The sequence below is a fragment of the Kogia breviceps genome, chromosome 12, assembly GCF_026419965.1.
Source record: "Kogia breviceps isolate mKogBre1 chromosome 12, mKogBre1 haplotype 1, whole genome shotgun sequence".
NCBI classification, from domain to species: domain Eukaryota; kingdom Metazoa; phylum Chordata; class Mammalia; order Artiodactyla; family Physeteridae; genus Kogia; species Kogia breviceps.
In genome coordinates, this window is record NC_081321.1 from 73,484,032 (window position 1) to 73,628,210 (window position 144,179).

General features: G+C 37.5%; 1 protein-coding gene across 4 annotated transcripts; it reads right to left on the reverse strand.

Moving 5' to 3' along the window:
• Positions 1-2,341: 2,341 nt before the first annotated feature.
• ATP2B1 (ATPase plasma membrane Ca2+ transporting 1) lies at positions 2,342-76,960 on the reverse strand. Of its 4 annotated transcripts, none has more exons than XM_059080659.2 (21): positions 76,535-76,960; positions 64,069-64,266; positions 51,257-51,511; positions 51,043-51,168; positions 46,934-47,074; positions 44,204-44,242; positions 43,287-43,448; positions 41,548-41,762; positions 38,911-39,153; positions 37,241-37,482; positions 33,964-34,201; positions 28,626-28,805; positions 27,906-27,993; positions 27,427-27,533; positions 19,924-20,115; positions 19,480-19,693; positions 18,806-19,017; positions 17,325-17,432; positions 15,338-15,520; positions 14,863-14,949; positions 2,342-5,614 (listed from the first exon to the last, which is right to left on the reverse strand). In XM_059080659.2, exons 1-21 carry the CDS (start codon positions 76,740-76,742, stop codon positions 5,303-5,305), a joined length of 3,750 nt encoding a protein of 1,249 aa, XP_058936642.1. In that variant the 5' UTR covers positions 76,743-76,960; the 3' UTR covers positions 2,342-5,302. The 4 variants fall into 4 exon arrangements, with proteins under 4 accessions (XP_058936642.1, XP_066865951.1, XP_058936646.1 ...); XM_067009850.1 differs by having other exon boundaries at positions 14,796-14,949; XM_067009851.1 differs by having other exon boundaries at positions 4,090-5,614; positions 14,836-14,949.
• Positions 76,961-144,179: the final 67,219 nt, after the last annotated feature.

The following is a 144,179-nucleotide window of genomic DNA, read 5'->3' on the forward strand; positions in this document are numbered from 1 at the left end:
ATATATGTCAAGAAAAAGGGACCATAAGTTGTTAAACACTTCCAATTTGTCATTTAATTTAAAAGGCACTAATGATATTGCCATAACTTTTTTTTGGTGATGTGGCCTAAGTATCCTTGGCGTTAATAAAATTTAATTTTCTCAAGTAAAAAAGAAAAAAAACAAACAAACAATGAAACTGTGAATAAACATACCTATCTTAAAAGTACTGAATAACGAAAACTTCTAACCAAAATATGCTATTAAAAACACCGTTCCGGGATTTCCCTGGAGGTCCAGTGGTTAAGACTCTGCACATCCACCGCAGGGGACGCGGGTTCGGTCCCTGGTCAGGGAACTAAGATCTCACATGCTGCAGGGCATGGCTAAAAAAAAAATAAAAAATCTACTTAGTTTATCTTTTACTCTTCAGCTAGAGGAGGTCTGATTATAAGGAAAGCATGGATTATACATCTTAATCGGTGATTCTTTGCCTCAGTCTCTTCATAACCCAGGAAGGTTATGAAGAATCTTTAAGATCATCTCTGACGCATTTGTTGTCAGAAAAGAACAACAACAAAGGAACTCTTAAAATTTAAGCTTTTTAGGCACTGGGCCCTGACTCAGGTTAACAAGATGCTAGTACTGCAGTAAAAACCAATAGCTACCAGCTTGGGGTTCTTGAGAAGTTCAGCCTTGGTATAAATTCCAGCTCACCATGTGACCAAGAACAAGTTACTTAAACTTTCTAAGCTTCAGTCTCTCCCTATGTAAAACAGCAGCAGCAGTACAGAGCGTTGTTAGCAATATTTACATAATCCACATAAAGTGCTCAGCATATATCAGGTACTCCATAGTTATTAACTTATGATATGACAGGATTCCTTTTAATAGGTAAGGAGTGTCTGTATTTAATTATCTAAAAAGTAATTTGGAAGTTATGTGGTCCTTGTAACTCTGATTTAATTAAGAGAATTCTTAGGGAACTTACCGTATTGAACACCCCACCCAGATTTGGGTGGTACTGATTTGGAAACTAGTTTTCCTAGGACACAGTGCTGTTTAAGAAAGTTGTGCAAAGACGGATACCATATAAACACATATTCATATTTCTTCCTTTAATTTCCTACTTTGGAACCATTAATATTATCGTGTTCAATAATGACACTGAATTCAGAGAACAGAGATTAAACATGCCTACATTTAGTATATTCATCTGCAAGCTGAAGTATTTTTCTAACAAATAGGGAAAATGTTAAAGAAGTAGTTAAGACAGAAAGTACAAAAATAAGCTATCGAGAGTTTAAGAGACAAAATCATCTATCTATTGAAAGGAAGTTACATTATAAGGACAAAGATCATTTCCTTTTTGACATGTACTGATAAGAGAAGTACAGGAATACAACCATGACTCCCATTACAGCATGAAACGTTCTTTATGGTATTTTTATAATGCTTATTCTAAAATAAAGACAATTTTTCAAGGATCTTTCAAAGATTGTTTTTAGTTCGGTGGTATAATTATGCTATTAAAAGGTTTTTTTGGTCTACAAATGAGTGCAACACTAATTTAAAAAGATACAGGTTGATATGGGGTTTGGACGTCAGAGTCTTAAGAGTGGAGTACATTAAAAGAACAAAGGCAGCTGTAACATGACAGGAGCTCTCTAAAGACACAGGGAAGAAAAAATGTCAATAAGCAGAAACGTACAGAAACTTCCCTTTCTTATTCAGTTAATTTTACAAAGGGACTTAATTCAAAATTCAATCCTAATACATAATACATATATACAATCGAACTTGACAAAGTAGAAAACATCTCTCATGTCATAAATATGGTACTTATATATACTCATTAACTGAATAATTTTTACTGTTGGAAAAATATGATATTAATAATCATTTAAAGTTTTCTCAGTATTTCAACAAAGTTGCTAACTTATGTTAATAATTTATTATAAAAACCAGCTGAGGGCAATTAGATTAATTTTGTTACCATAACGTTCAGATAATTGCTATTGACAACTTTGCATTAGTTAATGAAAAAATAAGGTCTTACATTTAATGTGAAAAACTAATCTTTTCTAAAACCCAAACATTACTCTCCCCTGGACTGCAAAAATTATCTCTTGTGCTACAAAGATTGAAGACAGTGGGTAGGAGAGTAGGGACAATATACCCACTTTCATTCTAGGGGCAAGATCATGCATATTAGAACACTGATTCACTGTAACACAGCCATAACATTTCAAGTACATTACAGAATTTTCATCAATTAGATTTTTAAAATTTCAAGTAGAAAAAAATAATTCCCAAATATGATGTTCAAATCAATTTAAATATTCAAAAAGTTCAGTCCCCATTCAGAAACAGATAAACAGTATATTTATTAAATGAGTTAAGACAAATAAACTTTACAAATAGACAAATAATAAAAGGCTCAGTGGCTAAAATAGATGGTAAGCATCATTGAAAGAAATCAACACCATCACGGTATCTCAGTTGGCTTACACGTGTAAAAAGAAATTTTCAAAGAGCAATTTCACAGAAATGAAGCCAGTTTTTTTTTTTTTTTGCTTATAAACAAATCACCATTTCTTGGTTCAAAACTGACATCTGTTATGAAAATTACCATATCACATATTTATAAGATGACAAGGAGTAACTCATCTTCAAAGTGCAAGTAAGTCTATTTACAACCACAAAAAAGGCAATGATGAGGAGAAAAAGATTTTTTAAAAATATACAAAGATTAAAAACATTTGGGATGCAAAATTAAACAATTTTTTGGTTAGAGGATAAAAGAGGAAACGTGATTGAATTACAGATGCTGATTTCAGCTATACATACTATATAATGGGATCCAAGATCTTTAACAGCTTGTTTGCATTTTTTTCCACTTACATAATGCTCTGGAAATTTCTGGTAGAAATTACAGTGTCTCAAAGAGAGAAATACACACTAAGCATGTCTTGCTACTACTTCATGAATGTCATAAGACCCGTTTATGGATTAGAGGTGGTGTAAAAAGCCATTGCCTTGAGTTGAAAAATGAATACTGTAAAAGCTCAATACAAATCCTCCAAAGCACATGCACTTCTAACTCTTTTGGTAATTACATTCATATTTAAGCATAACCAAAATAAAAAAGAAAACTGAAAACATTTCCCTTTTCTCTATTCCCTATGCCTTGTAGGCTCTCCAGTTGATAGGGTAGAGTTTTAGAGCTGAAAGGGTTCTTCAAGATAGTCTAGTCCACCACCCTCATTTAGGGTAAATGATTTCCCCAAGGTCATGCAGCACGTTAATGGCAAAATCAAGACTAGAAACCAGGTCCTGACTCCTAGCCTCATATGCTTTCCAGCATATCATGCTACCTCTTTTTACAGTATGATTTGCTATAAATACCTGATGAATAATGTACAGTTACAAATGCTGACAGAGCCAATGTTTTTCTAAGTCTTGCAGAGGCTAACTGCAAAGGACTGATGGGGAGAAAAAGATTCTCCCCCACCCACCAAAAATATCAAGCACCATCAACTAAATGTTTCTTTGCTGGGTCAGCACTCTCAGATGTTGTAGTAGTCCTCGTAAACTTTATGTCAGCCTGAGGATTGTATATCTGATGCAATCTGGGCCCTAACACAATGCCAATTCCTAAAAGGTAAAGACAGAGGCAAAACGGGGGAGAAGGTAGACAAAAGAAAAAAAAAAAAACTTACAAGACTCCAACTGGCTTAGAGATGGGCATTCCAGCATATGGTTAATTATTACAGCTAAATATGTATATTTTTAGGACCTTTCCCACCTTTTCACATAATCTCATTTTACCTAATTTGTTATTTGGCCACTTAAGAATGAAAACAAATGTATCAAAGACAATGGTGGTCATTATTTTTTTTAAACTGTGAGACTATTTTAGGCAAACTAAACTCTATGAAGAACATGTCAAACTGCAATGATTTCCTTAATTTGGTTCTGTTAGACTGCCACCAAGGAATTAAAGGGGGTACTTCATGGGGCTGTTACCATCTTGAAATTTATTCCAATTGTGGTTAAAGAGAACAGACCGATGCACCACATATGTAGAATTGAGTAAAGAAGCTGAAATTTCTTTTTAAAAAAACATTGCTGTGTATTTATTTAATAAAAGGGCATATTTATTTATGTTTACAAACAAGTTTCAAAAACAAAAGGAAAACATGTATGCTTCTACTTATTAACCTTTTTCAAAATGCCAACAGCCCTCATGCTGTATGAAGGTTTCTAAGGATTTATTAGAAAAATCAATACAGTTCACTCACAGTTCACCAAGACATCACTGAACTAACATGTTTAGACAAAAACAAAAAGGACTAAAGTTCTCTTGTAGTTTGATAGTTTGATTTAATTTGATTTGCCTGAAATAACAAAAGCATTTCAAGCATCTTTCATTATGTAGTTGATGTCCTGCATTAAACAATCTACTAAATTCTGAACAAAGGTTATTAGCAAGTTTTCAAAAATTTTAAAAATTAAACAGTTGTTTCAAAACCATTAAGTAGTAAATGTATTTAAGAAACTAATTAGGACAGATGCCATAACTTCATTAGAACACCACTGCTCATGTTTTTTTGTTTTGTTTTGTTTGTTTTTTGTTTTTTTAAACAAAGCATTAGTGTTATCTATTTGGCTATTAGTATTAGCAATTTATCTACAATATTTAACAAGGTAAATTGTAGGCAAAAATTTAGTACAGTTTCAATAGAAACACCCCCCCCCTTTTTTTTCCTGAAAATACAGCAGTATTTGAAGGACTAATTTTTCTCTGCATCAGTTATAAGGAAGCTTCCCATCTATGAACAGGAACAAAAAAAGTATCTACAAACCTTGTAAACAGATCTGTATCATTTATAAACATAAATAATCCAAATTATTAACAGCCAACAGCAGAAATTAAAGCATCAATTCAATGATCCAGGGCTCTTTGCTTGCTTGCCCAGCTTTACTCCTCCCTCTCTCCCATCAAGGATTGAGATAAACTAAAGCTTTGCTAATACACTGTTCAGGACCATTCTTAGGTTCTACTGATGATCCACAGGTCAACTTAAGCTGAGTTACTGTTTCTGTCAGTTCATTTCTCCCACCCCCCAAAAAGCACCCTCAGTCTGGCAGAAAGCTTTGCTTTTTTTTTTTTAAAAAAATAAATCTACATTCGTACAAGTGTGTCTTCTGTTGAAGTCCAAAGACAAGAATACTATCTTGTCCGTCACAATATGTGAAAAGACCCAGTTTCAATTTGTTTCTTTACAATGCAGCTAGTGTGTTAACATTCAGCTTACAATCAGAGTGATGTTTCCAAACTATGTAGTGGGCTTCCTGGGGATGAAGAGGTAGCAGACTTGTTCATTTCTATTGTAAGGTAAATCCCGCTGTCAACAGCATTGTTATTTTTGTTGGGAGAGGGTGGAGGACTGGAGTTACGTTTTGTAGGAGCATCATCTTCAGCATCAGTGTCATCAATAAGGGGGATATGAGGCTCTGAATCTTCTATCCTAAACTCAGGATGTGTCATAAAGTTGTGAATTGAACTTCTTGATTCCGGTTTTTCTAACCCTTCATATAAAGAACTACGAAATGCATTCACCACTCGAATCTGTAAACATCAGAAAACATAGAAAGATATCAGTACGCCATTAGCTTAATTAAAAAATGGTTCATTTATGAGTTTGAATCCACAAACAGCTAGGTATGAGTGAATCATATTTGCATGTAATGCAGTGGAACTTGCAATACACTGTAAAAAAAAATGAATATTTTAGTAGGACACTACAGACCAACAAAACCACATACTCTAAGAATTAAGAGGTGTAGAGTTCAAAGTAATACTAAGAAAATCTCATTGTCACTGGCTAAGAATTTAATAGCCATTTTATAGGATTTTATTCCCTAAAAAACCAAAATCAAACAGAAAACAAACATAAAATTAACCATACACAGCTTTAGCTAATTTTTTTAAATGAAAAAAATTATAATTTTTGAAAACAATTCAAATAAGTTAAACAAAGTCAAGCACAGAGGGTTACTATTAATCATGCTAGGAATTAGGGTGTCACCGACTATGAAAAAGCCAAGCAAATATAAGCTGAATGTCACAATGAACTCACATCTACCCCACTATGCCCTTAATTAAAAAATAAAAAGACAAAACCCAAATAAATATCTATAAAATGCCATTAAACAGCTATAAATATTTGAGTATATGCCATTTGTCAGTCAAGTGTTAGTGTTTTTCTCTATAATAATAAAACAAATAAATTTACATACTAAACTTCATTGGAAAGAACAGATTTAAAACAAAACAAAACAAAAAGCCCCCTGGGATCCTTCTGTGAAAAATTTCCCCAGGAGAAGACACAAAGTCTTCTAGCATTTTCATGCTTAAACATATAGCTCAACAATTCACCTTCCTTCTCAGAAGTCTGCTGTATGGATGAAGAGAGGTTAATGAATAATCGACTCAGATACATTCCTGCACATACTGACGTTAGGTCTCATTAACCCAGTGTCGTAAAGAGTTTTAAAAAAAATAAAAAAGACAAAATCCAAATAGTTGAGCATCTAGTATACATCAATTCAAATAGTGTTTGCTTTTGCTTTCTAATGAATCCTGTTCAGCAATGAAGACATCATTTACTCATAATGTTAAGAGAAGTAACTGATACTGATATTCCAAAATAAAGATCACTAAATTCATCTCATAAAAGTCACTAAATTCACCTCATAAGACAATGGCATTGAAAAAATTAATTTCTTCACAGGAATATTTGAATTTATTTTTTTGAAAATGTAGCAGTTTATGCCCACTTTTTACTGTATATATTTAAGGCATACAAGACTATTTGATATACATTTACACTACGAAATAATCATTACAATCAAGTTAATTAACATATCCACTACCTCACACAGTTATCATTTGTGTGTGTCGAGAACACTTGGGATTGTACCCTCCTAGCAAATTTCAAGTATACAATACGGTATAGTATTGTTACCTGTAGTCACCACGCTATACGTTAGAGCTCCAGAACTTATTCATCTTGTATAACTGAAACATGGTGCCCTTTGACCAACATCTCCCAATTCCCCCTCCCTCTAGCCCCTGGTAACCACCATTCTACTCTCCTTGTATGAGTCTGACTATTCCAGATCCCCACTTTTAAGAATTTATCCAAAGGAATTGAAATCAAGATGTTGGAGCGATTCCTGCAGTTCACTGCTGTCAGTGGCCAGTAGGCATAGAGAATACAAACTGCAGGACCAGCCAGCAAGTCTGGTGAGTGATGAGAGCTGCTCAAGATGACTCTAAAGTTGTTGCTTATTTGACTTCGTTGCTGGCATTGCTAATGGAGCTAGAGAAGCAGTTGAGATGTTTTGTTTTGACCAGTCTGGGTACAGGGGAGTAGTGAAGAATCAAGGGGAAAATAAAAATCAATTTTTGAAACATGTTAAATTTGGGGAGCTGCAGAACATCCAAGTGAAAATATCCAGAGCTCAGAAGAAAGGTATGGGTTTAAGTTAGAGATTTGGGAGTTGGCGAAGCTCTAGGAGGGGCAGTGTAAGGAGTTATATGCAGGTGAGTGCAGTGAGTATATTTGTATAAACGATTATACTCACACCTGTGGCAGGTGAAATTAGACTCCTTTTTACCAGAGCTTTCCAATTTTGCTAAGAATTTTTTTCCTATCTGACAAAATGTATTAAATTATCCTAGAACATCAAAGCTTGAAAGGATATTCGAGATAGTTTATTTCAACCACTTTATAAATAATGAAACTGAGCAACTGAGGACAGGTGGTTGCCTTGCTGGGTCACTACAAATTAGTGCCAGAATGTCTTAGAACCAAGCTTTCTGTACTCCCAACTCCAAGTTCTTTCAAGTCAATAAAAGAAGAGAACATATGGACATCAGCTTTATGACTAACTTCAGTAGAATAAGATACTTCCTAAGATTTAGGTCAGCACATTACAAGGACAGCTTAGAAATGCTGCAAAGCCAATACAATTTTCAATAAACAGTTCTCACATTAGGCACACACAATAACATCTAGATTAACTAGGGGCCACTGAGCCAGATTTGTTTTACTTTCTACTCATAAATAAGAAAGCACTCTTGATCTAAGGTGTGACACTGACCTAGTTTATGCTTGCCCTCATCTCTGTTACCTTCTATAGGTAAAATTCTCACAGTACTGTAGTAATTCTGAGTAATTAAAAAGTGCCAACTGTGTGCATTATACTGTAGGCAGACAGAAAACTATTTTAATACCACAAAGAAATCAGTTTAAGCAGAAAATGATTACCAATCTTTGAAAATCCAACCCTTACTGTTTATCTAGTCTTTTAACTCAATTCTTTTAATAGCTATTAAGACCTACTATGCACAAAACTATAGCTCCTAAAATTATTAGAATTAAGAAAAATTCAACAATCCCTATGTCAAGAAAAAACAGTAAATTATTGAGGAAAAAAATCAGAGGCATGAATGAGGCACATCTGGCAAACAAAAAATTTAAATGATTATTATGATCATAAAGTAATTTTAAGAAACTGAATATGTAAGCATTACATTAAACTTTAAGTAACAAATCAAATTAAGATCATGTACGCTGCTAAACCACCCATTTTCTTAAATATAATCCTAACTTTTGATAGGAAATATTACTGCCCATCACACTGTATGTAAGGAGACGGCTCTAAACTATGAGGCTACTTAATCAGTAGCTGATATATCTTACCTTCTACAACAGACTGCCCATTTCTGAAATTTGTATTCATCACTACCTTTATTATGTGCACCATAAAGAATTTCAATGGTAAAGTAAAAGATACTGTGCAACAGGGAATAAAATTCGAGGTTGCTTTTCAAAGCTGTGTACTTGCATATCAAAATTTCTCAAAGTGAGACTCACCTGTGTAATATGTAATGTTTTAATTACCTGGAATAGGGGCTGGAAAACATTTTCTGTAAAGGGCCAGATAGCAAATATTTTAGGTTTAGTGAGCCATACGGTCCCTGATGCCGCTACTCAACTCTGCCTTCATAGTGTAAAACTACCAGACAGTAATTAAATGAATGAGCGTGGCTATGTTCCAATTAAAAACAGGCAAAGGCCAGATATGGCCCATAGGCTATGGTTTGCCAATCATTTATCTGAAAGTTCAAATTTTCTCTCAATTTCTCCTTTCCAGGAAGGCATAACTATTGATTTAGCAAAAGAATTTACTAACCGTGAAGACTGATATTAGAAGGATATACTTTATAAAGAAAAACTATAGAAAGTTTCCTCTTCAGATTTTTAAAAGATCTAACTAAGAAGTGAGGAAAAAAAGATGCCCTCTCCAGAGATGTTACAAGCCTAGTATATGACAAAGTTGAAATGGATTATAATTTCTTCATTTAGCACAGCAAAGACTCCATATGGTTACCAAAGAGGATAGTGGGGGAGGGGGGAGGGATAAATTAGGAGTTTGGGATTAACATATACACACGGCTATATATAAAATAGAAAACCATGAGGACCTACTGTATATCACAGGGAACTCTATTCAATATCTTATAATAACCTATAATGGAAAAGAATCTGAAAAAGAATACATGTATAACTGTATAACTGAAGCACTTTGCTGTACACTTGAAGTTAACACAACATTGTAAATTAACTATACTTCAGTAAAAAAAAAAAAAAAAAAAAAAAAAAGGTTACCAAAAAAAGAGTCAAAGAAGTTTGACAAACAGATTATTTCTAAGATTATTCTATATTAGGGCAGGAAACCAGTGAGGAATTTACACCTTTCATTAAATGTATTAACACCATTACCCCCACTACATGTGCCCAGCAACTCACAGGTTTCATATATAGTTGTGCATCAGAAAAGAGTACAGAGCACATCACCTGAAGCATGTGTGGGTGGCTGTGTCTTCAGAGTTTGTGCTTGATTTGATATTTAATATAAAGCCTGGAATACAATTATACAGATAAATACAATAAATATGATACACCTAAGGTCATGTGATACCACTCCAAGTCAAAGAAGTCAATTACTTAAAATTTTCTGAAGTAAAAATAAACAGAATATATACCACCTAGGAGATAAACTTGTCAAAAAAAGTTTAACATAAAGCTAATCAAGAGGAAACAACCAAATCCAGAATGCAGGACACTTTATAAGACAATTTGCTTAGATTTTTTAAAAAAGTCAATGTTATGAAAAATAAAGGTAGAGAAAATGGATCCTGGTTAATGGAGACTGAAGAGTCATAACACACGTTATTGAATGTCTTTCCTTCGATCCTGGATCAAAAAAGCTATAAAGGACATTTTGGGGGCAACTGGAGAAATCTGAATATGGACTATATATTAAATAAAATGGTATCAAAGATAGATTTCTTGGATGTGATTATATAGTATGATTGTATAGGAGAGCACATAGTGAAGTATTTAGAGATGGCATTTATGATATCTGCTACTTACTTTCAAAAGGCTCAAAAAAAAAGTATATATTAATATCATATAGATAAAGCAGACATCATAAAATATTAGGAAGTGGTAAATCCAGGTGAAGATTATTCATGTATTAATCTTTCAACTTGTCTGTCAGTTTGAAATTTTTCAAATTTAAAGTTTTGAGGGGAGGGATTAAGTCTCTGTTTGGCTCCTTCTTGTGGGTAATAAAAAGATGCTTACTTTCCTCATCAACTCCTTACATTCCATTACTCTTTTAGTATCAAACTATGTCAGTTGAGGTCTGCTTTCCTCAACCAACAAATTCTGTCAGGTCAGCTTGGGAATCATTTCCTTTCAGTAATTTTTCCTGACTTCTCAGGGTGGGTTAAGGACCCTGTTATAACATCACCATGTAGAAATCACCATGTAGAAATCCCCAACTCCTTGTTTGCTTCCCTTACTAGACGACAAGATCTGGAGGTTCTAGCAGCCTTGGCATATAGTAGGCCTTCCACTGTTTATGGAAGTGGATTTCACTGTTTATGAAATACAACTAAATGAACACTAATAGTAGGAGATAAAGGGATGAGTGGTAATATGTCCTCGAAAGCCAGGAATAATGTGAAATCCATAGGAGGGAGGCATGCAACTGACATCAGCCATCCCAGGAGTAAGGCCAGGCAATTTGCATACACCATTTCATTCAGGTAGGTAGTACCACGGTAATTTCTAAAAGGAAGATTCCTATCTGTCCACGTATGTAAATTTAACATCCTGTCTAAATGTTACAGGGTCAGTTTGTCTTTACAGCACTTGTCTGCTCTTTGCTCTACATCATGTTGCCTCTGCTAATTAGCCATGGACAAGTCATTTAAACTCAAAGTCAGTTTTCACACCTGTAAAATGGGGATAGTTCCTGTTCTGCCTGTTTCGCAACACTGTCAAAAATAACAAATGAAAATTACTTAAGCAAAGAGTGAACAGATAGGCTCTGCGTAAACAGCATTGTTTTCTCCCCTCAAGTCATCCTTTCCCTTCCTCTAGTCCTTCATTGGCTAAAGACCAAATGGAAAAGATAGGTTTCTGGCCAAATCAGGTATCTTAGCTGACTTCAAGGGTAGGCATGAGGAATGGGTGCATTTGTATCTTTACTGCCTCTAATATACTAAGAATCCACCATGGACTCAAGACACTAATTCAGAGTAAGAACGATATAGGTTATAAGACTTCTGGAGAGTTTACTAAAAACCTTTTACTAAAAGTCATTTACTAAAAACCTGAAAGAAAATCTGTCATTTTAGTCAATTAATGAAAATTATGACCTGTAATAATTAATCAGTATAAATCACATGATCATCTTTCAACAGATGCAGAAAAGCACTTGACAAAATTCAACATCCATTTATGATAAAAGCTCTTAACAAAACAGGTATAGAGGGAACATACCTCAACATAATAAAGGGACAAACCCAGAGCTAACATCATACTTAACAGTGAAAAGCTGAAAGCTTTTCCTCTAAGGTCAGGAACAAGACAAGGATGTTCACTCTTGTCACTTTTATTCAACATAGTACTGGAAGTCTTAACTAGAGCAATTAGGCAAGAAAAAGAAACAAAAGGAATCCAAATTGGAAAGGAAGACATAAACCTGTCACTGTCTGCAGATGATATTATATATAGAAAACCCTAAACACTCCATCAGAAAACTGTCAGAACTAATAAACAAATTCAGTAAATTGCAAGATACAAAATCAATATGCAAAAATCTGTTATATTTCTTTACACTAATAACCTATTTGAAAGGGAAATTAAGAAAACGATCCTGGACTTCCCTGGTGGCACAGTGGTTAAGAGTCTGCCTGCCAGTGCAGGGGACACAGGTTCAAGCCCTGGGCTGGGAAGATCCCACATGCTGTGGAGAAATTAAGTCCGTGTGCCACAACTACTGAGCCTGCGCTCTAGAGCCCGTGAGCCACAACTACTGAGCCCGCGTGCCACAACTACTGAAGCCTGCACGCCTAGAGCTCAAGCTCCACAACAAGAGAAGCCACCACAATGAGAAGCCTGTGCACCGCAAGAAGAACAGCCCCCGCTCACTGCAATTAGAGAAAAGCCCATGCGCAGCAACGAAGACCCAATGCAGCCAAAAATAAATAAATTTTTTAAAAAAGAAAACAATCTCATTTACAACTGTATCAAAAAAATAATAAAATATCTAAGAATAAATTTAACCAAGGAGATGAAAGACGTGTATATTGAAAACTACAAGACATTAATGAAAGAAACTAAAGATGACACAAATAAATGAAAAGATACTCCATGTTCACAGATTGGAAGAATTCATATTGTTAAAACGCCCATACTACCCAAAACAATAAAGATTCAATGAAATCCCTATCAAAATTCCAATGGCATTTTTCACAGAAATAGAACAAACAATCCTAAAATTTGTATGGAACTACAAAAGACCCCAAATAGTCAAGGCAATCTTGAGAAATAAGAACAAAGCTGGAGGCTCCTTGATTTCAACTATATTACAAAGATATAGTAATTAAAACTGTATGGTACTGGCATGAGTTTGCATAAAAATGGACATACAGATCAATCGAACAGAACAGAGACCCTAGAAATAAACCCATGCATATATGGTCAGTTAATTGACAATAAAGGAATCAATAATATACAATGGGGAAAGTCTCTTCAATAGATGGTGTTAGGAAAATTGGACAGCCACATGCAAAAGAATGAAACTGTATCACTATTATCTCACACCACACAAAAATGAACTTAGAATTGATTATAAAGACTTTAACGTTAGACCTGAAACAATAAAACTCCTAGAAAAAAACACAGATGGTAAGTAAGCTCCTTGACATAGGATGATGATATTTTGAATCTGACACCAAAAGCAGAAAAGCAAAATTTAACAAGTGGGATTACATCAAACTAAAAAGCTTCCACACATTAGAGAAAACTATGAACGAAATGAAAAGGCAACCTACAGAATGGGAAAAATATGAACAAATCATATATCTGATATAGGGCCAATATCCAAAATATACAAAAAACCTGTACAACTTGATAGCAAGAAAGCCAAACAAACCAATTAAAATATGGTCAAAAGATCTAAACAGACATTTTTCCAAAAACTATCTACAAATGGCCAATAGGTACATGAAAAGATGTTCAACGTCACTAATCATCAGGGAAATGCAAATCAAAACCCACAATGAGATATTACCTCACATCTGATAGGATGAAACAGAAACAACCTAAGTGTCCACTGATGAATGAATGGATACAGTATGGTGTGTACACACACACACACACACACACACAGGAACATTATTTAACTATAAAAAAGGAAATCTTGCTATTTGTGAAAACACAGATGAACCATGAAGGCATTATTATCTTAAGTGAAATAAGTCAGACAGAGAAAGACAAATACTGTATGATCTCTCTTACATGTGGAATCTAAAAAAAAAAAAAAAATGAAACCCAAACCAAGCTCATAGATACAAAAAGCAAATTGGTTGCTGCAAGAGGTGGGAGGTGGGCAGTAGTGTGAGAAATGAGAAAACTTAAAAAAAAAAAACAAACTGAAAAATAATTAAAAGAAATGCCCTTCCCCTACTTCTTTGGAAAACTTAATAGAACATTTTCTTATCTAGGAAGCAATTCTAAATTAAATTGATTATATAAATGAAAAAAACCCACATAAATACCAAAGAACTTTGAAGCTTATACAGGGATGCAGTCTCAAAACAAAACAAAATAAATTAAAAATTCACAGCAAGGCCATAAAGTCCAAGCTAAGAAGGCAAACACCTGGCTATATGCTCAGAACTTTTCTTCAGAGTACTAACTTACTTTACAAACTGAACAAGATACAAGTTAGAATGCTTAAGTTCATTTTTAGCTTTAAAAATGCAATTTCTTGGTTCTGTTAGATCAAGTTTCAAATCACATGCTTTTGGGAATCATGCAGTATGGAACATGTTTAAAGGCATATACTCAAAAATTTATAGTCGTTTCACAAATTCTAAGCTACAATTTTATTCCCCATATTAACTATCAGAGTTAGCATAGAGACAAGCTCACAGATTTCATGTCTTATCTTTGGTTGCAATTGTTCCACCTGTTATCTAACCCTCTAAGAAATAAAACAACCACAACGACAACACTTTGAGGTCTCAATCCACTTTACGAAAAGAAAGCTTTATGAAAAGCCTGAACAATGAATTTAAACATTAAGGAGAAAATGAGAAACGTTAGGTGTGTGAAGTAGGAAATGTTAATTTCATGCACTTAGGAACACACACTCACACCCCACAGTAGTAGAAGCAGTAGAAGAGGAAAACACTACATGTGTAGGGGTAGAAATATTTGTTACATCATGATGCTGGCTGGCGATGGAGGGTTGCCGCCTTAGAGCCCCCTGAATGGAACTTCCACTCTGGAAAGCATTCACTACATCCATCTGCAAGGAATCAGAGATTGTGACAGCTTGCTCAGCAAGAGAGAGAGAGAACAAGAGAAAGGACCATTCCATCTATCAACATATAAAAAGTAAAGAAAAAGGCACTTTTTACAGAGCAGATAAATAGGCAAGAGTAGCATTTGGAGATGAAGTGGGGGGAAAAAAGCTAGGAAAAAAGGAGCTTAGGGGCATATAGACACATTCTTTCATGGTCAGTTAAAACTTTCACCCACTCCAGGCACCAAGTACTATTTTTCAAAGGAGTAAGTTTTGTGGGTTGGGGAGGCTAGAAAGGAAGTGAAGGAGCACATTCAAACCTCCTCCCCAGGTCCGAAAGCCCTTGGCTCCTGCGCCCATCGTCTCTCCTACCTCTCCACCAGACCCATACCTGCGTTTGAATTCTGTTCAGACCTCTAAACCACAAGATCTGGCCACGCCGTAACTCCCGCTCAGCGTGATCAATCTCTTCCACGTCCTCTGCTAACTCCTCCTCAGGTATTTCTTCCTTTTGTGTTCCATGACCAGCTTCTTTTAGGAATTTTAAACGGCTAGTTGGAATTGTTGAAATAAGCTACAACACAGGGGAAAGAACTTAGAAACAAATCGTATCAAACTACAATTAAACTGATCAACTTTAATATAAAAAGGTATGGAAAGTTGCAAGTATAGCCAACTATCTTTACCAATGAAGCAATGAGCTCCTGTCCATCAGAGGCTTTCTTTCTCAGAACAAAAAATATTCTTCTCAGCTACACAAAAGATTTAAGTTTGAAGGCTAAAAAGTTTTCCTGAATGGAAATAACCTGATTACATTTTCATATTTTATTTAGGACATTCAAGACAGTAAATTATACAACCACGATTTGATATATACATATTTTCTTAAACTCATATTAATGATATTTATTTCAAATAAAATAGGTGATCTTATATGATGCAAAAGAAGTTTACATTTCATTAGTGTTTTAAGAATTCAATGAGAAAAAACATAGCAAAATTCAGAAAATCTTCAAGGCTGAGCTGAAAATAGCTTTTGTTTATTGAATGTATTTATTTTCATTAAGTACAACTATTTAAAATTGAATTAATACTGATTGAGAATGACACCAAACAGGAACAGATGCCCGAGAAGACATAAAAAATACCAAAATACCAATATGTATTAACTTATAGGGGTTCACAGCCATTCCTTAAGGAAGCTGGGAGAACAGGCATGCAGTCAGAATCAGAACTGCTCAGAGAACTTCTAGTCCAACCACCTCATTTTAGAGATGAAACAGGTTCAGAGATACTGGAAGTGACTTGTTAATGGAGTGACTAAGACCCTAGGTTTCCTGACCAACAAAATCAATGCTTTCTACCACTGCACACTTAAAATCAATAGACGACGTCAACCAAGGACAGTAACTGATGCCTGTTAGGCATGTACACTGTCCTGAATTTCCTCTTCCTGAAATTAGCCAGATTTGGGGGGAGGTTGTAGGGTTTGGTTTTGCCTGCGAGGGAACATTATAAAGTAACTAGAACCGTAATAAAAAAAAAAAAAATGTGGGCCGAGTACGGATCCTGCTTAAAATATCTCAATGAAAGAGGTCTTTATAATGAGTAAGAAGAGAAACCTCAGAACCTAGAAACAAATTAAGAAAAAGGTGAGATAAAAGGCACATAAAGACTGAGTTAAGGTTAAGTACAATCTGAATATTCAGTCTGACTGACTTGCAAAATGACAGTATTAGCTCACACCAGTTACACACCATAACATAGGCTAGTTTTCATTTATGAAAATGTTGGTACATATTCTCTATCAGTTTTATAGTGATGGTAATGGATTTAAAATGAACAGTACACACACTGTTACCACTTATCTTTTAAAAAATAATGAAATATACCTGCAAGTCAGCTATCCATAGTGAAGATTAAGGATATCAAAATTTTCAGGCATTGTATTTTATACATACACTGCTGAAGCCATTTGATCCAAATAATCTAAAATGTCATTTTGTGGCCTATTTTTCCAGATACCAGTATTTTTACAGAAACATTCTTCACATCAACTGAAACTCAAGATTTTTCCAATGCTACATTTTTATTAAATTACATAACAAAATGATAAAAAGCCTAAAGTCTATAATATTTTTATTAAAATATTAAATCTGAAAATGCAAAAAGTAGGTCATAGAGCAAAAGATACAGATATTAGCATTCTAACCAGTTATAAATGCATCAACTTAATAACAGTTGTAAAACTTGTTCTAAAAAACAGAATGAAAACTACTTAGAATCAAGTTATAGAACTGATTAAAGAATATACACACTAGAAATTTTTTTTTAAAAATCACTGTAGGTTTGAACAAAAAATGATGAGATTTTTTTACCTGGCCCCAGAGTAACGTTCCCATTCCTAGGAATATTGACCAGAGCCACTGTTCTATTGAAAGTTCTGAACAACTGAAAGGTTTTCCACCAAACTGCACAATTATTATCTAGAGGAATAATCAAGAATAAATTTATTTAGTGAAGTTGTTGACTTATACTCTGGCCCATGCTCCTTATCTCATCGTGGACTTGTAATGAACAGACCAGTAGCCGGTCCACAGACCACACTTTGAGTAGCACGAAGGCACTGAAGAATGACACCCTACATCAACTGTTTAGGGTATATCAACCTATGCGAGGAACTAAGTTTTATCAGACTTGCTTGACAGAGAGACAGGCAGTTACATTTTTGCAATCCCCATATATTAAAAACAGATAAAATAAACCTAACTTTAATAGTAAGTAAAAACTAAAATTTTAGCATGTCATGAACAATGATTTTTTTATAAAATACTTCCAGAAACTACACAACAAGTAAGCAACACTTCCCCTAGAGTTTATAGAAGTTGAAAGCTAAAACAGAAACAGTTTGCACAGAAATTATTAAGTCTAGGGTTTTGGTTTTGGTATCCATAGTACACAAGGTATAGACTGAATAAACTTCAAAATTCTTAGATCTTCCCTTTTGAAACTAGCACCATCCTGTTTGATTCTATTGTTGAAAAGCTCACCTTTTAAGTTTAAATCTTACTGGGTTTACTGGCTTCCTGGTGTGAATATGCACCATTCACTTACCTGCTTTGATTCCAGATTCTGCTATTAACAACCATTTACATAGAGGAATACCACAGAATACAAGATGATGTAAAAACATAGGTATGGTATATAATTATATAAAATTTACCATACGTAAAGTGATGCTTAGTTTTGTCCTTAGAATGACCTTTATAAAAATGGGAAAATTCGGTCCTTTCTATTTCATCTCAACCGCACTTCTCACACCCCATTCTCCCACTCCTCTTTTACCTTGTTTTGACATTACAAAATGGAAAACTGGCACATACCAAGTCTGGAAGAGGCCGTTCAGAATCACATGGATTTTAAAATATTCATTTCAAAACCTTTTATTTTTTAATAATGAACTCAACTGTACAAATACAACTACTATTAATTGCTAGAAGCAATTAAGGGATCACTCTAGTTGGACTAAAAAGTGGTTGACTGTAAGACTGGCCTTAAATAATATAAAAATTACAACAGTTTTCATAATAACAATGTAGAATAATCAGAATCACAGTGAGTGTGAAGTATCACAGCCACAGAACCAGTAGTGCAATTAAAGTAGTATTAGTTTAATGTACTCATTCACATGTAGAATTTCAGGATGGGGCAAATTTTCACTCGAGTTCTTTTCATGTCATCAAGGCAATACACAGAAGGCCCACACATTGCAGTCAAGTAGTTTCTGGAACAAGCCACCTGTTCACCTAAGATCTCCACATAATAATCATATTTGAAACTATCTTTTACAATTACCCACCTGTACCACAAATGTGCCTAAAACAATTGTGCAGAAGATGGCATTATTAAAGATTCCTTCGAACACATTTCTTTCACCATGAATTTTCCGAGCATTTATTTCGTTGAAAAGTTGCATCAGTACAAAGGTATTAAAAACAATAGTATAATGTTCCGATGGAGGAGCATGCAAAGGAGCATTTCTTCCACTATCAATATCAAAAAACTTTTCTCCTGAAAGAATGAAAAATTACCATTTTGTAATCATACAAAATAATTTAACATTTCAAGGAAGTATGCAATAAAACCTAGTCAGACCTTTGTTTGCTCTCAAAAGGCAGCACAGAAAGAGCTGGAAGGGACCTGGGATTCTCTAGTACAACCCGCTTTTATTTTATGCATGAGGAAAGGGAAGTCCCCAAAACTATGGTGACATGTTCAGGATCACATATCTAAGTTACTGGTAAAGCCAAGGACAAGAAATTAGGACTCTTTTTACTCCCCCTACTGCCCCAATCTATCACACTGCCTCTCAAAATGTACTAAGGATCCACTGATAAACAGAAGAAATTGAAGATAAATGGGGAGTCAGAAAGAAAACAACTTATGTTCTTGAAAAATTTGTAACATTAAAACCATCTGGGATATTAGCTTGGAACAGAAACAACTGAACTTTATCAAGCATTAAATTCTTACCAGCAAACAAGAGTGTAAAGACTACTACAAGCTGATAGAACGCATGACCCAAAATATTCTTCATCATTGTGCGTGAGATGAGAGGCTTATTTCTACCATAAGGTTTACGAAGCAGGAGAGACTCAGTGGGGGGTTCAGTTGCCAGAGCCAGGGAAGCGAGCGTATCCATTATGAGATTTACCCACAGCATCTGCACAGCCTTAAGCGGTGAATCCTAAAAAAGACAGGTTTCTTAATAGACATTTACAACTATTCAGGGACTCCGCAATTCTCAGGAAGCCGTTTCTATTTAAAAACTTAACAGAACAGGATTGCATTTTTATATTAATTAACCTAAAGTACTAAGCTTCAACTTATTTAAATATTTAAGTACTTTAAAAAGGCAGGTTATACACATCTTTGCTCTAAAATAAACACGTTTTAATGAATAAATTGTCAACCTACTTGAGTAATACAGGCGCCCGTGAAAGCAACAATCACTGCTACTACATTAACAGTAAGCTGGAACTGAAGGAATTTTGAGATGCTATCATAGACATTTCGTCCCCACATAACTGCTTTAACAATGCTTGTAAAGTTGTCGTCTGTGAGAATAATATCAGAGGCTTCTTTAGCTACATCAGTTCCAGCGATACCCTATTAAAGAAAATTTCTGTGAATTAGACTGAATGTTTAAAATATAACCTTTAAATATTTGAAAGGATAGTATATATTTTATAAACAAAATTTACCATTATACTTAATAATTATTGACTTAAATTTACCGTAAAAGGGGGTAATATAGTTAGTCTAAGATATTGTACTATCTCTCAGACATTCTACCTCAGCAGAAATTGAACATAATGAACGAGGCATTGACAATAATGTTCAAATTGAGTTTAAAAAAACAAAAAGAGGAATGGACACAGGCACTACCCAAGTTCCTTCCAAAAGTCACACTAAAAGTTTTTTCTATTTTAATTAAAAAATAAAAACTCACAAAGTCAAAAAGTTAGTGGGAAAAGAGACATTGCAAAAACATCTGAAGAGGCTGGAAAGCAGATAACCGAGTAGGAAGAAACTCAACAGACCCCAGAAAGCTGAGTCCTAAATCAACAGTAGGAGAGCAGAGTAGCAGCCTTTCTGTACTACAGGACTCTCCTATGTAAGGCTCAGGACTCAGCAGCACCAGGCAGCACTGGAGGTAGGGGTGAAGGCATGAATAAGAACAGGAGGATTCTTTTTTTTTTAAACATCTTTATTGGAGTATAATTGCTTCACAATGGTGTGTTAGTTTCTGCTTTACAACAAAGTGAATCAGTTATACGTATACCTATGTTCCCATCTCTCTTCCCTCTTACATCTCCCTCCCTCCCACCCTCCCTATCCCACCCCTCTAGGTGGTCACAATGCACCGAGCTGATCTCCCTGTGCTCCTGTGCTATGCGGCTGCTTCCCACTAGCTATCCACCCTATGTTTGGTAGTGTATATATGTCCATGCCACTCTCCCACTTCATCACAGCTTACCCTTCCCCCTCCCCATATCCTCAAGTCCATGCTCTAGTAGGTCTGTGTCTTTATTCCTGTCCTACCCCTAGGCTCTTCATGACATTTTTTTTCTTAGATTCCATATATATGTGTTAGCATATGGTATTTGTTTTTCTCCTTCTGACTTACTTCACTCTATATGACAGTCTCTAGGGCCATTCACCTCACTACAAATAACTCAATTTAGTTTCTTTCTATGGCTGAGTAATATTCCATTGTATATATGTGCCACATCTTCTTTATCCATTCATCTGTTGATGGACACTTAGGTTGCTTCCATGTCCTGGCTATTGTAAACAGAGCTGCCAATGAACATTTTGGTACATGACTCTTTTGAATTATGGTTTTCTCAGGGTATATGCCCGGTAGTGGGATTGCTGGGTCGTATGGTAGTTCTATTTGTAGTTTTTTAAGGAACCTCCATACTGTTCTCCATAGTGGCTGTATCAATTTACATTCCCACCAACAGTGCAAGAGGGTTCCCTTTTCTCCACACCCTCTTGAGCATTTATTGTTTATAGATTTTTTGATGATGGCCATTCTGACCGGTGTGAGATGATATCTCATTGTAATTTTGATTTGCATTTCTCTAATGATTAGTGATGTTGAGCATTCTTTCACATGTTTGTTGGCAATCTGTATACCTTCTTTGGAGAAATGTCTATTTAGGTCTTCTGCCCATTTTTCGATTGGGTTGTTTGTTTTTTTGTTATTGAGCTGCATGAGCTGCTTGTAAATTTTGGAGACTAATCCTTTGTCAGTTGCTTCATTTGCAAATATTTTCTACCATTCTGAGGGTTGTCTTTAAATTCAAGGTACCCTAAGGAAGTGAAATGGCCAAGCCAGATCACTTTACTGGGAAGTTTCTGGTCGATAAATCCCACTTAAGAGACCTAAGGCTTTCCAGATTTTCAGCTTTCTACTGGTAAAATATGCAGAGACAACCAAGAATCACTTTGACATCTGAAGAAAGACAGAGACTAAAAACCTGAAAGACAGAGACTAAACCAAAAGGCATATGGAGACACAAACACTACACAGAGATAAAAGCTGATTTTTATTAAAAAATCAAATTCTTAGAAAGGCAAAAGGTCAGCAATGAAACAAGAACAAGAACTCAGAGGTCCAAAAACAACTCTTGGAAATTAAATATATGATCACAGAAATGAGAAAACAATAGAAGTTAAGGAAATATTCCTGCAAGATGACAAAGGTTTGGTAGACAGGAAAAATGAGACAAGATAATAAGGTAAGTCCAAGAGATTCAAAAATCAGAGGGGACTATTCCAAAAAGAAGAGACACTGGAGAAGACATAAGACAAGTATAAGAAAATTTCACAAAATTGAAGAAAATCAGTTTTCATAGTAAAAAGTTGCCCTAAGACAAACCATCACAACATTTCAGAGGACTGAGAACAAAGGAAAGACTTACATACCTTCAAAAAGTGTGTGTGGTGGGGGGCAGAGAAGGAGGTTCAAAATTCGAAATGGTATGTAATAACAATAGAGGTACAAATTCAAAATTCTGAGTGAAAATTATTGTCAACCTAGATTTTTATACCAAGTCAGACTAAGTATCAAGGAGGATTCTTTGAGGAGAGAATAGAGATTTCAGTCATAAAATTTATGAAAAAGTTTAACTCTCATGAACCCTTTTTCTCAGGGATCTATTGGAGGAGAGGGCTTTACTACATCAGAGAGTAAACCAAAAAAGACACTGACATCAAATTCAGGAAATTCAAAATCCAACATAAGAGAGAGGAAAAGGAAATTCTTAGGTATGGAGGAAGAAGAGACAGCTGTGTAGCAGGCTTAGCAAACAGTCCAGATTGAAGCACATCAGAAGATCTGGGAGAGGTATCTCTAAGAAGGCCAAACTGGTAAAAATGCCTGATGTCTCTGACATAATGAAAGGAGAATCTGGTGATGAATTAGTATTAAGTACATAAAAAACTAAGAAAATAAATAGATAAATAATTTAAAGATTAAAAAGTGAATTGAAAAAGAAAATGTATAGGGAATACAAAAAGTCGTGCAAGGAAGTAAAAGTAATTATAACAGACCACATGGCTCAGCTTGGAATAGCATTTCTAATCACAATAAGTACGGTATATTGACTGACCTCTAACTCTGATGGAAGAATAACAGGATAGGTAGTGTGCGTGAATGCATACAGGTGTCTGTGTGTGTGTGCCTGTGAAAGTGCTAAATCCTTATCTTCCTTAATGAAGAGTCATTAACAAATGCTTTATATTAAAAAAATTAAAAAAACTATGAATTGGGAGATTGGATTGATGTATATACACTATTGATACTATATACAAAATAGATAACTAGTGAGAACCTACTGTATAGCACAGGGAACTCTACTCAGTGCCTTTGGTGATCTAAATGGGAAGGAAATCCAAAAAAGAGTGGATATATGTATACATATAGCTGATTCACTTTGCTGTACAGTAGAAACTAACACAACATTGTAAAGCAACTATACTCCAATAAAAATGAATTAAAAAATATTTAAAAATTTAAAAACCCTTTTAATCATGCCATTTAGAGATACATGGAGGCAAACAACTAAGGAAACAAAAAGCAAAAATAGTTGATTTCCTTTAGTCAAAAAATTAGCTGGAAGAAATGATATGTGGTAGAGGACATAGTTATTAAGTCTTATAGAACTGTTTGACTTCTTAAATGCTATGCAATATTGTTTTGATAAACACATAGTCCAAAACAAGCTTTTCTCAAATTACTCCATGAAGGAGCAATCTTAATTTAAAATTTTAGCCTCTAACTCCTAATCTGTATACTTTACTTTTTTTTTTTTTTTTCTTCCTTTTTTCGGCTGCACTGCACCGCTTGTGGCATCTTAGTTCCCCCACCAGGGACTGAACCTGAGCCCTCCACAGTGAAAGCGCGGGGTCCTAACCACTGGACTGCCAGTGAACACCAGGGAACACCAGGGAATTCCCTGTATATTTTTTTAACGTGAAACATATTTAACACATCTAAACTCAACAGGTTTCCTTGCCTCTAATCATCCTCCATCTTTTGCAAATGCAAATCTCACACTCCCTTGTTCAAAATCTTTTAAAATTTGAAAAGCTACTTTAAGATGTTAATTGTGTCCAAATAAAAACTAGTTTCATAGTGAAACAAGTTTGGGAAACTCTCCATCAAAAAACGTTAAAACAGCTTTTTATAAGCTTCTTAGAGCTGTATGCTAGCATGCATTGTGAATCTCCAAATTTGTTTTACTGCATCAGAAGTCTGCTTGGGAAGTGCTGATCTACAGGATACAAGAACAAATTCCTCATCTTCATATTCAAGGCCCTTCTGATCGTCACATTCCAGTACCCACCAACACCACACCCTCTTCTAGTGAAGTTAAACTACTTGTAATTCTCTGAGGGTCTCTTAGCAGTACTTTTCTCCCTCTCTCCATTCAAATGGCACCTCTTTCAGAAAACTTGCCCCAGTCTCTATAGGCAGAGTCAAGGATTTCTTCCTTGAGGTACTCCCTGTGCAGTGTTTAGTTCTTCACTGGCTGCCACCATGCTTCAATGATTTACTTCCTTGTGTGCTGAACCTTTAGGAGGCAGCAACTACTCACCTGTAGTGTTTCTGGACCAGAATATTGAAAACAGCTTCTTAATGTTTGGAGGAGAAACAAATTATTATTAACCCGAAGTCTAAAAACACTTTAAATTAAATGAAGATATTTTAATTACCTTAGGGAAGATATTACTACCACAGATGCATATTTGGTTACAGAAATACATCATGGCACTCAGTCTATGATGACAGAAATATCTGTACATGTGTGGTTAACTGAATTTTGGTAAGAATAATGCAATATAATTTAAAAAATAATGTAATCATATTTTAAACAGCATGGAAGCTTGCTATCTAAAGGAATTCTGAAAGGAGTGGCTAAACAGGGGAAAATGCCAGGCCTCTTTGCAATGTACTCACATTAGAGTCCTTTTAATTTACTGTTGTAAATTTTATCTTAATGTTGAATTTACTAAATGTAAGTGTATATGTGTGTATACATACACACACACACCTATATATATAGAGACAGAGAATACAGTGTTTTAAAATGCTATTTCTGCCTGAAAAATGAGAGAGGTTTAAAAAGAACTAATCAATAGCAATTTCTTGGGTTTCCCTAGTGGCTCAGTGCTTTAGAATCCACCTGCCAATGCAGGGGACACGGGTTCGAGCCCCGGTCTGGGAAGATCCCACATGCTGTGGAGCAACTAAGTCCGTGCGCCACAACTACTGAGCTCGTGAGTCGCAACTACTGAAGCCCACGCGCCTAGAGGCTGTGCTCTGCAACAAGAGAAGCCACTATAGTGAGAAGCACACACACCACATCAAAGAGTAACCCCCCCCCCCCCCCCGGCTCACTACAACTAGAGAAAGCCCGCGCACAGCAACAAAGACCCAACACAGACAAAAATAAATAAAATAAAATAAATAATAAATTTTTTTAAAAAGAGACACTTCATCACACACACACACACAAAAGCAATTTCTTGTGGGTATCTAATAAAAGTCCAAGACAAATAATTTTGTCTTTCAGTTTTAAAATGTGAAATTGAAGAACTGAACAAATATACAAAGTAAGTTCAAGCTTGAGCAAGAGTGCTTTCAAGTCCAAGCCACTATGCACTTATTTTTTTCTCCGTTCATTTAAAATAAACTTAGATATTTTTTTTGACATGCTACCTTCAAAAAAAAAAAGTGGTAAAATGCACCTAAAACTTTCAAGGCTTAAAAATCAAAGAGAGCAGCTGCTGTACTGTGTTTTTGTTCGAATTACTATATTTACCTGCATTTACTTAAAGCCCTTAGTATCTGCTTTAAACACCTAAGTTTTAGGAAGAAAGTTTTTGTTTTTGTTTTTTTAACATTAAAATGCATTGTATATAAATACCTTCCTGGTCAGCTGTCCAGATGAAAGTAGAAGTAAGAATCCTGCCAAATGCTCAAGAGCAGCAATGAGTGATCCCGTGTTTCTAAAATGAATGATCCTGTTTTGCTTACAGCCAAAGGAAAAGCCCTTAAATATTCCTTATCCCTTCAGCTTCTTCTCCCAGATCTTCAGAAGTTCACACCAATGCACTGCTTACCATAATAAGTTCGGGATAGGGCAGGGTGGGAATCTTTGGGTTCACAGCTATTGGTTGAGGGTACTTTACCCATATCATTTCCTTCTTCCATCTCCCTCACTCCTGTTAAAAGGCAGCTACCATGTTGGTGGTTCTGCTAAACCCCTATTTTAGCAGCAAAATACCAGGGGGACAAATTACGCAAATAAACATCGGTACACGTAAATATTCTCCTTCCTGAAACACTTGGGGGCACACTGTGTTTCAGAATTCAAAGTCTCTCATGCTTTAGAAAGATAATGAGGCACATACCTTCTATCACAAATTCTCCCAGATAGGGTTAGCATCCCATAAAAACACATTAATATCTCTACAATGACTATGAATGTTCATATTAAGTGGGACAAATAACATCCTCATATCATTCAGAATATTTTTTGCAATCAAATGATTCTGCTGCAAATTTAGGAAAAAAAAATTCAGTTTTCAGATTTTTGGATTTGAGAATTGTGATTATGAACCTGTATTTTCCAAAAATGAAATAAATCAAATTAAAATTAAATAAAATACTTAAATTTTCTATGGCACTGAAAGTACAAAGATTCATTCCTACACTGAAAAATTAGAAGGACTGGATTCAAAGATATAAGAACCTAATTTCAATCATTAAACATTTATGTAGCATATGTATTTTACGATACCTATTTTATAGTAAATATTTCATCAGTATTATGGCTACAGTATAAAGAAAATAATAATGAAATGCTAAAATTTCCTAGCACTTTTAATAATCAAATATAAATTGAGAATTTGGGTGGGGTACAGTAGATCTTTTTTTCAATCAAAAAAGATTACAAAAATAAAAGATTACATCTATTATACATGAAATCATTATTATTAAAAGTTACTCTTAAGACATTTTCAATTGAGTGGAAGATTCTTAATCATATTCTTAATTTAAATACATATAACTGTTCTAAGCCTGTCTCCTATTTAAGAGGACTGCTGTAAGGTTTAGATGAGATGACAGACATTTAAATATTTTACAGAGTACAAGGTAAATGTATGATATTATTATAACTGTTCAAAAGAAGTCACGTCATCTTCCAGCATCAAATAAAAGTATTATATAAACTAATTAGACTTATAAACCAATTTAGGCTTACATATTATCCCTCAAGCTACTCTTGAGGGACAGTGTTTAAAATCAACAGTAATTTAGTAACAAACAAACAAACCAAACAAACAGAAAAGCCAGCCAGTAAATTACATCTGAATATTTGAATTAGGTTAAGTTCCTACCATTGCAAATCCAACATCAGCTTTCTTTAATGCTGGGCCATCATTTGTACCATCACCAGTTACAGCTACAACCTGGCGTTGTTCTGAGACAGTGCTGTCAATTATACCTGAAATAAAAGTAAGTATTTATGCTGTAAAAACAATCTGTTTAATTAATAAAGTGATTCTGCAGAATATGCTAGCTAGCCAGTTTTACAGACTCAAAGTTAAAAATAAATAATTAAACACAGAGAAATGGAAACTGCTGAGATGTTGGGCAAGGAACAACTCCAGAAATTGTTGTATTAGGAGTTATATCCTGTTTTAATCACTGAAGATAAACACAATTCACCTAAGGTATCAAAAGGAAATGTATTTAGATTTTATTGGAGAAGATGATATCCACGATTCAATCTAATATTCAGTATCTATTACTATTTTAGGAAGCAGAACGCATTTCTCTATTAAGAAATTGCAGAGTAATTGTAAAATCTACTCACCTTTAACCAGTGTATGTTTGTCAGTAGGAGATGACCTTGCGAGCACTCGAAGCTTTGGCCAAATCTTGTCTATCCGCTCTTGCTCAATCTATAAATTTTTGTCAAAGTTAAAACGTGCCCAAGCCTAGTTTTCTAATTCCAAGTTAGCGACCTAGCATTTGTATCAGTGGTTCTCAAAGTGTGCTGGACAGACCAGCGGCATCGGCAACTCCTGAGAACTTGTTAGAAGTAGAAATTGCTGAGTGAGACCCAAGGCTTATCTTATAAGACACTCTGAGGTGGGGCCTAGTAATCAGCGTTTAAAAAAGCTCTCTAGTCACTCTAACGCAGAACTGCTGTTATATATATCATTAAAAGATCAAATTCTAACCATCTCCCCACTGCCTATGAAAATGGAAACTCCTCAGCGTAAGTAGTGCAGGGTTTGGGGTCCCCTAAAATATGTTCCATAGCAACCTTTCCAAACTCATCTCCCATTACTCGCTTACACATATTGTACTTCTTGGGGCCAGACTGAAAAAATGAAGTGCTCACTCCCTTTAGGGAAAATTTCTTTATCACCTGTCCCCTTCATTTCCTAAAATGCTACTGTTTTGCTTCTCGGGGTGAGGGCTGCACTGATCCAGGTGTGATGCCTAACACGTAGTGCATATTCAAGATGTCCAATGAAATTGCTAATATACTAAAAATATATCAACTTAAAAAATAAAAAACGCTTACCTCTCCTTTTTCATTTCGTATTCTTCTGTTGAAATCTTTACCTTCTAAGCATAGGAAATCTTCCCCAGGATGTAAAATACCACATTTGGTAGCAATAGCCCGAGCAGTGTTAATATTATCACCAGTGACCATCCTCACAGTAATTCCAGCTCTCTGACATTTCTTTATTGCATCTGGCACCTGGATAATGTGGAAAAAAATTCACATGATGAAAGAAAATTAGTATTTCCAGGGTGGGGAAAAATCCCACCGAACAAATATACCTCATAGTCCCACAAATGACAACTTTAATTACATCTCAAGATATTATTTCTTGAAGTAGTCCCAATAATCTCTTCTTTCCCCCTCCACTGCCACAGTTCTAGTTCAGGCTTCACTTTCAGTTATCATCTGACTTAATTTGCTTACATTATTTATTTGCCAAAGGCTTTTTAAAGTACCTTTTCCCCCTAGCAACCATTAGGCAATTCTTTCCTGGTTGGCTTTCCACCGTTCTGGTGTTACTGCCCAGACCACACCAGAGTAAAATGTTGGTGTTCTTTGGGGTTAAGGTAGGCTCACTTGTTTTTCCCCATTCTTAATCTTTTAAGGGTTATCTTACCTATTCTGGAACCTCCAACTACTAGCTACATGCTAGTAACTTTCAGACCTACATATTTTTCCCAGCTCATTGTGAGAGCTGGATTCCTAGTTCCATCAGAAAAGTAGACATCAGAATTTGGAAACCATGTTTTCTACCTAAGAGAAACCTAAGCATTATCTGATATCTTCAATCTCTTTACCCTATACATCCTCAAGGGCCAGTGAGTCCTGCGATTCTACCTCAAACCTTCCCTGTACCTGGTCTCCAATGTTTGTTGCCTGAGCTACTGCAATAGCTTTTTAAAATTGGCATCCCTGTGTTTATGTTTGCTTCCCCTTTAAAACATCTGTTATACCCGACAATACAGTTCTTTTTTTAATGTATTTTCTCAAAAATATATGATTCCTCAACTGTTATACTATAAACCACAAAGTTCTCAGTATAACAGAGTGTCACACTTGAGCTTCAGAGTAGCTACCTAGTAGATAAAAAACAAGGATTTACTATATAGCACAGGGAATTATATTCAATATCTTATAATAACCTATAATGGAAAAGAATTAAAAAAAGAAAAATATATGTATAACCGAATCACTTTGTTGTATACCTGAAACTAACAGAATATTGTAAATTGACTATACTTCAATTAAAAAAATACAAGATGATCAAATATTGCACTATTGATCACTCTTACACTAAAAAAAAAAAAATTCATTGTTTAGGTGAAATGCAAATTTAATTGGGTGTCCTGTATTTTATCTGGAAACCCTACTCTAGATCTAACTACCAGTTCACAGGAAATAGAAGGAATGCAATTGGCAAAATCTATTATAGAATGTAGAATACTCTCTAGGACACGTGTCCTTCTACAAATAATTTCCAAAGAAACAAGTTTACTTGCTAATTGAAAGAAAAAAACAATTTGTTCTTTGACAGTGAAATTGCAAGAATGGAAAAGGGAGGAAACCTACAGATCTTTTAGATTAAAAGAGACTTGAGAGTCATGGCAATAAATTTAATGTGTGGATTCTGGACCCTGATTTGAATAAACATTTGTGACACAATTTAGGAAATTTTAAAAATAATGAATATTTAGGAATTATTGTTAAAAGTTTTAAGTATCATGGTTGTGTTTCACAATAGAATTTTAAAAAAAAGAGTAGTTTCCTAGATTTATCTAAATTTTTTTCTACTACACACAGCTTGATAGATGAATAATCAATGTATTATTTTTGTGCCTCTGCTTCTGTAATTCTCTTTGCCTAGAAAATCCTTTCCTGTTCTTCTCTAACCAGAAAATCCATGTCGATCCTACTAGAACAGAGGTCGCAAATGCAAATACCCACAGGGCCATGCGGGTAACAGAAATGAGGAAAAAACACTGAAAGTGACAAATCCAAGACAATTCTAATAGAAGAGCACTCAGCTCTAGTCTTTTTTTTTTTAATCAGTGGAAATGTTGACAGAATCTATAATTTCAAGAGAAAGCAGAAACCCAGATTTGTGTGTACTCTCTCAAACCTGATGTTTTAAACACACACACACACACACACACACACACACACACACACACACACACACACACACACAGAGTCCACAGATAACTTGAGATAACTTGATTGAAAGCTAACTTTGGCCTATACGCTGTTTGTGACTTCTATTGTAAACAGTGTAAATGTAACATCTCTGGGAGCTTTCATGGCCTACCTAGACAGAAATGTGCTTTCATATTATACATCCCTCTATTGTTTAAAAAAATCAATATTTGATTTTGAAAACACTGGTCTGCCGTATAAATGTATTTCTCACTTCTCATCTGAGATAGAAAGTAACCCAGATTTGTCCATCTTAGTACTCACTGGGTGGTACCCTGAGATCATTTGGAATAGGAAGCAATGAATAAGAGGCAGAAACCGGTCTTGGTTAAAGCTATGTGGCAAATAATATTTAAGAAAGTAAACTAAATTTATTAATAGTCCACTAACCACCAAATACTTCCACTTAAAACTTACAAACTACCTCCATTTTTACAGATAAACTGAAGAGAAGCCAAGCACCTTGTTTAACTATCTATGCATATGCTTAAAGCTGGATTTATTCTAGATATCTAATTAATCAAGATTCTCTACATCAGAAATGTACAATCCAGAAGACCCACTTGGGAAAGCTACGTCCTATTAGATTGTCTCATTTTAGTATGAAAGCACTCATCTCATTTTGTGATACTGAAGAAATTAATTGTCACTTACATGTTTAAAAAAAGATAAAACTGTCCATCAACCTCAGTGCTAAGAACACAAAATGAGCAATACATTTTCCAAACGACAAAAGTTGAAAACATCCTGATTTAATATTATATTTAGATAAGATTTAAGCCATAAATCAATGTGTAAAACTTCGAACGGTTTTCCTTTGACCAAAGGTTGGCAAACATGATCCACCTGGATGTTTCATAAGCATCTGAAACTCCAGAACCCCAAACTTGATCTCTAAATAGGCAGCTCCGTCTGACTCTCTTATTACATTGGTAATACCATCTACCAGCCACTCAGTTATTCAAGTTGGAGACTGATTCCCCACTCCTCCAGAAGAGATCTAATTGTAGAGATACCTCAGTCCTAAGCTTACTGCTCTAGCTACATACTTTCCTCAAGAGATCTCCTTTAGCCTCATATGTAAATTCTCCAGCCTACTTCACTTTCAGGCTTCTAGGTTTAAGTGCCTGCTTGACATATAGTTGGATGTTTCAGAGATCTCAACAATATCAAAAAGAGTATATCCAAACCCAAAATATTCATTCCTATTGGTTCTACCTCTATTTACTTTAAAGTCATACCTTTCTTTCCATCTTCCCTGCCACAACTATAGTTCTAAGCCATGGTCATCTCTTGCCTGGGATCACTGCAATAATCTCATTGGGTTCCCTGCTTCTACTCCTCTTTTTCGTTTCTTACATAGTACCCCAAATACTATTTTAACAACCTGAATCATGTCACTTCCCAGCCTGAATTTCTTCAACGATTTCCCATTGAATTTCAGAATAAAATTCAGAGCCCTTATTGCCTAGTAAGGCCAAAGATAATCTTCGTCTGCCCTTTCTTGTCCAAACTTACAGCCACACTGGCCTCCTTTCCACTTTTGAAAATCTAAATACTTTCTCGCCTCAAGGGTCCTGTATTTTTTGTGCCATTTTTCTGGAATACTGTTCTTGCAGCTATTTACATGGCTGGCTCACTTTTAGCCACCAGACCTCAACTCAAATGTTACATCTCCAGATATCCTTAAGGTGGTCTCTGTTATCTTTATTTTATCACCCTGTGCATATCCTTTATAGCCCTTATCACACTTGTAATAGGCATGTCTGATGCTCCCCTGCTACCCCACACCAATTAGAATATAAGGCCTATGAGGGCAGGGGCCAAGTCTTATTCCTCACAGGATGTGTCTTCACTTGGCATACTACCTTTGTACCTATCACTTTACCTGTTTATCTGTTGTGTTACCTCTCTAGAGTATAAGTTTCCTAATTGTTTTTTTTAGTGCAGTATTTCCAGTTCCTAGAAGAGTGCCTGGCACTACACACTGGATGTTGAATCAATTAGTTGATGACAGCCACTGAACAAAAGCTGTTTTTACCTTTGTGCTTTTATTCATGTCACTTCTTTGCTCACAATGTGCTTACCGCTCACTCTCTCTCTTGGTCTAGCCAATACCTGTTCATCCTTCGAGACTCAAATCAGGTAATTAACCTCTAGGAAGTCTTACTTGACCTCTCTCATGGTTAACATAACACAGTATGGTCTTTTAAGCACATGTATTTTATACAGAGCTGGGTTTGAACACACTAGCTCTAATGTCTAGAGCTAACCTCTATACATCTCAATTTTTTTTCATCTTTCAAATAAGTAATAATACGTATAACTCAGAGGTGAATATTAAATGAAATAATACATGTAAAGCACTTGGCATAATATATGGCACACAGTAAGAATGCAATAAAAAGATATAATTACTTTAGAAGATTAGGGGCTCATGTTCTGTGCTCATATAACATGCTCTGCATATGTATCTAACTATGTACTAACATCCTGGTTATAATTATGTGTTTGTCCATCCCTGCCCAGGACAGTGACTTCTTTGAGGCCAGGAACCAGATCTCAAAAATCTTTATGTCTCCAGTATCTTAGCATAGTGGCTGGCATACAGCAGTTGCTCAATAAACTTTAAAAAAAAAAAAAAAAAAAAAGATTTAAAGAAGAAAAAGTCTAGAGCTGCGGACTGTCCAATATGGTAGCAAGATGTTTAAATATAAATTGAAAAAAAAAATTTTTAATTCAGTTTCTCAGTTGCACTAGTTACACCTCAAAATCTCAGTAGTTACATGTGGCTAGTAGCTATGATATGGAACAACAACACAGAACAATTCTATGGCTGCAGAAAGTCCTATTGGACAGTGCTGGACTACAGACCATGAAAACAAATAACTTAATGGCATTTACTATGTAATTTAATATAAATATCAATTGAAAAAACCTACCCAGTTCAAGGCACTGGTTATGCTATAAACACACAGGATCCCAAAGAGAAGTTATCTAATTAAAAACCATAAACAGCACATGCATCACAAGCACTATTATTTCACTTATCTTGGATTCACATAGGAGAGAAATAAAATCACAAACACTAAGAAGTTTACTAGAAAACTCGTTATAGTTAGTGCCTTCTGCACATGCAGAACACAGAATGTTTCACCACCTCAGGTCTCACAGGGTCTTCAATCCCCACAACAGCAATGCATGTAAGGCCGGTGACAATATCATTTTCATTATCCCATTCTGGTTCTGGTTCTCCTGCTGGGAAATCTCTGAATGCAAGACATATGGTTCTCAAGCCTTCTGATGCCATCGGTTCAATCACAGTTTTTACAATATCATCACGGTCCCTTGGTCTGAATACTTTTGCCTCACCATTAGCACTCAAGATTTTGAAACACCTATAAGGAAACGTTGAATCCAAACATCAATAATTAACAAAAATAATGGTTAATGCCATTTAAGTGAACTGGAAGGGCTAGAATCATGGAATCTGATTATCTGGAATTCAGAGAATTACATATGTTGTGTTTTTACAGACTTAAATCATATTCACTTTTCACCCTCCCCTTTACAAAATACAGTTCTCTTTTTATGGTTCTCACTTGACCATTCTCCATTCAAGTTACTTTAGACACTTCTCTTTCGGAAATGCAGGGCTTCTAAATTTTCACAAAAAACCCCAGTGGCAGAGAAGAATAAACTATATGCCTGTTCATTTTGGTACAGAATTAGACATTAACTTTAATTAACACAAAATTTCCAGATATTTCCTTCTTTTAAAGTCAAAAGCCATGTTCAGTCAACCCTTACCTGAGATGCTGTTTCATCACCTATATTGTTTTAACCATGAAAGAAAAAAAATAACTTACTGTTAAAATAAGCACTCTATTAGAATGAGAGAGATAATGCCAAAATAGTTTTAGTTTCAGTGAAACTAACTACAACTCTTTAACTGTGTAGTAAATAAAAGTTACACTGTATACTTCCCTATTTAAAGTTTATTTTTTCACATTGCATCTTTATGTTCCTCTCCCTTGGTGATGCCACTGACTCCTGCTTCTATGCAGGTAATTCCCAAATCTCCATCTTCTGTTTTGATCGTTTTCCAAAGCTTTCCACTCTGACAGTCTACTCAGATGTTGTACCGTACCTTAAATTTACTGCATGCAAGACTAAAGTCTGTCTCCTCACTGCCCATTGAACTGACATCAACATTACTCTCAATAATTTCAATGTTAAGTCTAAACTCTCACCTGAATACTTCCTTTCTCCTCCTCATCTGCATAGTATTAACTCCTAAGTCCTATGTATTTGTCCTCTGAACAGTCTTCCGAATGTTTCCTCTCCTTTCTATTCCCCCTGCTACTCTACTGTCTTCTTCTGGCTCTTACTTCAAGCCAGAGCTACTGTAATAGGCTTTTAAATGATATCGGTCTCCAGCCATCCTTTCCCCTACCCCAACCCACCTTATTCCCTGATGCAAGAATTATCCTCAGTCCCACAGCTATGCTCATTCTGCTACCTGATGAAAAAAATTCTTCAGCTGCATTAGCTGGCCTACTTAACTGTTTTAACTGCTCAGGCTAACATTTAAGAGGCTCCACAACAAAAGTAAATTTCACTGTGGAAAGAGTTATTGTATACTTAAATACACTCCATGCTGGATGTTTCACATGCATTATTTTATCTCAGTGTCTTAGAATTGGTGGTCATCATCCTCTTTTTCAGTGAAGGAAAATGGAAGCCAAAGGAAGAATCTTCCCAGCATCCCAAAACTACTTAGTTGCAGAAAAGCCAAAGCCTGATGTGGTTTTGATTGAAAAATCTCCCCCAGACCATCTACTTGCTTCCCAGCAAGCCACAGATGAAAGATTTCTAACATTTCACAGAAATCAGATAACCAAGCATATGTAAAGGGAAGAAAGATGTCCTGTGGGCCACAAACGCCCATCACCACGCAGCTGAGCTGTATGACTATTAGCTATTCCCCCAATATGGTCTGCCTATTCCCATTTCCTTCCCTCCAGTGTGGCTTCCTTCAACTTGATCTTACTTCATAGCAAAACCTATCTTAAATGCTACACCCTTCATAGTATGACCTCTCATCTTAAAACTTTGTGTACATCTGTCATATTCTGCATTTTCATTTATATGTATTTTCTCTTAAACCTGTTAGGTTATAATCTGACAAGTGTTCATTAAGATAACACTGGATTATAATCCTCATATAAGCTAATTAAAATTGGAAATATTTTAAATATTACAATTTTAAGTGAGTTCTAATTTTCCAAAAATGCTCTTAATTTTAAAAAAAGTCTGTCATACAGAGTGAAGGAAGTCAGAAAGAGAAAAACAAATACTGTATGCTAACACATATATATGGAATCTAAGAAAAAAAAAAATGGTCATGAAGAACCTAGGGGTAAGATGGGAATGGAGATGCAGACCTACTAAAGAATGGACTTGAGGATGTGGGGAGGGGGAAGGGTAGGCTGTGACAAAGTGAGAGAGTGGCATGGACATATATACACTACCAAACATAGGGTGGATAGCTAGTGGGAAGCAGCCGCATAGCACAGGGAGATCAGCTCGGTGCTTTGTGACCACCTAGAGGGATGGGATACGGAGGGTGGGAGGGAGGGAGACGCAAGAGGGAAGAGATATGGAAACATGTGTATATGTATAACTGATTCACTTTGTTATAAAGCAGAAACTAACACACCATTGTAAAGCAATCATTCTCCAATAAAGATGTTAAAAAAAAAGTTTTCTACTTCTCTACTGGAATTTAAAAAAAAAATCAAAATAATTTCAACACCTGTAATAACAAAAAAGCATTAGGGAAATTATACATAAACATGTAATGTCAAAATTGAGGCGACTGGTGTGTATAAGGACAGTACAAAAGAAAAGATTACCATTCAAAATGACAGCAGATATTTAAATACGACGCTGCAGCAGCACAAATATGATAAAACCTCACTCTGATATAAAAGGATTCTCAAGATCTAGTTTTAATGCTTTGCTGTTCTAAACACTAATATATAATTCATTCATCACTATCTACAATGCAGTGTTGAAGACATAAACGGCAGTTTTTCTTCCCAGAGGCTTTTATTTTTCATGATCCTACATAACAATGGAGTCAACATGTTTAAGAACAAATATCAGTGTTCACTTCATTAAACCTAGCAGATTGAATGTAATGGGCTTATTTTCCCTGTAGCAAAATACTAAGAAATAAAAGAAGCTGGAGTATGAAAATGACAGAATACCCTGGGCAAAAGAGCGATACCATTAAAATATACTGAAAAACTCCAAGGTCCTAGCAAATGCCTGATATTCACAAAAAGAAAATAGCAACAATATTAACATAGTAGATATTCCATAAAGCAACTATAGTTAGCAAATTATTCATCTAAGCATTTTACTCTTACTTTTTCAGAATTATCTCAGATGCACCCTTGCTGAATATTCGATAACTTCCATCTGAATTTTTCAGGACAGTACTCATGGACTTTCTAACAGAATTGAAGGTGTAGACTTTGTACAGTGCTTCTTCTGGTATTTCATTTCTAACATCCTGATAATCCCGTTTTAAATCCAAAAGAAGTCCCAACAAGGCACATTCAGTTTTATTACCAACATGACGTGGTAATCCACCCTCTTTCTCTGGTGGCTATAAGAAAAAAAGGTTTAGAAGCTAGTATCATCTTGTTTCTCTACGACAGTTTAATTTATAATGTAAAACAGAACGAGACATTCTAAAACAAAATTATACAGAATTACATAGAAGACTTCTATTAGTTTTAGCATTTCAAAGAGGGACACAGAAAAAGTAAGGTAGAAAGAAGCTCTGGAGCAAAGATGACATGGATTCCAATCTCAGCCCTGCCAGTTACTAGCTATGTGAACTTTTGGCAAATTACCCAACTGCTGTGGTCCTTGGCTTCAGCATCTGGAAAATAGGAGCTCTTATGACCCAAGAATTAAATAAGACATGTAACTTTTAAAGTTCGTTCCTGACACATATGGGACTTAAGAAATTTTAATTCCTTTCCTTTTCTCTTGTTTTCACTGAATGTTTACATTAAATAATTCAAAACTAAATCTACTTCACCAATTTTTATGGCTTAAAATAAAAGTATAAGCATTAAAATGAAGCACTGTTGACTTAAATATATATAAAAACTTTATTTCCTTCATAGTATCTTCCCAAATACCTTCTTAGGTAATCATCCCAGCAGTATTAAGGGCAGATGTAACCATCTTTACTTAACAATTGAAGAAAGCAGAAACTAACACACCAGTGTAAAGCAATTATACTCCAATAAAGATGTTTAAAAAAAAAAACAAACACAATTGAAGAAAGTAAAGCTCAGACTTTCAGCTAAGGCAAAGCTAGATCTAGACTCAAGATCTCATAACTTTCCAGTCCAATAATCCAATTCATGAAATACTAATTTTGTTTATGGTCTTCACCCACAAATCACTAGAACACATATCAGCCAAACAATTTCATGCTTCATGTTACAAATAAGACTTTTAAAACTTGCAAATTTAAAAATATTTTATTCTAAGGTAGTACAATTCTAGAATTACTTTATTCAGTTAATCCCAAAAGGTTTAAGGATCACCTTATAGGTAGGATCTACTGAGAAACCAAACAGAGCATATAGCAAGCATATATAAAACATATTAAGTTGAAATCTAGTTTCAAAATCTTCTGTAGTAAATTGAGTTAACTTTCTATAGTAAGATGGACTAGTCTTTCACAAAATGAGCAAAGTAAAAATTTAAAATTAAGGACTTATTCTGGTTGTTAGGCTCAAGAGTTTCTAAACGCAGGAAATTCAAAATACAGGAGAAGAAAAATACAAATAGACGGAATGTATATGTTGATCAACAGATCTTACTAGTAATATAAATTGTATCAAAAGAAAATTAAATACAGTATATATGGATATATGCCTTTAAAAAACTTAACACAATTCATTTCTTCAATTTATAAATAGTAATGATAGAGCTTAAAAGCTACATACAGTCAAATCATCACAAATTGAAAAATTAATTTTCATATATAAATTAATTATTAAAGAAAGCTTACCAATATTTTTGATGTATAAGCACAATTCACAGAAATTCCTGTTACAAGGTAGGACAAAATATTTGGTGGAATAGCTTCTGGTTCAGGAATCTTTTTATAATGTTTTTCATTTATGTAAGCTTGAACAACTGTCATTCTGTTCATTGTCAATGTTCCTGTTTTATCTGAACAAATAGCTGTAGCATTTCCCATGGTTTCACAAGCATCCAGATGCCTCACTAAATTATTATCTTTCATCATTTTCTACAGTGACCAAAAAAAGTAGTTAAGCTACATATAAAACCAATGACCTCATCATATTAAAATGATTATAAACTGTTTTAAAATCAGAACTAAAACTCCCAACTTTACATGGATACACAGTATAAAGCACCAATTTAATACTGGAAGAATTTAGTATATTTGACCTATTCAAATAAGCTAAATAGAGTACTAGCTTTCATTGGTTTTAATCATTTCCCCACTACATAACATAATCTAGTAAGTGAATACAGATACCTGCACCCATATGCAAATCATGTTGACTATATGCCTCCAACACTTCTGTGAAGTGTCCTCAAATTACAAGAGGTATAGTAATTTGTACTCTAAGTACAGAGGTACTTACAGCCATGTAAGAGTATATAACACGTAAGGATTAAGTCTCCTTATTAAGTGGAAAACAAAAGATTCTAGTATCAGCCACCAAGGAAAAGGTAGCTTATCAGTTAAATATAGAGTTTGTGGGCATGTAGCTGCTTGATTTTTTTTTTTTTTAGTCTGATAGATTGAGGTAACATAACAAAACCAGAAAGGATCATTTTTATCTTTTCCATATGTTGGTATACTTGGTCTTCTCATCCTCAGGATCATCCCTTCCTCTTATTTACAAGAAAAAGATAGTTTCTAAAAAAAACCAAGAGTTTCACTGTAGCTCCAAAAAGCATTTAGGTTAAAATGCTTGATAACTGATTCTTAAAGCATACCTGGAATGGGTTAAAACCTGTAAAGAGTTATTTTACAAAGTATGTTCTGTGACTATTAATATGCAAAATACTGCAAGAAACTGATTCCTTGAAGAAATAAATATGGGGAAGGAAGATTACTGTGATTTACATTAATATGAACATTAAAAGAGAGAAGTTCTGCAGTAAAGAAAATGTGTTCAGTTTTGCCAAACACTAACAGAGGAGCCATAAGGACCACACCTCAATGAAAAGAAAAGTGACTGGTAACATTTGGGCCAAAATAAACATTTAATAAAAACTTAAAGAAAAATGCTCTTTTTATTTTCTATGAAAGGACTGCAAACCAATCCTGCCTATATCTTTTTGATCAATTGAAAAATTAATATCATTAATGACTATTCAAAGTGAACTAATGACAGTATTGATAAAATGACTGATTTTACCCATGTGTCTAAAACTTATGTTTACCCCAATTATTTCTAATTATTTTAAAACATCAAGTAGATGATTACACTGTATTTCATTATTACTTTGACACATTTACCATTTTACTTTTGAAACAAAAGATGTGAAATGCCTGAAAATAAACTCAAACAGTAAGCAAAAAATATTCTTAACATGACACATCTGTTGAAAATTCTTGGGAACACTGAAGATAAGAGTGCTAGAGCAGAAACTATGACCAATTACTTTGTATTGCTCTCTGTCAGTAATACTACTTAAGGAGAAATATTAATTAATATTAGAAAATTGATAAGAGCAGCATTTTTTCATCAGGTATAATTTTACATGTGAAGCCACCTTTTCCATATAAGATATAAAACTGATTAAAAATTAGATTAATAATCTTCAAACAGAATATTCCTTTAGGTAACCAGCAGCTAGCAAAGCCAATGAAGCTCATTTTTTTCAGCATTCTACTAAGAGAACAAGGAGGGGTTAGCTACCGTAAATGGAGTGGTCGGAGAAGGTGATATGTGAAGAGACCTGAGTAAAGTTAGAGAGCTGATGATTCAAAGGAAGGAACACAAGGGTCCTGAAGTGAGAACAGGGTTGGGGTATTTGAGAAACAGCAGGAAGGCTGGTGAGGCTGGACCAGAGGGGGAGAGAGAGGTGGGAGATGAACACTAGAGGAAAGCAAAGGCCAGATGGGACAGGGCCTTGCAGGCCATAGCAAGGAGCCTTGGATTTCATTCTGACAAGAAGCCACTGGAGGGTTTTATAAAAGGAAACAAGATGATCTGAATTATTTTTTAGAAACATGAGTCTACCATGTGAAGGCAGGACTGTGGGGTCATGAGGGTCCAAGTGTGGAAACAAGGAGGCCTTAGACGGTTGGATTCAAGTAAACCTCTCTGCTTTTGTACCACAGGCAAATGACAAACATGCTTACTTCAATGTTACGGACTGGAAACAGGAGGGGACAGGACAACATAACTATCATATGAGGAAAATTAAGCTAGAACTTTCCCCAGCAGAGTTATGCTTAGCTTTGTGTCAAGTCTGCCATCCCAGGAATGTATAGGTCTCGATGCAGAGATCTTCAACTGGGGGGGAGGAGAAGGGAATCAATGACAGTGCTAAAGAAAACAGTGTAAATTTATGGAAATCCCCTAGTTCCAGAACCCAAGAGGAAAGAGCAACCAGTTGTACATTTTCTACACCAGCTGAGACTTTCTTTTCTACTTACCTTGACTGAATAAGCCAGTGAGATAGTGACTGCAAGTGGAAGACCTTCTGGCACTGCTACCACTAAAACCGTAACTCCAATAATGAAGAACTTCACAAAATACTGTATGTAAATCGGTGTGCACTCAGCAAGCCACGGTCTCTTCTGAACCCAGAATGTATCAATTACAAAATATAATACGAGAATGATAACTGTGATGGCAGACATCAACAAACCTACATAAAAAGGAAAATGTAATTATTAGATATTCTAGACACAATTCATTGTCATTTACATCTTAGCCACTGGAAGAATTAACTACTCTGGTGATATTTATTTTAATTTAGCTGAGAAACTGTTACATCCTTTTTTGTACTTAACTCATAACTTGACATTATCAGATTTAATTTCTGCTTCCAAGTATGGTCCAGAAACCCAGGAGAAGTGGGAAAAAAGTGTTTATGATTCTTTTCTAGACTTAATTGTTATCTTCAATCTTCTACTAAAGCCAAGACAAAATAATAAGCAATGACAAGGAAACACCAAAAGCTTAATATAAGCTGGTGCTCTACACGTTGGCAAGCTGCTTTCATGACAAAAGAGAAGTTGATAAGAATCTGATCAATGCGGAGACCTGGAATTAAATACCTAACCCCATGTTTTTTACGAAAAAAACCACAAATTACCAAAATGACCTAATTTTTTTCATCTATCCTTACTGCTTTATTAACTTAGCAAACCAACAGTTAATCATATATTACAAATCATTTACACCTTTCTGTTTTGTGGGATATTTAGCCCCTTAAAAATGAGTATTACAAAATAAGGCATGTCCACCTATCTGGGTCTAATAATCCAATTCAATGTCTACTAAAATACCATCACCATCTTAAATCCACCCTTTTCCCCAACACTGTATGAGTCACTATTACCATTTGGCTACATATTATCAAAAGCAAATATTTGCTATTAGATAATAAGCTTTTTGAGGACAGAAGCAAAAATTAACTTTTTCCAACATAGTCCTAGGAAGTAATAGATGCAATGATTATATGTAATGATGCAATGTAAGTGACTTTAATAGTGTAGGCTGATTTAGCCCACACGTGTTCTTTCATAAAGATGATACTGTTGAAGGGCATGCTATGTTTTTAGCTAAAGCTCTGTTTTACTTCCTCTGAAGAGGAGTTCTGTTAACAGGTGTTTTCTAGTGATGGTTGTAATTTATAACTTCAGCCTCACCAGGATGATCCATTCTAACTCTAACTAATCCATTCAATGTAAGTTAACTATATAATGTTTAGAAAAACACACACCTAATTGTTTTTTCATAGTCAGAAAAAAGATAAGAAAATGTGCGGTGAAATTTCTTTTTATTAAAATATAGCTGGGTAATCTTTACGGAATAACCTCACTGCTAAGCCCTCTCTCTACTGCTCCCAGAAATTCAGAGAGGAGCGCGTGGGCTTGTGAATTGGGCAGCCTTAGGTGCTAATCCTAACCTGACCACAATTAGCTAGTTGACAGAGGACACTTCCTCTACATAAAATGAGGATAACAGTTCCCAAGCTGCAAAATATTATGAGGATCTACAGGAACTCAAAGGCCTGGTACATTGTCGATAAAACTGAAAATACTTTTAACTCCTCTTCCACTCACAAAGCAATGATTTCCAGTCTTAAGTGTGTCAAAGATGATTTTTAAATAGAAAGGCAGCATATTTTAAAACAAAACATCTTATTTTCTTGTATATATCATACCTGCTTTGCCAATCTGAACAGCCAGCTTTGTTAGTTTCCCTTGTAAAACAGATTTTTCCTTTTTTGGCAAATTTGCTTTCTTTTTGTCTTTTTCATCACCATCTCCACCTTCTTCACTCTTCAAAGGCTGCATTTCCATGGCTGCACCATCCTGGGCTTTTGCTACATTGAAGAGCAAATATAACTTCACTACATTTTAAAGGCACACGTAACTGTTAACATTTTCAAGCAATTTGGGGGGATAAAAAATCAATTTCTTATAGAAACACAAAAACTTAAACACTTAGCTTCCTGTGTATGTCTGTGCCTACCCAGAGAAAATAAGACAATTAGTGACACTAGGTTTTGAAACTCTACCAGATTTGAGAATGTTGAGCTAGGAAATTGGGATGAGGCATAAGAAGAAATACAGGGTCCTGAAAGAGCTAAATACCAAATCATTTTTCTTCCTGTGTGTTGTGTTAGATAATGAGACTCATTCCAAACACCATAAATCCCTCCCATATAAGTTATGACCATAATGTAGAACATTATGTAGGACCATACATATAGAGAAATACACATACGCTTACAGACTATTAAATAGCTGCAAAAAAATTTACATTTTATATTTTGTTTCTTATGCATTTTTGCTAGCAATCATATTGTAACCAATGATAAAATACTGAAATGCTTAAGTTTAAAGTTACCTACATCTGGACCTTTCTAAGCTTACTACCACAGGTCATAATTAAAGTCTTATTAACACTGTAAAGGCAGCACTGAGTCAGGCAGTGACAAAAGAGACATTCACCCAAGTAATACAGATTGTTAATTTTCCGTATATAGCCTACTTTTGGATGAATACAGTACACAAGAGATATATTTGTGGATATAATGAGAACAAGCTAAGTGTACTTTTATCCTCCTGAATTTACCTTTGTTGCGATTCTCAATAGCTCCGTCTTGTTTCTTATCTGTAGGAACAAAATGGGAATTAAAGCTTTCCAAAAGAAATGAATACAACCATGTTAAATTATGCAAAGGTAGCTCACATTTCTATAACAGAACTGTTACACAATGGGGTGTGTGTGTGTGTATGTGTGTACAGATTAAAAAACATTTGGCCCATAATGACCTTCTGGCTCAATCACTCCCTAGGTCTTAACCATGGGGGGACACTCCAAAATAATTTTGGGCATCTATACTTGGTTAATTTCTCCATAAGACTTTACTCTTTTTTATGCTGCAATACACCCAAATATGGTACAAGAGGTTTTCAAACTAAATACAGATATAAGCCTAAGAATGTGGAAAAGAGAAGGGGTAGAGGGAGGAAGGAATGTCATAGGAAGACAACAGTCACACAGGAGAACTCTGATGGAAATGAGAACCAAATTGGTATGTATAAAAGATAGGTGACGGGCTTCCCTGGTGGCACAGTGGTTGAGAATCCGCCTGCCGATGCAGGGGACGCAGGTTCGTGCCCCGGTCCGGGAAGATCCCACATGCCTCAGAGCGGCTGGGCCCGTGAGCCATGGCTGCTGAGCCTGTGTGTCCGGAGCCTGTGCTCCGCAATGGGAGAGGCCACAGCAGTGAGAGGCCTGCGTACCGCAAAAAAAAAAAAAAAAAAAAAAAAGATAAGGGGAGGCAAGCAAGTAAAACTAGAATATGAAGGTACAAAATAAGACAGTAAAACTACTAGTTAAGGTAATCCCCCAATTCACTTACATTTGGAGGAAACAGAAAGATGAGAATGTCTAATGTAAAACGTAATCAAGGAGGGAATGGGTCTATTGTTTGGAGTAGGGAGTGTAATATTAAAAATGACGAAGAGGCAAGAGAACCACTCAGCCTATTCTTCTTTCAACTTCTCTATCAAGGAGACCTACCTTCAAACTGGAAAACGTGGAACAAATATGGTCAAAGAGGAACAGATGCTCAAGACAGGTGAGGAGACAGAATACCTAGGTACTTTGAATGAGCCCAACTTTGGAAAGAGACCAAACATTCACATTCCAGATTATGAAGGCAACTGAGACAGATTACTCTGGATTATATTAATATATAATATCAATTTATTCAAGGGAATGGTAAAAGAGATGTAAAGTCCACAGATGGAAAAACGGTGTCTCCCATTCCACACACACACACACACACACACACACACACACTCACCAAGAATCAAAAACAGCAGTTAGATGTTAATTCCTGGGAATACTCTTGACTGGATTAATAAAAATAGGTATATAAGATCTTAGGAAAAAAAAAGGTGCTTGTTGGAAAAGAAACTGTAGGGTCAACAGGAACAAGGTCATGATGTGAACTTCCCTTTCTTTTTTTAATAGGGTCTGTTGACTTTAGTCTCCTGTAAATTAGGATGCAACACAATATATGGTGAAGAGCACACACTTTTGAGTCAGACAAGTGGGTCTGATCTGCCACTAATTAGATCTTCGACTTGGAGCAAGTTATGCAACCTCCATAAGCCTCAGTTTACTTGTCAGCAAAAAGATACTCTTTTCTGTATGGTTGTAAGGATTATTGAGATAACACATACAAAGCGGTCCAGAAATGGTATCAGCACTGCGCACTGGCCCCTTAGGGCAGCACGTAGAGGGCTGCTGCGAGGAGTGGGACAGGAAAAACCTACAGCATGGGGCCTGCCTCCCTTGCCGGCAGCCAGTACTCTTCAAACATAGTTCTCTTTGAAATCAAGATTTCACAGCTCAAGACAAAACCCAAAAACCGAACCAAAACACCTAAATATTAAAAACACTGCTGTAGATATAGCAAGCCAAGACTTTTAGTAAGGCATTTATTTTATAAGATCTCAAAATACTTATGTGTGTGAGAGAAATATGGGCTTACTAGCCCAAGTAAAATTAAATAAATCTAAGCGGTTAAACCCCAGTAAAGTGCTATTGCCCTAAAGGGAAAAACTCTGGAGTAAAGGGTGAGGAGGGCTTTTTTAAAAAGGGGACATACTCCCCAACTAAGTGATCCTGAGCTATTTCCCTATGTATAACAGCTTCTTATAAGATCCTTGTGGATAAACTATGGTCATCAAGTTTGCTGATAATAGATCCCCTTGGAGGGACAGCAGATACAATGGATCAAGATTAAAATTTTAAAACCTTGATATCTAATGATGGGCTGAATATAACAAGGCAAACACATGAGGTGTCAAAGTGAAGTCTTAATCTTATGTCTAAAAACCAAGTACATAGGTACAGACTGGGAAATGTGAGTAGAAGAAAACTTGAAAAAGATGAAAAGCTCAATGAGGCCAAAAAGTGATACGGTTGACAAGGAAAGCTACTACTGAAGTAGCAAAACAATAAGCAAAGGAAGTGGGAGTTTAATTCATTTTGCTGGTCAAATGACAGGGAGATTTTAAAGTATTCAAGGAGATGCTGAATACATCTGGCTATGGTAAAGCAGGATTGATATCTTCCTTCATAAAGCCCTCCTCGGACAACTAAGTCTTAAAAAAAAAATTCGCCCTCCATTAATTCTACCACTTGAAAGTACTATGTTGGGTAACTAATTTTTTGTAGAACTCTTCATTTCAAAATCTGATGAAACAGTGTATTTTTTGGATGAGTTCTTACAATCTAGCTGCCGTATTTCCAAATAGAAATTCTTATAGCTATTGCTATCCTTACTTTTCTTTTCCTTTTTCTTTTCATCTTTCTTCTCTTCCTCTTCACCTCCGGCTCCAAGTAAGGTAAAGATAATTCCAGTTTGAGAATTTATACCCACAGCAGTAACTACCATTCTTCCAGAGCCTTCCATTACATGAGTACCTACAACAACAGAAAATGTGTTTTTAAAATTCAACAACACATTAAATAAAACCAAAATTCTTGTGCTTAAGGTTTTAAGTGTGTAATAAGTCATCTGAATTCAAAGCTCACTCTACCGCTCATTTATTATGTGATACTGGGCAAACTGTAACATCTCAATTACTAGTCCATAAACGTGGGTAACAGTGCCTACACTTTGTAAAAATGAGACGCAAATTAAGTCTGTAAGTGTAAAGTGTTTGGCACATTGCCTGGAATTTTAGGGGTTCAATATTTAAATTATAACTGTATTATTATTATTAGGGACAATTCACTTATAAAGAAATGTGCTTACAACAAAAAGGATCACACAGCAACAACTGACATATTCCCAAGCCAACCCCACCACCTTTCCCTAACCCAGGCTTTCATGCCAGCCCACCTAGATCACTGCAACAGCAGCCTAGCTAGTTTCTGTCTTTCCAGTTCATCCTGAAATAAGTTTACCCTTCCTAAGATGTGATTTTATCATAAGCCTCTCATTGCTCCAAAACTTCTGGCCCTCACTGACTACTGGATAAAGTTCAAAGTCTTCACGCGGAGACCAAACAACACTCGGAACTTTTTCATCCATTAGCCTAACATAAAACTCCACTACAAAAAGCTGGGGAGCAGAGATGGGAACACTGACTGAATTCTGACTCTGTCCCTCATAACAGTCTTGCAAGCAGCAGGCATTATTATTATTTCCTAGAAACTTGCCCAAGGTTACACAACTATTAAGTGACAAGGCAGATTCAATCCAGCTCTGTCAGAGCACAGAGGGCATATTCTTCTTACGATATAATGTCACTAAGGTTGCTCACAACTCTCCAACCTGTACGACCACACCTCTGCATCTTTCCCTCACTCATTAAAAGGCTTCCCACCTCTCATAATATTTTTGTGAATTTTAAGTAACTTTCAAAACTTAACTCTTTTTAATATACTCAATAAAGTCTTCTTTATAGTTATCACTTATTTATTTGATCTCCTAGTTTACAACCACCTGGAAGGCAGGGTCTGTAAGCACATACTATACCATCCTGTGTACCAAAACAATGTTCAATGGTTATTTGCAAAATAAGATCGTAAAGCATACATACTTACTCCAGTACTTAAACATTTCTATTTGGCTATTTTATCCAATATGAATTTATCCAATATGAATTTTTTAGGCCTTTGATTTTCTTGCTTTAAAAAAATCTATATTCTGGCTTCCCTGGTGGTGCAGTGGTTGGGAGTCTGCCTGCCGCTGCGGGGGACACGTGTTCGTGCCCCGGTCCGGGAGGATCCTGCATGCTGCGGAGCGGCTGGGCCCGTGAGCCATGGCCGCTGGGTCTGCGCGTCCGGAGCCTGTGCTCCGCAACGGGAGAGGCCACAACAGTGAGAGGCCCATGTACCGCAAAAAAAAAAAAATCTATATTCTGACTATTTCACTAATTATTAGCTTCTTTGCCAGTAAAAATGCAAGGGAAACAAGAAATTAAATTAAAGACAGTGAAACAATATTTATTGAGCAAGGACTAAATGTAAAAGACAGTTTGTTTCTTTTAACAATTCTAGCTTTCAGCAAATTTCAGTTTTTTATGTTCTGTTCTTCTCGATCACAGGTAATCAAATGTTGGCAGCTAATATGCTCAGGCAAAGTAAACAGTTTTTGTTCTGGTCATATTCCTACCACTAACTGAAAAACTGCTTTTAAACATCTAAATTTAAAAAGGCAAGAACAGCAGTGAGAGATAGCATCATGAGAATAAATTTTAAAATAAATGCATTTCATGTTTTCAGTACATTTTTGGAAGAGGGAAATAAATGCAGAAAAACTTTCCCACCCGTACTGTGATAAGGGACTCCAGAAAGTTATTTCAGTCTTTTCTTAAACATGGAAAATTTATAGAGTCCTCTTGGCATACTTGGTGTGCCGGGAACCTGAGTCTACAAAAACTTACCAGCCATCTCTGTTAAAACAGAAAAGGACCAAGGTTCTGTTAAAGGATGTCATTCTGAAGAGCTAAGCACTGTGTGAATAAGCTAGATGTACATCCAAGCCCATGAAATATACATGGCAAAAAGGCAAGAGGAGACTACCTCAGTTCACCAAATACTGTGGCATGGTCAGTCTGTGGCAGTTAGGTATGACCAGCTAGCTTCCCTCTCCTTTGGAAAAATCATAGATTTTACTCGGCTAACATTAACCATAGTTTCTTAGAAGTATGGCAAGGAATAAGTAAAATAAGTATACATTAAACTTAAATACATTATATATCCAAGATATTTCTATTTGGAATGAATTTCAAGCAGAGCAATATAAAGAAAAATTCAAATAGGGTAGGAATGTTCTTAGTAGTGCAGGATATTGAACGTCTACAAATCCCAAGATTTTTTCAAAGAAACAAAAGTCTATATTAAAATGAAACTTTTCCCCTATTTATAATGCTGTTTATAAATGTATATACATGAAATTACTCTGATTTTTAGTGATAGGACGTTTTACAATAAGCCTTTTGGCACATATTTACAAATCGTAAAAAGGTAATAGTTAAACTTAGGTATGTGCCCCCAAGTTGTGATTCTAACTTAACTGACCCTTGTCACACGTTTGACTTTGGTTTCAGTAAAACCACGTCCAACCAATTAGAATATAAAGTTCACAGAGAAGAAGTGAAAAAGTATAGCTGCCAAGTTATTAAATATTTAAATAAGCAGAATCTCCTTACAATGTAGGAAATGTTAGCATTCCATTAACATCTGAAAATAATAATTAAAGACAAATAGGCAACATTTCCTTACTCCAAATGCTAGTATAACTCAATCTAAAAATATATTTAAACCAAATGTCTTACAAGCAATTTTATAATTTCTATAAAGAACACTAGAAAATTAAGAGTAGGAAACTGAAAATCAAAAGCTAAGGAACTGGTATCATTTTGGAGACAAGTTGTAGTACTCTGGTTTCCTTTCATGTAGCATCTTAGAAGGCAGCTTGTAATTTTCTTCATCATCCCTTCCATTTCATTTCCAATTAACCTCAGGTCTAGCTACCAACAGTTAAGCTGTTGTAAAAGCCTCCTAAGTAGACACCCACCTCCCCTTTTCAGACAGTACCCTCACGTACACAAAGCCTTAGATTTTCAGAACATGCCTTAACCGTGTGCAAATTCAGTTCTGCCTAGTAGATGTGGTACTACTCCTGGACCTATTTATTATTAATCATATTACCTTAGATAAATAGTTAATGTCTCAGACTCACTCCTCAGTAGTTAAATGAGGGGGCGAGATTAGGTTAACTTTAAGGATCTTATGAGTTGTTTTTTTTTAATCCTGTCCTTTGTGGACCATCATAGAGAATTCATTAATTTGCTTTAAACACACAAACATTCTTTAACTTTACATTACAATAGCCCTTAAGAATAAATGTAAAACAGATCAATTTAACAGAGATCATTAGGCTTATACTTTAGTTTTATCATTATACTAACATTAACTAACACCGACTCTCAAATCTCTTCATTTTTTTGGACTCGGGTTCCTCATTTGTAAAATATAGTTCTGGATTTAAAGATCTCTAATGTCCCTGCTGACTTACAAAAGAAAGTCTCTAAGGTTCATAAGGGTAGAAGCTAACATAAAATACAGAATCCTGGGCTTCCCTGGTGGCGCAGGGTTGAGAATCCGCCTGCGGATGCAGGGGATACGGGTTCGTGTCCCGGTCCGGGAGGATCCCACATGCCGCAGAGCGGCTGGGCCCGTGAGCCATGGCCGCTGAGCCTGCGCATCCGGAGCCTGTGCTCCGCAAAGGGAGAGACCACAACAGTGAGAGGCCCTCATACCAAAAAAAAAAAAATACAGAATCCTCTTCACATTACTGGCTCTTTGGGGAACTGTTTGCTGACAGTGGCATATAGTTGCGGAGGAGGAAAAAGTTCAGTTATAAAAGAAATTCATACCTGATAAAAGCAAGGGATCCTTATCTAAAGACTTCTTAACATGATCAGATTCACCAGTCAATGAGCTTTCATCAATTTTAAGATCATTGCCTTGAATAAGTATGCCATCAGCGGGAAGAAGATCACCTAAAACAAAATAAAGATATGCTAAACTGTGAACAAGATTACAATAACATCACATCATGTGTAAGATGCATTGCCCTTTTTTCCTTACCATATTTCACTTGAGCAATATCTCCAACTGTAATGTCAGCTACAGGTATCTGAATGACCTGACCACCCCTGATGACTGTGAACTTCTGTTCTTGTTCAATTCGACTCTGCAAACCTCTAAACTGTTTTTCCTTACTCCAGTCATTGAAAGCTGTTACTAATACTACACACACTACTGACAAGAGGATCGCAGCTCCTTCAATCCAACCAGTTTCACCTTCACCTTCTTCCTCTCCAACAGAAACGTCTCCACAAACTATTTGGAAAGAAAGAAAATGCTTATCAAAAAAGATTCTGAATTGATGGCAACAGATATGTAATTATAAAGTTTATATGCCCTGTTAACTTTGCTTACAGCTCTAAACACTTTATTGATTCAAAGCATCCCATAATGATGATGCTTACTCTGATAATTTCAAGTTCCCTGCCTCCAAGGATTCTCATCTGTAGGGTAGGGAGGCAGTCTAGGGTACCTGCTAAGAGTGAGGACACTGGGGAAGATTAAATCTCAACCCTAACGCAAGTTACTTATTTTTGAGACTCAGTTTCTTCATCTGTCAAATTAGGAGACCACCACTTACTGCAGAGTTGTTGAGAGAATTAAATGCGAATACACTTGTAAAGAAGGTAGAGCAGTGGCTGAGACATCCTGCACACTCAATCAATAGTTAATGCTATTACTACATATAGTAGGCAAGTCAAACAAGGAAAGTTAAGTATTATGTATTTACCCATGAACTATGCTTATTTACCATATCAGTTTCACTGGAGGATAAAAGCTTGGCTTTCATAACATAAAAATTTAAGCAAAGTGCTACTCATTCATTCCACTATTTGAGCACCTACTTTAGGCGCCAACACTGTTTTCAAAGCTAAGGATGTAACAATGAGTAAGACATATAAGCTCCATCTCCTCAGGGAACCTATACTCAGACTGGTAGGTGTGAATGGGATATGAAAAAATCAGATAATAAAACACAAATAATTAATTTCAGATATCATAAGTGCCATGAATAAAATAAAATATGGTGATGTGCTAGCAAATGAAAAAAGTGGGGTGACTGTGGTTGGGTGAACAGAGAAGACCCCTCTGAGGTGTCCATGACATTTGACCTAGGAGCCAAATGATACGAGGGAACTAGCCATATAGATTTAAGGGAAGAGGATTCCGGGGAGAGATTAAAGTCAGCACAGAGGCTCTATGGCAGAAAAGACTTTAGAAAAAGACAGAGGCGGGGACAAAAGAAACCTCAAAACTGTAGGGCCAGTAATGGTGAAGAAAGAACAAGGACAGTGCTTTTTGAACCTTGGGCTGTAATCTATTTGTGAGTCTAAAATCAATTCAGACCTTCAAGATGGCGGAGGAGTAGGACGTGGAGATCATTTTCCTCCCCACAAATACATAGGAAATACATCTACATGTGGAACAACTCCTACAGAACACCCACTGAACTCTGGCAGAAGACCTCAGATCTCCCAAAAGGCAGAAAACTCCCCACGTACCTGGGTAGGGCAAAAGAAAAAACAGAGACAAAAGAATAGGGATGGGACCTGCACGTCTGGGAGGGAGCTGTGAAGGAGGAAAAGTTTCCACACACAAGAAGCCCCTTCACTGGTGGAGATGGGGTAGTGGGGGTGGGGGAGGAAGCTTCAGAGCCACGGAGGAGAGTGCAGCAACAGGGGTGCAGAGGGCAAAGGGGACAGATTCCTGCACAGAGGATCGCTGCCAACCAGCACTCACCAGCCTGAAAGGCTTGTCTGCTCACCTGCTGGGGCGGGTGGGGGCTGGGAGCAGAGGCTTGGGCTTCGGAGGTCAGATCCCAGGGAAAGGACTGGGGTTGGTGGCATGAACACAGCTGGAAGGAACTAGTGCACCACAGCTAGCTGGGAGGGAGTCCGGGAAAAAGTCTGGACCTGCCCAAGAGGCAAGAGACCACTGTTTCCGGGTGTGTGAGGAGAGGGGATTCAGAGCACCGCCTAAACGAGCTCCAGAGACTGGCGCAAGCCATGGCTATCAGCGCGGACCCCAGAGACGGGCATGAGACGCTAAGGCCGCTGCTGCCACCACCAAGAAATCTGTGTGCAAGCACAGGTCAATATCCACACCTCCCCTCCCGGGAGCCTGTGCAGCCCATTACTGCCAGGGCCCCGTGATCCAGGGACAACTTCCCCGGGAAAATGCACGGTGCGCCTCAGGCTGGTGCAATGTCATGCCGGCCTATGCTGCCGCAGGCTTACCCCGCATTCTGCATTCCGTACCCTTCCCTCCTCACAGCCTGAGTGAGCCAGAGCCCCCTAATGAGCTGCTACTTTAAACCCGTCTTGTCTGGGCGGGGAACAGACAACCTCCAGCAAACTACACGCAGAGGCGGGGTCAAATCCAAAGCTGAACCCCAGGAGCTGTGCAAACAAAGAGAAAGGGAAATTTCTCCCAGCAGCCTCAGGAGCAACCGATTAAATCACCACAATCAACTTGACGTACCCTGCATCTGTGGAATACCTGAATAGATAACGAATAATCCCAAATTGAGGAGGTGGACTTTGTGTGATTTTCTCTGTATAGCTTTGATTTAACCATTTGTCCTAGGGTTCTGTCTGTTCGTTTGTTTTTTTTTAGGATAGTTTATAGCATTTGTTATCATTGGTGGATTTGGTTTTTGGTTTGCTTGCTCTCTTCTTTCTTTCTTTTTTTATTACTTTTTAATTCTTTTTGTACTTTTAATAATTTTTAAATATTTTATTTTAATAACTTTATTTTATTTTTCTCTTTCTTTCTTTTTTTTCTCCCTTTTCTTCTGAGCTGTGTGGCTGACAGGGTCTCTGTGCTCCCGCCGGGGGTCAGGCCTGAGGCTCTGAGGTGGGAGAGCCAAGTTCAGGACACTGGTGCACCAGAGACCTCCCGACTCCACCTAATGTCAAACGGCGAAGGCTCTCCCAGAGATCTCGATCTCAACTCTAAGACCCAGCTCCACTCAATGACCAGCAAGCTACAGTGCTGGCCACCCTATGCCAAACAACTAGCAAGACAGGAACACAACCCCACCCATTAGCAGAGAGGCTGCCTAATACCACAATAAGTTCACAGATACCCCAAAACACACCACCACACGTGGTCCTTCCCACCCAAAAGACAAGATCCAGCCCCATCCACAAGAACACAGGCACCAGTCCCAGCAGAAAGCCTACACAACCCACTAAACCAACCATACCCACTGGGGGCAGACACTAAAAACAACGGGAACTATAAACCAGCAGCCTGTGAAAAGGAGACCCCAAACACAGTAAGTTAAGCAAAATGAGAAGACAGAGAAACACACAGCAGATGAGGGAAAGGTAAAAATCCAATAGACCAAACAAATGAAGAGGAAAAAAGCAGTCTACCTGAAAAGGAGTTCAGAGTAATGATAGTAAAGATGACCCCAAATCTTGGAAACAGAATGGAATAAAAGAAACGTTTAACAAGGACCTAGAAGAACAAAAGAGTAAACAAACGATGAACAACACAATAAATGAAATTAAAAATTCTCTAGAAGGAATCAAGAGCAAAATAACTGACGCAGAAGAACGGATAAGTGACCTGGAAGATAAAATAGTGGAAATAACTACCACAGTGCAGGATAAAGAAAAAAGAATGAAACGAATTGAGGACAGTCTCAGAGACCTCTGGGACAACATTAAATGCACCAACATTCGAATTATAGGGGTACCAGAAGAAAAAGAAAAAAGAAAGGGAATGAGAAAATATTTGAAGAGATTACAGCTGAAAACTTCTCTAATGTGGGAAAGAAAATAGTCAATCAAGTCCAGGAAGCACTGAGGGTCCCATACAGGATAAATCCAAGGAGAAACATGCCAAGACACATACTAATCAAACTATCAAAAATTAAATACAAAGAAAAAATATTAAAAATAGCAAGGGAAAAACAAAAATTAACATACAAAGGAATACCCATAAGGTTAACAGCTGATCTTTCAGCAGAAACTCTGCAAGCCAGAAAGGAGTGGCAGGACATATTTAAAGGGATGCAAGGGAAAAACCTACAAACAGCATTACTCTGCCAAGCAAGGATCACATTCAGATTGGATGGAGAAATTAAAACCTTTACAAACAAGAAAAAGCTAAGAGAATTCAGCACCACCAAACCAGCTTTACAACAAATGCTAAAGGAACTTCTCTAGGCAGGAAACACAAAAGAAGGAAAAGACCTACAAAAACAAACCCAAAACAATTAAGAAAATGGTCATAGGAACATACATATCGATAACTACCTTAAACGTAAATGGATTAAATGCTCCCACCAAAAGACACAGACTGGCTGAATGGATACAAAAACAAGACCCATGTATATGCTGTCTACAAGAGACCCACTTCAGACCTAGGGACACATACAGACTGAAAGTGAGGGGATGGAAAAAGATATTCCATGCAAATGGAAATTAAAGAAAGCTGGAGTAGCAATTCTCATATCAAACAAAATAGACTTTAAAATAGACTATTGCAGGAGACAAAGAAGGACACTACATAATGATCAATCCAAGAGAATGATATAACAATTGTAAATATTTATGCACCAAACATACGAGCAGCTCAGTACATAACACATGCTAACAGCCGTAAAAGGGGAAATTGACAGTAACACAATTGTGGTAGAGGACTTCAACACCCTACTTTCACCAATGGACAGATCATCCAAAATGAACTAAAAAGGGAAACACAAGCTTTAAATGATACATTAAACAAGATGGACTTAATTGATATTTATAGGACATTCCATCCAAAACCAACAGAATACACTTTCTTGTCAAGTGCTCATGGAACATTCTCCAGGAGAGATCATATCTTGGGTCACAAATCAAGCTTTGGTAAATTTAAGAAAATTGAAACCGTATCAAGTATCTTTTCCGACCACAACGCTATGAGACTAGATATCAATTACAGGAAGAAAATATGTAAAAAATACAAACACACAGAGGCTAAACCATACACTACTAACTAACCAAAAGATCACTGAAGAAATCAAAGAGGAAATCAAAAAGTACCTAGAAACAAATGACAATGAAAACATGATGACCCAAAACCTATGGGATGCAGCAAAAGCAGTTCAAAGAGGGAAGTTTATAGCAAAAGAATCCTACCTCAAGAACCCAGAAACATCTCAAATAAACAACCTATAACCTTACACCTAAAGCAATTAGAGAAAGAAGAACAAAACTCCCCCAAAGTTAGCAGAAGGAAAGAAATCATAAAGATCAGATCAGAAATAAATGAAAAAGAAATGAAGGAAACAAGAGCAAAGATCAATAAAACTAAAGGCTGGTTCTTTGACAAGATAAACATAATTGATAAACCACTGGCCAGACTCATCAAGAAAAAAAGGGAGAAGACTCAAATCAATAGAATTAGAAGGAGAAGTAACAACTGATACTGCAGAAATACAAAGGATCATGAGAGATTACTACAAGCAACTACATGCCAATAAAATGGTCAACCTGGAAGAAATAGACGAATTCTTAGAAAAGCACAACCTTCCGAGACAAACAGGAAGAAATAGAAAATATAAACAGATCAATCACAAGCACTGAAATTGACACTGTGATTAAAAAATCTTCCCGCAAACAAAAGCCCAGGACCAGATGGCTTCATAGGCAAATTCTATCAAACCTTTAGAGAAGATCTAACACCTATCCTTCTCAAACTCTTCCAAAATACAGCAGAGGGAGGAACACTCCCAATCTCGTTCTACAAGGCCACCATCACCCTGATACCAAAACCAGACAAAGATGTCACAAAGAAAGAAAAGTACAGGCCAATATCACTGATGAACATAGATGCAAAAATCCTCAACAAAATACTAGCAAACAGAATCCAACAGCACATTCAAAGGATCATACACCATGATCAACTGGGGTTTACCCCAGGAATGCAAGGATTCTTCAATATATGCAAATCAATCAATGTGATAAACCATATTAACAAATTGAAGGAGGAAAAATCATATGATCATCTCAATAGATGCAAAAAAAACTTTTGACAAAATTCAACACCCATTTATGATAAAAACCCTCCAATAAGTAGGGACAGAGGGAACATACTGCATCATAATAAAGGCCGTATATGACAAACCCACAGCCAACATTGTTCTCAATGGTGAAACCATTTCCTCTAAGATCAGGAACAAGACAAGGTTATCCACTCTCACGACTATTGTTCAACATGGTTTTGGAAGTTCTAGGCACAGCAATCAGAGAAGAAAAAGAAATAAAAGGAATCCAAGTTGGAAAAGAAGTTAAGCTGTCACTGTTTGCAGATGACATGATACTATACACAGAGAATCCTAAAGATGCTACCAGAAAACTACTAGAGCTAATCAATGAATGTGGTAAAGTAGCAGGACACAAAATTAATGCACAGAAATCTCTTGCATTCCTATTCACTAATGATGAAAAATCTGAAAGTGAAATTAAGGAAACACTCCCATTTACCATTGCAACGAAAAGAATAAACATCTAGGAATAAACCTACCTAAGGAGACAAAAGACCTGTATGCAGAAAACTATAAGATACTGATGAAAGAAATTAAAGATGATATAAACAGATAGAGAGATATACCATGTTCTTGGATTGGAAGAATATTATGAAAATGACTATACTACCCAAAGCAATCTACATATTCAATGCAATCCCTACCAAACGACCAATGGCATTTTTGACAGAACTAGAACAAAAAATTTCACAGTTTGTATGGAAACACAAGACCCCGAATAGCCAAAGCAATCTTGAGAACGAAAAATGGAGCTGGAGGAATCAGGCTCTCTGACTTCAGAGTATACTACAAAGCTACAGTAATCAAGACCGTATGGTACTGGCACAAAAACAGAAATATAGATCAATGGAACAGGATAGAAAGCCCAGAGATAAACCCACACACATATGGACACCTTATCTTTGATAAAGGAGGGAAGGAAACACAGTGGAGAAAAGATAGCCTCTTCAATAAGTGGTGCTGGGAAAACTGGACAGCTACATGTCAAAGAATGAAATTAGAACATTCCCTAACACCATACTCAAAAATAAACTCAAAATGGATTAAAGACCTAAATGTAAGGCCAGACACTATCAAACTCTTAGAGGAAAACACAGGCAGAACACTCTATGACATAAATCACAGCAAGATCCTTTTTGAACCACCTCCTAGAGAAATGGAAATAAAAACAAAAATAAATAAATGGGATTAATGAAACTTAAAAGCTTCTGCACAGCAAAGGAAACCATAAACAAGATGAAAAGACAACCCTCAGAATGGGAGAAAATATTTGCAAATGAAGCAACTGACAAAGGATTAATCTCCAAAGTTTATAAGCATCTCATGCAGCTCAATATCAAAACCACAAACAACCCAATCCAAAAATGGGCAGAAGACCTAAACAGACATTTCTCCAAAGGAGATACAGATTGCCAACAAACACATGAAAGGATGCTCAACATCAGTAATCATTAGAGAAATGCAAATAAAACTACAGTGAGGTATCACCTCACACCAGTCAGAATGGCCATCATCAAAAAATCTACAAACAATAAATGCTGGAGAGGGTGTGGAGAAAAGGGAACCCTCTTACACTGCTGATGGGAATGTAAACTGATACAGCCATTATGGAGAACAGTTAAGAAGGGTCCTTAAAAAACTAAAAATAGAACTGCCATATGACCCAGCAATGTCACTACTGGGCATGTACCCTGAGAAAACCATAATTCAAAAGAGTCATGTAGCACAATGTTCACTGCAGCTCTATTTACAATAGCCAGGACATGGAAGCAACCTAAGTGTCCATCAACAGAGGAATGAATAAAGAAGATGTGGCACATATATACAACGGAATATTACTCAGTCAGAAAAAGAAATAAAATTGAGTTATTTGTAGTGAGGTGCATGGACCTAGATTCTGTCATACAGAGTGAAGTAAACCAGAAAGAGAAAAACAAATACCATATGCTAACACATATATATGGAATCTGAAAAAATAGTTCTGAATTACCTAGGGGCAGGACAGGAATAAAGATGCAGATGTAGAGAATGGACTTGAGGACACGGGTAGGGGGAAGGGTAAGCTGGCACGAAGTGAGAGAGTGGCATGGACATATATATACTACCAAATGTAAAACAGATAGCTTGTGGGAAGCAGCCACATAGCACAGGGAGATCACCTCGGTGCTTTGTGACCACCTAGAGGGGTGGGATAGGGAGGGTGAGAGGGAGATGTAAGAGGGAGGAGATCTGGGGATACAGTATATGTATAGCTGATTCACTTAGTTATAAAGCAGAAACTAACACACCACTGTTAAGCAATTATACTCCAATAAAGTTGTTTTTAAAATAAATAAAAAATAAAATAAAATCAGTTCAGTGGCTCATGACCAGAATTTTGAAAAATGAAAGATAACAGAATAGAAAAGGATATACATGTAGTAAAGGTGAACTGTTTTTTGAAAGCTTACTTTGGTTATTTTTAAATTCACATGAAGGAGTATGTTCTTCTTTGTTCCTATGTAAAGTTCTTTCTTACTGAATATTGAGCTAAACTCTCTGAAAGCCAATGGTTCTCTTAGGAAATGCAGGACAGGAAATGGATTATTCACAAGAAAATAATGAGTAAACCAATGACACTCGAAATGATTAAAGCATATTCCAGAATAGTGAGCATGAACTGAAGAGAGGACTTGAGGTGCAAGGGTGCTGAATAAAGATTAATCAGGGAGAGGTATGTAGGACAGATAAAGGGAGAGAAGACAGAAACTGGAGAAAAATCTATTTGCGTGAAATGGAACAATTACCATCCCTATCAAATAGGCATGATGTGAACAATCACAAAAAATATCCCTGTGAAGATCAGCAGGATTCAGCCACCAATGGGTATAAAGCATGTTCACCAAAGGAGATGGCTAGATGATCTACTGAGAGTGCTGGCCCCACCATCCAAATACTAAAACTTCTATTTTATTTATTTTCAAGCTGAAGAAATAACTATGTATCATTGCATAGAATAACCAGTTAAGTGAATCTATGGTTTACATTATTTTAAATAGTAGAAGCTGTAAAGACAGCTTCCCCTTACCTTTCCCCCTGCCCGGAATATCAGAGATTTGCTCTCTGAATTACATAAAACAAATCTGAACTCAAGAACAGATGAAGGCTGAAATACTATATTGACCACTTTCACCAACCTTGAGGCAGTGTTAAAATATTATCTTCCAAATAAAGCTCTACAGTGGTCTTACTGGTTAAAAATATAAAAATGCAATACTTGGGACTTCCCTGGTGGTTCAGTGGTTAAGACTCTGCACTTTCACGGCAGGGGGTGCGGGTTTGAGCCCTGGTCAGGGAACTAAGATCCCGCATGCTTGCACCATATGGCCAAAAAATAAAATAAAATACAATTAAAAATATATTAAATTAAATTAAAATCAAGTGATGGCAGGGGATTCCCTTGCTGTAGATTGAAAAAAAAAAGCAATGCTTTTTAATAGTGTGTAAGAATGAGAGACTCATATCAAAAGATGAAATTTACCAGTTATATTTCAAGAAAAACTTTTACATAACTGGTGGATGGAAGTGAAAATAAGTATCATGATTTAGTGAGTTCACTAAAATCTTCCACTTGGATTTACCTAATGTTGAGTTTTTTCCAGCTATGAGAGATATTAAAATCAAGTTCTGAAAGAAAACAGACCCAAATCAGGCTAAATCAAGATTATAAAATATAATAATGTATATTCAATCATGCTATTAATAATGATGTTTTGATTTTATTTTATTTATTTATTTATCTTGGGCTGTGTTGGGTCTTCGTTTCTGTGCAAGGGCTTTCTCTAGTTGCGGCGAGCGGGGGCCACTCTTCATCACGGTGTGCGGGCCTTTCACTGTCGCGGCCTCTCTTGTTGTGGGGCACAGGCTCCAGACGCGCAGGCTCAGTAGTCGTGGCTCACGGGCCTAGTTCTCCGCAGCATGTGGGATCTTCTCAGACCAGGGCTCGAACCCGTATCCCCTGCATTGGCAGGCAGATTCTCAACCACTGTGCCACCAGGGAAGCCCAATAATGATGTTTTAAGGCTACTAAAAATCAAAAATTTAAACGTTCTCCTTTTTAATCTTTAATTTCTATTTGTGTCTATGTTTTAAAATGCTCACAGTATAAATAACTTTAAATATATATAATTCATAAATGCATAAATGCATCATTTGGAGACATGTGCTCATATCTTTTCTTTATAGGGTAAATAACCAAAAAAGTTTAAAGACAATGCAACAGAGGTTAAGGGAAAGGAATTGTAAGACAATTATTTAATTTTCAGCTTTAAATCTCACATGCATATGTATTTATAACTAAACTACTGAATATTTCAAGAGTGTGAAACAAGTTAGTAACATATTTCATTTCATATATAGTTCTACTTTATATTACACAGATAAAGTTAGAATGATCTTGAAATAGACAGTATTAAAGTATTTCTAGAAACTGAATCTTTTTCCTACTGATGACCATTACAAATTTTTAAGGGAGCTGCAGGGAAAAATGAAAGTAATCTCAAAATCAAAGTTAGGAAAGGACTGTAGTTTACCAGTTATACATGGGGAAAAAAAAAGTATTTTAATAAAGATGCTTCCTTGTAAATATATTCACCCGAGAGGTACACACCATCTAAATTTAGCCTATGCCCTCTACCACAGGGCAAATATGCCATTCTAAAATCCCCTACGTGATTCTTGGGTGGTATATCAAGTGTATATATTAATAGTATAAAAAAGTGGTTCTCAAAGTGTTGTTTAGGAACTCCAGGGGGATCCTTGAGGTCAAAACTATTTTTAGAATAATACTAAGATGCTATTTTACCTCATATTTCATGAATCTGTAGTGAAACTTTCCAAAGACTACATTACATGTGCTAAATACAACAAAATGAATGCAGAAGCAGATAAGAATCCAGTTATCTTCAATTAAGCCAGACCTCAACGAGATACAATGACGTTACAAACACCACTACTCTTCATTATTTCATTTCAAACTTCATTAATAATTATAGTAATTATAATTATATAATATTTATTATTTTTAAATGCACTGATAAATATTTTTAAATTTCTCAGTTTTAATTTAGAATACAATACTTACAGATATAACTCACATAATCAAAACCTCTTTGGAGTTCTCAATACTTAGTGTAAAAGGGTTCTGAGACCAAAGAGTTTGAGAACCACTAGTTATATACAGTGACTATAGATTTATGTGGGTTATAGTGCTTATTTTCACACTAAACAGTACTAGTAAGAAATTTTGATAATTTGGATTTCTATGACTATAGATTTACAATTAATGGATTTCCTTTTAATTCTCAACTGCAGGCAATTTTGCCCCCCCCCCCGCAAAGGATACCTGGCTACCTCTGGAGATACTCTTGGTTGCTAACGTGACAATGAATGTTCTGATGAAAAATGTCAACAGTGCCCTTCTGAGAAATCCTGATCTCCACAGACTTCAGCCTCAGATCCACTCACTTATGCTGTGACCCACTACCTCCTCCTGCCTGCCCCCTGCCAAAAGTTCTCTCTCACGTGAGCTCTAGGCATACCTTTGAAAGAATTACTTTAAATGAGTACCTAAGCCAACTATTAGAGGTAGCAAATATTTATTAAACTCTTCATAACTTGAAAGGCAGAAGAATGAAGCTTTCACAAACAAAAATATTTTGGTGAATCACTCTTCTGATATATAAAATACTAATGGTTCACTCTATAGCTACTTAAATATAGTGACCAAAACCCAAGCTAGATCTCTAGGCAGTTATAGAATGTAATGTTGGAAATATCCATTTTAAATAATTTGTTTTAAGGGAAAAGAAGAAGAAATTTAAAAGAGAAATGAAGGGGTACTTCCCTGGTGGCACAGTGGTTAAGAATCCACCTGCCAATGCAGGGGACATGGGTTCAATCCCTGGTCCAGGAAGATCCCACATGCCGCAGAGCAACTAAGCTGGTGCACCAGAACTACTGAAGCCCACGCACCCTAGAGTCTGTGCTCCGCAACAAGAGAAGCCACCGCACCACTACAAAGAGTAGCCCCCACTCGCCACAACTAGAGAAAAGCCTGTATGGAGCAGCAAAGACCCAATGTAGCAAAAGAAAAAAAAAAAAAGAAAAAGAGAGAAATGAAGGACATAGAAAGATGAGAGAAAAACAAAATCATGTGCAGTTATAGGTTAAAGCAGTTACCATTCTATATTTTTCCACTGATCAGAATACACTGTAGCGTAAACATTTCTAAGATGGCAAGGAAATTATCCAAATCATGTATATAACAAAATACATATAACATTTTAAGAACTTGAAAAGTAATGGATTAGGGAAAAGAATAAAATTTTGCTTTCATAATGATTTTCCAAAAGATTAAAAAAAACCAAATTAAAAACTAATTACTTCACAATAGTGTTCTAAAGAACTTAAAAATCATGATGACACATAACACATCATATATATGGCTTAGTGCTTTGCCAGACACAGTGTATGCATACATGGTTAGGTTACTTAACCTCTGTGTCTCACTTATAAAATGGAGGTGACACTGTCTATCTTATAGGGTTACTGGGAAAATTATCTGAGGTAATATATTTAAAGAACTATTAAAAGCACTATCAGAATGATATCCAGTACAAAGCAGTTAATAAAAGCTGGCCTGCTATTGTTATTATGTATTAAGTAAGCAAATGCACTGAACTTAGCATCACACATAAGAGTCTTCCCTCCCCCTGTCCAATTTACTTACGTGCATTATCCCCTTCTGGAGGTTGATAAAAAGAAAGGCCCAATGATATTATGGCTGCAATTTCTAATATAATTAAAGTGACATCTTGTAATGCTTCCCATACTAATTGAAGAAAGGTTTTTGGCTTTTTAGGAGGTATAAAATTCTTTCCAAATACAGCTTCTCTTCTCTCTATATCTGCAGGGTTTCCACTTAAACCTAATAAAAAGAAATAAATTTAAGTGAACAGTTTTACTACTTACAAATGAAAATATTTTATTCAAAACACATTCATTCTCTACACTTTAGATTCATTACATTTAGACACAATTCATAAGACCCTATCAGAATGGTTTATTCTCATGAGTTAGACTAAGTGTACATAATTTAAATCACCAAAAGACATGTGCAATGCTTTAAGAGAACATTTTAAGTAGATGACGTAAGGTTGAACTAAGAATTTCCACTTTTCCAAACTGCTGGTTTTTGATCATACTGTCTTACACCATCTTATAGACTGCTAGAGACAAGAAATGATATATGAGTTTGATGGTTTTATATTGGAATTAAACATTTCCCTGACCTTTACTTATGATATTTTTCCTCCAAAAGTGGGGAAGTATATAAAGATATTTATTTGATTTACTTATTGCATCTTGGTTAGCTTAATAAGTGAAAGTCTTTTATTTTCATTCTTATTTGCTGAAGAACAATGAAAAGTTCATCCACTATAAGCTCTAAAACTTCTATTCTAAAAGGTCTGTTATAGGGAATTCCCTGGTGGTCCAGTGGTTAGGACTTTCACTGACAGGGCCCAGGTTCAATCTCTGGTTGGGGAACTAAGATCCTGTAAGGCGTGGAACGGTCCAAAAAAAAAAAAAGTCTATTATACTTCAATTGATAAAAGATTTGCAAGTCACAAAAAAACAGGAGACTTAGGATGACCTTTCCTTCAAGTTTACTTTTTAGGATTTATTTCCAGTTAAAGAAACAGGTAGTGCTATTGACTGACCGTCACTGTAAAGGAAAAGGTACCTTGTAAGACATACTATTTATTGCCTGGATAATGGAATTAGAAAGCTGTGAAGCAAAAGGTTAAGAGAGAGCTGGATGATCAAATCTGCCTTTCTTTCACCCTACCAAGCAAGTCCTTCTCTAATTTAATCCTGCTGATCCTGTCGAGCCTAGATATATCCCAACTAGCTAATGCAAAGTTATGTACATATTTACATTATTGTGGGAGTATGAAAACACAGGCAGCAGTGACAAATGACATTTTTCCTTAGTTTAAGAACTCTGAAGAAGGAACTTCCCTGGTGGTGCAGTGGTTAAGAATCCACCTGCCAATGCAGGGGACACAGGTTCGAGCCGTGGTCTGGGAAGATCCCACATGCCACAGAGCAACTAAGCCTGTGCGCCACAACTACTGAGCCTGCACTCGAGAGCCAGCGAGCCACAACTACTGAGCCTGCGTGCCACAGCTACTGAGCCCATGTGCCATAACTACTGAAGCCTGCGTGCCTAGAGCCCGTGCTCTGCAACGAGAAGCCACCGCAGTGAGAAGCCCACGCACCGCAACAAAGAGCAGCCCCCACTTGCCACAACTAGAGAAAAGCCCGCATGGAGCAGCAAAGACCCAACGCAGCCAAAAATAAATAAATAATTTTTTTTAAAAAAGGAAAAGAACACGAAGAAGAGGACAGAGATACCAGGATGACATGACTTTTAATTTATTATAAATTTAAATTTATAATCAATTTAACCTCAACTCTTTTATTTTTTGGCAAGAATTCATTCTAAGAGAACAGCATAGGAAAAAGACAGGAAAACAGCAGATCACTGTAAGGCTCTCGGCTTTAAGTGTTTATAGCTATTACTCTGGATGCAGAGGCGGGCAAAGAGTAGAAGAAAGAAAACAAAGGAAGTTCATTATTAGAACAAACAATGAGAGATGAATATACAGATCTTAAAGTAATTATTTACTTTGTTTATTTATTTATTTATTATTTACTTGTTAAAGACACCAAAAAGCTTCCAGAGAATGTTTTCACAAGCAACTGTAGCACAGTCGGGTCCACACTAGGCAGTTCAAAAAGCATCTTAGATTTCTGATGACAAAAGTCATCAACTGAAAGCTTCCACAGAGCTCTAGGCTTTGAGTCAGAGTCAGTGGATAGAAAGGCAGTGAAGGACTGCACTGACCGACTAGGGGGAAAGACAATATGAGAGAGGAAACCTGCAAATTATAACTTTGAATCCACACACTATTTCTTCAGGCAAGAGCAACTCCCCTCATTAAACCTGGCTGCAAACAGTTAACAACAGTCTGTGGTTTAATTGGGGGATAAGGGAATCGATGTAGTGAGGTTTTCCACAAAACAGCAAGTATTTGTTTTAAAGACCTATACTTTGAGATATTCTGAAATTATGTGCTTACTGCTTTTCAAATAAAATACCCTTTCTTTTATGAAAGGATGATATTAGACAGTGGGTAGATTTGTTCTGTCTTATATTTTAATGCCCTTATAGCAAAAATAAAAGATTGTTATCCCTCCCTGTGTCAGTCTCCAATTCTTTCTAAGAAATATGTTTGAAGATACTGGTTCTATCAGTTTAACTCACCCTTAATAGAGTCTACCATTAACTACATATAACACCTCAGTTTTAAATATCACCAATGCAACTATAAAAATAGTTGATTAAATCTTAACTTATACTGGTTATAACAGGGGCCAATATTTTCTTAATGCTGAAAAGAACAGCCATAAAGTTTAAAGACTGCTTAAAAATGTATCTTGGAGGGAATAAGGAAAGTAAAAAAGCAGCTGATCCAAAGGTTATCATAATTCTTCCTATGCTCCCACCACATATACAAGCACACATCTAGGTCACTGCACCACTAAAGCTGTCTGGTTTAGGAATTAGAAAACCTAGGCTCCAATTCACCTACTGAAATCTTGTGCAAGTCACTTAACCCCTTTGGGGTTGGGGGGGCATTAATATTTATTGGTATAACTCATATAGTTTGGGAGGACCAAAGGAGAAGGTACAAAGTTTATAAACCATAAACTACAGGTCAACAGTTAGTTAAGGTAAGTAAGGAGAAAGACAAGTTACAAACTAAACACTATAGGTTTTAACTCCATTTTGGGGACAGCTGATTTCTATCCTTGTAAAATAATAAACTCACATAATCTAAATATAATGAAGTTCAGAGTTCTGCAGCAGTCTGTCCCCCCTCCCCCGACTCCTGATACTTACTGAATATCTGCTACTTCCAGGTACTGTTCTACTTGCTAAAAAGCCAGTGTGAACAAAACAAGTCTTACATTCAGCAAGCTTATATTATACTGGAGGGAGACAAATAAAGGGACAATTAAAATAGTATGAAGAGAGGACTGGCATTTATTCTAAGTGCAATGGAAACCACTAGAAGGCTTTATAGCAGGGTAGTGATTAACTAATTTCATTTAAATCGTCTGAAGGAGAAATTGAAGAGTTGGAGAGTGGAGGTAAAGACCAGCTGGGAGGCCACTGCAGTACAAAGTAAGAGATGGTGGTAGTTTGCATCTGGGTTCAGAAATGGAGGCAAAGGACTTCCCTGGTGGCGCAGTGGTTAAGAATCCGCCTGCCAATGCAGGGGACATGGGTTCGAGCCCTGGTCCAGGAAGATCCCAACGTGCTGCAGAGCAACTAAGCCCGTGCGCCACAGCTACTGAGCCTGCGCTCTAGAGCCCACGTGCCACAACTACTGAAGCCCATGCGCCTAGAGCCCGTGCTCCGTAACAAGAGAAGCCACCGCAACGAGAAGCTCGCGCACCGCAACAAAGAGTAGCCCACGCACAGCAACAAAGACCCAAAGCAGCCAAATAAATAAATAAATAAATTTTTTTTTAAAAAAAGAAAGAAATGGAGGCAGAGTCACTGAATCTGCCAGGTATCTTGTAAGGAGATCAGACAGAACTTGAAGGAATGGATGTGGATGAAAGAAAAAAAGGATAAAGAATGACACCTAGATTCTTTTTTGTCCATGCACTCAAGTGGATGGATGATAGAGACATTTACCAAGATAGGGCAAGCTTTGGGAACTGTAGACTTGGGTGGAAAAAGGGAGGCAGGAGTTAATGGTTCTGCTTTATCGATTTAAACATGAGATACCCATTAAACAAAAAGTGGGAATGTCTAGTAGACAGCCGGTTATCCATATTCAGAACTCACAGAGAGATCTGAGCCAGAGAGTCCTCAATATACAGATGATTCTGGAGCCATGGGCCTAATGAGAGCTTCTAGAAAGTTAAAGTAAGTTGACAAGAAGAAAGCAGGGCTGAGGCGAGAGAGCCTTGGAGCACTCCAACATTTGATTTGAAGATCAGCTAGGGTTCTTAAAACACCAAAGGAAACTGAGAAGAAAAGGGGATACACATACACACGCACTTAGAAATAGATTTATGCAAGACTACAGAAAGGGAGTTTTAAAAAAGATGATGTGGCTGATTATATCAAATGGTGTTACAAAAGTGGAGTAAAATGAAGACAGAGAATGGATAACTGGCTTTCACTAGATGGAGGCCGATGGCCTTGATAAGGAATCTTCCAGTGGAGGTATGGACAAAAGTCTGATTAGAAAGAATTAGACAGATAATGGGAATTAGTTAAGTGGAAACAATGAGTACAGAAACTTCTTCTAGGAGTGTGATGCAATGGAGAGAAACAAAGCAGCAAAAGTAAAATAAAGCAGTAAAGGTGAATTAAAATGGGTAAATAAAACCCGTTTTGCTTTTTAAAGATGAGTGACAGATATTAAGGCAAGTTATTTAGCAATGGAAATGATCAACTAGAGAAGACCACACTGGTGATACAGGAGAGACAGGCTAGTTAATCTAGAGCAAAGCCTTTGAAGAAGCCAGAGTAAATGGAATCTGGGGCGTGGGTGTTAGCCTATTATAGGTGTAGGAAGAGGCTCCACTGTGAGGGGGGAGAAAGCAAAGTTTGTGGGGAAGAGAAAGGTAAGCAGTTGGAACTGGTAATGAGACTACATGGTCTTAGTTTTAAAAAGAGAGGAGATATGATATCAAATCATTTAGAATAACTTATGAACAAATATACTGAGAATCTTCTGCCTAGTCCTGTTGGCTCTGTTGATTGTAGTGTAGCAGCAATAAGGCTAAGGGCATTGATCTCATTATGGCCCAGTTAGCTTGACAAAGAGAAAAAACAAAACCAGCTCAGAATATATGCTTTTGGGGTCCTGATCTACCATTCTATGAATAGATAATGGCTCAAGAATACTGTCTTTATATGTGAAAGGGATAGATTATGGAATAAAATGCAAATTCTATTAATAGCTTGATGTTTTACCAAAAAAAAAAAAAAAGTAGCATTCCAACTGCTGGTGCTAATAAAAACATGTCTCAATTTTAGAAAGTGAAGAGGGGAGAGTAATGGAATATAGAAAGCAGGTGGATTTAACTGAAAATCATGGCTATTACATAGCACATCCTAATCTTATCAAATTCTGTACTTGAAATTATGTCAGTATTTGTGTGTGTGTGTGTGTGTGTGTGTGTAGTCGTGGTAGTGGTGGCAGCAGCCAGCCTGCATTCTTTACGTGAGGGCCACAGGAAGACACACAGATCAAGAAAAGTACGTGAAAATTTGTGTTCGTGTTCATTCTTCTTGAAAAACAGACTAATACCCTCATCATATTTTTAATTTCAAAAGAAAAGGAGACTGCTCTCAAATTTAAGTGAATCACTGTCTAAATTCAAACTTAGGTTTAGTTCCTGAATGCCAACCATGGGCCAGATACTGTGATAGGCATAAACATACAAAGGGAAATGAGTCAGACAGGATGCCTTTCTCTGGCACTTGCCTTCAAGGAACTCACAGTTTGGTGGGACAGACTTGACAAGTAATCAGTTAATCACAAGCCAGTGTGTTACATATTATGATGGCGGTGGTGAGGCTGTTAATGGAAGCCAGCAAAGGGAACTGGAATCCAAACTTATGGGGTTGGGGTGGACAAGGGAGTTCTAAGATACCAAACTTGAGATCTCAGGAACGATTAAGAGAGACAGTCACAGGAAGGGTGAGGTAGAGTGTTTTAGGTGAAAAGATCAGCATGTAACAGGACCAGAAACAAGAGTGAGCTTGGCACAATAGTATTTAAGAAAACTGAAAATTTTGCTATGCCTCAAATACTGAGGAGGAGGAGTTGGAAAAGAGATGAGATGAGATGAGGTAAGCAGGAGCCAGACCCCAAAGAAATGTGTTAACCTAAGTAAGAAGTCTGAACTTCCTTCTAAGGGCAGTGCAAAACTACTGCCAGCTTTCAGCAGGAAAGTGACAGGCAGCATGAAGGGAGTCAGGAAAAGACACCAGTTAGTATGTTGTTACCTGAATTATGCAAGAGAAAGACAGCAGCCTCAAGCAGGGTGGTGGGGAGGTAGAGAAGCAGACACCCTTGAGTTAAGAGACAGGAGTTAGAATTTCCAAGTCTTGTCAACCCAGTGAGTAAGAACAGGTGAAAGACTCCTATCAAAGTCAAGTCTGTCTAGCAAGGTGGATGACAGTTTCACTGCAAAGGGGGAAAGAGGAAATATGCTTTCAGAAGGGAAAGTTTGGAGAGGCTGAGAAAATGAAGATGTCTAAAAGCAACTGAGCTTTCAAAAGGCCCAAAGCCTGGGAGAAAAGCCTGGACTGGAGCCACAGATATCGGAGTCAGATGTGAAGTCTTAGAAGTGGAGAGCATCACCCAGGGAGAATGCAGAGTGCACCGTGAACAGAAACACAAGCCCTGCCAATACTGAAAGGAAAGCACAGGAGGCGGATGAAACGGGCCAGATAGGAAGAAAGCAAACCTTGAGAGTATAGTGTTATGAAAGCAGAAGAGAATGCTTTGGGAAGGAAATATGTCTATTGTACTCAGAAAACTGAACTTGAAAAAACTAACAAAGCGATGTTACTTCAGGCTCTATCAAGTACAACTTTTAAAAATAATATATAAGCCACAAGGTTGAGAAGAAGTAGTCAGTGTTAAAATTATCTTCAAAAAATTCATAAGCAATGAACCAGTAATCTGAGCAAGATTTAAATTAAATGTATAATTCTCTATTAAAAAAAAATTATTGGGGTATATAGTTCTCTATTATAATACGAATAAATTTCTAGGACAAGGTCACACAGGATCATCAATAGAAAACCCTCATTGATAACTGTATACAAGTATTAAAACACATGTGGCTGGCACACCATGGCCATTCAAATCCTTGTCGAATGCCTAAAACCAACCTGTATGACCAAACACATACATCAGGGAATCACAGTGTTCTTGTAGTAGCCTGTAAGTCAGCAATGATTTATCCTGGGAAAAAGGCTGATTTCTTTCGAGAGTTAAAATATATTTCCATGTGTGAATGTCAATTTTATTGTATTACATCATGAAGACATGGTCAAAGCACACCATTACCAACAACCTTACTACTAGCAAGTGCAAATATAAACTGCCATCTGAAACATTATGGAAACATTAGTCAGCCAGGGACAATTGCTGTTGACTCTACCCTGCTTCCTACCACACACTACTTTTGCTTCTCTCTACCACTGTTTCCTTATTTCCTTTGTTTTTTTGTTCTCATCTACCTAATTTTAGCAACTACCACTTTAAAAGTTTGGTGTCTCATTTGCTTTCCTGCCCTTTACAAATCCATAAAGTCATGCCTCTTACAGAGTACCATTCAGTACCTATCTCTAATTTTTATGAATTCATTTTTATCCTTTGCTTGATACAGTACTATGAATAATAAATGATACCAAGGGATGAGATTTGCATTCTGTAAATCTTGTTAGAGAGTCTATTCTACCATCCAATATAAAATATAATATAGATAACATAGGAACACATTAAAATGGGAAAGATACCAAAAGCTAGGGTAACAATAAAAAGATCAAGAAATATGGTTCAGAACAGGAGTAAGAAGGTTAATGTAGGGAAACAATAATGATACAGAAGAACAAACGTGTAATGGCAGTTTTATACAGTTAGGATATTAGAAGATTATTTTGCCATGAAAGTACATTCTTGGATTCTGAGGACTATAAGATAGGTGCTTGCTAACACATAAAACCAAAAATATGAAGCAATAAATCTCATTCCAGTTAACCTTGAAATTTACAGTTCTAATTCTTTTAAGAGTAAAGATAATTAATCAGAACCACTAGGAAGTTTTTAATATGAAAATTACATCTGGCTCAAAACACTTCCTATTGATCAGTACACGTACAGTATGCTTAAAATCAAGTTAAAGCACTGCTCTGCTAGAAAACAAGCAATAAATTAGCAGGCCAAATGAGGAAGCACACAAACACAACTTCCTGAGGAGGGCATATTTTAAAGACCAACGAATAAACAGAATCTTAAATCCCCATTTTTTTCATCATGTAGTTCCTGCCATCAAAAAAATACTATTGTGACAAGAGAATACAGGTACTTCTTTCTCAATCTCTCAACTCTTTTGCAAGCTGAATGAGATGAACTTTTATAACACAAAGTACACTACAGTAGTTAAAAGTTTGTCCTCTGTCTAGGTTTGAATCTCTCCTCTGGACTTATGAGCTGTGAGACTTCAGCTAAGTTGCTTAACCTTTTTGTGCTGCGGGTTCTTTGGCTGTAAAACAGGATAAGGTTGGGCTTCCCTGATGGCGCAGCGGTTGAGAGTCTGCCTGCCGATGCAGGGGACGTGGGTTCGTACCCCGGTCCGGGAAGATCCCACATGTCGTGGGGCGGCTGGGCCCGTGAGCCATGGCCGCTGAGCCTGCGCGTCCGGAGCCTGTGCTCCGCAACGGGAGAGGCCACAACAGTGAGAAGCCCACGTACCGCAAACAAAACAAAACAAAAACCAAAAAAACAGGATAAGGTTGTTGTGAGGATAAAGTAAGTTGATATAAATTTATAAGCACTAACTACCAATTTGGCATAAAAAGCATTATCTAAGCATTACTTATTATTGTTGTTGTTCTTAAGAAACATCTTTAATTGTTCCTCCAGACTTTAGAGCAATCTAATATCTACATCCCAAATATTTCTGATCTTCCTTCTCCACTCATTTTTCTCTTAGGCATATATCACTAACACACTACACATCTCATTTGTCTTGTGAACTTGTCTTCCTCATGTAAAAATAAGATAGGCAGTTTTGTTTTATTCATGGATGTATGCCCAGAGCCTAGGTAAGTGCCAACAAGATAGGAGATACCCAATAAACACAATATCTCAGCAATTCTAAAACACACACATTCTTATATTTTATTAACATGTCTGAAATTGGGATGTAATTTAATTATACACTTATGATTATCTCACAGTTAAAACTGCCAACACATTCTTTTTTTAGGGGGTATATAAAACATATGACTATCATTAACCTAGATCTGACGAAAGACTGTGTCAATGAATGAATGAATGAATGAAAGAACTAAAGTGACAGATAAACTTCAGTTTTACCTAACCAAAATTCCTGTACTTTAAAGAATCATTGTTATCTCACTTCCCTTGACTATAAGCAGATTATACCTAAAAAAAGGCTACTTATTGTCTAGATCATTTTACTTGGGCATAAAAACTCCTAGCTGATTATGCCCAGGGATGAGTCATTTGTTACCATTTGCCTGGTTGATCAGTGACAAAATAAATATTCATTAGCTTCTGAGTGAATTATTTCTAAATTAAACTAGAACTATTCCTTTGGAAATAACATTTCTGTGAAAGCTGCTGTTGTTTTTATTTATTCTTATGATGACTGTAAACACAAATATGATGCTTACAATGGCTTTTTCACATTCTTTAAAAGAATATTTCAAAATGACAAACTATATATATATATATATAAACAGTGAAGACAAAAGTTTGTACAAATTTTGACAAAAATTAAATTCACAATACTAGGAAGATGAGCAAGAATTTTCTAAGAATAAAAGATGGGGAAAATGGCAAACACTTGTTTAATAGCACAAAGCAGCAACAATACATACAAAATTTTGAGTGTTAAGTGAGTATTTCTAGAGATTATCCACAACTTCCACCATGTCGTAAAAGAGGTACATAACCATCCCCTCCCTAAATTTTAAAAACTACCGTACTAGGTACAAAGTTTCCGTTAATTTAATAAACTTCACTAATTAAGCCAAAATCAATATAAGGAGAACTGTGCAAAATAACAACACAAAAGAAACTGCAGTGCAAACTAAGAGAAATAATGTCCATTAAAAATGAAAAAGCATCATGGAAGGGTTTTTAGTTAATCAGAAGTTTTGTCTTCTCATAACTAACAGCAGGGAAACACAAAGACATGGTTGCGGGAAGTGCAAATATGTGCAGATTTCAAAGTGAAGTTCAATATTGGGTTTTTAAAAATTAATTATTTATTTTTGCTGCATTGGGCCTTTGTTGCTGCGCGCGGGCTTTCTCTAGTTGTGGTGAGCAGGGGCTACTCTTTGTTGTGGCGTGCAGGCTTCTCATTGCGGTGGCTTCTCTTGTTGTGGAGCATGGGCTCTAGGCACACGGGCTTCAACAGTTGCAGCATGCGGGCTCAGTAGTTGTGGCGCACGGGCTTAGCTGTTCCCTGGCATGTGGGATCTTCCTGGACCAGGGCTCAAACCCGTGTCCCCTGGCATGGGCAGGCGGGTGCTTAACCACTGCACCACCAGGGAAGCCCCAATATCGTTTTTATGAACAAACTATGTTGTTCATATATTGAGGGGTTTTTTTTGGTTTTTCTGTTTTTTGCAGTGCACGGGCCTCTCACCGTCGTGGCCCCTCCCGCTGCGGAGCACAGGCTCTGGATGCACAGGCCCAGCAGCCATGGCTCACAGGCCCAGCCGCTCCGCGGCATGTGGGATCCTCCCAGACTGGGGCACGAACCCTTGTCCCCTGCAACGGCAGGCTGATTCTCAACCACTGCTCCACCAGGGAAGCCGGAGGGTTTTTAATGTTAACATATCCTATTAATTTGGTGATCATGAAACATCCAAAATTAGGTTTTAGATTAAATGTAGTATGTACATATGGTTGAATTAATGAATCTACCAATTGAGAATAGCAACTTAATGTACAAATCTCTGAAGTTATATGAAGTTAGCTAACATTTTAAAGTAGATTTGCATACTGAACAAACTCCAAAGTTTGTCAAATTACATCTATTAAAAGTTCCATGGGTCTGTTCCTGATTCACTGAATTTAAGCAGCAGGGGTCCAGCTCTTAAAATGGTGCAGCATATTTAATGTATAACTGAGAAGTCCATGTTTCTAGTGGTTCTGACTTGAGGAAAAGATCCAGACAATCTGCAAGACTTTACAGAAAAAAGAATATACTCCAACTGATCTGAGGAAGCCATTTTAGGATATATGTGAATACTGACATTAGCTTCCTCAAGACCATGTTACCTCAGAAAAATTAAAGTAACTACCTACCTTTAAAACAATGAGCAATTCACATAGAATTACATAAAGGTTTTAAAGAATCTTTTAGTGTGATTTAAAATTCTTTAGCAACTTTGGAAATAACTTTTTGCTATTACCTTAAAATTTATCACAAGTAGTGGAATGGCATAAGATGTTTCAAGAAAAATATTAAGAAAAACACTGAAGCACAATTTTTCTAGAATTGGCTTTGGAATATATACTAATATCTTTTAAACTTTAGCATTAATAATTTCCCTTCCTTACTAAAATAAATTGTAATCACCAAACATTCATCCTCATGTATCCTTCCCCCGCTCCTCTGCAATTTGGAAATCCCTTTTGGAAACCTCCTAACCTAACTTTTTATATTCAACATGATCAATGTATAAAATAAAAGATTATCCCTTCAAACTATTTCAAAGACCATAATGCAATGAAGTTATAATGGACATTTCTGTTTTTCAAAAAGAAATTTACTACAAATCAAGAATTATGAAACCAAAGATTTCTTTGAACACAGGGAAACAATATAATTCGAGGACTGAAAACTATTTTTAATCAAAGGAAATGTCCGTTAAATTAAAAATTGCCATCTAATCTACTCCATTTGCTCTGGTACCTTCTGAACTAATTGTTAAAGTTTAGGTTTAAAAAAAACCACAAACTTGGTCAGCTACTGGCAGTGAAAGCTATTTTAAGCCACCTGGCAAAATGAAGGATCCTGAGCAGGGTTTAGTTCCACTGAATCCCCTGGGAACTACCAAGCCTGATTCCAGCTCAAGTGGAAAGACAATCACGCTATCGTAAACAAGCAGCAATATGTGCGACAGTACAAAATACTTCCTCCCACCAACTTAAAATATATAAATTTGCAACACTTTTTTTGATCTAAAGTTACTTTACACCAATCTTTAATGCCACGAAAAATATGGCATAATCAAACAACAGCCAAGACAATCTAAGCATGCTTATTTATGAGCCAATTACAGAACTCGCCAAAGTACTAAAAATGAATGTAATAAAACTCACCTTCATTGGGAGATGTTTTTAATCTGGCGCAAATTCCATAGACATCTCCATAGCTTTCCTGTATTTTTCGTAATGCATCTGTAGACCTGAGCTCCATGAGAGCCCGCAGCTCTGCGAGAGTAATTCCAAAGTCTCCATCATGATTAGCTTCCTTCAAAGAGTTTTTTACGCCACCATATGCAACCGAGTTGTTTGCCATGTCGCCCATTACAAGTATAATTTAACAGGAGGAAAATGTTTCCCAAAAGACTCTAATTTTCACTTGATATATATCCAAGATGAAAATCTTTTAAATATGAAAATCTTTCTTAAACCAAACACTCATTGTATGACTTTGTAAAGGAGCATCAGCAGCATTTCCCAAGGAAGTATCTTGACCTTTGGCCCATGACTAGTTTCTTCCTATCAGTCATGAGATGTACACATCTGTAAGAAGAAAATATTTAAAATTAGTAAAATCCATATGAGAGTATTATGCATATAAGCATACTTTCTAAGTGTCATCAGGTAGTTTATCAAAGTATATCATTTAATTGCAAAAATATTTTTTACTGTAGTTTCATGCCCTTAAAATGTTTCGCATGATAAAAGGTTAAAGTATAACTTCTAAATAAAATTGTATATCAAGAGACATTAGTTTTCACCATTATTAAATGAAACTATATTTCACATGACTGTTAGGGATTATTAATAGTTATCATTAAGCACTACATTAGTTGCTTTAAATTCATTCTCTCATTTAATCATCACAATTTAATCCCATGAGGTGTTATTGCTCCTTACTCTATGGAGAATAAGCCTCAGAGAAATTGAGGGGTTTCTACACAGCCCACAGATGCCTGATATGAATGAGCTGGGATGCCTCTAAGCCCATGTCCCTTCAAATACACTACCCTGTCTCTCCAAACCTTTCATATGGGAGAGTCCCTGAAAGGGCAAAAAGCACAATGAACTTCTCATATGGTTTCCTGCGACTCTCCTTGGCCACTCTGTGATGCCAGCAACTTTTGGCTTCCTAAAACTATCTTTCACATGTCTCACATTTTTCAACTGATATCTGTCACATGTCACCACCTCAGGTCTTCGTTGACTCTCTATCTAAAGAAATTCTCTACCCCTTAGTCACTCTTTACTGTTACTCTATTTTCTTTTCTTTGCTGGCCCTTAGTATTATCTGAAATTATCTTGTTCATTTATTTCCTTATTTGTTGTCTCCCTCCACCTACAATACTAGTTCTGCATACAGGGCATGGGTCAGTCCATTTCTATATCCTGAGAACCTAGAACTGAGCCAGACCCATGGTCGACATTCAATAAGCATTTCAAGAATGAATGAATGCATTATTTTAATTTTCTTCACAATTCTTGGTTGAATCTGCAAACGTGGAACCCACAGATAGAGGGCCGACAGTAAGGGACGTGAGCATCCGCAGATTTTGGTATCCTGTAGGGGCTTGGGGTGGGGGGGCGGGGGGTTGTCCTAGAACCAATCTCCTGCCAATACCAAGGGACAAATGTACTTTCAAGTTCTCCTCTTACTCTAAACCACCTAAAAATGAGCTCTCAACTCTTCCTTCTCAATATATGTCCTTTAAAGTATGACCTCAAAGTTAACATGCCCAACAATGGATTCACTTTATTCCCTAATTAGAAAGCTCCCTTCCCAACTATCATTATCTTAATCATCTGGGCTTGAGATCTTAAATCATCTTTGATTCTGTCCACCCCAGCTTTCAGTGAACTGAGTTCAATTAACTCTTCCTTTGAAAAGCCTCTTCTACAGATCCCCTTTTCTTCCTGATCTTCGAGTCCCCCTACACAAATTATAATCACTACCCCCTGGAGTTTCTCTCATTTTATTATCTCCTACAACGAATCCCTTCTACATTTTGCTGCTAGTTAGTCTTTTAAACAGTTATCATGTCCCTGTATCTAAAACTATAGGATGAAAACACATGTTCTTATCTGTTTGGCATTCAAGCCTAAGCTCTATTTTACCTATTCAACCTCTCTCCCTCCCCAAAATATCCCATATTTAATAAATGCTTAAGGATGAGGAACTAGAAAAGATTACTTGCAAGTACAATTAATATCCAGCTATGAAACTGTTATGGGGATGTTTGCAAATCACGGTATGTGGTTATTAAATATCCATCAAAATTGCCTAGAGGACTTGTTAAAATACAGATTGCTGGGCCCCACTTTCAGGGTTTCAGTAGGATATGGGTGGGCTCCAGAATTTGCTTTCCTAACAGATTCTCAGGTGATACTGATGTTATTAGTTCAGAGAGTACAGTGTGAGAACCACTGGACAGGAGAACGGGCTAAAAACTGAATTTATACCAGCTGGTTGATGATGGCTAGTGGAGGGAAAGTTTGCTTGCCTTGGCTTAAATTTACAAGGATATGATTGTTAAGAACTCTGTAAGACATTTTCTTTCATTGCCTGCTTCCTCCCGCTTCACAAGTCCTTCTGCTGGCCCAATTATTACTAATTTTACCCATCTCCTAGGCAAAGTGGGTTCCTACTCACACATCAATTATTATAATAACCCAACTTCAAAAACTGAAGAGGGTGGTTTATTTGATATTCTGAGCTTTCATACCCCAAATTTCTTGGTATCTGAACACCATACCAACCCTAAAATAAATTATTATTATTTACTGAAGAGATAAAATAATTAAGATTCATTAGTCTATGTGTTGGAGGCATGTAAGGCATCATTCCTCTGGTTTCCACAAAGAGGAATTTTCCTCAACAATTTCTGACCTCCTACCCCACCCATTACCACTGAGGCGAAATGAGCTGCTTGACAGATTTTCGGAGAACAACTAGACATACATAGCTTCCTCACCTCCCTGTGTTCTTTGCGAGCCTGATGTCTGCAGGACTCATCCATTCTGGTCTGAGTTATTAGGGGCAGACCCCCAGGTAAAAAAGCCTATTGTTCAAAGTGCCGGGGGTGGGGCGCGGATAAATAACGGTTTAGTTCTGGATTCAATATTAGAACTTCATTGTTGTCACACAAAAACTTTCATTTCAGCTTTTGTCAGTAATAAAACTAATGTTTTTATTCCTATGTGCCAGTATTTGTCTTTTCTCTTCACAGAATTCAAGCAGGAGAGAAGAGTGTTATTTATTGGGTGCCCTTAAATTTCTCAACAATAAGGATACATAACAGAGCTAGGATCTGAAATCTCTGTTTGCAACTCAAAAGCCATGCTTCTTCTACTATACTGTCTCTAAGTCTTCATGTTTATTAGGTTGAAATGGAAAATTTTGTAGGTTAAAAAACAAACAACACCAAATGTACCAATTTATATAATAAAAACAGAATTCAATAGACATTATAGTGGATATTTGTTATCTGCCTCATCAGCTCATCCTTCTCCCCCATTTCTCAGCAATGGCCTCATTTTTTGTTTGGGGATCTGCCCCTTCCCCAACTCTCACTGTGGTCCATCCCCATATCCAGACATTCCCCTGACCATAAGGATGATGGGTTCAGTAATGTGCATGTGGCTCAACAAAGACCAATACATAGGTGACAACAAGGCATCTGCTGTGACTCTGGAACAGAGACTTGTTTCTTGTTACTGAACTTAAATCTGAGATGTAGGGCTTCCCTGGTGGCGCAGTGGTTGAGAATCCGCCTGCCGATGTAGGAGACACGGGTTCGTGCCCTGGTCTGGGAAGATCCCACATGCCGCGGAGCAACTAAGCCCGTGAGCCATGGCCGCTAGGCCTGCGCGTCCGGAGCCTGTGCTCCGCAACGGGAGAGGCCACAACAGTGAGAGGCCCGCATACCGCAAAAAAAAAAAAAAAAAAATCTGAGATGTGGAAAGCCTCTGAGAAAGGATCTAAAAGGGATGGAGGGAGGACATATGTCTGTCAGTGCTAGATCATTTGAGCCCTTTGGTTGATCAATGCCTAAAGTCTGTCCTATCCATGATCTTTTCATTAATTTTTCAATAAATTCCTTTTGGGGATTTTCTATGACCTTGCAACCCATAAGGTTTTGATAAGTACATGATTACCGACCATGTTCAGTCCCCCCACTGTTTAAAGAAAGAGAGGTCCAGGGAAAACCACCAAATGCAAATGAGCCTCTTTCCAAAAGTGGACTACCTGAATTACTGATTACCTACAAATGATAAATCGGGCTGTTGTCTATTTCTAGATCATCTATAGCCTCTCCCCCTCTTTTCCTCTCCGCCAACTCTTCACTCTTTTACTCACCTAACTAGTGAATTGACAAAAATGCCAAAGACAACAAACAAAAAAGTTTTGCTTTTCATTTGTTAGCTACAACATGACAATTAAGAGACATGCTATTTGGGATTGAGGTTCAACACAGGAGAACATCTACTTTGCTTCTCATCATTCACTAAAAGATTCTGACCTTCCATTTGAAAAGTTAAAGAAGAAATGTTAAGTGGAAGCTCAGGCTCCACAAGAGGGGATTTTAAGGAAAACACATACCTAATCTACATAGGCCTACATAATTTATCCCAGAATCCCGAGATGCCGTCTCTGACCCAACCACTATTGATAATCTTTGAGGGAATACATAAAAAGACAGAGGTGGTTTAAGACTAGAATGGGGCAAAAATAGTTACAGTCTTCAAAAAGAAGAATAAGATGGATTCCAACTGACACATAAGCTTTACTGTGAACGGGCAGGCCCCCAAAAGAAAACAAAAAGATGACTATGAGGTCTTAGTACTGAGTGAAGCTCATAAAGAGACAGTTTTGTTAATATTACAATTCAATCCCTTCTTTCACAAGGTCACTTGACTTATAGATTGTGGAATGGTTGTATAGATATTATTTAAACTCAACAATGATAACAACAACAAAAATATCACACATTAGAAAAACTACAAGAAATATAGTGGAAGAGTTAAGTAAATTTGGGGATGAAATATGGAGTTGGATGAAATATGGAGCTCTAAAAATGATTATTAGGGACTTCCCTGGTGGCGCAGTAGTTAAGAACCCGCCTACCAATGCAGGGGACACAGGTTCGAGCCTTGGTCCAGGAAGATCTCACATGCCATGGAGCAACTAAGCCCGTGCTCCACAACTACTGAGTCTGCGCTCTACAGCCCACAAGCCACAACTACTGAGCCCGCGTGCCTCAACTACTGAAGCCTGTGCACCTAGGGCCCATGCTCTGCAACAAGAGAAGCCACCACAATGAGAAGCCTGCACACCGCAGTGAAGAGTAGCCCCCACTCGCCACGACTAGAGAAAGCCCGCGCGCAGCAATGAAGACCCGACACGGCCAAAAATAAATAAATAAATAAATTTAAAAAATGATTATTAATATTATGTAGTAACACAAGATTCCTGCAGGCAAGAAAATATATGCTACTATAACTAAGTGTATTAGAATAAGAGGAACAACCTGAAAGGTGTTTTTAAATGCATTACTGGGTTCCTAATTCCTGACTGCTCTAAACTTTTCAGTGATGTGAAAATATAGAAGTTATGTTTCTCCAATCTGTAGATGACTTGAAGCTAGGTAAGTCAGCAAGTATGTTAGATGACAGAATCGGAATCAGAGACAGGTGGGAATGGGAAGCTAACTTCAATTGGTACAAAAGTATGGTCTTCTACATTTAATTCCAAAAACGTAACTGTACAAACACAACATACAAGAAATACAATAGTATATATTCAAAGACAAAGGTTCAGTTTACTCAAATCTCTGAATGCCTTAGCTTGATGTTAATTAATGTAAGTGCTTTCCCCTCCCACTCTCAAGCTGTCTTAGGCAGCAATGACAGGAGTGTAACAACTAACAAAAGGGAGTTTAATAGACCGATTCTACTTTGCCTTGGACAAACACATCTAAATGTTACAGGATCATCTGTAAAACACAGACATAATAACACCACACCTCACTAAATGTGTGAATATATGTAAAACAGTGTGAAATTAGCCTGACACACAGTAAATCGTAAATACATGTTAGCTATTTTTACTATATTTCTAAACCTAGAGGAAAAGAGAATCCTGATGACAGTCTAAGTGAAGCTCTGCTATACAGATAAAGCATTGATGACTGAATACATCAAACAGACTGGTGAACAAGAGAGGCACCAACTTTTATTTGTATTATAGACAACAGGCTTACCAGATTTCACATTCCTCAGGTCTGAATTACCATGAGAAACATAGTGTAAAAAATAATAAAGAGGGCTTCCCTGGTGGCACAGTGGTTGAGAGTCCGCCTGCCGATGCAGGGGACACTGGTTCGTGCCCCGGTCCGGGAGGATCCCACGTGCCGCAGAATGGCTGGGGCCGCTGAGCCTGCGCGTCCGGAGCCTGCGCTCCACCGCGGGAGAGGCCACAACAGTGGGAGGCCCGCATACCACAAAAAAAAACACATAACAATAATAGTAATAATAAAGAGAACGTTGAAGATGTCAGAAAATCAGTCCACTGAAGTAGTGGAAGAAATTCAGTCTGGGGGACGAATATTTCATGATAGCTATTTTCAAACATTTGAAATTAAAAAAAAAATTTCGTTGAAGTATTGTTGATTTATAGCGTTGTGTTAATTTCTGCTGTATAACAAAATGATTCAGTTATACATAAATTCTTTTTCATATTCGTTTCCATTATGGTTTATCACAGGATATTGAATATAGTTCCCTGTCCTATACAGTAGGACCTTGTTGTTTACCCGTACTATATATAATAGTTTGCATCTGCGAATCCCAAACTTCCCATCCTTCCCTCCCCCACCCCCCTCCCCCTTGGCAACCACAAGCCTGTTTGCTATGTCTGTGAGTCTGTCTGTTTCATAGATCTGTTCATTTGTGTTGTATTTTAGATTCCACATATAAGTGACAGCATGAAACATTTGAAATTTTAGTGTAGAATAGTGACTAGATATATTCTGTGGAGTAGTGGAGGGCACAACTAGAATGAAATGAAAGAAAGTTAGAGAGGTAGATTTTGGGCTGAGGCAGAACTTAGTAACAAGTTATCCCAAACTGGAATGGATCTATAACGGTTAATTTTATGTCAACCTGACTAGATCACTAGATGCTCAGATATTTGGCTAAACATTATTTCTGACAGGGGTGTTTCTAGGTAAGATTAGCATTTGAATGGGTAGACTAAGTAAAGCAGATTGCCCTTCACAATGTGGGTGGGCATCATCGAATCCAATGAGTGCCCAAATAAAACAAAGTGAAGAAATGCTAAGTCGTACACACCCCTCCCTGCCTGACTGTCCAGTCTTCCCCTGCCCTCATACTGGGAATTACCCACTGACTTCCCTGGTTCTCAGGACTTCAGACTGATCTAAAACACCAGCTTTCCTGGGTCTTTAGTTTGTAGATGGCAGACAGCAGGACTTCTCAGTCTCTGTAACTGCCTGAGCAAATTCCTCATAATAAATCACTATATGGATAGATTTCTTATTGGTTCTTTTTCTCTGGAGAACCCTGACCAATAAAGGGTCCCTCAGTCTGTTAGACTCCCTACGCTTGAAGTTGATAGAGCTAAAAGAATGTATGGAAGAGAGTTCAACACTTGAAGACAGCCCATGCCCTTTTGGTGATGACTCTAGTCTTTAAAAATCCATTCCTGATTCAAAAGGTAACACCGTAAGTCCTGATGCAATAAGCATGCTTTATACATGTACACAACTTCCTGTCCAGCACTCCATTCCCCATTGATCTTAAGCTGTTCAGCTTTTAAAAATCAAGATTCCTTTTAGGCAAGATTACTTCAAAGAGAACATACCCCAGGACAAGAAAACTCATTCTTTTTCTTTAATATAGTGTATGAAACATACCACCTAATTTGAAGATCTGCTAATTGTGTTCATAAGCTTAGGAAAGACGTTTGATTAATTTCAACCCTGAATTTACACAAACTGGTTATAAATCAAAAGTAATTTACTTGTTAGAAACCAATCCTTTCATTTAAACTTTCATTAATCTCTTAAAGTGTCCTTTGAGTCAACTAAAGATTCCTAAGTAATCTTGATTTTTTTCAAATCACTCCCAATTGGGGATGAAATTTCAAAACTTGCAGAAAATGTTATAGTCCTAAACCTTACTCTTTAATTTTCTAATGTTTATAGATTCGGTAACTACTTCAGTACATTAAGTTACTTCTGATTTCATATATTCTTTCCCAAGAAAATTCAAACAATTCTCTTAAGGTAAAATAAAATATCTTCAAATTTTCATTCATACACTGAAATAATTTAAGTGTTAAGTCAAATTTCTATTTACTAGGCCTATTACATATCTCAGTAAATGTTTAAAAATTAAAAAAAAACAGTATTTACAAAGGTTCTTAGTCCATGACTGGTTCTATGGGAACATAAAATATGGATCTGGGGTTTTGGGGGGGAAATCCTCTAAAGATAAAGACAGTTTATTTTCATTCACTTAGAAAAATTGTAGAAGTTTCTAAATCAAAGTAAAATACCAACAATATACAAATTTTAAAAAGCCAGCATTCTGCTAAAAAATGATTACAAAGGAAAAACCATAAACTTTAACAGCTGAAAGGGATGTTGAAGATCAAATCCAATTGTTCATTTTATACCAAATGAAACCAAACACTCATCATCATCTACTTCCAAAAAGAATAAAAGAAAGCAAGCATTAAATGCTCACAAAAATCATTAAAAAGAAGAGTTAAAGATCAAAATTTAAATCATGGGCTAAATCGTAACAACATACAGGTTTTAAGGAGGGCTACCATGGGGAAATAACTGGCATTGTACTTCAAAATGGGTACTGACACCCTAGCTATTAGACACACCATTTGATTGACAAAAGGGTAAAAGTTTTTGACTGCAGCCTTTCAAAACAGAACACTCACAAAATCTCCATTTTCTTAGCTTTCTTTTTAAACATAAAAATTAATTCAAATTCCTCTGTAGACAAGTAGCCGTGAGAAGAGGGATAACATCTTTATAGCTGTTTCTCACTGTAGCTGCTATTGGCATGTTATTGACAGCGAGTGCTAGCTCATAAATTAAGAAATCCAGCCTCACCAGCCCCACCAGATACTAGCAGTAACCCTCAGTCAGTGAACAACCTGAAACTCGCCCCCTTAAATGTTCCCTGAGGGAATCTGGACTGTATAACTATGCCTAAATTTAGGCCTGTTATACTGAACATTTATTTAAAGACAAAAACCATGCCTTATTTATCTCTGATCTTCATATCTTAAGCAAGAGGTACTATGCTCTTTCAACTTTATAGTCACCTTCTGCAGGAAATAAAATCTTATACCTAACTCATACCCTAAAATTTAGTCTTTAAAAAATTAAAGCAATTTTAATAAGAAATGACAAAAATGTACTGTAAATTACTGAATATATAAGTACTAGCATGTAATAATTGACTGTAATGGAGGAAAGAGCAGATGGTCTAATATCATACATATCAAAGAGTAGACACCTGTGGTGGGAAATTTCTTTTACCAAATTTTTTTATATTCAAATTATTCCATTAAAACACTCTGATGAACCAAGCGATTACTTAATTTTAATGTTACTCTGAACTCGCATTAATCAAGTTTTAAGGGGCTTAAAGAAAACATACACGCTTGCGTAAAACAGCGTATAAAGCTTGTTTAGAAAAGTAGTTTACATCAGGTGAGTAAAGAATGATACATTTGGGCTTCCCTGTTGGTGCAGTGGTTGAGAGTCCGCCTGCCGATGCAGGGGACATGGGTTCGTGCCCTGGTCCAGGAATATCCCACATGCCGCGGAGCAGCTGGGCTCGTGAGCCGTGGCCGCTGAGCCTGCGCGTCCGCAACGGGAGAGGCCGCAGCAGTGAGAGGCCCGTGTACCGCAAAAAAAAAAAAAAAAGAAAAAAAAAAGAATGATATATTTACCTAAGATTAAGTTCACCAAAGAGGACTTGTTTCATAGAACGGATAAGCAGAAAATTAACACAGACTACAATACCTGATTAGTCTCAAAAAAATTCATGAATACCATGGCTGTGTCTCTGTTGACAAAAATTAGTCCTACTCCCCTCAGTAAGTTACTAATCCACTAGACTCTTTCAGAGACAGAGACTAAGTACAATACTTTCAAGGGCAAGTTACAGATGCTGCCAGTGATAAATTCAGAATGACCACTTTAGCAAATCTCTCAGGGTGGGAAGCAAATAGATTAGAATAGTGGAGGCACTAACTTGTTCTTCTATTACAGCTTTTTGTTTTTTTAACATCTTTATCGGAGTATAATTGCTTTACATGGTGTGTTAGTTTCTGCTGTACAACAAAGTGAATCAGCTATATGCATACATATATCCCCATATCTCCTCCCTCTTGCATCTGCCTCCCACCCTCCCTATCCCACCCCTCTAGGTGGTCACAGAGCACCGAGCTGATCTCCCTGTGCTATGCAGCTGCTTCCCACTAGTTATCTATTCTACATTTGGTAGTGTATATATGTCCATGCCACTCTCTCACTTCATCCCAGCTTACCCTTCCCTCTCCCTGTGTCCTCAAGTCCATTCTATACGTGTGTCTTTATTCCTGTCCTGCCCCTAGGTTCATCAGAACCATTTTTTTTTTTAGATTCCATATATATGTGTTAGCATAAGGTATTTGTTTTCCTCTTTCTGACTTACTTCACTCTGCATGAGACTCTAGGTCCATCCACCTCACTACAAATAACTCAATTTTGTTATCACACACAGCTGCAATGATATGTTTACCTCTCTGTCTTCCCCAATGAACTGTGAACTCAAGGCAGGATTTGTGCCATTTATTTTTAACCCCAGCACTGTCAGGAATATAGTAGGTGCTCAATGTTTACTGAATGGAAACATTCCTGTTTGAACCTTAGCTAAAAATCAATTTGAAAAACAGGTTTTACATTAGTAATCAACGCCAATTCAAACAGCAGAGCAAAACAAAACTCCTAATGCTATGTTTAAAATAATATGCTAGGTGTGTTTAGTTTGTTAAGAGAAAGTCATAGCCTTCAAGGAGTTTTCAAACCACTTTGGTATGCAAATATACAAACTCTCCTTTAAATTCTTTCAGACAATGTAAGTTAAAGGTAATTCAGATTTCCAAATAAATTATATAATGACTGCAACATGGCAGTGGTTCTTAACTGGGTCCTAGACTCTCAAGGCTATGCAAAGCAACAATGCTGAGTTTCAATACTTCATAAAGCCTAGAAGAAATGATATATTTATTTGAGAAATAATTTGTTAGGATTACTCATGTTAAATTAAAATTATGCCAAATCAATATGGTAATAAAGTTAGCAATTAGATCTAAAGAATTAAGAGATAAAAATCTTACCTGTAAAGGCAGATTGGTAAGAAAATCCTCCATCCCATATCTAGCTACCATCCTCTCTTAAATTTGCCATTTCTATTTTATCTCCTACTCACAGATCACCCCATTTCAAACCAGCAGCTTCTGTGCTGCACCAAAACTACTCTTCAAGGTGACCGCTGACCTCTCTTGTTCCTAAATCTAACAGACACATTTAGTCCCTCACATCTGACCTACTACTGGCAACCGTTGTTACTGTTAATCACTACCTCACTCCTGAAATGTACTGTTATGTAATGTAATGCCTTAATTTCTCTGATGTTGACTCTTGTTCCCACCACAGTGCCACCTCTGGTGGCTTGTTCTCATTTTTCACTGCTTCTTCTTTGTCTTGAAATTGTCAAGGGAGTCAGTGGAGAGGGACTGGGTGGCACTGTAATCCTGACCATAACTGTTTCCATCTGTTTTTAGTTAGTGAGCATGAGATCAATTTATTTGCATGTATTTACAAGGTTCTTTTTTGTTTGTTTGTTTCTCTCCTATCTCGTAATTTCACTATTCAAATAAAATGATGAAACCACACGATAGCAGTCTGGCTTAGTAAAAGTGTGAAAAAAAAACCACCCAGTTTCCTTATCCTAGCCCCCAGTACAGCTCCTTTTCCCCCACAGTCTTTAGTTTATAAAGAAATATGTCAGCCCAAAGCAGGACAGTTGCTGTAAACTGGTGATTCATCCCCCTCCCTGGGGCTGTAAGACAATTACTCTTTCGATAACTGTCAGTTCCAGCACAGATTATTTGTATATGCCAGAGTATTTAATTAAGCAGAAGATATGATAAAATTTTAATGTGAATGATCCCAAACACAGATTACTTGAAGTTCACTATAGACATTTTTGCTTTATGGTCAAATCAGTTGGACTCATCTTGTTCCCAACATTGATGAGGCCCTTGTCTCTGGAAAGGTTGTCCTAACTAGGAATGAGTGGTTCTCAAACCTCAGCCTGCATGAGAATCACCTGAAGGGCTCTTTAATACACAGACTGCTGGTGACCTCTGATCCCCAGCAATTCAGTAGATGCAGGGCAGGACGCAAGAATTTACATTTCGAAAAACTTCTCAGGCGATGGTGATACTGATGCTGCTGGTCTGGAGAACCACTATTATAGATAGTAAGTATGCCCTGAAATCTGACTAAGGAACAAACTGTTGGATTATCACCTTAATCCAAAATTTCCCAACAACAATATAAGCAAATTACTCATGGTTCTTTGTTATGCTATTCTTAATTTGCTTGAATAACTGAAAGCATACCATATTCTAAAAATATGCTGTTACTTTGTTTTTATTTTTAATACCAAGTATATTGATGTATTATACAAATACTGCAAATAATTTCCTTCATTCAAAGAAACGTGAAGACACACCGCTTTATTTTGAACATATGTAAAATGATTTTAAACACCTAAAAATCTTAAAATTTAACAAATTTAACAGAGAACTACAATTCAGATATCTACCTTCTCCTGCTCTCTCCCAGAAATAAACTGTCCTTTGTTTTCTCCTATCCTATTGTTCTATTTAGGCGTTTTAAGAACTTTCATCCTAACAATAATCGTTTCCACGTGAAAGAAAGGCCTTTGAAAAGCTCAGAAGTAATTTTATATAATCCAGTGCTGCTTACCAACAAATATAAGAACATATTCTTTCTACAGTTAAATATGAGAACGAAATGTTCTCTCATTCTCTAGTCTCACTGGTTTTGAGAATTTCAGCTATAGTCAAGAAAGATTTCTAAATTAAAACTGTTTTTTTCCTTCTGTTCAGGAGCTAGAAGGCAATATGAACACTTGAATGTCACACCAGCTGCTCTATCAGCCTACTCAGTTCTTAAGAGCTTCTATCCTGTCAGTTCACAAGAACCTACACTTAAATGCTTAAGGAAACAGGATGCTCATTATGTCACTGAACAAGCTCACAAAAATAAAGTTGGCAATATTTAGAGAAGCATAACTCTTATCTATAAATTTAACATGAGCTTTCTGTCTTCTTAATTAAAAACTCTAGATTTCAAGGATTATTATTCCAACATTTAAACAACTGAACACAGAACTAAGGGCAGAAGACCCTTTTCCATTCCTTTATCTCCTTTTTTTTATACCATTTGATTAGTTGATGGTCTTTTGCAATTTCCAGCCATGGTTACTAAAGAACAGCCCAGTAAATCAATACTCACTTTTGCAACACATTCAAAGAATCTGGTTGAAAAACAAGGTAAGCTATATTTTAAGAGGATGTTAGGCAAGAACCTGATTTACAGTTAACTCACCAAAGGGCAAAGAATATGGACATTAGGGGATGTGTTGAGCCGTAACCACCCGATCACATCTTGTTGACGATCCTTCAAACTCTGGTTTCACACAGTTCCTGACCTTCATTCCAAGGCTTTGATTTGTACTCTGTGACTGCTATTCAAGGGTAGAGCTACACATTAACAGTCATCATCACTTGGAACTGTTCTATTTTCAAGACTTCCTCTCTGGTGCAACTTCTATTTCTCTTTACCTATAAGGAATCTTGTATATATATCCTGACCTCCAGGCTCAAAGGCAGTCAAGACCCTTTCTGATCATACTTGCCTCCCTAAGAAAGCTAACTTCCCAATGGTCAGAGACTCCAGTTTTGCTCTTCTGTCTTCCCTTGCTCTTTTATTTTCATACTACACTCATCTGGTTGATTAGCTACCCCTGAAGAGACATACCATCTGGCTGAGCAATGCTGGTTAAAATTTTAAATTCCATTAGAAACTTGTTTTTCTCAGTAACATATGATCCACTGACACATCTCTAACTTCCTAGCATGTTCCTTTTTCTATTTGGAGTCTCCTAAATTACTCCAACTCTTGCCTCTCCAGGCTACTCAAGTCTACTCCAAGACCATACTTCCTTATTTCCTTGACAGCCACTGCAAGCCATGGCCGCTACTTTGTACCGGTTCCTTCAACTTCAATATTCAGATACATTCGACCCCATAAAAGACCGTTCTCTCCTTCTCCCACCCAAAACAGTTGTCTCCTGGATTTTGTTAGGCAAACAAGATATCCTTTTTTCCCCTTCCTTTTACCACCTCTTCTAAGGTCTATCCTCAATGCTTCTTCCTGATCACCTGCTCTCACCTTGATCCATCCTCTCATTCCCGGGTTGGCTGCTTGTGGTGATTAATAATCTCAAGCTTCTTCTCAGTCCTCAGCCTCCTATATATTTTTGTGTCATTTGACAGTATTCTTCCCTCCTATCCATTATATTTCTTACTTAGTTCTCCTGGGTCTCTAAGCAATACTCCTCAGCCCACATATTTCCTGGCTTTAAAAATCTTTACCATACCCTAAATGAGGTTATCACCCAGGGATCTACCCACAGGCCTCTCAGAGTAGCTGATATCACATCATGACCTATATCTAAGGACTTGATCAAGCTCCAGGCCAATGTTTTCAACTGTTAACAGACATGAACATTTGAGTATCTTGCAGCAAATCTAACTCAGTCACCAATATTATTACACTTATCCCCCCATATCTGTTGTTTTCTCTGAAGTTCCTATCAGTTCCAAACATATCTGAGTAAGCCCTACATCCAAGTCTCTTTCTTTAAGGAGTCTGCGGCCTAAATGAGGAAGAACAACAAGTATACAAGCAAACACAATTAAGTGTTGTAGAGAGCATCAGGAAAGGTTGGGTGAGCACACAAAGTGACGAGTGTTAATGGGGATGTGGCTTTGAGAAAGGCTTCACTGTCTAGGACACACCTGGATTGAGGTAGGGTTGGGGAGAGGTGATGAAAGGGCTGAAAACAGACGTGTGAGTGACAGTTTGACATACCTGAGCACAGGAGAATAAGGAGGCAGCACAGGAAAGAGATGATACCATGATAAAAACACTATCTACTTATACCCTTGGAAGGTTTCTTAAAAGTTTATCTTCTCTTCTTAAATACAACTTAAGCTTTCTGAGGGAGTAGCCACAACTTGTGTTCCTTTCATAGCTCTTACAGAAGCTAATAAATTGCTTAACTGTTCACTAGAATAAAAATGGATAAGAGTCCATCTAAATTGTGGAAGATCAATGCAATTAGAATCCTCAAGCTCCTCTCACAGAATATGTAAAAAATCAGGCACACACATTAAAAACAAACAACCCCCCCCAAAAAAAACCCCTTCAGGTTAATATTAATATAGTACTTGGGAGAAAACATGCAGATTTCAAAAGCTCCTGACTTCCTATTTCTTTATGATAATTTCTTAATACAAATGATTTATAAATCATCTTATAAAACTCTTATAAATCATCTTCGAAAACTAATGAGAGACTTGCATCACCCTTTGAAAAGGTCAGAACACTTTCAAAGCACTTGCAAAAAGTAAAATGAAGGAACCAGGAAGGAGATCAAAAGGAAGGAGTACTTTTAAGATGGTGATAAGACACTGGGCAGCATCTAGCCTATAAGCATCTCCCTTCTGTAGAGGTCTTCAGTAGAAGAAATGTGGATATTGACAGCTTCAGCACGGTGTCATGGACCAAATCAGCACCACTCCTCTCATCCATTTGTTTCAGTATCACTCTCAGGTTCCCCACCTTCTTTTTCTTTGGACAAGTTTCAAATAATCTCCTAGCGTCATTTTTCCTAATGAAAGCTGGCCTATTCCCTTTGCCTTTCTACTAACTTCTTCAAGGAACAGTTAACATGCCCTCCCTTCTTTGACACCATGACATGGAATTACTAGTTTACTTCTCTCTGCTTCTGTAGTTTCTGAGCCACTATAACACTCAATATGTACTACAATTACTTGTATACATGACTTTCTTCCTGATTAAAATGTAAGCTCTGAGGACAGGTTGGTCTTGCTCATTTCTGAATCTCCTAGTGACCACCTACAGCTACAACACCTTCCCACAGAAATGGCTCAATACAGGGTAATTGAACTGAACTTGAAAACATGTGGCAATGCATTGAAGATACTGGTCCTCTAAGTAAGGCCTGTCTCAGGTGCTGGCAAATGAAACTGTCAGTTCCAGAGAAGCAGAGATTATTTCAGCACTCAAACGAGGATGCCTGGCCTGCCAGGGAATCATGACTATGGTGATGGTAGGTCCACAACTTCTTAGATTTCATTTCAGCACTTTTCTGTACTTGCTGGGTGACCTTCGGCAATTTACCTGGTGTTTTAGCTTCCTCGTTTGTGAAACGGGGATAACACCATTTACTTCATAATTTTGAAGAGGTTTTAATGAATTAATACATGAAATATCTTAGAATCATCCCAATGTTTTAGAGCCTGGCACTTAATAGTAAGTACTTAATAAACCATAGCTATTTAATTGTTATAATTAGCAGTAACACATTTTTAGTTTCCAATAAACTGTCATGTGCAGTGAACACTGTATAATACTTAAGTCAGTCTACTGATATAGAAGGCACATAATACATACTTGTTAAGTAAGTGAGACATTAAATTCAATATTTGAATGTGATGTCCTTATATATAATGACACCTAACAGCATTTAAGAATTAAAAAGCAAGAGGCCTGGATCACATCCAGAATTTTCTAACAGTTGATCTACAAACTAGATTGATCTACTTTAGAAAAGAATAGAAGAGTGACACCCCAGAGGCAGAAAAAAGGATTTCTTCCCACAATTAAAATTAGATGATTAACTGTTGAAGGTTCTTCAAAACTTAAAAATAATGATTAAGAAAACTAAACACCAACCTGGAAAACTCTTTGTGGCACAATATTCAGGGCGGAAATACAGATTTATATCTGTCCAATGATTATAACCATTTAGAATTCACATATTGTAAATGGACAAGAACCAGAAAACACTAGGTGGAATTCGCTAATTTGTCAGAGTAGCCTACAGATTATTTTCTTTCCTAAATCCTGTGGATGTTAGTTGAGCATTATAAAAGTGACATATTTGCCTTCAATTATCAGACATTCTGACTTTGATCTATCAGCATTACATTGAAATTCTAGTGCAATGGAAGAATTTGCCAACTTTGGTACTGACCCACAGTATCCTTACCAAAACTGTGAACATTTTAAAGTTAATGGCCATGATTGAGGATATCATACACAGAATGTAAAATGAGCAGCAAACACTGATTTAATAACTTAAACAGAAAATGCACCATGTAAACTACCAGTCAAGGAATTACGAATAATCATTCATATGTTCAATGCTGGCCTGAGCAAGTAAGAGAGTAAATGTAAAGAGAAGAGGAAAAATAGTATACTAGGACTTCCCTGGTGGCGCAGCGGTTAAGAATCCGCCTGCCAATGCAGGGACATAGGTTCGAGCCCTGGTCTGGGAAGATCCCACATGCCGCGGGGCAACTAAGCATGTGCGCCACAACTACTGAGCCTGTGCTCTAGAGCCCGTGTGCCACAACTACTGAAGCCCGATCGCCTAGAACCCATGCTCCACAACAAAGAGAAGCCATAGCAATGAGAAGCCCGCGCACCACAACGAAGAGCAGACCCCGCTCAATGCAACTAGAGAAAGCCTGCATGCAGCAGCAAAGACCCAATGCAGCCAAAACTAATTAATTTTTTTAAAAAAAGGAAAAAGAAAAATAGTATACTACACAAAGGACACAAGCAGACATACAACAGAAGAACCCTCTCAGAACCTGATCACAGGAAGAGAAGTATAAGGGTACATACAGCTCTTTGCATTTAAAGGAAAGTCTTCTGAATTCATCAACAGACTTAGCTTCTCTGGGACCACCTGGAAGGAATTAAATTTTAAAATCAGTAATATTAGATTAAGCCATATGACACTGCCGTTTTTCTATGTGAAAACCAGTAGAATATCAGCAATTTCATATGGTTCAACCTAATATAATCGATTGAGCAGAGTATCCACATCAAGCATACTAAAAAGATTAAAATGGATCCCAGTACTCAAGATCAGACATTAGCTAGACTGAATGAGTTAATTTAACTTAATTGGGGGGGAGGGCATTTAACAATCAGAAATGGCTGGTCAACCATGAAAGAACAGGCAAAAGACAGCTGTTAGAAGAGCAAAAGAAAACCTGGCCTTTCTCATGCAAGCAGTGTTTAGTGGAGTATTCTAAGCCACGATGAGGTTCCAGTAATATTTGTGTCCTAACTGGGAAGAACTATAACACTGATGGGATACCTGTTCCAGGTACTGTGCTAAACAATACACAGTATACTCTACCTAATCCTTCCAACACCCTGTGAACAAGGTATTGTACTATTATTACCCCAACTGCCAGATAAGGTAACTGGTCTTTGAGAGAGTAAGAAAAGCCTGACTCCATTACACATTCCAAACATTATACAACTTGTTCTGACATACTAAGCAACCTTCTAATTATAATATGGCGTCTCATGTGGTAAAATCTATGGGGAAGAGAATGTGTTAGCCAGGACTTGAGAATCTGTTCCCCAAGGCAGTTACTTTTTTTTTTCCACTGTAAATTAATAAACTGACATTCTGATTTTTATATCAATCTCACGAGGCTTTGATAATTATAGTCTGATCCAAAAAATCGATTACTAGAGTGTAGATGAACTGAGTTTCAGAGCCTGCAAGTCTCAGAATCTTTATCACGGTAAACCTACTAAGGGATGTAATCCCTATCCTGTGAGGGCGCTTTGGGGGACAGCCAATCCTCATCCTCCCAAGAGAGGAGATAACCTCAACATTATCATTAGCAGTCTCTTCCCTTTTGACATCTCTAGAGACAAAGAGGTACCAGAAGCGACCAGATTCTAATCCTGACTCTGCTGTGCTAACATTTAATCCTGAGCAAATCACTCTCCTTCCTTGCTCTCAGTTTTTCATGGGTAAAATGGAGGAGTTGGGCCCAAGGATCTGATACCCCTTTCTTATCTACACCAATGGCTGCCTATCCGGTGAAACACTCCTCCCTCGCGTTCCACGCACACTTCCTAGTTTTATATCTCTTGTCTGTTGGCATCCCTTCCTGTTTCTCTGACTGGCTCCCCTATCCGCTTTCTGCCTCTACACCCATCCCAGTAAAGTCTGGGGTCCTCTACTCATATCTCACCAGCACTCAACAGTTATAACTCTAGATTTGTATTTACAAACACTATCTGTACTCCCTGTTATCTGCCGACTGAGGATTCTACAGAGTCAGCATGATCTCTGCATATATGTGAGGTATTGAAAAGCTGTGCCTTTATCTGAAGGACCCAGGTGCACTTCAGTAGTCTTGAGTTCAGGATTTCAACTGGTTATTAGTATTTTCTTTTCCAGTTTTGTCTCTTGCTTCCATGTAATTCACCTACAAAACTATACTTTCAGACCTCATTTCTCACTCATCTCAAAAATCCTGATGGTCATTTAATTTTTAGTTTTAGCCTCAAGCTAAAACCTCAAAATCCATTCCTATTACCAATCCCCCAATTCCTCTAGACCAGACTTTTCCAAACTGGTGTCCTAGAGAAGGCTAATTCACAGTATGTTAACAGCTATGATGTGAAAAGGTCAGCATAGCAAATAGGTTTCTTTAGTCAGACTTTGCACAGCCATGCAATTTTGTGAATCTACAAGAGGGAAATATTATATGTAGCATTTCCTGAACTTATTTTTAACTACTGTTTCTCCCCCACTATCCCCGGCAATGGAGCACCTATTAATATCTCTAGGAACCAGTGTTTCACAGAATATTTTAGGAAACACGGTTCTATCCTTTCCTATTTCAGTCAAAGTATCGACCACTTAAGCTCAAAAGCGCCTCTGATTTCTCACTCTCTCCCCAATAGTCAATCAGTAGCTAAATTCCTTTTCCTTCTCAATCTAATCATTTCCATCCTTTCTATTCCCTCCGAAACACTGAATTTCAGACCCTGTCATAAGAGTGATAGATCATGTCTACAAAATAAATATTAGATATGTTGCTATCCAACCCCTCAAGGCTGTCATGAGGATTAAAAGAGAATGAATATGACATCTTGTATAATGTGTCTTTCCGAAGCATCCAACATTTCTCCCTGAGGATTAGATGGAATTTGTTCTTTATTATGGCAAATTTTAACTTGAAGTTTAAGGATATCCATCTTCTTAGTAAGGGCAGCACTGGCCTTATACGTATCAGCCATTATTGGAGACTTTTAGATGAGGCAAATGAGAAACGTGGATAATATGAATATGGCATCGGTAACAACAGTGGCAGAGTGAATGTCATACCTATAGCACTGGGTTGCCATCCCCTTCAAAATATTTACAATCAGGAGGTATAGAATAGTTAACAGCATACAGCTAGTTTTCTCATTTATTCAAGCGTTGAAAGTTGGGTTTTTCTAACCCTGTAAACTGTGTACCTCAACTAGCCTACCAAGTTTCAGAAGAGGTGAAGATCTTCATTCATGTACACTTACTTGTAATCCCTTACTGACATTAGCATGCAAAGAACAAGCATGCAAACATTTTCCTCATTCAAGATCCATTTAAGTGCTAGGTATTAGGGACATGGAGGGAAACAAAACAGAATCATGTGTCTCCATAGAACATATATTCTTCTAGAGAAGGTATTTTTATATATGTGTGTATATATATATATATATATATATATATATATATATGAAACTACTAATTATACAATTATTTAACTACAACTGTGGTAAGTATACACTGGTTGATTCTTTTTTAACCTTTAGTTATTCACAGATCTGGAAGAAGGAAAAAAGTGGGCATTAAGCTCATGCAGGGTTTAAAACAGTATGTCTCATTAGAGCCTTTCCAAATTAGCCAGAAAATGCAAAATGCACATGGGATATCCGGGGGAACACAGGGTTGGCTAAGTGGGGAAAGCTTTGGCCACAAGGTAGCATTAAAAGCAGATTCTTTGAAATTGTGCCCATGACGGCGAAAACACCTCTGAGACCTCTGAGTACTACCTCTTTGGCTTGTTGCCAAATGTATATGAAAAACCAACCAATTTTAAGTGTTTACTATATAGAGAGCATTGTGCTATGAGTTTTACACGAAGGTGAATGATTATGATGATGATGCTAACAATAATAACTAACATTTCCACAGTGTTTTATGGAACACTACGGCCCTGTGAGATTGGTACTATTACTTTCCTTTCCCTCTGAGGAAGCAGGTTGAGTAATATGTCCAAGGTCACAAAGCTGTTAAGGACAGAGCTAGGAATCATACCCAAGCAGGGTGGTTTGCTCCTCCCCACTCTGCTCTGCCTTTGCATATATGCTCATATATATACTGAAGCATGATATTAGACCTCTCTGAGATGTTCATCTATTTGGAAATTCAGCATGTCACTAAAATTCTATGGGAGTTTTAATTCTGAATGATCATATATTGAAGAGCTCAGGAATTTTCATTATCATCACAATATTTACTGAAGCTCATTATGTGAAAAGCGTCACACTACATATGAAAATACAGGGATTTCCCTGGCGGTCCAGTGGCTGAGACGCCACACTTCCAATGCAGGAGGTGCACATTCCATCCCTGGCTGCACATTCCATCCTTGGCCGGGGAACTAAGATCCCGCATGCCCTGCGGCACAGCCAAAAAATACAAAGAGGTTAAAAAAAAGGAAAAGGTTTATAGACCAAGAAGAGAATTCTTCATTAAAACAGACAAGAAAACCTCAATTTGTTCTACCAATTAAGCTTATGTTCATGATTTTCACAATTAAGACATACATGTAACAGTACAAGGGAATCGTATTATATAAACGTCAACATATCTCCTTCAGAGCCAAAATACTCGTCTATTATGAAGAATGACATACTTGTACCTGAAAGCAGCATTACTATTCATTCTTTTAAAGATATCATTCTGCACTTTGAGAATATCTGTGTTCTTCCTTTATTAACAGTAAGACTAAGGAGCACATCTTTTACCCGTAGAGTGGAGTGTGTGGTCTGGTACAAGGTAGGCACTTAAACGTTTGCTAAACGAACAAATGGTACTATTTAACTATAATGCTAGAAAGACCATGCAAATATAAAATTTGTACCCCTGCCGATATTCCTGTTATGTAACTTAAAACTGAAGCAATGAAGTTTTTACTACATGTCAGAAAAGTGGCCCTCACAACTCAAGATCATAATCACGAAAATATTTCACATGATTCAACCATTAGTTACCACTATAATAAAACAGGTAAGAAAAGGGTCCTTTCCAGGCTGCCCCAGAATCCATTTCTTCTAGTGGTAGATGTGCTGCTGCTTTTTTAACTTAAAGCCCTAACTAACCAGAACTTATTTTTAGGTATAATTATTTCAGAAAAAGAAATGATAAAAGGTTCTTGGAAAACACTGCTACTTAAAAAATACTTAAATCTATTTAGGCCAGAAAATTGTTTTTACAACCTCAGAGACCTATTGTCATCAAAATATTTCCTCCGTGGAGGGAGAGGGTAATTAGTAGAGAGGTGTTAGCTTTGAAGGCAGCTGAACCTGTTGTCTGCAGGTGACCAGTATGTGAAACACAAACTGGAAGCTGGGGGTGGGCATTGTGATAGGGAAGAAGTACATGTAGGGAGAACCTTCCAATTTCCTCTTCCACTGCAGGTTCTGCAAAGACAAATTAAAGGGCTAAAACCCAAGGTTTTCGATTTACTCTCAACAATAAATATTTCCTAATTTCACCTTGGATGTACAGAACCATATAAGGCACTGCAAAAGAATTACAGACACGGTTTATACAGCTGATGGTTGGCAGAATTACTGATGATAGATCTTGTAAGACCTTGTGCGGCAGCATCAGATTTAAGTGCAGTTAAAAATGACAATGTTCTCCTTGAACAAACGTATGGACACCAAGGGGGGAAAGTGGCAGGAGGGGGTGGTGGTGGTGGGGTGAATTGGGAGATTGGGATTGACATGTATACACTGATGTGTATAAAATAGATAACTAATAAGAACCTGTTGTATAAAAAAATAAATAAAATAAAATTCAAAAAAATATAAAATAAAATAAAAATTATAATGTTCTAGAAAAGATCTGAAAAATAAGCATTTACTATATTTCAATTTTTAAATGAGAAGAGTGTTTCTACTATTGCTTTTTTTGTAGATATTAGTTACATTTAAAGGATAACAAAGTGGTATGCAATGTCTGGGGAATACCAAGTCTCCACTAGTGAAGACACCGCTTTTACTTATCTGAGGGTACAAAAACTGCAAGTAGATGCAGCTTATTCATTTGATAGCTGTTGCCACTTCACATAGAACGAAATTTTCTAGCTCCCACAGTTTTATAAGATAATTACCCTTCTAAATATACATTTTTAAAACAATTATAATTCCCAGATTTACAAAGCAGCCATTAATTATTAATATTATTATTATTATTGTTATTACTACAGAACACAAACACAAGAAAAAGTATCCTTTTTTACAGTTTCAAATCATTGTTCTCTCCTTAGAAGAAAAAGTCTGTAGGAAACAGTATCCACAATGGATCAAAAAAATTTTAAGTCTTTCTCAAAAACAAAAAACAATCACCCCTCCAAAAAACCAATCACAGTGCTAGTCTGAAAAGTACTTCACAATTTTGACTATTAACAATACCTCTTATAACCAACAGTGCCAGGAAAGCAACACAAGGAACAGCAGACAGATGCTTTCTTTATCACTGCCAAATGATACTGAATACAGACCCTGCAGGATATTAAACACCTTGTATTTTTCATGGATCCAGGGTCCAGCTTTTGAGGTACTCCTGTGCAAAGCCCAGCTGTTTTGAGTGATTTATCCACAGGAGTTTAATTTCAATTGTGTGCTGGTAAGTGGGAGGCAGTGATTATACCCTCCCCAAATCTTTCTAGTACACTAATGAACATTTTAAGAAATAGTTTCCAACGGAGATTAATTTGTCCTTCAAATAGTCTCCTCCTAACTCTCTAATGGCAATATCTGATTCACCATCTTTTAAATGCAAGAACACAGGACCAAGCTTATAATGACACTTGTGCTTTATTCATTTGAAGACTGAAAATAACACAGAGCAAGTGTACTCTCTTGTGTGTCCTCCCCTACCATCTTCAAAGGAAAACTGTACTGGAAGTAAAACCAGTTACACTTCCTTAAAAACACATCACCAGGTTCCTTCACCTCTTTTTGCTTTTGCTTATTTCTCCTGGTACCAAACCGCACCAGTGTTCATTTCTTCTTCTCTATAGTACCAGAAAATCAGGTGTGGCTATTCCTAAGCTCACCAGAAGTAGCCTATCAATTATAGGTTCATCCTGTCCAATGTCTTTCATCAAAAACCTAAAGGTAGACATAAAAGACATACAATTTTCAAATGCCACAACTAGGGGAGATCTCATATACCAGATGGCAGGCTACATGTTCAATAAGTGTGACAAAAAAGGAATAAGATGAAATATTATCAATACTAACCCCTGCATTGAGATTTTCTAATGGGGGTGGGGGAAGCCATAAGTACAGAATGGAGAAGTCTTCAAAAAAATTAGTAGGAGTTTTAGGTTGCTACAACCAAAGCCTGCCTGCATTAACATTATACTAAATCAGAAGGGAAGGCACCAGTGATCTTCAAAGTCTTCTGAAAATTTCCCTGAATAGGTCTTTGATACTGTGGAAACTTGGCCAGTTAGTTTTAAAAGCACTTGATTATATATTCATGGGGGTTGGGGGGGAGGTGAGTGTAAGACTTGAAAGCACAAAGAGAATCTGAGCTCCCTTTCTGTGTGGGTCAACGGTTAAGGCAACTCCAGGGTGAAGTCACTTCCACAGAAATCTAAATTCAGATGCCTTTAATGGGAAAGCACAAAAACCACCCTCTTATTTTAAAAAAACAAAACAAAACCAAAAAAAAACCACCCTCCTGGTATTCTGGTAATCAAATAAAAGTGCAAGTAGTGCAACTCTTCGTTACCTAATTCATGGAACTGAACAGTGAAAATTTATTTTAAAGAGGTAACTGATTATAGACAGCTTTCCAAGATATACTATTATGTGCTTATCCTTAATGCTGAAATGTTTCTCCTTAAAAAAACTTTACTCTTAAAACCCATGGATCAAATAGTCAGAGCAGGTAAGAGGCAACCCCTGCATGTCCAAGCTCAGCTGAATTAGTCCGTAATTTCCACCAAGAGGATGGAGTGGGGTGGGGGAATTATAACATTGTTCATATTTTATCAACTATGAAAGAGAATAGGGCTTCCCTGGTGGCGCAGTAGTTGAGAGTCCGCCTGCTGATGCAGGGGACGCGGGTTTGTGGCCCGGTCCGGGAGGATTCCACGTGCCGCGGAGCGGCCACAACAGTGAGAGGCCCGCGTACCGCAAAAAAAAATAATTAAATAAAATAAAAAGAAAGAGAATAATAATTGAAATAAAAACCATACACACTGGCAAAAACTTCCATTGATTCCTCAAAATATGTCTATTGTGTGCCAGGCAGTACTTCAGGGACTCAGAACTCAGTGGTGAACATGACCATGTTCCTGCCCTAATGAACCTTGAATTCTACTAATTATGTGTCTCCTCCAACTATTTTCTAAGAATGATAAATGCATGAAAGAAGGAAAGCATGCAAGGAAGGGGCACTACTTCAGAGAGGATGAAGAGGAGTATTTGAGAGTGTCCTCAGCAATGACAAGGAAGCAGCCTCAAGAAGATGTGAAGGAAGCAGCATTCCTGGTGGAGAAAACAGGAAGGGCCTAAAGTAGAAACAAGGTTGAAATGTTCTATCCAAAGGGATAGAAAGAAGGCCAATGTAGCTACTGCACAGTGCATGATGAGGCGGGGTGATGAGCTGGGAGAAGCCAGATGTCAAGGGACTTTAGGCCATGGCAAGGAGTCTGAACATTAATTACAAGGTGATATCGTCTGATTTGTACTTTAAGATTATTCTGGCTTCTATGAAAAATGCACCATGGCTCCAGGAAAGGGTATGGAACTGTAACTACATTTGTCCATTTTTCTTATTAGGCAAGGGAATGAAAATCATAACATCTCCAAAAAAGTGGAGGAGTCAAGGACACTGCATCAAGCAAAATCACTAACCTACTAACTGCCCCTCCCTCTCCCAAACAAAGAGTCTGTATGAAAGACTTTTAAACAGACTGCAGCAGTGAATAATGAAGATAAACAGGATGACTTGTCACCAAAAACTAAAGGTGACTAACAAAGTGCCTTATTTTTTTAAACCCCATGCCTTCAAACCATAGTGATTCCATAATAGAAATCAATCTCTTCATGGACTACAGAAGATTAAACTATGTGACTCTCGAAGTTTAAAAGGACTTTTTTGGGGTTTTTTTTAAGTGGCCATTTGACCCCCATTTCATGTTTTCTTATAGTAGGTGGAGAGAGAAGAACCTGTCAGCAGATGGCATTCAGAGATGGCTAAAGATTAATAACAACGAGCCTGCTAATTAATAAGCTTTACTCCTTCTCACCTCCATAGTACTGTTATTCATGTTACTTCACCTTCCAAAATGGTCTCTGCTCCTCACATGAGACTTATGTTGTAAATAAAGCCCTTTTAAAACTACTGCTGGGGAATCAGAAGTGGCAAAGATGGTGATCCACATAGTAAGATTTCATGCACGTTCTCCAATACATTTAAACAATAGAATAACAGCTTTAAGAACATGCCCTGTGGCCACGGGAAATAGGAAGCTATTTCACATCTGTCTTACTAACACAAATCAAGAGATGCCTTAAGAAGGAATTGAACCTGTATATGGTCAGAGCTCAGTATCAGCTGTGCAAAAAGTCAAAATAAATTTGGTATAAATTCTTAAAATTTAAACAACTCTAGAGGGATATTTGCAACCCCAAGGGCTCCTCATTTGCATACTTTTACACACTGTGCTGGTCAATACGCTAGGCATCCATCAAAGTGCAATATTTTGTGAAATCAGTTAGTTTACAAGGAATCATATAAAGTGCTTTTTGTTCTTGAAGCAGCTAACTAGTAACACCTACATTTCCATTTTCCGTTTCATACTGTTACTTCCATGCTTTCTGGCTTATACCTCAACCCATCTCTTGGTTTATACACCTGAGAAGGTCCAAAGCTGCTTAAGGCACTGAAAACATTCCTTGCTCCAGGCTCTCAGAAAAAAGTAAACATTAGTAAACACTAGTTAGTTAACACTAACTTTCAAGCCAAGTTCAGAAAAAGCAAGGCCTAAAGCTAAGAATGATTTTTAAAATAGTTTTAAAGGGAGAAGGAGAAGGAGAAGGAGAAGGAGAAGGAGAAGGAGAAGGAGAAGGAGAAGGAGAAGGAGAAGGAGAAGGAGAAGGAGAAGGAGAAGGAGAAGGAGAAGGAGAAGAAGAATATGCAGCAAAGACCGTATGGGCTCTTGCAAGCCTAAAATAATTATTAATATCTGACGCTTTACAGAAAAAGTTTGCTAGTCCCTGGTCTAAGGCAAGCAGTTCCCCAACTAGCTCTGTATCCAAATAATCTACAGAACTTTAAAAAAAACATATAAAGTCCTAGGCTTCACTCCACACCAACAGAATCAGAGTCTCCAGGACTAGCATTTAAGAATCTTAATCTTAAAAAGCTCCTCTGGAACTTCTGAGTCACGAGTATAATGGTAACAGCCTGAATCCCAATCTCTCTCTCCTCAAAATACATAAAATTACAAGAAGTGCAAATAAAACCACACATGACCTCCAATATTACTAGAAGACAGAACACCACAAATTTCAAAGTACCTGCAAGTGGAGAAATCAACACCAAAACCCAAGAGAGCTCCCACTGCCTTTGCAAACCTATGGGAGCCTCTGACACAGGAGAAGGGACACTTAAAGAGAAGGGACCAGAGAACACAGATGAAGCACAGACAAAATCACCCACAGAAGAGGGAAGTCCAACATCAAATGTCAAAATACTCAACCCTGGAATTTGGTAGTTGACATCATCAGTGACACAGAAAGAGACAAAGACAAGAGCAACAAAAATGCAAGCTCAAACAAGCAGCACTTCTGGGGAAGAAGCAGATTAATAGAAAAGAGAGGTATCCCTTAGAGAGACAGAAGTGAAGAAAGAAAATATAAGGATCCTGAAGAAACCAAAGAGAAAAAGACAAATTCCTGCCTAATTCCCTTCACTACTGCCATCATTCACTAAAAAAATGTCCTTTGCTATTTTGACGGAAGGCATTTATGAACTAAGAACCTTGTCCACAAAATGCCTAGGAATAGGTGGGAAAAACCAAACCAATTCCATAGAGAGCTACTGGAGAAAGAAAACAGAAAATGTAAATCACATTCCCGCTAATGAACACTCTCCCCACAAAACAACAACACACCCCAAAAACCATGAAACATCAGAAAATCGTGAAGCAATATTTCATATTGAATTAAATACCCTCAAGCCAAGTATCTGAAGACATTAAAAACAAAACCAGGGCTTCCCTGGTGGCGCAGTGGTTGAGAGTCCGCCTGCCGATGTGGGGGACACGGGTTTGTGCCCCGGTCCAGGAAGATCCCACATGCCGCGGAGTGGCTGGGCCCGTGACCCATGGCCTCTGAGCTTGCACGTCCGGAGCCTGTGCTCCGCAATGGGAGAGGCCACAACAGTGAGAGGCCCGTGTACTGCACTAAAAAAAAAAATCACCTAGGACAAAACATTCAAAAGCTAAAAGCAGAAATGAACAAAATTCTAGGAAGAAATGCAACAGGAATTGATCAATCTCAAAGAAGAAATCAAAGAGAAAAGGATAAAACCATTTCTGAAATTAAGAATAAATTACAAAATGCTCAGGAGAGATTGGATCTGAGTGAAAATCTAGTAAGAGACACTGAAGCCACGAAAATAAGAGAATGAAAATAAGAAAGGAGTAAAAAGAGACAGAAGAGAGTATATGAAATATAAGACATGCAAGAGATCCAACACTGTATAATTAGAGGCCTTTAAGAAAAGAAAAATGGAACAGAATATTTTAAACTATTGTTCAAGAAATCTTTCCAGAAGTAAGAGAAAATCGAAACCAACACCTTGAAAGGGTACACTGTATACCTGGGAAAGCTGACCTGGAACAATCTACTTCAAGACACATCTTAGTAAAAACACCCAAACAAACAAACAGACAAACAAACAAAACCCAAGAAAGACGACAGTAGAGCAGAGCAGCATTTTCAAGAAATTTAAGAATGTGGGAGCCAAGCTTTCCTTCAAATATTAAGTCTACCAAAGGAAACAGTTGTGAAGACATAAAAACCCAGAAATACAATGTACACATGGCCCTTCCTGAAAAATTTACTAGAAGATGAACTTTATTCAACTAAGGGATCCTTGGGGAATCTTCAGCGAAAAGTTTAAGGGTGAGCATTTAATACATTTAACTACAGAACTAAGACAAAGGTGGGAACATGGTTAAAAGAACAGAATGTACATGTTATACATGCTGACAAAGTAGACAGAATGCACAAATACACTAAAATAAAATGACAGAAGAGGAAATAACTACACAGAGGAAACTTCAAAAAATAGACTGAAGACCTCTAGGTAAATAGATCTTAAAACCAAATGAAATGGATAATTTCTTAAGAAAATACGGCTTACCAAAACTGACCACAGCAAAGATAAACAGAAAACATTACCAAACAAAAACCTCCACAAGAGAGCACCAGGTTCAGAGGGTTTCACAGAGCAATTCTACCAAAAGTTTGAAGACCAGAGTCCCAATGCTACATAAGTTGCTTCAGGGAATAGTAAATAAAAGAAAACTTTCAAGTTCCTTATGAAGCAAATATAACATTGATATCTAAACCTAATAAAGATAGAATAAAAACTGTAGACTAATACCACTTATGAAAATTGATGCTAATATTTTATTTAGGACTTCTGCAGACTCCAACAGTAGCACATTAAGGAAAAAATACACCACAGTAAAGTGATATTTATACCAGGAATGCAATACTCCAATATTAGAAAATCTATTAGCAGAAATAAACAAATACTTAATACATTTTATCTATCTATATCTCAATCTAAAAGTCAGTCAATTAATGGGGAAATACTAGAGGCCTTCAATATAAGGTCAAAAACAAGAAAAAAATGCTGTCATGTCCACTACTATTTAACATCATTCTGAAAGTATGAGCCAATGGATTAGAAAAAAGAAAACAACTGGAGCTATAAGAATCAGAAAAGAAAAACAATCTCTTTAGATGCCATGATAATATACCTGGAAGACCCTAAACTTCAGAACTAAGAGAATCAATGAAAACTAACTCAATAATAAAACAACTGAGTAAGGCACAAGGGTTAAAATTAACATGCAAAAAGCAATGGCCTTTTCACACACAGCTAATAACCAATTAGAAGATTTAATGGAAAACTTCATCACAATAGCAACCAACAAGATTAAAAATAACTTAGGAATAAACTTAACAAATGCTCAAAATCTATATTAAAAAAACCCCTGACACTCCTGAAAGACACAAATGTTGACTTGACCAAATGCAGACATTCTTTGTTCATGATTAGGACATCTCAACATCATCAAGATGTCCATTTTCCGTAAGTCAATTTGTAAATGTAATGCAATCCAAATAAAAACAATGAGCTTTTTTTCTGGAACTAGACAAGTTGATGCTAAAGTTTATATGGAAAAATAAACAAACAAGAATAGACAGGAAGCCACAGCAAAGGAAGAGCTATGATGGGGAGATTAGCCTTACCAGATATTAAAATGTACTGCAAAGTCCCTATGAATAAAAGAGTGTGGTACTGGTACATGAATAGACCAATGGACTAGAATACGAAGTTCAGAAATAGACCCAAATATACATTAAAAGTAGTATATGATAATGGTGATAACTCAAATTACTTGAGAGTAATGAGAAGCAAAGATGGGCTTTTTCATAAATTGTATTGGGACAACTGACTATTTAGACATAGATAAAATCATATCTAAGCATTCCTTACACCACATAAGAATTCACTAAAATATAAAAATAGTCCTTAAAAACAGGGAAAGATGTTCAATGCCACTTATAAGAAAAATGCAAATTAAATCTATGGTGAAATACCACCTCTCACCATACAGAGTAACAAAAATTCAAAAGCTGGAAAATGTACTGTTTGTTCAGTGAGGCTTTGAGGAAACAATCAATGCACCAGCAATGTATGCAAAATGTCATGCAGCAGTTGTAACACATAGTTGTAAATTTTTTGACATTACTCCCATGAAGAGGTGAAGTTCCTGTCCCTACCCTTGAATCTGGACTTGTGACTACCTCCTCCAACAGAGTACCACAGAAGCAATACTATCGGACTGGAAGCTAGGTCATAAAAGGTCATGTAGCTTCTGTCTGGTCATCTTGGAATGCTCACTACTCTCCTGATACGTATGCCTTGTCAGAACCCAGGCTGCCAATTCTATCAAGAAGCCCAAGCTCACTGAGAGACCATGTGTACATATTCTGGTTGACAGTCTGAACTGAGCCCAATTTCAGCCATCTTAGTCCAGGCACCAGATATAGGAAGCTGCCATAGAATTCTAGTCCCTAACTTTTCTAGTCACCTCCCAGCTATCTGAGACCTCCCGACAGAAGCTCGAGACAAGCCACTCTCATGTCCCCTACCCATATTTCTGACCTAGAATCTAGAAGCATAATAAAAGAATTGTTACACGATTAAGCAGCAACAGATAACCAGAGCATGGCATATCCCTAACCTGACAATAGCTAATAAAACTATTAATAGACCCTTCACATCAGCAATCTCACAGGAATTTACTTTGAAGATATATCTTAATACAAAAATATACATGCACATTTGTTGCAGCATTATTTATAATTTCAAAATGCTGAAAACTACCTAAAATGTCCAAACATAGGAGAGTGGTTGCAGAGCACATACAGCAGAATACCACACAGCTATTACAACAAGACAAAAAAAAAAAAAAAAAAAAAAAAAAACAAGAAAAAAGAAGAAGCCATGTATAAGCCAATATGGAGAGATGTGCAGGGTATACGGAAAAGGGGAAAAAGCAGAGTGCATACACTCCATTTTGTGTAAGAAAAGAGAAATAAGAAATGATACACAAGTCTGTTTATTTCTGAGAAAAGAAACATAGAAAGAATAAACCAGAAAACAAAAAAATTAGCTACTTGCAAAAAGAACAGGGATGAGAGGGTAGAAGGGAAAAGGAAAAGGACCAAGTATTTTGAGTATACATTACATTTTTTATGTGTAGTTTTGACTTTTGGAAGCACATTAGTGTTCTACATATTTAAAATATAAAATTGAAACAAAACGGGTTGGGGCGAGAAGTTAAAAGAGAATGCAACATAAGTAAATGAACCCCACTGTATTTAAAATGACAACTCTGAAAGTGTATGGGGTGGGGGGGGGCAGTGCAAGTTAACTTTCAGACACAGTATTATTTTTACTACATTGCCTTCGCCTAGAGGAAAAGGGACTGTAAACAAGTCTTAAATTTCTCTTAGTACCTCTGTCTGTCAGCGTGGCATAGATGTAGACGGTCTCAGAGAAAGTGTTAATGTGGGGAGCTACAGTTCTCACTGTAGAAGTAGAGACAGACCAAAAAAATGGAATGGGGGACAAAGAAGAGCCCTGTGGGCTGGACTAGTATGGGAGCTATCAGTATGAATTCCCAATTTCATATATTTTTTATGTATATGAAACATATATACACACATATGCATGTCTATACACATATTAAAATACAAGAATTTCTAAGGATGAGGGGAAAAAAATGACTTAGGGCTATTTCAATACCCAACTAAAATCAGCCACACCAAGAACAGTGTTTTATAAGAAAAACTGGGTTATTCTGGAGCATTTAACACAGAGCTTTATGTTCACACTGTAAAACTTAATCTTCTCTCTTGGTCCATCTGAGACTGGGTGAGGAAAGGGAACTTGGCCTCTCTCCCTCTTGCCTGCTACTCCATATTAATATAGTGGGGACTCCCAGATCTCAGGCTAGTATAGTACTAGTGATTTAACTTCATTTTTGGATTTTGTTGACCAACTGTTTATAGTTCTATTTCTATGAGAAAATTTGTTTCAAGTTCTAAATCAACAAAAATGAACTTTTGAAGTACAACCCAATTTTATTCACTGCCTACACTTCAACCCAAAAGTCTGTTTAAACTAAATAAACATTAAATTCTAAGCATCAGGCACCACTCTACCTAATTTGTATTTTTCACTATAGCACCTGCCTTTGCCCTATTTTCTTGGGATAAAGTCTTTAAATTCACAGATGCAATTTAATAGGATGATCAGGGAATGCCTTACCAAGAGGGGGACATTTCAGCAAATATTTGAAGGATGTGATAAATATTCTGGGCATTAAATTCCTTAATAACCAAGTCTAGAGTCAATTTTCCTCCCATAACAGACAACAGAAGTGCTTGCTTTCAACATCCAATCAAATGTCTCTTTATCTTACTGAGAACAAACATGATAGCCAGTGAGCAGACCAATATTTCCTCGACATTCCCAGTACATCTTCTATTTCCCACTGTAGTCTATCTATCTCATCACTCCCTTCCCCAAGGAGAGAGTTCCTTGGGGGACTCTCAGGGCCATTCTTTAGCAACTTCTCTCAATTCAAATGGGAAATACAACATCAGTGATTCTCAAAGCATGGTCTGCAGACCAGCAGCTTCAGCATACCTTGGAGCTTGTTAGAAATGCAAATTCTCAGACCCACTCCAGACCTATTAAATCAGAAACTCTGTGGGTGGGACCCAGCCATGTGTTTTTAACAAGCCTCCAGGTGATTCAGATGCATGCTAAAATTTGAGAACCATGTTCTAGTTGACTAAAATTACACTTTAGAGAGTGAATTTCTTTGCTTTCCCTGTTAGGGACTAAACTGTATCTCCTCAGAATTCTTATGTGGAAGCCCTAACCCAAAAGGTGACTGTCTTTGGAGACAGGGCTTTTTAAAGAGATAATTAGGGTTAAATGAGATCATAAAGATGGGGCTCAATCTAACAGAACTGGTGACCTTATAAGAGGAAGAGAAGCCAGAGGTGCACAAAAGAGAAAAAGCCAGATAAGGAAAGGGGCCTCAGGAGAAAACTAAACTTGCCAACACCTCGATCTGTGAGACTTCCAGCATCCAGAACTGTGAGAAAAATTAACTTCTGTTGTTTAAGCCAAGCAGCCTGTGGTTATTTTGTTACGGTGGTCCTAGAAGACTAATACATTCCCTTTTACCTCAAGCAATATTTAATTTTGATATTTTTCTTTAGGTATCAATGAAAATACTGGCCACTGTTAAAAGAAAGCTGTCTGAAGTTCCCTTAGGCAACTGTAAAACTCGTTCTTCGAGTCAATATTTCATGCTTTTTAGATGATAAGAGAAGGGTTATCTTATATCCCACTTCCCTGGGAAGATAAACCAGAAGCATATGCAGCTTAACCTGTTAGAAGTCTATTTCCAAGTACAAAATGGTGCTGCTTCCAATATCTACAATCTATCCTAATTTGACTTTGGTCTACTCTTTACTCGTCTAAGCAAAGACTAGATCCCTTTCTCAAATTCTTGACCCCTATTTTCCCCTACTACAAGAAAGCCAGATAATTAATATGCTTTTGAGCACACTTTCAGTTCAGTTCGTAGTTAAGGATTTTAAAATCGCAACTGTATTTCCCCCTTTATCCAGTCTACACTGAATATAATGTGATAATGCAGCACACCACTAAACCTTCCAAAAACTCTAAAAGGAAATTTTAGCAAAACTAGTGCTACACTGAGTACACTATTCATTAAGAAATACTAACATGTAATAAATATTAGCCAACCAATCATATTCATCAACAGCCTAACCAGCCTGAGAGCACCCTCTAGACACAGGTTATTTCCACATGCTTCACCGTGCCTACATCAGTGCACAGCATATTTATGTTCAATCTCAACACACAACTACATGATTGGGAAGAATGTCATATTTCAAGTGGTGTGTGTGTGCATGCACAGACACACACAGCAAATATGCTTAGCTAAACTGACAGTTAAGTGGCCACAGTGGCCATATACACACTAAGAGAAAACAACTGGGTATTAATCCAAATAAAAATAGGATCCTGTCTCTACCATATATCCATAATTAACATATTACCCTTATGGAGTTACTTATGTTTTCTAGAAATACAAATGATTAGTCTCTCCCAACTTATTAGGCAGTAAGGTCAAGAAAGTGGCCAATCTAACGACCTAGGCCCTTCCCCATTTAAATAACAATGACAGTATCATTCTCCCATAAAGATGCTACCACACAAAATACCTTTTAAAAATGTAACTAATTAGAATTTACCCTGAACAGTTATTGATTAGAAAAATTCTGTTCCAATTTAAAGAGGCAGTCAAGTTTATAAGTGAGATCCATCTTTAAAACATTATAAATATCCTTGGGAAATTATAAATTTGGATCATTCTTCCTCTTACTGTACATCATCATCTGAAGAACTGATGGTAAAAATTATAAAACTGGGGCATCTGAATAAAAGAGACATTAATTTTTAACCATATTTGCTGAGAAAGAAAAACACTAATTTGGGGGGATAAGTTCAACATGGGATTCAAATAAAAGTTACTCACCCGGTGATTTTAGTTGCTAGATTTTACAAGTTAGAATAACATCTGTGTTTTCAATGTTTAAATCAAACCAAATATACTTCACATATCTGAAAACCAGTGAAAGATGTCAAAATAGGAAGGCAAAACTCATAGAGTACATGCAAGATTATCTTTTCCATCTATTCAGTCATATGCAGAATACTAACTCAGATGTTTAAAAAAAGAAAAAAGCCCAAGAACATATAAGAACACTCTCCTCCAAGAGAGAAGAGGAAAACCAGGACCATAGTGCTGATCAACTGAGAACTGCTTATAAGCACCCAAAGGCATCTACCTCACAAATGAGACATCATTCCAGAATAAGGTCCTTGGTAGGCATCTAACCCAAGATGATGTTGAGGCCTTCAGCCAATATTTTTGTCTGTTCAGTCTACCTAGGGATGAATTTATGACACTTCCTTTCATACAAACACTGAGGTCTCATCGGTATTACTCATTATTGAGGGTAACTGAGTGAACTATAAAGGAACAGTTAACACTTATCAGTTGCATAGATGTTTTGGTTATAAAATATCTGGAGACACTAGTTTTTGCACAACTATTACAAACTGCAGAACAGGAGAGTAAACTTCAGGGATCAGGCATCAGAGTTCTAGCTCTAGATTACACATGTTAATGAAGCCATTTTATCCTAAACCTTGCTCACTGAGCACCAACTGCTTACAATAAATAAATGGAAAGACAATAAATTTCCATTTATACAGGACACAGACTACCTGCTTTAACCAAAATTATCCGGCACCTAGAATAGTACCTGAAGCTATACCAGAGACAACATAAAACTGGCACTCAAATATTTCACTGAGGGATACTATGTCTGTCAAAGTTCAAGAGAGCTAAACACCTAACAGTGGAATGGGCACTAAGATGGGATTCTGATCTGGTTTTTCATCCTCACTGTGCAATCCTGGGCAAGTTGTGGGGTCCCCAGATCTCAGTTTTCTCATCTAAAAAAGAGAGGGTTGGACCAAGTTCTCTAAGATCTTTTCTAGTGCTTAAATTCTTTGCCCTCAAAATGCTGCCCCCATTAACTCTCCCAGTCCAAATGGTGGTTCCCTTCCATGGATTTAAAACTGCTCTTATCTTCTGCTTATAGTCTCTTCTACCAGAAAAAACATGAGAAGCCTGAAGCTGAGCCACAATGTAGAGTCAGTTTTAAGTTCACTTTAATGGTTCAGAACCTTGGTTCACTAATACTGACTTCAGTTGTTTCCATCCAGAATCTAAAAACCTCCTCTCTATTGTGATTGGCAATGAACAGATGCTCTTCAAACTTTTTCAATATTGGCATCCTTATAAAAACCTATGTATGATCTATATTTCAACTTCCTGTTTTCCAACTTAGAGAACAGATTCACATTCTGTTACTGCCTGTCTTGTCAGGTTCTAACAGGGCTGCTGAGTAAAATATAGAACACCCACTTAAATCTACATTTCAGACAACCAATAAATAATTTTTAGTATAAGAACATCCCATCCATTACTTGGAATACACTTATACTAAAGAATTATTCATCTGAAATTCAATTTAACTGAGTGCCCTGTATTTCTACTTGCAAAAACTCTAGTACTGATTTAATATTACCAGTTTACAAACAAATGTTTAAAAGTAGTCTAAACACTGAATATATTTAATTTTTCTGACTCAGAAGGAAGTTGGGTCTTCCAATAGCTAAGCTTCACCACACTCTGGTCTCCCAACTTACAACACTTAAAAAACACTGGAAATGAACTGTAAAATAGCCTCTACCATATGACCTGCCTTCCTGGTCCCAGACTAATAATAGAACTAATAATCTTCATGCTTCTAAGATGAAACTTAAGAACACAAATTCGTATCTGCAGCTCAGAGACTGCCTTATTCCAAATGGCCTATACTCAATATTTTTTAATTGAGATATAATTGACAGGTAACATTAGTTTCAGGTGTAAACATGATTCAATATTTGTATATATTGCACAGTGACCACCATGATGAGTCTAGTTAATATCCATCACCACACACAGTTACAACCTTTTTTCCTGTGATGAGAACTTTTAAAAATCTACTCTTAGCTGGCTTCCCTGGTGGTGCAGTGGTTGAGAGTCCGCCTGCCAATGCAGGGAAAACGGGTTCATGCCCCGGTCCGGGAAGATCCCACATGCTGTGGAGCGGCTGGGCCCGTGAGCCATGGCCACTGGGCCTGCGCATCTGGAGCCTGTGCTCCGCAACGGGAGAGGCCACAACAGTGAGAGGCCTGCGTACCGCAAAAAATCTACTCTTAGCAACTTTCAACTATAATACAGTATTATTAACTATAGTCCTCACGCTATATATACTACATACCCAGGGTTTGTACCTTTTGACCACCTTCACCCATTTGCCTCCCGCCAAAACCACCACAAATCACCAATCTGTTTGTTGTGGTTTGTTTTTTAGATTCCACATATAAGTGAGATCATACAGTATTTGTCTTCTTCTGTCTGACTTATTTAGCATAATGCCCTCAAAGTTCATCCATGCTGTCATAAATAGCAAGATGTCTTTCTTTTTTATGGTTGAATAATATTCCATTGCATATATATACACACATTTTATATAAACCATCAATATGGCTTCTTTTTTTTTTTTTTTTTTTTTTGCGGTACGCGGGCCTCTCACTGCTGTGGTCTCTCCCGTTGTGGAGCACAGACTCCGGACGCGCAGGCTCAGCGGCCATGGCTCACGGGCCCAGCCGCTCCGCGGTATGTGGGATCTTCCCGGACCGGGGCACGAACCCGCGTCCCCAGCATTGGCAGGTGGATTCTCAACCACTGCGCCACCAGGGAAGCCCCAATATGGCTTCTTAATCCTCATCTATTCTTTAATTTGCTATATAAACACGTATGTTCATCTATCGTAACCAATATATCATAAACCAATTAGGGAGATACTTCTTTTGTATCCTCACCTTCATTTCCTATCCTACACCATACACATGGTACACACTGTGTTATGTATACAGAAGTTTAGCAAGTGTTTTATAAATATTAAATGTCATTGTAGAAGAGTATAAATACAGAAGTTGTAATGGTCTGCGCTGAATTCATACTGATCCCATGACAAACCTGGAACTCACTTTTTGAATTAAATTCATATTGACTGCTTAACTCATTTTTGAATTAAATTCATATTGACTGCTTAACTCACTTTTTGAATTAAATTCATATTGACATATTGACTCTTAAAATATAGAAATGCCAGTTGTGAACTTTCTGGATAGTTGGATTCTTTCCAGTAAGCATTTACTAAGCATCTAGTAAATCTAGACTCTATCCTAGATGCTTACTATGACTATGTAGTGTAACTATAAAGAAATAACTGAGGTATCAAAATACATAACCTAACAATATCTATTTTTACACTAAGAATTAATTATGTTAGCTCATCCTAGTAAGGCTGTCATTGCTAAAAACATTTCAAGCACTCCTATTTTGAAATTTCCTTTAGAGTCTGGGGCACTTTTAAAAGGAAATATCCTCAATGACAGCAAATCTTCACTTTCTAGAAGACACAACAAGAGGAATTTTGAAGAGATATGGGGACATATGTATATGTATAACTGATTCACTTTTTCTTTTTTTTTTTTTTTGCGGTACGCGGGCCTCTCACTGTTGTGGCCTCTCCGTTGTGGAGCGCAGGCTCCGGACGCGCAGGCTCAGCGGCCATAGCTCACGGGTCCAGCCGCTCCGCGGCATGTGGGATCTTCCCGGATCAGGGCACAAACCCGTGTCCCCTGCATCAGCAGGCGGACTCTCAACCACTGCGCCACCAGGGAAGCCCTGATTCACTTTGTTATAAAGCAGAAACTAACACACACCATTGTAAAGCAATTATACTCTAATAAACATGTTTTAAAAAAAAGTAATTTTGTAGATAAATTTCATTAACAATTGAATAGTTCACACACTATGTTATAGGGACATTGGTTTACAACATAATTATATCACAGAACCTGTTGTTTATCAGAGGCAAGTGTCTATAAAAGGCAATATTTCATAACACAGAATCTCAATCAAGTCAGAATGTCAACAGCCTAAAAACCCAAATGAATTGTTCAGTCTTGTGGAATGAATTCAACAGAATTATGCTTTTTAAAAATTAATAAACATGTGTTTTGCCAATTATTATTTATCACTTATTAATTTTGACATGAACGCTTCCTTGAATCTCCAATGTTATGTTTTTCTATTACAGACCTTAACTGTTTTCCCCAGCTATCATCAGACATACCACACTTCATTAACAATTACTATTTCCTAATATATTTGGTAACATATATTCTCCTTTTAAGATGAAGATAATATCAAGTCTTCATTGTCACTTTAAATGCGTGGCACAAACTTCCTACAACCTAAGCAGAACTAGATTTAGATTTGGCTTTTTGTAGCCAATAGAGTCAATCAGAATAAGCCAAATCTCCAGCCTCCTGTACATTTTTCATCAAGCCTTAGGTAAACAAGTTAAGCATGTCAAAAATCATCCAAGAGGGCTTCCCTGGTGGCACAGTGGTTGAGAGTCCGCCTGCCGATGCAGGGGACACGGGTTCATGCCCCGGTCCGGGAGGATCCCATGTGCCTCAGAGCGGCTGGGCCCATGAGCCATGGCCGCTGAGCCTGCGCATCCGGAGCCTGTGCTCCGCAGCGGGAGAGGCCACAACAGTGAGAGGCCCGCGTACCTCAAAAAAAAAAAAATCATCCAAGAACACTTTAATTCCAAGAAAGAAAAAGAAAAAAAAAAAAAATCTAGCCCTTGACATTACTTTCAAAGTTCTGGTAACGTGTGAGAGGCTCAACAGTACATAGCAGAAAGAGCAGCAGAGTGGGGGATTAGAGAACTGGGGCCACAGGCCTTCTCTGCCACTGAGCAGCTGGGCAGGTGAACTGACTCATTTCTCTATCTCCAGAGAAAGAAGCCATCATCTTATCTGGAGGGCTGCTATGCAGAATAAATACGGTAGTAACTGTTACATGCAACATGCTTCTGACACAATCAATCTTCTTCTAACTATCAAAGAAAATCAGATTCTTTATCCTCACTACCTCAAATATTATAGCTGGTACGCCAAATCTATTTTCTTTAACTAAAGCAGTGGTCTGAAGTCTGACTGTTACCAGTATAATACTCAAACTCTTCATGTCAAAAGCACTTATTTATGGAGCAAAATCGGGTTGTGAGATATTTGCCGTAAGCTGAAGCTTATCCTTATAAAGAAGAAAAGTTTATTTTTACACAAAAATCTTTCAACAACATACCACAAAACTTTCTTGGACAATTTGAAAAAGTCAAACATGATTAAACCAGCAAGTAACCACTGAGGATTACCGCTCTTTTTTTTTTTTTTTAAAAAAAGACCTACAATGTGCCAGGTGTTATGCTAGGTCCCGGGGATAGAGACAAGCACCAACTTAGACCTCACCCTTGAAGAACTCTGTTTATCTAGGAGTGTGAACTTTACAGATAAATATAAGATAATAAAAGATATTTTAGAAATACTGTATTTCTCTGGCTTAAATATATTTCAGAAATCATTCTTTCCACTTCCCAGCATTTTTAGCCCATAAAATAGGAAATTCCACACTTGTTGAGTTGATGGGAATTTGAATCTCCAATTTTTGCTTAAAATATCTTTCAGAAATTTATAATTAAGAAGTAACACTGAAACCAAAAGCTAGTTTATACAGAGATTGTTTGTCACATGCCAGGCAAAACAAAGGGAACAGAATTTGCCACCTCTCAGAAAAACCACAGAATTATCAAACTAAGAAAGGGCAGTGTTTCCTTTTTATGCATTAGCACTCATTTACTATTAAAGACAAAAAAATTAAAACACACAAAGACAATTTAAAAAAACCTTGCGTTTAAACCAATAAGAAATGCAGACAAAACCTATATATGTTTCAAAGTTACAGGTCAATTGTGAAGTTAAGATAGTTAAGATCACAGAACATAGGTTATAAAAAGCAACATGGTACCATGCTGTGTGATTCTTAATCAAATGGCCAAAATGATTTAGATGACTTAAAGCTCAGGAAAGGCTTGGACTCAGATTCTCCTATACAGAAGAAAGTGGAATATGCCTGTAACATGCCTCTGCCAGTTAGCCGAAGTATATTTAATTTCTACTTTTACCTCCCACAACTATTATTAAATCAGTAATTTATTTTCTAATGAATGTTTCAGAACCAAGGAAACACAATACAAAGCAATGGCAACACAGACATGGAAATGACCCTACCTAGGGAAGGTGGGGGAAAAAGCCTCATCAAAGAACTGGCTTTTAAAGTGTGTCCTGAAGAAAAAGCATTATTTTGTAATACGAGGAACTTAGACAAAGTATGATGTACAAAGTATTGATATCTCAGAGAATAAAGAGCAGGCTGGGCATGTCTGTACCACAGTAAGAACTCGTGGTATGACTTGAGGTATCACTGTGACAGCAGAGATGGGGTCCTACGGGGAGCTCAGAGTCTAACTGGACAACCTGAGAATTCAGTAAGTACCAAGAGAGAGCATCCAATTTTCTGGAGAGGTTGGGAGGGCTTCACGAAGCAGTTTCATGATGAGTCCTACAAGATGACTAGTCCAGATGAGGAGAGCAGCAGCACAGAGCTACTGTTTTTGAACCAAATTTTCCATGGCTATTAAGTTTTGTGAATTCCAATTTTTAATCTTAAAAACCTTTTTCACAACGTTAATTTTCCATTTTTTTTTTGTAATACTTGTGCCTGCTTCCAAACAACCTTTCCAGTTCCTCCAAATCTGCTCTCATCTGCAGTGTGCTGCTGCGAAACCAGTTATCAAAATGCTATAGAAATTTATTTAAAATACTAGTAAACAAACTAAATACCTAAAGTGGAGCGAGGCACTGAGAGAGAGATCTGATGTATGGACTCCTGACTTCTAAGAGGTCCTGTCTGCCAATTTCCTGGTTTTCTACATGCTTTACATGGTTCAGGAAGCTAGATAAATAACAGCCTTCAGGCTAGGAGAGAAACTATCCCACACCTCTCCCCATTCTTCTGGTCTCCTTCCTCTTTCATTCCTTTCCCTTTCAGAGGCATCTCAGATGGCAATTAATCCACTAAATTGCATTCCACGACAAGACCACCATTATTCACTGACTTCAACATTAGAGGAATGTCATGATAATTTTATCCTTTTACACCTTTAACTTTTCCAAGTAATTAAGAGGCAGTACTTAAGAGAAAAAACCCTGCTTTGAATATTGAAACATATATGTTGATGTCTAACTACTAACTAAATGTAAAAAGTTACATTCAACCAACTACATAATCTGTCCTATTCTCCCTCCTCTTGTCACATCCCACTTCTGCAGCTGTCATCTTCAAAGTCCTCAACACTGCTATAATCTAGTGACTTTTGATGACTCTAATCTCTTAGCGTACGTTTGCAGCTTTAAGTTAAACTATAACCTCTCTAGATCCCCAAAACCACTCAAAAATTCTTCCTTTCAACTCCTTGCAGCACTTGCCTTATGGGGCTACCTAGTATTGAATATATTGGAGGGGCATAGCCAAAGAAACCCCTCAAAGGAGGAGTTTTCCTTCCTTTCAGCACAAAGACCTTCACCAATGCAGCCTCAGCTTGGGGAAACATTCAACTTGAATCTACAAGAAAGGAGACGGGACTTCCCTGGTGGCTCAGTGGTTAAGAATCCACCTGCCAATGCAGGGGACACGGGTTCAAGCCCTGGTCCGGGAAGATCCCACATGCCACGGAGCACCTAAGCCCACGCGCCACAACTACTGAGTGACCCAACGCAGCCAAAAATGAATAAATAAATTTATAAAAAAAGAAAAAGGAGAAGAAAGGAGACAGTAGGGGCAAGTCCAAGATTATGACGCAACTCAGAACTGACAGTCTGGCTCTCTACCTTGGTTGTATGTGGAATATAAGCAGAGCTCAGTGCAACTTTAAAAAACAAACCAAACCCCCCCCCCCAAAAAAAAAATTTAAAGACACGGGTTCGATCCCTGGTCCGGGAAGACCCCACATGCCGCAGAGCACCTAAGCCCATACACCACAACTACTGAGCCTGCGCTCTAGAGTCCGCGAGCCACAACTACTGAAGCCCATGTGCCTAGAGCCGGTGCTCCGCAACAAGAGAAGCCACCGCAATGAGAAGCTCACACACTGCAACGAAGACCCAATGCAGCCAAAAATAAATACATAAATTAATTAAAAATAAATAAAAATTTTAAAAAAAGAATATGTCATTCTCTTAAAAAAAAAAGAATACCTGCAAACAATATATTCCTATTCATTATAGGAAGAGATCAAAGACTAGGAAGGAGACATGTGCATACACTTAACACTGGTTCCTTGGAAGCATACAGCACCTGATGAATCACCGCACAAAAAAGGAAACCAAGAAGGAATGCTGGACATACCAAGTGAGACGGACTGAAAGCTCTGCTTCTTGGCAGGTCACAGTTATTACTGTCTAGCACAGTGATCACATAACTATTTTTTGAAGGAATTTATTTATCCAAAATCTTAAGTTTTCCACTCAAAATCTGAGCACTAAAAAAAAGTCAGATACAATGTCATAGGAAGAGCCTGCTAGGACACCTTCCTAAATCTAAAGTTTTATTTCATATACAAATACAGAACCTCCACTTTTTTGGATTAATTCAACATACACTTGCACTTAAAAGCTTAATGTCAAACTTTAGTAGAATTTTCTCCTCTTAGATGTATTAATCTGTAAGAAGCATTTTAGAAAACTTTATCAGCATTTTGAAATAAATAATAATAAAAGTAACATCCATTTCTAAGGGCTTCTTCTTAGTATTCTACTTCACTTAGTAAAGTTTATCTTATCCTTTAAAAGCAGGGATGGTGGAACTGTTTCAGGAAGAATTTAACTTATATAACACAGTTATAACAAAATATTTCTCATCTTCAATAGTATGATTCAGCTGACATATTTTCAGTTTAAGTTTAAAGAAAAAGTGCCTTGTGATAAAGTCTCACCACAAGCACATTACAGTTTCTAAAGAGAGACAGGGACTTTCCTGGCAATCCAGTGGTTGGGACTTCGCCTTCCAATGCGGGGGGTGCGGGTTTGGTCCCTGGTCACCAAGCTAGGATCCCACATGCCTTGGGGCCAAGAAACCAAAACATAAAGCAGAAGCAATACTGTAACAAATTCCATAAAGTTAAAAAATAAAATAAAGAGAGACAAAACAAGCATTTTACTGGAGTCTGAAGTCAGTGGACTCAAGCTCAAGACCAGACACAAGAGGATCATTCAAGAGTCATTAAGAACATCACAGGTAAAAGTCATGTGCCAGAGGCTAGTAACAGAAAGATAAACAGTCCCTGCTCTCAAACTGAACATCTCATGGAGGTGTCAAACATGTAAACAACAACCAATTATGAATTTTTAAGAGGGCTATGAGAATTTGAGAAAGTAAAGCAAAGACCTAGAAGTTGAGTGGCACAAGCTGTACACATAGCAGGAAAAGACAAGAATCCTAAATACTTAACTAGCCTCTCAGCAATGAGGCTGGCAAAAAATGTTAATCAAAAGATAACAAACTACCGAAATTCTTTAAACCCAGAAATTACAAAGGAAACAATCATAAATGAAGATAAAATCTACAAAAAAAAGATGTTCACTAAAGGATTATTTAACATAAGAGAAAAACTTAAAACCCAAACATCCACTAACAAGGGACTAGCCATGGGATGGAATATCACACTTATTAAAATGATGTTGATGAAAAAAATCTGATGACAGGAGAAAAATAATACAACGCTTTTTAAAATCACACAATTATACCTACATTATCTCAAGCATGTTAACAGATGTACAAATTTTTTTAAAGTTCAAAAATAAATCAAAATGTTAAAGCTGGCTATTTCTCAGATAGTGATTTTTTTTCATTTTTACATTGTTCTATATTTTCCAAAAATTATACAATCAGTATTGTTACATTTTATTTTATTTTTTTAAACATCTTTATTGGAGTATAACTGTTTTACAATAGTTAGTTTCTGCTTTACAACAAAGTGAATCAGTTATACATATGCATATGTTCCCATATCTCTTCCCTCTTGCGTCACCCTCTCTTGTTACATTTTAAATCGGTAGAAAAGTTTTGTAAGTCACTGTATTCCAGGATTCCCTTTTAAAACCATTAATAACCCCTTTCATCTTTTTCAGTAGAGAATCTCTCTCCCCCAAATTCCACAGAACCCACTCATTTAAACAGGTTAATATCTGTAAATTCCTTGAAACAGTATCTGGCAGGTAGAAAGCAGCTACACCAGTGTTCATTTTATTAAATATTTTAAAATTCCCTTTAGTCAAAGTAATTAGTGTGTTTTACAGCTGGTCTATTTTTCATGCCAGTTTGACAAAAAACCACAGGTTTTTGTTTTTGTTTTTCTTTTCTGAATTTCAGCATCTCTTAAAGGATGACTACTGTCTCCCTCTGAGATTCTTCCTTCAAAGAAAGAGCAGGAGGAAGAAATTCTGTCAAATATCAAATTCTTCAAAGGGAAGACAGGAAATTAGTGAAGGGGGTGGAATTTTAAAATATGGTTAATTGTTAAGATGCATCTACATAAGGGTACTCCTTAACATATTAAAGAGTCTCTCACAGGGCTTCCCTGGTGGCGCAGTGGTTGAGGGTCCGCCGGCCGATGCAGGGGACACGGGTTCGTGCCCGGGTCGGGGAAGATCCCACATGCCGCAGAGCGGCTGGGCCCGTGAGCCATGGCCGCTGAGCCTGCGCATCCGGAGCCTATGCTCCGCAACGGGAGAGGCCACAACAGTGAGAGGCCCGCGTACAGAAAAAAAAAAAAAAAAAAAAAAAAAAAAAAAAATTAAGAAGTCATGGCCCTTGTACATAAGTCGCCTACAATCCAAGTTTATCTTTCCCAATTGATGAGAAAAAAAAAAGTTGCTTTCTTTTTTTCCTACTAGAAGCTCCAACAGGAAGAGTAAAAGGAGAAATCTGTTCTTGCAAGATTCTCAACCAGAAACAGAAACATCTCCATCAAAAATATAGCAAATAGGACTGTTCTCCTGAGATTTCTAACCTAATTAGCCAGATGAAAACATCTTTCAGATATTCCTTTGCTCAAGTGTTTGGAGATGATAAAAAAAAAAAAATGTTGAATGTATTGAGAGGCCCGCATACCGCAAAAAAGACAAACGAACAAAAAAACCAAAAAACAAATAGTCTCTCACAAATCAACATTTCATGGCATTAAATGCTATACTTACCCAGATGAAAAAATAAAGAAATCATATACCAAACGCTTAGCTAGGGACAGGACTATATGTAACTATTTAGAAAAAAATGTCTTCATATGTTTTTATGAGCTGCTTGGAGTGCATGTGGAGTGGTAGTGATGGTGAGGGACAATCCAAGGGAAACTAACAAACCAAAGAAGGCAAGCAACTGTTCTACATAATAAAAGAGGAAGAAATTTGAACTTGCAAAGTGGAGGAAGACTTGAGGGAGAAATCAAGGAACTTAATTAAGTGGACTGCCTCCCCTAAATAAGTTTTCAGTCAAGTCCACATTGCTCACTTATGCTTTAGTAAAAATGGATTCTTTTATTCAAAATAATACTGAATTCTGTATCTCAGTTGCACAAGACTGCACGCAGACACAAGAACGGAACAGGGGACATATCTGGCTTATCCACAGATATAAACTTATTCCACTCATGTATTCATTTTTAGTTTTGACAAACTTATACATGCATGAAGTTTGCTTACAGAAACAGGTCTATAAGACTTAAAAAATATCAGCAGTGTTTTTAGTCCCCTTATCCCAGTTTCCATTCACAGGCAACAAGGAACAGGTACCTTTCATTTTAGTACCTAACTCCATTTCTACAAATAATACTTGCAGTGTTCCTGCTTGCTTTTTCAGTTTTAGGTGTTAGATACATAAATCTCTTTAAACACCATTCCTCCTCCCACCCCTAGCACAAGCACAAATGCTTCCCAAAGTACTTTTATTTAGAGGATATAAAGAAACTACAACTCAATAATAAGACAAACAACCTAATGAAAAAGTGGACTAAAGATCTGAACAGATACCATAAGTTACTGGAACCCAAAAGGCTATCAATGGGTAAATGGATAAACAAACTGCGGTATATCCATGCAATGAAATCTTTACCAGCAATAATAAGAACCGAACTATTAATATATGCAGCATGGCTGAATTTAAAATAATTATGCTGAATGAAAGCCAGACCAAAAAAGAACACATACCTTATGATTCCATGTATATAGACCTTAGAAAGTTCAAATTAATCTATAATGACAGAAAGCAGATTAGTGGTTCCTTTCCCTTGAGCTAGTCAGAGTTCTCAGAGAAGACACTTCAACTCTGGCCAGCATCCTGAAAGCAAAGTGAGGGAAGGTGGCTGCGGATCTTAACAAATACTGTAAACTCACACTCTCTCATTTTAGCAAACTTTGACAGGGAGCAGGTGTCAAATGCCACTTATATGCCACTTCTTTAATGGAAGTTTTAGATAAATAGATTTATTGAAAAGCTAAACTGTCTTCATGAATGAAACAGCATATCATCGATGAAACACCAAATAATAAATTAAAGGCAAAATTAGATGGTAAACCTAAAAAATAAATTCAACAGTTGAAAATCCGGGACAATGTGGAGGGAGAAGAAGACCTACTGTGGACATATTGTTTTAAAAGTCAAAACTTCCAAGAAAGACAAGTTAATAAAATTCTCTGATTTTATATTTTGTACTTTTGTGGGAGGTAACAAAGAAGCCAAGTGATTTGCCCATGGTCACTTGGCTTTTTAGTGGCAACAATAAAACTCAAATTTAAATCTGGAGAGATCTTAAGACAACATCACAGAGTTAAAAACCCAAATCAGAAGTTTTAGGTCTAGTTACACATAGGAACACCATGAAGATAACACAGGCTCAAGGACCTACTGTACAGCACAGGGAACTATACTCAATATTTTTAATAACCTATAAGAGGAAAGAATCTGAAATCCAATCATATATACACCTGAATCACTGAGCTTTACACCTGAAACTAACACGACATTGTAAATCAACTATACTTCAATAAAATACAGATATACAGTCTCTGAGAAAGGTGGGCATTCGTGGCAAAAGGAACGATGTAGCAAGAGCATCCAGAGGCAAAAGAGAATCAGGTAAGTTCCAGTGTTCAATATATATATTTAAAAAGTGGAGTTTAAGCTTAAAGGCAGGTGAATTTAAATTTTATCCTAAATCCACTCTTCATGCAAAAAAGGGCTGATTGGTGTTTGTTTTTCTGATACCCGACATTCAGAGGGTCTGATGCTGGAGGATATCCTTTTCCTGGACTTCGCCATCATCTCTTTCCCATTTCACTGACTGACCTTCCTTGTTTTCAGCTCCCTATATTTGCCCTTTAACTCAATAGTTCTCCACCATAGTACTAGTTGTCAGGAGTGTGCAAAGTAAAGTACCTGAAGTTCATGATTCACTTTTTAAACAAACAAAAAAGGGTAGTTAAAGCATCACTCACTTGATTTGGGGCATAAGTAGAGAAAAAAAGGACAGAATTATAGCAAAGGAACTGAAAATTTCACACAACTCTGAGCATAAGCAAGGCAGCATGGAGTATATGCCAATGACGTCCACGTCTGTCCCAACAGGAAAGATCAAAATCTAATAGGAAAAGTTCATACTCTAACCCATTTCACTTCTGCTGATTCCACTGATGTCTGCCTTCACAGCTTTCTTTTTATTGTTTTCACTACTAAAACTGTTCTACATTCCTCTTTTGATCAACGATTAATTCCTTCTATAATACCTTACCAAGAGTTAGGTCTATAAAATGTAAAAGGGTTGGGAGAACACTCAAGATCAGTACACCTGTACAGTTTCAGCAGTGCTAAACACTGGAAAGTGAATAATCTATGGAGAGCAACTTTTTTCAAATATTTAAAACTAAAACAGCTTACGTGCCAAATCTATATAAATCATTAATTGCTTAAATGTTTGAAATTATGACTCCACATACTACATGAGCATTCAACAGAAATGATAAAGTCAGGTACAGGCTTTCCTGCCTTGACCTAAGGAAGGCAGAAGAATAACCACATTGCTATGCTTTAAACTTTAACAGAGACCATATATCTACACATCTTCCTGATGCCTACAGTGATCATGCACCAAGTCATGGGCCAACAGTTCACTCTCAATGCATGAAGAAGAACTCTCTCAGAAAATCAGAACCTGCAGCAAACAGACATTTAAAAACTTGACTCCAAGAGTACTCCTATCGATAAACAGTAACTACAAGGGTATCATACTGTAAATTTTAGACCATAATATATGCCTCCAATTATGGCATTTTACATCATGCAATATGCTAATGGTTACAGATACAACAAGCACATCTTAAGAACATCAATGCTGATGAAAGGAAAAGATGTCATGAGCTAAAAGAAAAGTGAAACTGGTCATTTTAAGGCATAAATTTTAGCTACTGTAATTTGTCTAAAATGGACAAATTACTACACTGCAGTTAAGAAAATGGAAATGACTTCCTATGGAGAAGCTAAATTCTATTGTGCTAGCAACAGTCTATGAAATGCGGCTGCCCTCCAGAAGTAAAACAGGTTGTCCTATGAATCCATCTGAGCAAAGCTAAAATTTCAAAGGTAAAAAGTCTTTAGAAATTCTCCAAGAAAAATTCCTCCACTTATCCACTTTACCTTCACGCAAGCTACACAATGTCTAAGTCTTAAATCAATATGCCAGAAAAATACTGATTGAACGTTTATGGGATAAAACTCTATATATCCTCAAGAACTCATGTTCTTATCTGAATGAAATTACTAAGACAAAAAGGATATATAATAGATGGGAACTGTATGACCCAGACTACAAATGTACAGCAATTCAGACAAGAAAGTTAATGAGTGATGACTGCAAAAGGTAGATGAATGCTGAGTTTTGAAGAATGGGAACATTTAGACAGACAAGATCAAGAGTCCCATCAAGTGAGAGGAAAATCAGAATGAAGTCACAGCAAAAGGAATGAGAAGAGTGTACGCAGGAGACTGCCAGACATGACTGTCCCGCAGTGGAGAGTCAGCAGTATAGTACTGCAGCTCTGCTCTCAACTCCAGAAACGTGATTCACATTGCGAACAGCACCCCCCGGAGGTGTGCAAAGTGGTGATCCTGGTTAAGTAATACAGAAAAGCAACAAGTGGGTGCTCCACTAAAAGGGATTCTGTGAAACAAGGGAGCTTTTAAAACACTAATTCAGTCCATATTACCATAGCAAAATATGGGAGAAGTCCCAAATGGGAAACTGCATAAACCAGCCTATCTCGGATTTGGGTTTTGCTCCTCTCCCTCCATAAAACCCCTATTAATATTTCTTAGAATCGGTGTTCTAAAATGCACTTTAGAATACTGAGCTATTTTATAAAAGGCCTTCAGAGTAAAGCTGCATCTTGATAAAGAGAAAAATGAGGAACCACTGAGCATTTTAGTCAAGAAACAACAGCAGCAAAACTACTTAAAAACAAGAAAATTCTGGCACAAATATCAAAGGTAGATTAGAGCAGCAGATCTGAGAATTTTGAGAGTAAAAGATTGCTTAGAATCTTTCTGGGAGCAAACCAACTCACTGAGTTAATACAATGAACAATAAATCCACATTGTTAATAATCAAGTTATTTAAAAAGCATCTTTTAAACAGACAAATCCTTTCTTATGATCTACTTTTCAGAACATACAACTTTTAGTCCTAAATTTGTCAAGTCTTTATAATAGACATACCAGTTCACAGTTAGGGAGTATCATCTCAGATTTCACAATGTAAGCAAGCACTGGTCCATTCAAAACTATCCTTATTTTTTCCTCCAGAGGCCGAAGTGACAAAAATATTAATACAAATCCAGGTATCCTGGATTTTGAGATACCACATTGTTGGAAGTTATTGTACTTAGAAATACCAAATAATATTCCTACCAAAGAGGTAACTAAAAACATTGCAAACTGTTTAGAATAATTAACACAGTTATTTAGGAAAATTTCAATGAAAAATAGCTTTAAAAGAATATGGTGAAAGGTTTACCCATAGTTTATCTGGATCTCTCTGCCAGAAATCTTTATGAGCTTAGATTTACACAACCATTAGTAAATTATAACCCATGATTCCTAAATATATTCTAAAGCACAGTGAACAAGCCTAAGGTTTTGTAACAAATGATCAAAAAAGTGTTCAGCACAGTCTTGAGATGGACCTGCTTTGAAATTAATTTCATTATAAAATGTATTTTAAAAACAGATGCAGGCTACTTACTTTAGTGTCATAAACAAAGCAAAAACAATTGCATTTAAAATCTGGTCTTAAGTAGAAAGTAATCCATACAGGGTAGATAAAATGGTTAAAGTCAGATCAGTTTACATCAAATGGCTCTTACAGTAGACTGCTGAACTATATAATCTGTTCTTTAACATTAAGTAAAACAGCAGTAACTTTTGTTTTCATGCACAGAATGGTAAATTATCAATTAGTCTTATTAATATTCTTGAAAGATTAAGGACTAACCTGCTGTTTTTGAAGGAACAGCTACTTGTTAACTGAAATTAATAAGGGTCACTACTTATCCACCAATTTATGTCCTTTTAGTTTGAAGGAACATCCAAAGCCTTTCCTTCTAACATAAAATAAGAGCTAAACTAAAGCATATCATATGTATATAAATATACAGTACTGTACTGACACAGCATGCATTATTTTTACATAAGCCCCCATGTTCAAGTCATTTGGAAATGGCAGACACTGGGGCATGAAAACAAACAGAGAAGAACATTTTACATCTAGGACTTTCACAGTGCTTAATAAGTAACTCAATAACCTAGATGAATCTTCTGAAAGAAGACAGTGCACACAGATAAAAAAAATATTTTCAATTTACCAGTCTTACAATGGTCACAAAAACCACCAAGTCCACAAATCAAACTTGGCTACAATAGTCAAAACTACTTGAAAGCACTATGTTCATAGTCAAATAAATCAATGATGTCTTTCTAATTTATAAAGGCAACTCTACTGCGTAATATAATTTTAAGCGAAATGCAAACTCAACGTGAGTGTTTCTCAAAATGCTGACTACTGGGCCCCACTCACATCTGCTGAATCAGATTTGCAGGGGCAATGCCAGGGAGTCTGCACTTTCAGTAACTCCCCCAGGTGACCCTCCTGCACACTTTCTGCAGAACCACCACCTTCCCTGCGAGCTTTTTAGCAAGGTTTTGGATATCGAGAACTAAAATCTCATTTGGGACCTTTCAAAACTAAATTTCATTACATACCGAATTAATATTTCAAAAAGACTTAGGTAACAAGCTGTGGCAAAAAAAACCCGAAATACATGAAAAAAATGAAAGCAGAAATTAAAAAAAGAAACTTTTAGTACAGGCCACTTTATTTTTAACTCAAGATTCAAGACACCCCTAATCATTTCAAGGACTAACCAGTCTTTGTAAACATAATTCCTAACTTAAAAATAATCCTATCCACAATATTGAAAATATAGTATTTCAAATATGTTCAAATTCATTTACTCAGCTGTTAAGCAAATCAGGGTATGAACTGCTTATATTATACCAAATACAAGCAACGATTAAATTTATAAGTTAAACCCAAACAAATCTGTTTATATTCCACTATTAAATTTACTGTGGTCAGAACCTGATTTTCATAAACTTATATAACTTTCATAAACTTACACAGACATGTATAATGGAAAGAGCAATGAAGCAAAAACTAGAAGGCATCTAGAGTCCAGTTCCGGCTAATCTAGCTGCTGGCTATATTATATGACCTTAGGGCCTAGAGAAATCATTTTACCTACCTAAAAAAAAAGAAAGGTACAGTTATCTACTAATTTCAGAGATTTATTGTGAGAATCAAAAAGGGATACTATGTAATACACTCTGAAATACTGTAAAGCATTTTATAAATCAAAGGCATTATCATTAAGAGTAAAATTTGAGAGACACTATATCTTTAGGTGCCTGCTGTAAAACAGACTATTACAGAAACAATAAACATAAAAACTGACCTTTCAGATTCAACTAGATATTGTACATTATTGTATATATCCTACAAATTATAAATATAAAATATAAGAATTTAATACAGTCATCTGTCTTATGCCCCCATTTATAATAGATCTATTTCTTGTGTAAAAATAGAAATGAAATTAGATGCACCATGAATTGATAACTGTCAAAACTGGTCACTAAGTATAACATTCTACTTTCACATGCTGGACAATTTCCATAATAAAAAATTTTAACAAAACAATGTATATGTGTGTGTATAAAATATCTGTAAAAGCTAAAAACCAAATCTTTTAAAGTTATTTTTTTGAAAATTATCCCCATACTTATCGCATCATTTTCCTTCAACGTTACCTCAGATTCTATACATTCCAAAATAAGCTGCTCTCACATACCCTTCTATATATATCATGACACCTATTAGAAAATAACTATTCCTCTCCAACGGAGTGAGTAAATACTCTTACCCAAGCTGCAAAACCTTAATTTTCTGCTTCCTGATCCTTACTCCTTTAATTTTCTCATTCATTACAAAATTCCAGAAGTAAAAAGTGAAATGACCAGTTTCAACTGCATGTATGTGTAAAAAACATAAGGAAAAAAAAAAAGGGGGCAAATGCACTTTTTTGTTAGTATTGCAAAAGACCACCAATGGTTGTAATTGGCCATTCCTCTTAAAACCTGTTGACCCATACAACTCAATTCACATGGTAAGAGAATGCTGCACCCAAAATGAAGTTAACATATCTGTCAGACAAAGGAAATTGGTAAATTTAACCCCCAAATCAAGGATTCTATCAAGATATGCATAACAATGTATAATTACTCTGCATACATCAACCTAATTGCTCAAATGATGTCCTTTAACCTGGGGCCATATTCCAGACTGAAAAGCACAAATTACCTTTCATCACAAGCAGATTTTTTAACTTAATAAAACTATCTGTAGCTCAATAGCTTATGCTTTACAGTAGTCTATGAAGAAACTACAAGTGGTGAATTAAAAATTAAATGCAGACAGAAATGGTAACGACCTTGTGGTTTGCAATTAAAACTATATTTAGTAATATCCACACATTTATTTATTCATTAGTTGAAAGCTGAATCTTTTTTTCTTTATGTTACATCTGCAGTCACAATCATCAGAAGATATCCTGTGTCTAAAGAGACAGTGTACCTCAAGTTTTTGATTTGTGAGGGAGGGGGACAGGAGGGACCAAGTGGTCAGGGAAGGAAATCTCACCCATTTAGCTGTCACTACAGCACTTGTTTTCTAAGCATTAAAAACTCCATTCATTTTTATATAAGATATTGATACATTTGAGAAGAGCCATGCACAGAAACCACTTTTTCCAATATGGTCTTCAATAACTTTGAGGGTAAGTACTTCCTGCTGGAAGTCCTCATTTGTATTATTTAAAAACAATTAATTGTAAAATCTGCAGTCAAACCATAAAAGGCAAGCTGTTGGAAGATGAAAAAATAAAAATTACTATACCTTATTCAAACAAGGTTAATAATTTTGCATGTTTACTTTAGAATCACTTTATAGCACAGAAGCTAAAATAATTTATAAAACCACTATCATGCTGGTGGTACCCTTATTTGGTGGCAACAGCTAGTTTTAAATATCTATTTACGATGAAGCTATTACTTTCCTTATTTCTTTTCCTAAGTAGATCCAGACTATTATTGCCCCTATTATTTTATCATAAGCACAAATCAAATCTAGTTTCTCACTTCATCTCAGAGTTCTACGCTAAATCTCAAGCTTCAATTAAAAAACCATGATTTCCCATACAATTGCAGAAACACCCCTAAAAGAGTGAGGAATTGCAGAATATGGGAAAATGAAGATAATTTCACCTTACACATCTAAATGGGGATGCCAGTAATGACAACTGCAACAAAAATCAAGAGGGTGGTTCTCTGAATTTTCACCATTTTAATAAAAGAAAATGCTAAATTTTAAATTAAAGGTGGCGCTCTGTCCTCAACTCACCCGATTGTGACTCACTTTTGCAGACTATATGGTAGGAAATAACTTACTTTTCAAAGATCTTTGCAGTTACACCCAAGCCAAAATCAGGACAGAGATACACCCTTAATAACAGCAATTCATGCAAAGCACAGAAACTAAAACGGCCCCCTGAAATCACGGCTAAAGAAGCCCATTTCATATACTAGTTCTCAAAGTCTCCCTTTAAGGAATATGTTCCTATTTACTTCAAATTTGAACTCACCGGGACAAAAAAGAAAAAAAGAGGGGGAGGAGGGCCCAGATGAAACGCTCAAGTACAAAAAGCAGATTCTCCTCCAATCCCTCTAATTCCCCCAATCCGCCTCTGCCACACACAAGGACAGGGAGTCTGGGGAAGGCTGGCAGCAGGACAAGCGGTGAAGGCCCTTCATTCACTCACGTGGGCCACCATCCAAAGGGTTACACACCCTCTGCCCGAGGAGAGCCTCATACAAAGCAGATCCTCACAAGTACTTTTATTATAAAATACACCCACGCTGTACAAGAGCTTTATTTTAAAATAAGACTGTCCTCAGGTGGGGGGAGGTGAAACACAACAAAGGCTTCCATGTTGAAAGGCAGACAGTCCAGATATAAGCATATACCTACACGCGTATGAAAAAAATCCATATACCTAATTTATCATGAACAGCAATCGATACCAACAGGAGCCATTAGATTATTAATAAACCCAGAAAAGTAGCATGCATAGCGGCCAAAGGTGGCTGCCTGCTGCGCTCTAACCCCAGGAAAGGCAAAATTACACGTGCAGAGAAGGGTCGAGCCCTCCGCAGGTTTAAAGACCCCCTGAGCACCTCTTGCCCTCCCCTCCGCGCCAAGCACCGCTGCACCGCACAGGATTCGAGCACTCCCAGCGCTGCGAGTCCGGCAGAAAACTGGTGAATGAAATGCGCACAGACACCAACCTGGCCAGTGACCGCGGCACAGAACCAGGGGTCGCTAACTAGCTGAGCCACAGGATTCTACAGCAGGATGGAATAAAGGGAGCACACACCCCCACCCCCGCACCTGGAATGCGGCTCTTACTGACCCTTCCAAAAAGGGGGTGGAGGACGGAGGATTTTTTCTTTCTTTCTTTTAAACTAAGTCTAAGAACGCGAATCGGAAGCAACCGAGAACATCCTGGGGGGCCAGACAACAGACGCTGAGATAGAGGCGAGACTGTTCTCCAACTCCCGGGGAATCGTCGCCCGGTGTGACACGCATCAATCAACTAGCCCCAGCCGGGGGCCGACCCCGGCCCCGCTCTCCGCCCGCAGAGCGCCAGTGGGGTTGAAGCCGGGGATTAGAGGGGTGACCCTCCCGGGGCGCGGGGAAAGAGTGCCGGGCACCGTTGCCCTCAAGGTCACCAGGCGCTGGAGCGGGGGCGGCCGGCCGCAGGATGGGCTATAGCGCGGCGGAGGCGGCTCGGAGAACTGAAGAGCTGCGGGGTTAGACGCGAAGTCCCACCGAGCCCCGTCCCTGGAGCCCTGGGCGGGGACTCCCGGCCGGACCCGGCGCTGAGGCGCACGCCGAGGAAGCCGCTCACCTTTACGATCTGCCGGGGCGGACGCGGCGGGAGACAACCTGCGAGGGGGCGCCGGAACGCCCCCGCCAACTTCTCCCGAATCCGCGCAGTCCACGGAGCACCCAGCTGTCGGGAGCCCCGCCGCGACGCCCCCACCTCCATGTTCCGCCCGGCCTCCCCCGCAGGTGACCAGTCCCGCCGCCCCCGCCGCGGACGGGCGGAGGCCGCCACTCACCTCGCCCAGCAGCAGGAACCATTTTCCGAAGGGGAAAGGAAGGGGAGGCTGCAGGAGGGTCGGGGGAGGGGGCAGTGAGGACAGCGGGAAACGCAGAGAACGGGGGCTTGGTCCTCAGCCCGTCCGTAGGCGGCTCGCAGGACTCGGAGCGCCACGCGGAGGTTCGGCTCACCTCGAGGATGAGGTGGCCACGGAGCCGAGAGGTTCGGCGTCCACCAGCCGGGGCTCCCTACTCACGCTGCACTGCGAGGAGGCGGCGGCGGCGGCGGTGGAGGAGGAGGCGGCGCCCGGCCGGCCCCCGCCCAGAGCCCGGCAGCCGCGGAGTGGCCGCCCGCGTCCCCGCAGGACCCGCCTCCTGAGCTCCGCAGAGCCGCACACAGGGCGCGCCGCGCTCAGCACGGGCAGCTCTGCTGTCCTCACGCCGCCGTCCGCAAAGGCAGCGGCGGGCGGGGTGCAGCTCCCTCCTTGAGCACCGCAACCCGACCCGCTCGGGGCGGGGCCCGCGGCCCCCGGAGAGCCGACAGCGGAGCATGAGGGGGCTGCGCGAAGCTTCGGGCAGGGGCGCCGCTTGCACCGGGTGGCCCGCAAGATTGCCGGGGGAAGCAAGGGGAGGTGAACACTCACCCGTTCCGGTCTGGCGCTCCCTTCTCTCCACACCCTCTCGCCTCCAGCTCCACGCTGGCGGCGCAGCTGCTGCCACTGCCGCCGCCGCCGCCGCCGAAGCTCGCGTTGCCGCCGCTGCCGCCTTGGCTAGGCGCGGTCACGTGACGCGGCCCGCGGGGAGCCTGGGGGCGGGCAGGCGCGCGCGCGGGAGGAAGCGCGACTCGGACGGAGACTGGGAGCTGAGCGGAGCGGAGAGGGCGTTTAAGGGGAGGACCCGGAGAGCGCGCCCCCGGCTGGCGAGCGCGCGCCCGGCGATTAGCACTTGCCGCGCGGTGGGGAAAGGGTGGCCGGAGTGAGGGGAGGGGGACTCGCGCCTCCACGCGCCCCTCCCTCTCTTCCTCCTCAGAGCGCCTCGGCCGGCCGCTGCCCCCGCCCCCTCCCGTTCGCCCCTTTCCTCCTGTCGCTGCCAGCGATTGGCTGAAAGGCTCTGACGTCCTTGTTTCCATGACGTATCGGGGCGGGGGGCGGAGGGGGAGGAGGGGGTGGGTCGGGCAAGCGGGGCGGTGACGCCGTCAGTCACAGCTGCTGTTTCGGAGCGGGTCCGGGCGGCTACCGCAACTCTGGAGGCAGGAGAGCGATGTCTGCCGCAGGCCGACTTGGGCGCCCTTTACTTGGGGTCCCGCCCGAGGCATCCCCGGGTCTGCGCTCCTGCGAGCCCGGGAGCCGGGCTGGCGGGCGGGCTAAGGGCGAGCCCTCCAGGCGAGGACAGGTTAACGCAGACCCCCGCGTCCGCGGACATTTGAGCGGCTCCTCGCCACATCTCTGCTCCACTCCGTACCGGACTCGGTTCCTGTCCCGGGCCGTGACGCACGCGCCGGACGACAAAAGTGCCGCCTAGCTCTCTCCCTCCTTGGGGGAGGACAGCCCACAGCCCCCATGGGCGAGGGGCGCCCCATCTCTGTTTCTGCCGGTCGGGCCCGTAGACTCCGGGGATCCCGCTGCAGTGCCCAAAGAGTTAACGCAGGCGTTCGGCCGGTGCGAACAGGCCCATCAGGATGTGCGCTCAGAATCCCCGTGTCTTCCTTTGGGGTTTGCTTTTTCTACCTATGCCAAGCCTTTGGCTCTTCAGTTCACTAGTAGCATCTCAGGGGGGAGGGATTGAGATGCTTTAAAGGTAACATGCTTTGCCACAACCTTCAAGAGATTTTGCAAGTTAATAAAAAAGAAACCACCGTAGTGGCATTTTCAGAAATAAAACGGGGTTTCTTTCCTACACACACATGCACACGTGTTCGAAGATTTGTGTCTTACCTAAGACATCGTGCTCCATCTTCATCTAATCGCCTCTGTTTGAACTGTCGCCGCTGCTTTAGAGCCCTTGTCCGTGTTATTTTCAATACCACTTAATCAGAACAAAAAGATAAATTCTGCAGAGGCTCCCCCTTTCTCTTAACTCCAGGACTGGAAAAATTAATGTCTGTAACGTCTTCCTAAAAGCAAACAGTCGATGCAAAGCACTTTATTATGTATGTTCACTCTGGTAGTGTTTACATTAAAATAGTTTTGAAGGATTTAAAAACTAAATATGTGAAAATTTTAAAAAGCAAAAAAACCTCAGTTAACCCTGTTGAAATTTTTTTTTTATCAATTTACGTATCTTACCAGGTCAAACAGTACCAACCTTCTGAGCTGTGCCCTTGACATGCAAAACAAGCACTGGGCAGGATGACCCCGTTTTTTCCTCTCTTGAATCACTGTTAAGAAATTGGTTGGTGGGTACAACAGCCCTTCCTGACACTATTTCAAAACTTCTTAACAGAAGAACAGATTAACTTTTCAAAACGGCTTAGAGACATTTAAGACTCATTGGCCTTTGTCCAACTTTTCCTCCAAGGAAGTTGCAATAGAAAATTGAATTATTTATTCTACTTTAATCAAGAATTTGTCATTAAAGTAATATATGATTCACTGCTATAGTGCACTAGCAAAATGGATAATAGATTAAACTAGAATCTGTTCACTTTGTGGGTCTGTTGCAGTTCCAAATAATAAACAGTATATGCTCGTACAGTGTTGTGGTCATGAAAAATTACTCAGCATATAAATTTTAGAACATGATTTCAATAGTTTTCATTTATGAAGATTATATACATATATATCCCAGAACATATTTATGCATTTTAATGAAATGTGAGTCACACACAATAGTATATTTTTACTGTCATAGTCAAGATGATTGTACTGTGTAGTTGGTTTTTATACTTTCATTCTTCAAATAGAAAGCAATATATAACTGTACATATTATATATAGAAAATTCATCTTTTTCTCCCAAAAGTTTAGCACTGAAACCTTCTTAATGGCATATTTTTCATTGTAAAAGTCAAGAAAATATTTGATTGCTTAATTAGCATTTCCTAAAAAAATGGAACTACTTAAATTCAAGAATGCCACTGTATATGATATAACTGTATTCTTTTAATCTTAGACCTCACTTATTCCATGGATTCAATTGATCCATAGATACACTCGTGCAGAATAAGAGCAATATAATGCAATTTATTGTTGAAATACTTAATCTTCTAAACCACTTTTAATATGCTTTAAATATATTTTTTTAGTTACAATGAAAATTTTATACAGGTATTTAAATCTTATGGCAAGTTACTATTTGGGATATTAACATTGCTTGAAGACAGGCTGTGTATTCAAAATAATGTATTTTGCAAACTGTTAAAGTATGTTTCATTCAGTGGCATAAATCTCAACTATTGACATCTTTTCTAATAAGTTGATCAATTCAATAGGAACTAATCTTGTATAACTTATGGAGACAGTTTTCTAAAATCCTCAATGTAATTAAGTGTAAAGGGAAACGTTAGGATCTAAAGATCCTAAGAATTCTGTCACATTCATCTATCGAGGGAACAAAATAAAGGCATACCAACAGCAGCATATTTTTAAAACCATATCATTTCCCAAAGTACACTTTTATACATATGTGAATGTGTCAGTGCTAATCATTGCAGAATACTAAAGAGAACTGACAGATGTAGGGAGGCAGAAGAGTAAAAAATATTCAACGCTTCATCAAAAGTAGTTGTGTATGTTCTCAAATTTCCATTAACCTGGATCATCAGAGAGAGATATGAAGTGAAACATTACTTAGCTGAAAGCCGCAGAGAACTGTTATCTATTAGTAACAAACTAATTACATTTGCTGAATTAAATGAAGTATGATTACAGGTAAGCCTAGAATTAGAATTTTCAAGTCACATAATGGAAAATTTTTATAGGTGAAAAATGTGAAACAGTTAGATGTCATATTTGATGGGAATTATTTAACATCCTGTACCCTTTAGTATAAGGCATTTTTTTTCTACCCCATATGTAGTATCTAGATCATAGGGTGTGGCCCTAAATCTAAATTCCAGAGACTCAAAAAAAAATGGAAAGCTCTTACTTAAATGTTGTTGAGGAAGATTTCCTAAATGAGGATTTGGACTTGACTGGTGCCACGAAATATATAGGAGATTTAAATTAATGCAAAAGAAGATGGGCAATAGAAATCCCAGGAAATGTACCTGAGAATTAGCAAGTTTACCACATCCATTTTCCCATCCTTTCTTTATCTATGAAACATAGATTTACTACCTTTGTTATCTTTCACCTCCATACGTAACTCATTTATTTTCCCATTAATAACGGTGAGTTATGGTGTATCATAGGGTTGTTGTGAAGTTTTGGTGAAATGTTTATATTAAGCTCTTAACAGAAAAATTGGCGTGTACTAAATGCTCGGGAGCTGTTGTCATTATTTTTCATAAGCATGCATTCTTTATCCCTTATTACAAAGTAAATGTGCTGCAAACAAGAATATACATTTTTACTTGGCTTACTTTAATGAATAGGAGCTTATTCTCACATTAGAAGTTCAGAGGTAGGTGATAGTATGATTGATTCAGTTGCTGAACACAGAATCAAGGATCCAGGCTAACAGCTTTCTGCTCCACCCACCCTGGTATGTGCTTCAGTATCTTTTTATGCCCAAAACAGGAAAATCAGAAGGATTTTTCTCACATTTGTGGTGCATCTTATGTTTTTCAGATTATTTAGTGCTTATAGTTTTATATAATTTTTCTTTATTGCCCTCCTTTCCTTTGAAACCCCTCCTTTGTTCTCAAGATATTAGAATGTGCCGAAGAATCACCTGTGTGAGCTTAGCGATGCAGATTCTTGGGGCCATAGTGGCAGAGCTTCTGACTCCGACTGTTTGGAGTGGAGCCAGAGGATAAACATTTTTGATAGTTCCTTTAGGTGACTTTGATGCACTTCACAGTCTCTGTTTCCCTCCTTTGTCCTGACATTCTCCTGTTGTGTTCTTCATTAGTTCTTCTTTCTCTTTCCCTGGCTATTTCCGATATTAAGTTCTTATACTTGAGCATTTCCTTCTATCCTAACTTTCATAAAGTTCACCCATTTTCATGACTTCAGCCCATTGAGGATAAGGATAATGTTACTCATTAATTTATTCATTAATCATTTGTTGATCTTGACAATTATCCTCTCAGTTTACTAAGGAAGGAAAACATGGAAGATGCCTAATATTTAGGAGGCATTAGCATCAAGGTAGTAATTCATCTATTCTTTTATACAAAGAAACTTTCATTAAACATTTATTACATGCCAGACCTAATAAGATCTGGCACATAATAGGTGATTAAAATAAAATTAGTTTGAAATGAATAAACAAATGAACTATCACTCTCCAATGATAAATTCTAGATTTTTATCCACTGCCATGTTCTTTTATTCTGGTGACCCCAGGGAACTCCTTCAGGGTCATTTTTTTTCTTCCAGGTAGAAATAAAGTTGAGCCCTGAACGACACAGGGGTTGGGACACCCACCTCCCAGCAGTTGAAAATCTGCCTCTAACTTTACAGTCAGAACCCTCAGAATGGGAGAAAATATTTGCAAAGGAAGCAACTGACAAAGGATTAATCTCCAAAATATACAAGCAGCTCATGAAGCTCTATATCCAAAAACAAACAACCCAATACAAAAATGGGCAGAAGACCTAAATAGACATTTCTCCAAAGAAGATATACAGATGGCCAACAAACACTTGAAAGGATGCTCAACACCACTAATCATTAGAGAAATGCAAATCAAAACTACAATGACGTGTCACCTCACACCAGTCAGAATGGCCATCATCAAAAAATCTAGAAACAATAAATGCTGGAGAGGGTGTGGAGAAAAGGGAACCCTCTTGCACTGTTGGTGGGAATGTAAATTGATACAGCCACTATGAAGAGCAGTATGGAGGTTCCTTAAAAAACTAAAAATAGAACTACTATACGATCCAGCAATCCCACTACTGGGCATATACCCTGAGAAAACCATAATTCAAAAAGAGTCATGTACCACAATGTTCATTGCAGCTCTATTTACAATTGCCAGGACATGGAAGCAACCTAAGTCTCCATCGACAGATGAATGGATAAAGAAGATGTGGCACATATATATAATGGAATATCACTCAGCCATAAAAAAATGAAATTGAGTTATTTGCAGTGAGGTGGATGGACCTAGAGACTGTCATACAGAGTGAAGTAAATCAGAAAGAGAAAAACAAATACTGTATGCTAACACATATATATGGAATCTCCCCCCCCAAAAAAAAAGGTTCTGAAGAACCTAGGGGCAAGACAGGAATAAAAACACAGATGTAGAGAATGGACTTGAGGACACGGGGAGGGGAAAGGGTAAACTGGGATAAAGTGAGGGAGTGGCATGGACATATATACACTACCAAACGTAAAATAGATAGCTAGTGGGAAACAGCCGCATAGCACAGGGAGATCAGATCATGCTTGGTGTCCACCTAGAGGGGTGGGATAGGGAAGGTGGGAGGGAGATGCATGAGGGAGAAGAAATGGGAATATGTGTATATGTATAGCTGATTCACTTTGTTATACAGCAGAAACTAACACACCATTGTAAAGCAATTATACTCCAATAAAGATGTTAAAAAAAAAACAAAAACACTTTACAGTCAGCCCTCCCTCTGCACCAGAGATTCTGAATCCTCGGATTCAACCAACTGCGAATGGTATAGTACTACAGTATGTATTTACTGAAAAAAATCCACATGTAAGTGAACCCAAACCTGTGTTTTTCAAGGGTCAGCTGTGCTGGAAAAAAAAAGCCAATTTACCAGTCATCAAAAGCCAGGTCACTGAAAGTCAATTTTTTTAACTTATATGTTTTTGACGGCAGAGAAGAAGGGGTCAAGGGAGGAAAGCAGAAAATGCTGGGGAGTGTGCAGATCAGAATAAGGTAGGATCTAAAACAGAGGGGATTCACCTTGAGAAGAAAAAGGAACATCTCTTTCTTTGATGCAGAAGAAAAAGTTTTAAAAAAAATGTCAAAAAAGTAAAAATTGAAGTTTAGAGGAAAGATGACATAGGCACAAAAATGTCATCTTAATATTCCTTATATAATAATAGGTGCTTATGGTCATCAGCCAGAATTAAGTAAGGCTAAATAAGGAGCGGATTGGGCTGATTGAAGAAACTAAAGGATGAGCAAAGGATAAAATGTTATCCAAGGGCCAGGCAAATTTAGAGTACAATTTGATAGCAATATAGGTTTGCACAATATTCTCTGGTGACTCAGAGTTGGGGTTTCCCATTGTGGTTACGGTTGTTAAGAGTTCAAGAGAGTCTGGTGCAGTTCTTCTCAGTGGGGTTTGTCATGGACACTGGTAATTGGACTGTATTATAGTCTGCTAGGGCTGCCATAATAACACACCACAGGCTGGATGGCTTAAGGAGCTGAAGTTTATTTTCTTACAATTCTACAGGCTAGAAGTCCAAGATATGACTATTTGCTTTGCCTTTCTCTTTTGGAATCTATGGCCTCCCCGTTCTCACTCTTTGCCAGTAACTGTGCCGGTAACTACTCTTTTCAGTAGCTCTTTGAACTCCAGTAACCATGTCCTCATAATCTTCTGCTTGCCTCCCCTGTTTCTGACCCAATGATTAGACTTACTTCTCACATCTATTTATACTCACTTCTGCTTACTTGTTGCTTAGTTTCTGACCTCACTGGTTCATCTTGAACTTTAATTATGCCTGTTTCTTAAAAAATTGTCCTGATGGCTGATTCCCTTGCCTTGTCAAGATTCTCACCTCCTCTGCATTTCTGGTTTTCCCTGTTCCAAATTCTAGCTCCTTTTTAATGCTCTGCTACTGTCACACACAATCCCTGCATTGAGTTAAGTGTGTCTGGCCACTGTCATTTCATTTCTTATTTTATTCACCTAAATTTTTAAATTTAATTTAAAAAATATTTCTTAAATTCCTTGTTTCAGTGTAAGCTATTGAAGCCACTTCACCATTGAACAAAGAGTATATATCACAGCAAAATACTTTTCCAAGTAATAGTGCCTTGTTTATAGGACTACAAGAACACTTCTACACTAAATAATCTACCAAAAAGGATGAAAATTTTATCATTTTGGTTTGGTTGTGTTAAATTATCTTTGAGCTATCATTATTCTACTGATATCATAGCATGCGTATATGGTCTTCTATATTCCTGGGGACGATTTCTGAGGTAGTCTTATTCTAACTAAAGATCTCTTTAATCATACCCTGACATAACCAGTGTAAAAGGTTGTATAATTTTTCCAAAGTAGTTCTTGCTGTGGGGCATAAAAGGAAGTAAAGCATACAGTGTCTGGACCTAGGGAATATATATATCTAGTAGCCTCAACAAGTCATGAAATATCAAGAAAAATAATTCCAAAGAAATACACAAATATGTGACAGTATAGTACATATTGTGTAAATTCGTGCCAAGAGAACTAAGATTCATTGGAAAGATTATTATGCGAAAGATGAATCTTAAACTTGGCTTAGAGGGGGAGGCAATATGACATTTAGAAAGAGCCTTAGCTTTGATGGAAGGCAGGCCTGGATTTGAATCCCAGTTTTGAAGTTTGCCAGCTGTGTGACTTTGAACAAGTGCCTTAACTGCTCTGATTCTTTAGTTCTCCCCTATGTAAATGGAGATAGTCTTCTAGTGTGGCTATGAGGATAAAATTAGATCATGTAGTTTTTCCTAGTAGACACTAGATGAATAGGTATTTATATTCTTCTTTTAAGAATATATATTTATTTATTTAGGCCGTGCTGGGTCTTAGTTGCGGCAGGCGGGACCTTCACTGCGGCATGCTGACTCTTAGTTGCAGCATGCACACGGGATCTAGTTCACAGACTAAGGATCGAACCCAGGCCCCCTGTACTGGGAGCACAGAGTCTTACCCACTGGACCACCAGGGAAGTCCCGGTATTTATATTCTTCAACTCCCACTTAATCTGCCGCATTTTATATTGTCTTCATATTTTCTACTGTATATGAAAATAATACAATTTACTGGAAAATGTAGCAAATATAGTTAAACTGTATACAGCTTCAAAAGGATTTTTTAAATTTTATGATCTATATTCATCATTAAAAAGGAGATTTTAAAAGTTTAATGAATTTTGAAATAGTAAAGTACTTGAGATTTAGGTTCTGTGTGACTTATATACTAGTTAAACTAGTAACTCAGATAATTTTTTGATCCCACAGGCTTCCTCTATGTCTAGAAGATTGCCAGCATTTGTTATGTTGAGGTCAAATCAATGGCTATCCAGTCACGACAAGATTACTAGTAAGTGTTTCTGAGTAACGATTAAGCAGGAGAGCGTATGGTCTTTCCTGAAAACAAAGACAAGCAATTCTTTAAGAAAGCTTGAAATGACCACTGAACTATTAACCAGAGCCCAAATAATGAAAACCAAGCTACCTCCTCAACAAGAAATGTTATCCCAGCAGTGCAGCTGTGAGCTAATTAAACAGCCTAGATCGCTGTGCTGAACTTTAGTACTGCATTTACAGAATTAATTCAGAGGACTTGTTATTAAAGTCTTGGGTTTATCAGAAGAAGGCAGCCTCTTTTTTTGAACAGCATTTAAAAAATTAACATACTGGATAAGCAGCTTATTATAGATGGAGCCTATGAGATCCTCCATATAGATGCAAAAACCAAGCAATGAATTTCTAACCAAAATAATGAGGCTATTGCATTCTGACAGTAAAATCCAAAAATAGTGCTTTAGATAC

Coding starts and splice junctions, on each gene's coding strand:
- ATP2B1 (XM_067009851.1), bottom strand. CDS start 76,742: ATGGGCGACATGGCAAACAACTCGGTTGCATATGGTGGCGTAAAAAAC. Junction 51,512..64,068: donor TCCAGAAGGGGATAATGCAC/GTAAGTAAATTG, acceptor CTTTCCAAATAG/TTTGTGGAGACGTTTCTGTT. Junction 27,534..27,905: donor CAAACATACACTGGTTAAAG/GTGAGTAGATTT, acceptor CTTTTATTTCAG/GTATAATTGACAGCACTGTC.